The 142,411-nt window shown below is 35.4% G+C and overlaps 18 protein-coding genes and 1 non-coding gene across 21 annotated transcripts; 8 read left to right on the plus strand and 11 right to left on the minus strand.

Moving 5' to 3' along the window:
- Positions 1–16,503: 16,503 nt before the first annotated feature.
- On the minus strand, positions 16,504–17,484 carry LOC125186673 (ATPase family AAA domain-containing protein 3-like). The gene has a single exon (XM_048083089.1). The coding sequence runs from the start codon at positions 17,317–17,319 to the stop codon at positions 16,837–16,839; it is 483 nt and encodes a 160-aa protein (XP_047939046.1). The 5' UTR covers positions 17,320–17,484; the 3' UTR covers positions 16,504–16,836.
- A 4,954-nt stretch (positions 17,485–22,438) lies between these two features.
- On the minus strand, positions 22,439–26,345 carry LOC125186672 (ATPase family AAA domain-containing protein 3-like). The gene is made up of 8 exons (XM_048083088.1): positions 26,154–26,345; positions 25,978–26,073; positions 25,201–25,311; positions 24,650–24,959; positions 24,361–24,451; positions 23,704–24,043; positions 23,241–23,389; positions 22,439–23,036 (listed from the first exon to the last, which is right to left on the minus strand). The coding sequence occupies exons 1-8, from the start codon at positions 26,232–26,234 to the stop codon at positions 22,538–22,540; spliced, it is 1,677 nt and encodes a 558-aa protein (XP_047939045.1). The 5' UTR covers positions 26,235–26,345; the 3' UTR covers positions 22,439–22,537.
- Positions 26,346–27,123: 778 nt separating this feature from the next.
- On the minus strand, positions 27,124–33,515 carry LOC125187529. Of its 2 annotated transcripts, none has more exons than XM_048084135.1 (22): positions 33,312–33,515; positions 32,602–33,138; positions 32,290–32,498; positions 32,121–32,210; positions 31,517–31,648; positions 31,304–31,422; positions 31,034–31,198; positions 30,797–30,902; positions 30,582–30,687; positions 30,379–30,489; positions 30,115–30,278; positions 29,908–30,025; positions 29,562–29,786; positions 29,297–29,487; positions 29,049–29,216; positions 28,849–28,954; positions 28,606–28,740; positions 28,254–28,412; positions 27,918–28,124; positions 27,642–27,836; positions 27,492–27,563; positions 27,124–27,408 (listed from the first exon to the last, which is right to left on the minus strand). In XM_048084135.1, exons 1-22 carry the CDS (start codon positions 33,357–33,359, stop codon positions 27,250–27,252), a joined length of 3,522 nt encoding a protein of 1,173 aa, XP_047940092.1. In that variant the 5' UTR covers positions 33,360–33,515; the 3' UTR covers positions 27,124–27,249. The 2 variants fall into 2 exon arrangements, with proteins under 2 accessions (XP_047940092.1, XP_047940091.1); XM_048084134.1 differs by having other exon boundaries at positions 31,517–31,651.
- Positions 33,516–35,426: 1,911 nt separating this feature from the next.
- Positions 35,427–36,616, minus strand: LOC125187158 (heterodimeric geranylgeranyl pyrophosphate synthase large subunit 1, chloroplastic-like). Its single transcript, XM_048083692.1, has one exon. The coding sequence runs from the start codon at positions 36,574–36,576 to the stop codon at positions 35,578–35,580; it is 999 nt and encodes a 332-aa protein (XP_047939649.1). The 5' UTR covers positions 36,577–36,616; the 3' UTR covers positions 35,427–35,577.
- Positions 36,617–40,954: 4,338 nt separating this feature from the next.
- Positions 40,955–42,125, minus strand: LOC125187365 (geranylgeranyl pyrophosphate synthase, chloroplastic-like). The gene has a single exon (XM_048083946.1). The coding sequence runs from the start codon at positions 42,051–42,053 to the stop codon at positions 41,073–41,075; it is 981 nt and encodes a 326-aa protein (XP_047939903.1). The 5' UTR covers positions 42,054–42,125; the 3' UTR covers positions 40,955–41,072.
- A 6,720-nt stretch (positions 42,126–48,845) lies between these two features.
- Positions 48,846–48,918, minus strand: TRNAE-CUC. The gene has a single exon. It is a non-coding gene; the product is annotated as a tRNA-Glu (tRNA).
- Positions 48,919–50,572: 1,654 nt separating this feature from the next.
- On the plus strand, positions 50,573–51,582 carry LOC125187366 (putative germin-like protein 2-1). The gene is made up of 2 exons (XM_048083947.1): positions 50,573–50,697; positions 50,811–51,582. The coding sequence occupies exons 1-2, from the start codon at positions 50,577–50,579 to the stop codon at positions 51,350–51,352; spliced, it is 663 nt and encodes a 220-aa protein (XP_047939904.1). The 5' UTR covers positions 50,573–50,576; the 3' UTR covers positions 51,353–51,582.
- A 3,234-nt stretch (positions 51,583–54,816) lies between these two features.
- Positions 54,817–56,361, minus strand: LOC125186215. Its single transcript, XM_048082563.1, has one exon. The coding sequence runs from the start codon at positions 56,049–56,051 to the stop codon at positions 54,972–54,974; it is 1,080 nt and encodes a 359-aa protein (XP_047938520.1). The 5' UTR covers positions 56,052–56,361; the 3' UTR covers positions 54,817–54,971.
- Positions 56,362–61,504: 5,143 nt separating this feature from the next.
- On the plus strand, positions 61,505–63,726 carry LOC125188556 (tubulin beta chain). The gene is made up of 3 exons (XM_048085490.1): positions 61,505–62,075; positions 62,499–62,768; positions 62,856–63,726. Exons 1-3 carry the CDS (start codon positions 61,682–61,684, stop codon positions 63,518–63,520), a joined length of 1,329 nt encoding a protein of 442 aa, XP_047941447.1. The 5' UTR covers positions 61,505–61,681; the 3' UTR covers positions 63,521–63,726.
- Positions 63,727–67,662: 3,936 nt separating this feature from the next.
- Positions 67,663–70,268, plus strand: LOC125188555 (beta-glucosidase 12-like). 2 transcript variants are annotated; one of them, XM_048085488.1, is made up of 10 exons: positions 67,663–67,788; positions 68,152–68,227; positions 68,340–68,417; positions 68,509–68,596; positions 68,668–68,923; positions 69,010–69,125; positions 69,203–69,426; positions 69,514–69,651; positions 69,739–69,847; positions 69,939–70,268. In XM_048085488.1, exons 1-10 carry the CDS (start codon positions 67,702–67,704, stop codon positions 70,150–70,152), a joined length of 1,386 nt encoding a protein of 461 aa, XP_047941445.1. In that variant the 5' UTR covers positions 67,663–67,701; the 3' UTR covers positions 70,153–70,268. The 2 variants fall into 2 exon arrangements, with proteins under 2 accessions (XP_047941445.1, XP_047941446.1); XM_048085489.1 differs by having other exon boundaries at positions 67,762–67,788; positions 68,156–68,227.
- On the minus strand, positions 70,225–73,658 carry LOC125188554 (protein POLLENLESS 3-LIKE 1-like). The gene is made up of 5 exons (XM_048085487.1): positions 73,232–73,658; positions 72,113–72,325; positions 71,886–72,034; positions 71,733–71,801; positions 70,225–71,650 (listed from the first exon to the last, which is right to left on the minus strand). Exons 1-5 carry the CDS (start codon positions 73,436–73,438, stop codon positions 70,345–70,347), a joined length of 1,944 nt encoding a protein of 647 aa, XP_047941444.1. The 5' UTR covers positions 73,439–73,658; the 3' UTR covers positions 70,225–70,344.
- A 1,408-nt stretch (positions 73,659–75,066) lies between these two features.
- Positions 75,067–77,854, minus strand: LOC125187469 (probable 3-hydroxyisobutyrate dehydrogenase, mitochondrial). Its single transcript, XM_048084067.1, has 11 exons — positions 77,685–77,854; positions 77,379–77,467; positions 77,186–77,300; positions 76,806–76,947; positions 76,660–76,733; positions 76,360–76,455; positions 76,105–76,247; positions 75,921–76,005; positions 75,733–75,812; positions 75,426–75,653; positions 75,067–75,334 (listed from the first exon to the last, which is right to left on the minus strand). The coding sequence occupies exons 1-10, from the start codon at positions 77,778–77,780 to the stop codon at positions 75,566–75,568; spliced, it is 1,008 nt and encodes a 335-aa protein (XP_047940024.1). The 5' UTR covers positions 77,781–77,854; the 3' UTR covers positions 75,067–75,334; positions 75,426–75,565.
- Positions 77,855–82,740: 4,886 nt separating this feature from the next.
- Positions 82,741–83,924, plus strand: LOC125188256 (putative F-box/LRR-repeat protein 23). Its single transcript, XM_048085024.1, has 2 exons — positions 82,741–83,249; positions 83,315–83,924. Exons 1-2 carry the CDS (start codon positions 82,891–82,893, stop codon positions 83,922–83,924), a joined length of 969 nt encoding a protein of 322 aa, XP_047940981.1. The 5' UTR covers positions 82,741–82,890.
- Positions 83,925–85,310: 1,386 nt separating this feature from the next.
- On the minus strand, positions 85,311–89,860 carry LOC125190881 (LRR receptor-like serine/threonine-protein kinase GHR1). Its single transcript, XM_048088295.1, has 3 exons — positions 88,075–89,860; positions 86,333–87,871; positions 85,311–86,072 (listed from the first exon to the last, which is right to left on the minus strand). The coding sequence occupies exons 1-3, from the start codon at positions 89,135–89,137 to the stop codon at positions 85,489–85,491; spliced, it is 3,186 nt and encodes a 1,061-aa protein (XP_047944252.1). The 5' UTR covers positions 89,138–89,860; the 3' UTR covers positions 85,311–85,488.
- A 4,338-nt stretch (positions 89,861–94,198) lies between these two features.
- Positions 94,199–97,690, minus strand: LOC125188666 (probable receptor-like protein kinase At1g30570). The gene is made up of 2 exons (XM_048085658.1): positions 97,402–97,690; positions 94,199–97,288 (listed from the first exon to the last, which is right to left on the minus strand). Exon 2 carries the CDS (start codon positions 97,220–97,222, stop codon positions 94,607–94,609), a length of 2,616 nt encoding a protein of 871 aa, XP_047941615.1. The 5' UTR covers positions 97,223–97,288; positions 97,402–97,690; the 3' UTR covers positions 94,199–94,606.
- Positions 97,691–105,367: 7,677 nt separating this feature from the next.
- Positions 105,368–109,227, plus strand: LOC125186769 (N-acetyl-D-glucosamine kinase). The gene is made up of 7 exons (XM_048083214.1): positions 105,368–105,715; positions 106,056–106,203; positions 106,844–107,035; positions 107,454–107,582; positions 108,225–108,394; positions 108,587–108,717; positions 108,919–109,227. The coding sequence occupies exons 1-7, from the start codon at positions 105,526–105,528 to the stop codon at positions 108,994–108,996; spliced, it is 1,038 nt and encodes a 345-aa protein (XP_047939171.1). The 5' UTR covers positions 105,368–105,525; the 3' UTR covers positions 108,997–109,227.
- Positions 109,228–110,930: 1,703 nt separating this feature from the next.
- On the plus strand, positions 110,931–112,148 carry LOC125187901 (caffeoylshikimate esterase-like). The gene has a single exon (XM_048084550.1). The coding sequence runs from the start codon at positions 110,988–110,990 to the stop codon at positions 111,984–111,986; it is 999 nt and encodes a 332-aa protein (XP_047940507.1). The 5' UTR covers positions 110,931–110,987; the 3' UTR covers positions 111,987–112,148.
- Positions 112,149–114,253: 2,105 nt separating this feature from the next.
- Positions 114,254–115,476, plus strand: LOC125187694. Its single transcript, XM_048084324.1, has 2 exons — positions 114,254–114,892; positions 115,382–115,476. Exons 1-2 carry the CDS (start codon positions 114,448–114,450, stop codon positions 115,396–115,398), a joined length of 462 nt encoding a protein of 153 aa, XP_047940281.1. The 5' UTR covers positions 114,254–114,447; the 3' UTR covers positions 115,399–115,476.
- A 17,795-nt stretch (positions 115,477–133,271) lies between these two features.
- Positions 133,272–135,839, plus strand: LOC125186850 (laccase-14-like). The gene is made up of 6 exons (XM_048083317.1): positions 133,272–133,396; positions 133,478–133,629; positions 133,714–133,958; positions 134,028–134,156; positions 134,232–135,158; positions 135,280–135,839. Exons 1-6 carry the CDS (start codon positions 133,310–133,312, stop codon positions 135,483–135,485), a joined length of 1,746 nt encoding a protein of 581 aa, XP_047939274.1. The 5' UTR covers positions 133,272–133,309; the 3' UTR covers positions 135,486–135,839.
- Positions 135,840–142,411: the final 6,572 nt, after the last annotated feature.

Consider the following 142,411-nt stretch of genomic DNA (forward strand, 5'->3'; position numbering starts at 1 on the left):
AACTTAGAAAAAATAATATACAATTTGGCAGTATTGACCAGCTAAGTAATTCAAATATATAGTTTAATAATTAGTGATGAAAGATGAATCCAACTATATATATCACATAATGTTGCATAAAATTGATAGATACATAGTAGAAAATGGGTAGAGTTATAGGAGGAGGTGTTAAAGAGAGATTGAATCAAGTGTTTGAGGGTTGGGGTTTGATGCTGATTCTTCTTGTCTCCATTTCAGCCATGTCTATCTTCATATTTGCTTGTGCTCAAAAGAAAAAGCCCTCTCACCCTCACAAGAAGAGACGTAATTATGCCGGCACCGCCGTTGCTGGTTCTGTCTTAGCCGGTGCTAGCAGTGGTGGTGCTAGCAGTGCCGGCTGTGGCGCTAGCAGTGGCGGTGGCGGGGTATGTTGAAACACGATTATAAAACATAGAAGATCCTTATTGGAAATTAGTATAATAAATTGGATTTATATGTACGTTTCCAACCATGTTTTTATTATTTCACTTTGCATTCTGTGATATTTTATGTAATTCTTACTACTTATTCAGTTATTTGGATGTTTTAATATGGGTGAAAGGTCATATTTATAATTATTGTCTATTTTTTAATATTCTTGGTAATCAATTCGACGTTGATAATGATAATTTTGATAGAAATGAATGATACAGCAATTTTATTCGCACATTAATTTATTGCATGAATATTATAGTGATCTTTATTTTAATCATAAAAATATAAATCATCAAACTATATACATGTTTATATTATGCAAAAGGTCTATAAATTATGATGTGACACCCCCAACCTTAGTCTATAACATATACATTGTAATAAATAATTAATACGTAGTATAGATAAAAATCACTGATATATTATAATTTCAAATGATATATTATAATTTCAAATAGTTCTAGACCATATATAATCCCATCACTCAATATGACATGTAATGACCGCCCTTTTTATTTCCCAAGTCTTTTGGAAAACAGACTTATTAGTTTTTAGCTTTGCGCCCAGTCTCTTTTACCACGCGTTGTGATCGAGCTTTATGTATGAAGTACGTTCGAACGGTGAATGAAAATAGTGTTATTACAATATTTAATATTCTTATAGTCCGTTTTCGAAGACCGAGCTTCAAATAAAAGTTCGTACACGTTCTACATAGAATTCAACATTAGAGTAAAAATAAATAAAATAAAAAAATACTCTCCATGCTCACCGGATCTTGCTCAATAGTCACGCCTTAAACTCCGATACCTACTTGAAAGGATAAAAAGCATGATAAATCAAGACGAGACGATCGACGAAATCACATCACATCAAGCACGCTTATCAAACGACGGCTCACGTCTTTTTAAGCGACAAGACGTAATATTTTTGCCATTTATGGTATATTGTGAATGATAAAAGTGACAACTTGCCTTATTTGGCAAAAGGTCCACAACTTTTGGACAATGTATTTCTTTCATGAATCAAGCTTTTACCATGCATCCATTTTCTCTATAAATACCATGCCTTCTCCACTCTTAACTCTTTTTGTTCCACCATAAACCACCATCAAAATGTTCAAGTTAGGATTTCGATGAGAGCCTTTAATTTTTTTTCATACCATCAAGAACTTAGAAATATGTACGTATCTAAACAATTTGATTAACTAGAATCCACAATCAAGAGCCTTTAATTTTTTTTCCTTCCTTCCAAGAACAAACATGAAACTATGAACTCATTTTAGCCAAAGTATTATCGAGAATATTATCCACTAATGAGTAAATAAAACTTTTAATTGAACAACTTGTTCTATCTATGTGCATCAAATGCGACTCCCCAGATTTACAGTACTTCATTCGTCCTATGAAAATTGAAATTAGTCCTCTATTCCTTTTTGGGTGACCCTATTAAATTTGAATTGTCTTGATTAATTATTGATAAGCTAGCATTCGTCACCATTTTGAAGTCACTAACTTTTGGAGACACCACTTTTTAGCTAGATTTAGTTAGTTTTATTTTCTATCTCTAAGCTTAGTTTTCTCTCATCCTTGAAGTAAATTTCGAACCATAGGCAGCCATTGCCACTTTTGCTCACCATGGGGTGAAGCTTGTTGTTATGTAGTGTTTTAATGCTTTGAATGATCTAATTCCTTGTTTGTACTCATTTTCCAGCATCTTAACTCTCTAGTTAAGGTTGTTGGGCTGATCATAAAGAGCTTTTGGTGTATTTAAATCTCTAGGTGTTTAGCATTTATGGTTGGTTGTTGGTGTTCTTGAGCATTTAGTTAATCTCTTGCTTTGGTTTTACTATTTTCGTTCTCTAGCTAGCCTTTGTCCTTGTTGATTCCTTTGCTTGTTTATTTGAAGTTTTTTATGCTTTTGAAAGGGTCTTGCAGGGGCTGATTCTACTTGAAGCTTTTGATTGAAGAAAAGAAAAAAGAAATAGTGGTTGTTGCTAGTTTAGTTTTACTTGCTTAACTTGTTTAGATTTCTCTTTTTGCATCTTATTTCTTTGATCTTTTCTAAGTGTTTAGGTCAGCTAGTTAATCCTTCTTTTCCATCTTTTTAATTTCGAAAATCAGTAAAAAAAAAGAAGAGAAAACGATTGTGTAATGTAAGTTGCAATTGTTGGTGATTTTCCCTTGCTTAGTAGCTTTGTTCTTGTATGCTAGCTAATGTGTTTTAGTTGCTGCAGTTTCTTTAGTTATTTCTATCCTCCATTGTTGAATGTTCTTAAGCTTGTTCATCTTCTCCATGTTGCTAATTTTCAGCTTTTTATTTGGTGTTTTCAAGGCATAATTAGGTAGTTAACTTGTTGATCTTGTGTTTCTTTAGCATAGTTAAGTGTGTAGCAGTCTTTTAGTCTCTCTTTTCTCATAGTTTTCGTGCCTTAGTGTATTTAGGAACCCAAAAATCTGATTTCAAATTGCTAATCCTTTTATCCTTTGTTTAGTTTAGTTGTCTATTACTTTTGACCATTGAATAATAGCCCATAGCAAGCAACAACTAGTACAATCCCTTTTCACTCATTGACATGGAGCCTCCAAAATCAGTTTTAAACTCTCTCTCTCATGCTTTTCATGTCAGTTTAGTCACCTTAGGAAGTCTCCAAACTAGCTAGTTAAGTAGGCTTTTAGAATTACCTTTTAAGTGTCTCTTTCCTAGTAAATTAGCTTCTCTAGCTTTCAATTAGGTGTGAACATTTAGAATTTAGTTAGCAGCTTTCTACTTAGTTCTTTTTGCTTCTTTTACTTAGTAATTTTTGTGGCAAAAGCTGGTTCCTTTCCCCTTGTTCCTTTTATTCTCGAAAATGTTATTTTACAAAGTGTTGTTATTTTTCTCGCCACTATTCTGATTTTGCTGCTAAACTGCCCAGTTTACTTACTTGCCCAGTTTAAGTATCAGTTTATTTGTTTTGTCTCAAGTTCATAGTTTGCTTGCATTGTTACTTTATTTAAACTTTAGTTCCCACTATGTTCGTAAGTATGGTTTAATTTCTATAGTTTAGTTTCCTCCTTCTTTAAATTAAAGCGTGGCGGCATCGCCAAACTCTTAAGTGTTGAAATACATAACGGATACGACCGTTCCTCGTGGGATCGACATCCGACTTACCACGTACTAATTAATAGTATTTTGGGAAGTGGGAACGTATAAGTATTGTTGAATAGGAAGGGACACGTGCCTACGACACGCGTGCAAAGATTCATAATTGTACTAATTGAAGAAACTTGAAGGTATATATCATTCAGTCAAAATCATTCATTAATACGAAAATTCGAGAATTAATCAAAACATAATGTAACTACAAGTCTACAAGTAAGCTCTTTTCGTGAACAGCTTTATATTGACATGCACGGCTTTAATTTTGATTGGATACACTATTAGCAATTTAATTGATACTAGCTAGTAATTTGGAAAAAGAGAGTCATAGACTTGAAAAATCAAACAATGATCATAGGTATACATACCTATATAGGTGCATTTCCTGTGGTGTTAATCAACTTAATTAGAGAAATTAATATAATTGGGCAGTACAGTACTACTGACCAGCTAATTCAAATAAATAGTTTAATAATTAGTGATGAAAGATGAATCCAACTATATATATATATAAGGGTGTATTCAGATTAAAACCATAATGTATATTAAAACATCAAACCATGTAAAATAATGTACATTATACACACTTATAATGTACATTTTATTCATGTATAATGTACTGTCAGCATAATGTACAGAATTCATATAATGTAAATGTACATTATTAGTGTGTACAATATTTAGAACAGTACATTATACATGAATAAAATGTACATTATTAGTGTGTATAATGTACATTATTTACGTGGTTTGATGTTTTAATATACATTATGGTTTTCATCTGAATACACCCCTATATATATATATATATATATATATATATCAACGTAATGTTGCATACATTGATATAAGATACTTACATAGTAGAAAATGGGCAGAGTTATAGGAGGAGTTGTTAAAGAGAGATTGAATCAAGTGTTTGAGGGTTGGGGTTTGGTGCTGAGTCTGCTTGTCTCCATTTCAGCCATGTCTGTCTTCATATTTGCTTGTGCTCAAAAGAAAAAGAAGAAACATAATTATGGCGGTGGCAGTGGCGGTGGCGGTGGTGGTGGTGGTGATGGCGGCTGTGGCGGGGGTGGCGGCGGGGGATGTTGAAATTGTAAGAAATTGTAAGTTGGATTCATATATATATATATACGTTTCCAACCATGTTTTATTATTTCACTTTGCATTCTGTGATACTCCCTCCGTCCCACAAAAGATGTCACACCTCCTAAAATCTCTTACCATCCCACAAGTATGACATTTTTTGTGGGACAGAGGAAGTAGTAGTTATTCAGTTATTTGGATGTTATGGGTGAAAGGTCATATTTATAATTCTTGTCTACTCTTTCTTTCATATTTTTGGTAATCAATTCGACATTGATAACGATAATTTTGATAAAAATGAATGATTATTATTGGTGTGTTTTTAATTTATTGCATGAATATTATGGTGATATTTTATTTTTATCATAAAAATAAATCATCAAACTATATAATATATTAATGACTTAATGTTATTTAGAGGGAAAAAGGTCTAGTAGTTATATATGTGAGACCCCAACCTTAGTGATTAACTACATTTGTAATAAATAAATATAAATAAAATATACTCCATCCGTCCCAAGTTAGTCGCACTATTCTGTTTCGGATTGTCACAAACTACTAGGGGTGAGCAAAAAAACCAAAAACTGAATATTCGAACCGAACCAAACCGAAATTTCAAAATTATGTTCGGTTCAGTTTTAAAAATTTTAAAATTTTGGTTTTTCGGTTCGGATCGGAGAAACAAAAACAACCGAAAAACCAAGTTTGTTTTAATATAATATTATACTCCATATATTATTTAATTATACCTAAATATAAAATCCTAAAAACTAACCCTAATTTAGTTCTGCCTCACTCACGGACGTGCTCTTAGCTAAGAGCAGCGTCGTGCCGCTGGCACGGACGGACAGCTCAAAGAGCACCGCTGCGGATGCTCTTATCGACATAACACTAATTAGGGTGAAAATCACGACTTTTTTTTCCCTCTTTTTTCTTCTAGGGTGAAAAAGAAATGAATTAATCAACGAGGGTGAAAATAGCAAAAGAAATTTCCATGGAAATTCTTAATTGCACATTTGTACTAATTCAAGAAACTTGAAGGTATCATTCAGTCAAAATCATTCATTAATACGAAAATTCGGGAATTGATCAAAACATAATGTAACTTACAAGTAAGCTCTTTTCGTGCACAACTTATTAACATGCACGACTTTGATTGGATACACTATTAGCAATTTTATTGATACTAGTAATTTGGAAAAAGAGAGTCATATAAATTTAATTAACTTGATGCATTCCTGTGGTCTTAATCAACTTAGAGAAATTAATATACAATTGGACAGTATTGACCAGCTAATTCAAATAAATAGTTTAATAATCAGTGATGAAAGATGAACCCAACTATATATATCACATAATGTTGCATAAATTGATAGATACATATTTGAAAATGGGTAGAGTTATAGGAGGAGGTGTTAAAGAGAGATTGAATCAAGTGTTTGAGGGTTGGGGTTTGGTACTGATTCTGCTTGTCTCCATTTCAGCCATGTCTATCTTTGTATTTGCTTGTGCTAAAAAGAAGAAGCCCTCTCACCCTCACAAGAAGAGACGTAATTATGCCGGCGCTGCCGCTGTTGGTTCTGTCTTAGCCGGTGCTAGCGGTGGCGGTGGCGGTGGCGGAGTATGTTGAAACAGGATTATAAAACATAGTAGAAGCATGTTTTATTATTTCACTTTGCATTCTGTGATATTACTTATTGGTCATGTTTGGTTGTTAGGATTCTGTCTGGGAAAGTAATCTGATTTCTCACATTTTAAATTCTTATGTTTGTTTCGGTTTTTAATTAAATTGGGAAAGTAATCAGAATCTAGGAACAAGGAAAGTTAGTACAACTTTCCAGGATTAAGAACCTAGCTTTTCTTAGGTATTAATTCTCTTTCCCAGCTTTAGGATTCTTACAAATTTAATGCAATATTATTATTATTATTATTATTATTATTATTTAAAATTATAAATCATCCATAATTTTAGTAACTATAATTAAATTTATCATAATTATAACTATATTATTATAATTGCTATTATCATAATAGTATTAACTAAAATATAATTATAATGTAAATGATATAATAATAATAATAATAATAATAAAAATAAATAATTATTACTATTATTTTATAAATTAATAATTAATCAATAAAATCGTAGTGAAATTTAAATTATATAATTTATTTAATTATAATATCCATAATTATAATAATATTAATAATAATAATCTATTTATTACTATAACCATTTATGATTATAATACTCCATGTAACTATTATGAAAATTATATTATTATATATTATGATGGACAATTCATATTTAAATTATCCATCATAATAATAAATATAATTATTATCATTACTATAATAATACTGTATTAAAAATTTATATTATTATTTTTTATAAATAAAAAATAATAAGTAGTAGTATATTTTTAGTTTGGTGTTTAAATTAAATATAAAATATAAAATCTTGATATTTTCCAAACACTGGAAAGTAAAGTTATTAGGAATCATATTCCGATGATTCATTTTCCCAAGAATCATTTTTCTTTCCAACATTATTTTCCCATCAACCAAACATGGCCATTCAGTAATTTAGATGTTTTAATATGGGTGAAAGGTCCTATATATAATTATTGTCTATTCTTTCTTTAATACTTTTGGTAATCAATTCGATGTTGCTAATGATAATTTTGATAAAAATGAATGATTACATAAACTGCTGCAATTTTATTCGCACACTAATTTGTTGCATGAATATTATGGTGATATTTTATTGTTATCATAAAAATATAAATCATCAAACTATATAATATATTAATGACTTAATGTTACTTAGAGGGGAAAAGGTCTAAAAATTATATATGTGACACCCCAACCTTAGTAAGTACATTTGTAATAAATAAATATAAATAAAATATACTCCATCCGTGCTAAGTTAGCTGCACTATTCTGTTTCGGGTTGTCGCCATGGGCGGACACATGTGGAAGTGGGGTGGGGCTAAAGCCCTTAATAAAAATATTTTTTAAACATTTTTCTTTTATAAATTTTTAAAATTTATCCAAGTTTAATGAAAATTATTGTATAAAAACCCTTACAAAGTCTAAAACACCAAAAAGTATAACTTGGAAGAAAATTTAGAAATTACAGCCCCTATCAATATTTTTTTATGCATCCACCCTTGGTTGGTCGCAAACTACTTACACTATTATGAAATAAATATGTCTATTATGAAAGCTTAATTAACCCAATTCCTGTAGTAATAAATATAGACATATAGACATGCTTAGTATGATAAAATAGAATAGTGGAATATTGAAATATGATTCCTACTTTCATTCTATTCATTTTCTATGATAGAATGAATAAAAGAATTGAATGAAAATGTAAAATAAATTAAAAAAAATTGTTACTTATTTCATTCCTATCTTCATTCCATTTCACCAATATTATTCTATTCCATCGTACCAAACTAGCAAGCATGGTGCAATTGCAATTGATATTCTTGAGAAATTACATAATTATGTATTTTGCCTACGTCCCTAGCGTAAGCCAATTTTTTTTATTTGAATTGTTTTAATTTATTTTTAATTACTAGGAGTATAATGGATATAATTAGTAAAGAAAACTGGTATCAATATTCTATGAATGTCAAATCAATCATTACTCCACATGCGAACACGTTTGCTCTTCTACATCAACGAATTATCCTCCAAGAAATATATAAAGACAAGTCAACATGAAAATTCAACAAATTAAAGATATTTTTGGATTATTCAAAACATCAAATCATCACACAACCACAAGCAATTATATATGACTATTATAAAATTACTCTGAAAAATAAGTCATTAGATATTGGAAAAGCACAGAGATTTTCCATCAAATTTCCGATGGTCTTATTCAATTTTTTCAACTGGCGCGTATTGAAATAGTCTATGTTGATGCAACTATATATATACATGCATGCACACATATATTGTGCATAGTGATAAAATTAAAATGGGAAGAGTTATAGGAGTTTTTGGAGAGGGAAGGAATGAAGTGTTTAAGGGTTGGGGATTTGGGCTTATGCTTCTACTTGTGTCCATTTCAGCCATGTCTATGATCTTATTTGCTTGCGCCGATCACAAGAAGAAGCCTCCTAAGAATAAGAAGAAGAAGAAACGTGATGCCGGTGCCGTCGATTGTGGCTGTGGCGATTGCTTTGGAGGCGGCGATGGTGGCGGTGATGGCGGGGGTGGGGGATGTGGCGGAGGCGGGGGATGTGGCGGAGGTGGGGGTGGAGGCGGCGGATGTGGCGGAGGCGGTGGTGGCGGCGGGTAGATGCAATGGTTGGGTTTGGAGGCATCTATTTTTGCATATCGTTTCATTTTCTATATAGTTTATTCATGATATATTAATCAAATAAGTGTGATACTATTATTCGTGAACATGTAACAATTATGAGTGACCATAGGAGAATACATCCCAAAACATGCATGATTACGATAGAAGATCTTATATGTATATATATAAGTGGAGTACTATATAAGTAGGATTCATATATACATTTTCAACCATGTCACACCATTCTATCTTAGTACTTATTTGGATGTTTTTAGTGCGGGTGTACCCTCTCGATTCCCATAGCTTCACATATACTCCCTCCGCCCCGGATAATTCGTCTCACTTTGACCGGGCACAGATTTTAAGAAATAATGAAAAATGAGTTGAAAAAGTGGGTCCTACTTTTATATATTAGTTTTATAATAAAATATGAGTAGGAATGAGTTAGTGGAATATGGGTCCACTACCAAATATGGTAAAAGTGAAATGAGATAAATTATGTGGGATAGATCGAAATAGAAAAGTGGGACAAATTATCCAGGACGGAAGGAGTATTATTTAATATCACAAAATTTTCTAAAAAGTTATTTTTCTCTTCAAATTTTAAATTTGGGACAATCGGAATATCGGCGTGGTAATGAGTGTAATTCCAACCAAATTAAAAGAAAATCATAAACATAAAACCGCCTCTTCCAAATCAAAACATTTCTCTTATATTAAGAACGAAATCGTAAGGATCTTTCATATGTATCATAAACTTAATGTAAACCATTCGTTACAAAGTCAAAATTAGTAAGCTACCCATGTTAATTACACATTTTCCTTTAAATTTCCGATGGTTTTAATCAATTTTTAAGAGATATCAATTCAACTAGCTCGTCTTGACCAGCAATGTCAAATGTATATAGTCAATAATCAGTGATAAAAAATTAATGCAACTAAATTATACTACTAATATAGGGATATATATTACATCACATATTTAAGTGCATTAATATGAAATACTCCTTAATATGTATTGGTATTTGTACGTACATGGGATGACATTAGTATTTAGTGGCGGAGGTAGGTGAGGTCCGGCAGAGTCGGCCGACCTACCACCGGTCCCGGAGAACTGTGGGAAACGCTAAATCGTCAATTGAAATGAAAAGTAAGGATGGAAAGGATTAAGAGGGTGTGAAAATCTGTGGTTTAGCTTAATTGAAATGAAAGGAGAAGGATAGTGAAGGAGTTAAGAGAGTGTAAAATTCTGCTGCTTAACATAATTATACTACTAATTCAATAGTATGAATAATACAATAGCAATTATTTCATGATAAAATTTTATTTCATAATAGGGGCGAAACTCATTTTATACTCCCTCCGTCCCTAAAAATTTGTCACCTTTCACTTTTACCATTTTTAGTAGTGGATCCTACATTCCACTAACTCATTCACACTCATATTTTATTATAAAACTAATATATAAAAGCAGGATCCACGTGCCACCAACTTTACCAACACACTTTTTTATTACATTTCTTAAAACTCGTGTCGGGTCAAATGGTGACGAATTATTAGGGACAAAGGGAGTACATTTTATATCACAAATGTAATGTAGTTCTAGTGCAAACGGTCTATCTTGTGTTCCTAAGGATGTAGGTTCAATCTCTCTAACCAATTTTATTATTCAACTATTTATCTATTTATGCTTGATTGTTTTATTTTGTGTTTTATACGTTTCTTTTTATTTTTTCTCTCTTTTTATTTACCTTTTTTTGCTGTTTTATTTTTATATTCTTTTCATTTTTATGTTGTTATAATTTTGTTCTACTATTATCATTCATAAAACTCTATTGTTTTGCACTCTACTAATTAATTTATTTTAAATACTAATCATTATTAATAATAGTATATAAAAAAATTGTCTTTGATTTATATTTTTATCATTTATAGTATTAAGTTTTATATAGAGTTATATAAGTATTAAGTAAGGATGTTTAAGAAAAATTATTGAAAGAATATTGTAAGATTGTACAAATTACTCATCTTCCCTATATCTTCTATCGTCAATGTTGCAATTGTTCGGTGACATTGACACCATTAAATAGTCCACAATTATTAACATTGACTTGGGCTCCCTATCGGCAAAATCCTTGCTACTTTATACAGATATAGTTGAGATAATAGATTGCTTGGCATTTTAGGATTGGTGAGACGAAAAAAATGTCATAAATATAATAAGACATGTGGTCAAAATCAAGCATTAATATGAGCATTGATGAAACAGAATATGAACGCCTATTATCCAAACATTCAAGTAATTAGTGCACAATATGATCATGATTATTAGAATGAGTAAGCTAGTAAATTAGTACTCCTCTATGAAAAACTGGTATCACTATCCTAAAAAAAAACTGGTATCATTATCCTCTAAAAAATACTCCCTCTTATTAAAAGAATATAGAAACCTTTGAAACGATACGAGTTTTAATGTACAATTAGTAAAGTAAGAAGAAAATTTAGTAAAAATAAGAGAAAGGAAAAGAAAAATGAGTAAAGTAAGAGAGAGGAAGAAAAAAATTAGTGAAAGTAGAGTTAGTAGATTGTGGCCGGGGTCTGTGTTATAAAATAGAAAGATTCTAAACTTTTTATTTTTAAGGAATGACCCAAAATGGAAATAGTTGCTATTTTAAAAAACGGAGAGTACTCCATCTGCCCTAAAAAAATAGTCTCATTTGTGAATTACACATGTTTTAATGAGAAAGAATCACCCGTCAGTATGAAAATTCATCAAATATATTTTTTTTGGATAATCGAAAACATCAAAATCATAATACAACTACAATTCATTATGATAGGAAATTACTCCGAAATACAACAATGACTATACATAGTTATTGGAAATCACACATATTTTCCTTCAAATTGCCGGTTTTCTTAATCAATTTAATAAAAATAGTTTCATTCGTGGGTGACACGTATTTCAATGAGAAAGAATTACCCGTCTGTATGAAAATTCATCAAAGACATTTGGATGATCCAAAACATCAAAATCATAATACAACTACAATTCATATGATAGGAAATTACTGCGAAAAACAACAATGACTATACATAGTTACATATTTTCCTTCAAATTGCCGATTTTCTTAACCAATTTAAAATTGAATTGGCGACTATTGACTCAGTCTATCTTAATGCAACTATATATGTACATACATACATACATAATATTGTGTATAGTGATAAAATGGGAAGAGTTTTTGAAGAGAGTCTCAATGAAGGGTTTGAGGGTTGGGGGTTTGGAGTGATGCTTCTACTTGTCTCAATTTCAGTCATGTCTATGCTCTTATTTGCTTGTGCCGATGGCGGTGACGACAGTAGCACTCATAAAGCTGGAGCTGCAGGCGGAGCCGCGATATGGACCGGTGGTGGAGGGGGGTGTGGTGGAGGCGGTGGCGGTGGCGGGGGATGTGGCGGAGGCGGGGGATGTGGCGGAGGCGGTGGCTGCTAGATGCACTTGTTGAAGATATATATGCATGTAGTGATACTAGTTCGTGTATAATTTTCAGTTTAGAGTCATCTATTTTTTATAGTGTTTTATTTTCTGTTTAGTTTGTTCGTGATACTGCCTTTCATTTTCAATTTAGTTTATTCATGATAGATTAATGAAATAAGTGTGATACTATTATTTATACTTTATTATCTCTATCTTTTCCTCTCTTTTAATATTTTATCTATTTATTTAACACACTCAATATTCATTTCTAAAACTCCGTGCCCAAAAGTTTCACCTCAACTATAGCTAAACGGAGAGAGTATATATAACTAGGATTCATATACACGTTTTCCAACATGTCACATCTCATGTTTTATTGGACTTTGTTTCATTGCAATTCTTAATTTAGTGGAGTAATATTTATTTGGATGTTTTTAATGTGGATGTACCACCTGGATTCTTGATGGCCCCATATATTATAAAATGGGGATATCGACGCCTAATATCAATAAAGAGGACGGTTATTTCAAAATTGACTATGTACAAACGCTCATCGGAAATCTAACAGGGAGTTCGTTGACAACTTTATTTGTAGGCAATTCGTCAATAATTAATGATGGCATAATATACATTGATAAATCGTTGGATAACAGTCCATTTAGTGACATGCGTCTTAACTTTTTTTTAGGTTAAATGCTTAATTTGTCTCGGCATTTGGAGCGTTCACTAAAAAATCCCTCATTGTACCATGTAGTACTTATCATATATTAAAGCACACATTTAGGTGCATTAATATGATTATGGTACTAAGGGGTGTCATAAGTTGCTAACTTTTCTTAAGTTGCTAACTCTTCTTAAGTTGCTAACTCATCAATGGAATACATTAAAAATGTCAACACGATGATACTGAAATGTCAACATAAACTTAAGTTACGTTGATATTTTCATACATTATGTTGACAGTGATAATTAAATGTCAACATATATGTGTGATCGTGTTGATATTTTTAATACACTACGTTGATGAGTTAACAAGTTAGCAACTTAAGAAATGTTAATTAGCATTTTAACGCACTCCCTAGTATTAAACATGTATTGGTATTTGTATATATGTACATGGGATGACATTAGTGGCGGAGGTAGGTGAGGTCCGGCAGAGTCGGCCTACCCACCACCGGTCCCGGAGAATTGTGGGAAACGCTTCGTCAACTGAAACGAAAAGTTAAATGATGGAAAGGATTAAGATCTGTGGCTTAGCTTAATTGAAATGAAAAGGAGAGGAAAGTGAGGAGTTAAAGAGAGTGTAAAAATCTGCGGCTTAACTTAATTATACTACTAATTCAAGAAACTTGGAGTTGTCATACATTCAAGATAATGCATTGCATGGGAGTTGATCAAAGATATTTTTGAAGAAAGTATCAACACTGATTATCCATATTAATAATATATACAACTATAAGCAATTTTCACTAGGGGGTTCGAGAAGAGATGAATAGTAAGAGAAAAATATCTAGATGGTAGATCAATAGAATAAATAATACTACTAGTCCTATAGCAATTATTTCCTGATAAGATTTTAACATATTTGGAAAACTTATAACTTTACAATTGGGGCAGAAAAGTAAGTCATATGGAGTATATAATAAGGCAAGGAGTCCAAATCATGCATGCATTAATATGAGCATTGATGAAAAATACTAATTTTGAAGAATATATCAACGCCGATTATCCAAACATCGAACCACAATACAAGTAAATCGTGCACAATATGTTCATGATTTTCAATAAAAATATGCCAATATGATCATTATTTTCAATAAATATATTATACATCCACTGATGTATCCACTATGAAAACTGAACCCAATTCTTAAAGTTATAAATATGGAGGAAGTGATCTAGGAAAATCACTACTTAAATGCAAAACTAGCTAGAGAATACGAATTTAGTTCACTGTAAGAGCGATTTAGTTCACCACACGAAGGAGTGATCCAAAACGCCATTACAGTGAACTAAATCCTTGACGGAGTAAATACTTCACTATAAAGGTATTTTGGTTCACTCTTTGTTTTTAAATTCATATAATGAACTAAATCGTTTTGATCTAATGACTGAGATTCGTTCTATAGTTATGCACTTAATATTAGCTATGCTTTGATCGTAATTGAAATTATCTTAAGATTGCACATTCTTTTGAGGATGTCCGTACTAGTTTGAATTGTCTTGATTTAGTATTTGTCTATGAGAAACTGGTATCATTCCATGAATGTCAAGATCATGAACACGATTGATTTTCTACATCACAGAATTATCATTATCATCTCATAAATATATAAAGAAGAATCACCAGTCAATATGCAAATTCATCAAAGATATTTTTGATAAAATCCAAAACATACTTAAAATCATAAGAGAAAATTGTCAATTTATAAGAGAAAATTGAATTGGCGCGCATTGACTCAGTCTCTGTTAGTGCAACTATATATGTACATACAAACATACAATTGTGTAGAGTGACAAAATGGGAAGAGTTTTGGGAGAGATAAGTAATGAGGGTTGGGGGTTTGGAGTGATGCTTCTGCTTGTCTCCATTTCACTCATGTCTATGCTCTTATTCGCTTGCGCCGATCACAACAAGAAGAAAAAGAAGAAGAAGAGACATCAAGGTCATGGCGGAGGTGGAGGCGGAGGTGGGGGATGTGGTGGTGGAGGTGGAGGTGGAGGATGTGGTGGAGGCGGAGGTGGGGGATGTGGCGGAGATGGTGCCGGGGGATGTGGCGGAGATTGTGGCGGAGGCAGTCCTTTTTAGATGTGCGAATGGTTGGGTTTGGAGTCGTCTATAGTAGTACTATATGTGTTTCGTTTTCCGTTTAAGGGCTCGTTTGGTTTGTCGATTTTCGCGATCCATGAGAAAATGTTTAGAGTGAGATAGGGTACATGTTTGGTTTGTCATTTTATAAGTTTGTATTGCTTAAAACTTTAGTTTTGATTATTGTGCAAGAGCATATAACTATTGCCCACAAATTCCTCTGCATGCGAGGTGAAGCCGGTCTTATGTTGCATGGATTGAAAATTTAGATTGGGTGGCAAAAGGGTGGGGTATTATAGTAAATGAACATGGATTACTTTTTTAAAATGAGATATCCTAACTCTATAACTTGATCTTGCATATAAAAGATGTCCAACCAAACATTAGATAACTCCATGTAAACACCCACTAATTAGTTTGTTAGTGCTAAATAAGCAGTGTGATAGTACCGCTGTCCGTCAACACAAGTTGACTCGGCTCGGATTTTAAAAAATATAAAAAAATATATTAAAAAAGTTACTGGAGTGGGAGTATTATTTTTATAATGGAAATGTGAGTGAAATTAGTTAGTGAAATTTGAGTTTCATTACCAAAAGTATGAGTGCTACTAATGGTAAAAAGTCCATTACCAATAGTAATAGTAGTAGTGGTGGTGGTAAAAAGTAAGTGCAATAAATATTTATGGATGGTCCCTAAAAGAAATATTAACAAATAATGGCGGACGGAGGGAATATTATTTATGCACATGTGGCAATTATGAGTGATGATAGGAGAATACATCACGAAACATGATTATAGATTATGATCAAATGCTGAACTAATTTCTAGTGCAGTATCATCGAACCCTTCATTTTTAGTTCATTTTTGAACATTGTCAGATAACAGGGAGTTATTAATTGATATTAAGGCAATAGTTCGCCGATAAACAATTTTTCTTCATTTAAAATTAAATTTTACTCTTCTCATCTCATATTATTAGCACTTTCTTTTTGGAGGATTGAGTAATTAGCATTGTAAGGATTGTTCAGTTTGCAAATTGTACCTCTAATTAAATATGGTGTACGGTTCATGAGATTGAATCTTACGACTCAATTCTAAATTGGAAATCATGTGATAATTAGTCATAGCCAACCCCTTCAACTAATCTCACAAAATCATAGTACTCGTATTTAAATGTGTAAGAGAATTAAAGTAAATTGAAATGTTTGAACATAGGAACCGACAATTTTCATTCAAAAATTTGAATAGTGCATATTACAATGTCTATTCAACTTCAGCCAAGATAAGAAACACAAACTAAAGACAAGTATTTGTAATGGTTGAAAATAATTTTTCATCTAAACCAAAATACAAACCAATGTTCAGAGTCAAAATTAGTAAGCTCTATGTAATATGATTTCACTCAAGGAATAAATGAATAACATTATAGTATCCCAATATGCTCTTTAATGAATGAAAACAAGATTTTATTAGTATTAGCTTAAAAGAGGACTTACCGAATCAATTCAACTTTCCCATAATCTCATAGGCTAAGCCTCGACCCTTTCAAGCCTCAGCTGCAAGTTTTATCCGTTGGTGATGCTCCGCAACTTTGTAGTCCACAATCTCATGGAACAGAATCGAGTCAAGAACACAGTCGGGCCTTCCATACACGGCTGCTTGAACGCTTGCCATCAGTTTTGCAATCTCACGGCCTGAGAAGCCTTCAGTCCTTCTGGCAGCTTCTCGTAATACATCATCTGATAGGTCTTTCACGGTTATCTTCTGTGGCGTATTCTTAATGAATCTGCCACATCTTGAATCTTTATCACCTTCACCGCATAGATACTTTGTCAGGTAAAGCTTCAACAGTTTGAAGCGCTCATCCTCCCGGGGAATTGGGAACTCAATAACTTCATCAATGCGATCTGTCACAGCACTATCAAGATCCCCCGGCCTGTTTGTGGCAAGAACAAGGGCAATGTCTCTAGATTGGTCACCAGTGCGGAATAGCAAGGCGTTCAGAGCACTTCGCTGAGCTTCACTCATGTAAGTGCTGTTACGCCTGGTGAGAACGAATATTAAAGAATTTTAAGCTTATAAGGGAACACAGAACTAGTTTTGTTCAAACATAATATCGCATAGAGACAAGAACATAGAAGTGATATCCGGCCAATGTTTGGTTGAGGAAATTAGAAAATGAAAATTAAGGCAGTTGCCTTATCAACTAGGTTAATGGTTGATGGTTGGGTTGGAGTCATCTATTGCATATCATGTTTCGTTAATTTTCTGTTTAGTTTGTTAGTGCTAAATAAGCAGTGTGATACTCCCTTGTCAGTTGTTAATTTGAGTTTTAAGAAATGTAAATAACGTTGAGTTGGTTTAAAAGTAAGTAGATTGTTAATGCTACTTTTTTATAAGGACATGTGAATGGCTCGAATTTTAAGAAAAACTAGATTGAAATAGTTAGTGCAATGTGGATTCTACTTTTTAGTACAAGTATTATTTTTATTATAACATATGAGTCGGCTTGGATTTTGAGAAATATTAAGAAAAATGAGTTGAAAAAGCTAGTGCAATGTGGATCATAATTTTTTATAACAAAATGGGAGTGAAATGAATTAGTGAAATGTGACGTTCATTACCAAAAGTAGTGATAGTAAAAAATAAGTGTAACAAGTATTGACAGACGAACCGAAAATAAAACTATTACTCCCTCTCCGTCCCACTTTAGAAGCCCCAATTGACCATTTTTGTATGATCACCATTTTGGTAGTGGCCCCAGGCTAGAGGCGGAGGTAGGTGGGGTCCGGCAGGGTTGGCCGACCCACCACCGGTCCCAGAGAACTATGGAAAACGCTCAATTGTCATTTGAAATGAAAAGTTAAGGATGGAAAGGACTAAGAGGGTGTGAAAATTTGTGGCTTGGATTAATTGAAATGAAAAGGAGAGGAAAGTGAAGGAGTTAAGAGACTGTAAGAACATTCCCATCCGTGCTCTTAGCTAAGAGCACGGAAGTGGACCCTGACCCACTTTTACTCCTTGTCCTTAGCTAAGAGCACAACACCCACATCCGTGCTCTTAGCTAAGGACAAATTCAAGGGTCCCACCATTCTATTATTCAATTAAAATACTCCAATTATTAAAAACATTTCTACATTATAAAAATACATTAAAAAATAAAAATTACATAATTAAAATCCTAAAAAATAAAAATTACATAATTAAAATACTAAAAAATAAAAATACATAATTAAAATCCTAGAAAATAAAAAAAATACATAATTAAAATCCTACAAATTAAAAATTACACACGTGGAAGACTAGTCCTCTAACCCAATTGCCTCTTGAGACCCCGGATCATTTGCTCATGTGTTGCAAGTTGATCCAGAGTCATCTTAGACGTATCCTTCAAATAGAGTTGACCCAAGAGGGTCCACAACGTGTTGTTCGGGGGTGGAGGAGGCACAAAGGGAGCGGGGGCGGGGGCAGATGGAGTCGAGGCGCGGCGGCGGGTGGTCGCCGCCTTCTTCTTTCCTTGCGGCCGGCGGAAACTGCTCGGGCCAGCGTCGGGGCTACCCAAGTTAACTCCGGCAAGCTGGGTAGCCACATCATCGGAGGCGCCATCGGATAGGACTACCGACCTCGACCGTTTGGAGAAGCTGGAGGAGGATGCTACTATGCCGCCCCTATACTTTGGATGTTGGCGCCCCTCCTTCCAACAATCGAGGTACTTGAACGGATTGAACTCCGTGCGTTGGTAGGTCGCCAAGGCGGCAGTGATGATGTCGAGCTTCGCTCGTGCGGCGGTGATGAGGAGTAGGAGTAGGAATAGAAGTAGGAGTAGGAGTAGAGCTGCTGCTCCCTCCCGATCCGGGTTCGGGTGCCCACCCGAACCCGGAGGCATTTAGGTCGTGCACCGGGTAAGGACGGTAGCCACCCGGAGCTTGCGAACCTTGGGTTTGAGGAGGGGCCGTAAATTGTGTTTCCGGACTAGGGAATTCGCCGGAGTCGAACCAATCGCGGTTCCAACCACGATTGCCGCAGGGGTGATCGCTGGAGCCGGACATTGTGTAGTGTGGTGGGAATTTAGATGAGAGAGTATGAGGAAAAAAGATAAGAGAATGTAGATGATGATAGAATAGATGAGAATGTGATTTTTTTGTGTTGAAGTGATGGTATTTATAGATGAAAATGTGAATTTTGGGGGAAAAAAATTGAAAAATAAATTAAAAGTGGGAAGAAAACGGATATATTTTTTTTGGGAAGTGGGAAAATATTTTTTTTATTTAAAAACATTTTTTTCAATTAATTTCGAATTTTAAAAAAAAATTAAATAAGCCAACGGCTATGCCGTTGGCGAATGAGGCGTCGCCACGTGTGCTGCTCAGCGGCACGGACGTGCTCTTAGCTAAGGACAGCGCCGTGCCGCTGGCACGGACGGACGAGCACCGCAGCCTTCACCGCTGCGGATGCTCTAAAATTCTGCTGTTTTACTTAGTCATACTAATTCAAGAAACTTAATTGGAGGTATATCATGCATATGTGAGTTGATCACATATAAAAAATTGTCTTTGATTTATATTTTTATCATTTATAGTATTAAGTTTTATGCAGTTATATAAGTTTACAGTAAAGATGTGTAGAAAAATTATTGAAAGAATATTGTAACTAGATTGTATTCCACAAATTACTCGTCTATTGTCAATATCGCAATTAATTGTTTTAAATAGTCCACAATTATTAACACTGACCTGGGCTTTTTATCGGCAAAATCCTGGCTTTGGCACTGTATACAGATATAGTTGGGATAATGGATTGCTTGGCATGTTACGATTGGTGGGCAGAAAATAATGTCATAAATATAATAAGACATGTCGTCAAAATCATGCTGAAGAAAATATGAATGACGATTATTCAAACCCTTCATTCATTATCCTCTAAACAATACTACCTTCGTCCTAAAATAAATAGTCATATTTGTGGATGACACATGTTTTAATGAGAAAGAATCACCAGTATGTATGAAAATTTATCAAAGATATTTTCGGATAATCCAAAACATCAAAATCATAATACAACTACAATTCATTATGACATAGTTATTAGAAACCACACACATATTTTCCTTCAAATTGCCGATTTTCTTAATCAATTTAAAATTGAATTGGCGGCTATTGACTCAGTCTATCTTAATGCAACTATATATGTACATGCATACATACATAATATTGTGTACAGTGATAAAATGGGAAGAGTTTTTGAAGAGAGTATAATGAATGAAGGGTTTGAGGGTTGGGGGTTTGGAGTGATCAGTGGCGGAGCCAGGAATTTTGCGGTGGGGGGTCCAAGAAGAAGAAAAGTTTTAGCGCTCACTGTTAATAAATATGGGTATCTCTCGATGATTTTGTTATCGAAATTAATCGTAGGAAGACCCTTTTATGTTATGCCTTATTTCATCATTTAGAATTAGATCATCGAAATTAGTCGTAAGAAGACCCTTTTATATTTTGCCTTTTTCCATCATTTAGAATTAGAATATCTTAAAAATAAAGGAATGTTTTCAGATATTTAGTACAAAGAAATAAATGCATATCAAGAAAATTTAATCTAATCAAGAATATTGATATAATAACTTTGTGATGATCTAAAAAAAAAATTACCTACTAATAAAATTAAGTTTTTTATAAGTAAAGCAATTGTTTAAGTGTACATATTAAATTTTTTTGATAAAACCATTAATTATATTACAATACTAATAAAAAAAAGTAGATAAAAATGTATATTACAATATTGACAAGTTATTGAACAAATAATATCCTTTCAAACTAATACTCTTCAAAAGTCATGAATTAAACACATCTCTAAAAAATTAATTGACAGTAAAAGTTATTGAATAAATATAGCACATCTCTAAGATATAAAACTGGGCGAAATTTAAAACTGGAAGGCGTGCTAGCTGAGAATCAAACCCAGTACCTCCACCTCAACTATGGTCTGTAGCTAGCTTCACTTTCCAACTGCACTAACAAGTAATATTAGTAATGCCTCTGAATATATATAATATACTTAAAACTCGAATGGCTGGGGGGCCCTTGGGCCCCCCATGCCCCAGCGTGGCTCCGCCACTCCGAGTGATGCTTCTACTTGTCTCCATTTCAGTCATGTCTATGCTCTTATTTGCTTGTGCCGATGGCGGTGACAACAAACGCAAACATAATGCTCGAGGCAGTGGCGGGGGATGTGGTGGCGGGGGATGTGGCGGGGGGTGTGGCGGAGACTGAGGCGGTGGCTGCTAGATGCACTGGTTGAAAATATATATGCATGTAACAATATTAGTTCGTGTTTAGTTTTCAGTTTAGAGTCATCTATTTCTTGTTGGCAGGAGCTCCACTTGTATGGACTATTATTATCTAAGAAATGATATGATATCTTACATACCATATGTGACAATCAATCGTGAGCATCATGCTCGTGTAATGCACATTAACTATATTCCTTCCAGCAATATTATACTTATTAATGTTCAAACACATGTGACGATATTGTTAAAAATGTAGAATTGATTTGGAGCAAAAGAGAAAACTACAAAAGATGAGAGAAACCGTCGACCGTGGAGATGGAGAGAAAAGGAGAAATTTTATTAATGGGCTACATTTTTGCTAAGTGTTAATTGCAAAATACAAAGAAGGCTTAGGCACAAATACAAACAAATAAAATGCTAAACACTAACTAATAAAGGAAAACAATATCAACTAATTACATTTTTATTTTTAATTTCAACAGTTATTTTTGAAAAAATATAAGGACCGCAAAAGATACTATGGCAAATTTTAAGGACTGAAAATATAGCTCTCTATTTTAATAAATTATTAAACCATATGGAGGTCTTCGGTTTGCAAGATTGTATCCCGGATTAAATTAGTAGAATAGTAGTGAGTTTGGTTCATGAGATTTAGTCTCTAGACTCAAGAATTTCATTTTTTTGTGTTCGTAATATATAAGACAATAATCAGTAAGCAATCAAACTCAATGCCAACAATTGCGAGAGTAATATTTCATTGAAAATTGTGAATAGTAGTAGACATATTACAATGTTAAGGTATATGTTACTATATGCTTTTACTCAAGGAATGAATAAACAAAATTATAGTATCCCAATATGCTCTTTAGGGAATGAAAACAAGATTTTATTATTAGCTTAAAAGAGGACTTAACCAAATCAATTCAATTTTCCAATAATCTCATAGGCTAAGCCTTGACCCCTTCAAGCCTCAGCTGCAAGTTTTATCCGTTGGTGATGCTCCGCAACTTTGTAGTCCACAATCTCATGGAACAGAATCGAGTCAAGAACACAGTCGAGCCTTCCATACACGGCTGCTTGAACGCTTGCCATCAGTTTTGCAATCTCACGGCCTGAGAAGCCTTCAGTCCTTCTGGCAGCTTCTCGTAATACATCATCTGATAGGTCTTTCACGGTTATCTTCTGTGGCGTATTCTTAATGAATCTGCCACATCTTGAATCTTTATCACCTTCACCGCATAGATACTTTGTCAGGTAAAGCTTCAACAGTTTGAAGCGCTCATCCTCCCGGGGAATTGGGAACTCAATAACTTCATCAATGCGATCTGTCACAGCACTATCAAGATCCCCCGGCCTGTTTGTGGCAAGAACAAGGGCAATGTCTCTAGATTGGTCACCAGTGCGGAATAGCAAGGCGTTCAGAGCACTTCGCTGAGCTTCACTCATGTAAGTGCTGTTACGCCTGGTGAGAACGAATATTAAAGAATTTTAAGCTTATAAGGGAACACAGAACTAGTTTTGTTCAAACATAATATCGCATAGAGACAAGAACATAGAAGTGATATCCGGCCAATGTTTGGTTGAGGAAATTAGAAAATGAAAATTAAGGCAGTTGCCTAATCAATTAGGTTGATATATCTCCTTCATTTAGTAAACAAATACTTACTCGCATAGGAAAGCATCAGCCTCGTCGATAAACAGGAGTAAACCTCTCTTTGACTTTTTCGCCCAATCAAATATGTCATGTATTTTTGTAACAGCTTGAGGACCCAAGGGTGCTACATCTCCACCAGTCATCATGGCATAATCCAGACCCTGAGAAAATAAATCTCAAATCCATCAATTTAAAAGTACTAGAATGGAGATGAAGCAGGCACCTATAGCACCTAGTTGGTGTCATTCTCAGAATATTTGAGGTCTCTGCAGCTTGAGTTCAGCAAGTAAATTACTTATAATAGAAGACCAAAATTTTATAGATCATGAAGCAAAAGATTCTCTTAAATGGAGAATAACAATGCTCTGTCACATTCCCTCATCGTACAGCTGAGATAAGGGACATCAGGGCAGGCTAGCTATTATTTTAAACGTTTGAGATTAAAAAAAAATCAATGCTAAGACATATACTGTACCGATTTTCTAGCTATTTCCCTTGCAACCATGGTTTTGCCAGTACCAGGAGGCCCATAAAAGAGCATGTTTCGAAATGGCGCCTGATTGATTTTCGTATTTGATGTAGCCCGAGCAAGGTGCTCTATTCTTTTCTGCAATGAAGGATGCAAGACAACATCCCCAACAGCAGATTTACGTTGAGTAGCTGCTGCGCCAGCTGCAGTACTATAGCTTAGCACCTTATTGGCTACTCGAGAACCTACTCCAGACCATGGATATTTTGCCAGAGATGATTCCCGAATCAGAGATGGCTGACCAAGAATTCTGTTGACATATCCCCACATTACTCTCGCTCCTTCCCTGAGAGAGAAAAAGTATTTAGAAGTGATGTGTCATTTTCTGAAAAGTATTAGGCGTTTTCACTTGAGCATAACCCAAAAATTTTAACAGGATTCCCTGATAAGAGTACTGTATTCTTCGCAACAGAATTTAGGCATGGATAGAAGAGAACTAAACTCTTTTATCTGAAACATGCAATAGTCCGTGCAGATTTCACATAAAAGACTTCAATGCACACAAATGCACAACTATAGCAGAAAGTCACACCAACCAACTAGTAAACAAATCAGTCCTGTTTGAAAATCAAGTATAAATACAAAGGAATCGCACGACCAGACCTAGTGGTATAAACTCCAGCAGCTAAGGCAGTAGCTCCTCCAACAGTCATGACCAACCTACTTCTGTCAGTCAACAGAACCCTAAAGCCACCTGCATAAATAAGTACTTTAAACAGAATTGCTGCAACAAAATTTACAAGGAACCTGAATATTGAAAAGTTATATACTTTTCAAGGAAAACTTGGATTCTCTACTACTAAAGGGTGCGATAATATTTTACAGTACAGATGCCTAACTTAGAAAACCATAGTGAAAAAACTGTAATCCAGACACTAAGGTAGATCCAAACCTTCAATATGACTGAAAGTTGCATTTATTGCAGCAAGCCACTTGTCTCTTTCACCATTTACTCTTTCCAGAAGCATCCTCCTATTATGGTCTTCAGTCAATTTTGCTTCATGAGCACGTCCTTCTGCTTCAGCCATAGCCTTCACTCTTATTGTTTCCCGCTCTATCTCAGCTCTCTCTTTCTCAGTCTGTCTTTGCTGAGCTTGTATCTGTTCTTCAGTAGCTCGTCTTGCTTGTTCTTTTCTTAAGGATGACTGCTCTTGCATTTGGACTAACTCAACATTATTGCGTCTTTGAGCTTCATTGTCCGTCTGAGGTTTACAGCAGATAATAAGTTAAAACTGCGTTGATTATTGCAGCCGCCCACCCCCAATTTCTATTCATATTACATGTTACAGTCAGGCTTCAGTTATGGGATGACATCATGAATGAGATTAATGGCCACATGTACAGCTATACATTGACTAAAATGCTCTTTTAAGTTTCATAAATCTTCATCATATATTCATAATCAAATAAAAAATCAGTAGAGAAAATGGGGATTGTCCATACCTGCATTCTTTTGTGAGTCAATTCATCTTCGTATCTCATCATTTGTGCCTTACCTTGCCCCTGCTGCTGATATAGATTCCTTTGCTCTTCAGCCCACATTCGCTGCTTCTCCTGTAGGTTCCAGCCAGCATTTAGGTCAAGACATACCAGATAAACCGATGAATTTAGCTTTTCACAATCTGGTTGGGTTTAACAAGGTAAGAAGGTTCAAGACCAAAAGCATAGCAGAGCTCAGGTGAATCATGTAACACAAATTTCCACATGGGGTTCAACATTTGACAACATTACGCTACGGAGAACTTTGAAGAATAAGCATTTCGTTATGATTCGATTAAAACGCACAATGAACAACTGCATGCATTTGTCAGGATGAAAATAACTAGATAGATATTAATGCCTCTTTTTGGGAACACTTAACAAAAACATTGATCTAAAGCTATTAATTTCATTATTCTAAGAACATAGAAGGAAATTATTTAGAGCATTTCAACGGCACTAACTAGATCCCTAAAGCCTTACACTGAAAGCTAAAACAAATTCAAACACCTTAAGCTTAAAGTTCACAAATTTAGTTTTACTCAGTTGAATTTTCATATGAGAAGTCATTGAATTTCCATTTAGTGTTCCCCAATATCCCAAATATCTAATGAAATGCATCTCCACAGCTCTAGCCATGATCCAAATCTTCATAATTTAGCAAAGATTACCCAAATTTGAAAGCCTAGACAGGAGATAAGAACCAATTTCAAATCAACTCAAAACCATATTAACACTCACAATATCGCCATGTGCTTGAATAGCCTCATAATTAGCCTTCTCAGCTTCCAACTCCGCCAGCCGCGTCTGCTCCTGCTTCCTCATAACCTCAAAAACCTTCAGCACAAGAAACACCAAAACTGTCAAAACAACCGCATTTCACAATAGAAATGACAGTGAAAAAAAAAAAAAAAAACCTGTTTGGCATGAGGAGAGTTATTGATTTCCCTAAGCGCCTTGGCGCCCCTCTCCAGCTCTTCTGGATCAAAACTGCCCATTGATGAAATCGATTGAGCTCAAACAGAAGCAATTGAATGTATAATTGATTTAAATATGAATGCAGGAAGTTGACATTGATTCTGAGAGAAATTTGGAAGGAAGGGTTTAAGGGGAGTGGCGCCATCAAAATTGATTTTGCTAAACCCTGTATTTAGGGCTTAAACCACCGATGGATTGCTACCCAAGTAAATTAAAGTGTTGATATAAATCATTATTCATTAACATGTTTTTCTTAGATTAATAGGTTGTGGTTTAAATTATCAAAATCACAATATTAAGATATTTCACTCTATATTCACTTCGATCAAGTCATGTTAGTTGAGTATGTAGCACACTGTTTCTCGAATTAATAAATTATTGTTGAAGTCACCTCAACCGATGAATTACTCCCCCCTTTCCACAAAGATTGTCCCATTTTTTCATTTCGGTCCGTCCCACAAAGTTTGTCTCATTTCACTTTTTACTATTTTTGGTAGTGGACCTCATATTCCACTAACTCATTCATACTCACATTTTATAAAACTAATAGTAGAACCCACATTCCACTAACTTTTTCAACTCACTTTTCATTATATTTCTTAAAACCTATGCCCGGTCAGAGTGTGACAATCTTTGTGGGACGGAGGGAGTACATTTTTCTTCCCACAAAATCCCTAATATTCAAATATTATAAGTTACATGCAATTATTCTACTATGCCACTACTTAAATCACTTCAATCTAATAAAGTAAATTTCACCTTGAAACATTGAAACAAGGAATAGATGATTAATTGCATGGAAGTACTATAAATTTAGGTGGTCTAATCGATTTTAGAATTGAAGATTCATCACTTAAAAATGCAACACAATTATTACAACTCATCAAATAACAAGAATCAAGAAAATACTAAATCAAAAAATGAATTGAAATGTATACAAAATGTTAAAATGAGTAGTATCATCATATTATTACACAGCTCTGAAAGAATGATTTTACAAAAAATTACACGTATATGTATATATATTTGCAGCCTCTAGAAGTATATATAAGAGGAAGAGTCGATTCTGTTTGTTGTGTCTCTTGACAAAATCGACCGAGCTTCTGTAATGGAACGAGGAGCCTCCAAATCTTTCTCGTGCAACGCATTTCCCAGCAATCTCTGCATCTGAGATGCATATGTATCATCCACAATCTGTCAAAAAAATTAACACAAAAACGGTTAACAACGTTGATTCAGTTAATAGTTTTGTGTAGAATACGAACACGAACACTTACCCCGAGGGCGTGATATGATCCGGTATACCATACCCGGTTTTCCTTCCTGCCTTCCAGGAACTTCAACACAATCTTAACAAGTGAAAAAAATTAATGTAAATCACAGCTTAAGAAGGGGGTGTTGTTTAAGTGTTCGAACGGGTAGCTTACTTGTCCCATTTTGTCCCAGGAAGCGCGGGTGATTGCAACGAATATTTGGCTTGTAAAAGTTTCGTGCAGCTTGGAGATGCAATCAGTGAGCTGTGTGCACAGAAGTTGCATCCTCTCCCGAATCTGAGCTTCCCCGTCAGCTTCCTTTGTTTCTTCCAAGATCCTCTGAAGCCGGGTGCTCTTGTTCGCTTGCATCTGGAAAGATTTAAACAAAAGTATCGCGTAAACTGCAATTTATTAATGCAATGGGCAGTGAGCTCGGGAATGAGTGCTTACGTTGCCAGCAAGCTTGACCACGATGGCTTGGATGTAGTTCTTATATTTGGTTCGCAGAAGAACAGTTATAGTGTTCATCTGCTCTCCAAAGCTAGTTTTACTGTCTCCATTCGCGGGCAGATAGGAAGCCCATGACTTCAGTTTGTCCTCGATCCTACAATGTAGAACGTCCAAAATTCTCTTGATCGTGTTCAGAAATATTCCAAGCTGCCAAACACACAAAATCGGGAAATCAGACCAGCTGCGTTCGCGTGGATGTATTAAAAGCTCAGACAAATAAAACCATCAACCACCAACAAGAATATTTTGTTTAATATGCTTATGAATGGAACTCACCTGGCTAGGAATGGCGTAGTGAGCCGTTGATTGCCTCCTCGCCAATTTCTGGACCTGCATACCGAGCCTCTTTGGTATGCTATCGCGGAGAGGGGTTAAAATGTCGTGGTATTGCCTCTCCATCGCTTTAATTATCGCCCTTTCCACATTTGCAGCAGCCTTTTAATCAACAGTTAGTGAAAAGGAAACGAATTAGGAGCAAGTCGGTTTGGTAATTTTAACCAGATAGTAGACTATGCATAAACGTTCTAGTATGTCGATGTGATGAACTAATGGCAACATGAATTCATAACCCCAGTACCAGTTTTCAAATATATAGCCAAATTAGCGGAGACTGAAACATAGAACTTACATTTTCCAAAATTAGTGTGTATTGAGGCCATCGATTGATAACGACTTCATACTCACTAAGCATTCTCTCCAACTTCTCGAACATATCCTCAGCAAAAGGAGACGTTGAGTATTTGGTAAATACTCCCCATGGAACCTACAGTAGGAAACAAAATATGCAATGTCAGTAAATTTTATCAGAAATCAGAATAATAATACAATCAGGAGTCAGCTATATGACACAATCACAATGGTGAAGTAGAACCTTTTCTGCTTTGCAAAGATCGAGCAACGTAAGTTGTAAATCTTGTATCCAAACCATGATGTAACCGTGGTACAAGTTTCTGGAGTCAACGCCACCTTCGACAATGCTGACGACAGAAGGTTCATATTACATTAGTATGAAGTCTTAAGAAAGTTGTACTGGTAATTCGATTTTGTGAGGTACTCAGATATCACATAAACCTGATATTCCATGATTCGAGATTTCTCTCAAAGTCCGACATAGCTATCAAGAGGTCATTCACATGCGGCAGGGGACTTGATGGGGGCCACATAGCAAGGAAGCATCCCAGTCTCTTGCTCAACTCAGTGCTGTAAACTGCTGCGGTTATGGCAGACAATTCTATCGAACTGAAACGGAAAAAATTCACTTTTGTTATCAGAATTGTAGTTTTCGTAGAGTATAGAGAAATATGCTGATTATAAGGTACCTGGGAAATATATGCAGATTATGGATTTTAAGATCAGTCTGGATTTCATTGCTAATGTTAATGCAAAGATTCTTCATCTTCGAATAAGCTTTGGTGATCGTATCTGAGTCCATAACAAAACCCTCTGAGTTGCCCGACACAAACTCATCAGTCTCCAGCATGTGTCTACGGCATCTTTTCGTTGCTGCAGTCTGGAGGAAATCATTCAAATTACCGAACTTATCCACATATACAAAATGAAGGAATCATATTAGTTAAGAGTTACCTTTAGATAGTTTCGCATCGTAGTCTGAGCATCTTGAGCAAGTATGTCATGTAGCAAGGTATAAAGTTGCACAGCAGGAGCTAGTGCCGGCGATGCAGTTTCAGATGCTGGAGCCGAAGCATCTGCTAAGCCGGTTGGAGAATTATCATCGAGTGACTTGTAATTCTGGAAGGCCGTAGCCAAGAGCCTTTCGACTTGTGTCTCACAATCCAATAAGATGCTTTTCTGTGCATCCATAAATACATAACAGTTAAGAAGGACGATGAAATTTTGCTCTACTGGAACTAATGAGTGTAAATACTCTCGGATAAATAAGCTCTAGCTAGTTTATAGCTGTCATGCTCACCTCTTGTCTTGTTAAATTTCTGTCGCTTCGTGCCTTCAGGACTGGGACGAGCAACTCATGCAAAACCTCTAAGCAATCTTTCGTAGGAGTGGCAACATTCATGACATACGAGAGGTATCTGCACAACGTTCATGACATAAGTAAACACGTCTCTTCGTTTCCTAAGCTGGATACAAGATTCACGAGGCAGGATATGTGTGTACGTACCTCAGTTTAGTATATGAGTCGGACACTCCATAATATTCCGAGAATTCTGCCAGGATCCACTTCCAAGGCCCATTTATGCGTAAATTCCGTGCATGAAACTGTTGAGCGCGCATGGCAGCCTCCAGCAGCAGATCATATGCTAGGGTCTCCACAATAGATCCACTCTATCATGATCACAGCGGAAAAACAGCACATTAGAATTTAGAACCGTGTTAGATCGTTCACATAATCTATTTGAAAATCAGGTAAGATGGTAAACGATACCTTCATAAGCACTGTCTCGTCACTTGTAAATGTGCTTCCAATGGAGAGCAAGACCTTACCGACACATTCTTGATCACTGTGATAGATTGGCCACCACCGAACTCTTTCATTCTACAAAGGTAAAGCTAATGTTAGACCGATTATGGTTGAGAAGAATATATCCCAAACCGATACTGATCTGGCTGGTTATAAAGGGCACTTACAGGATTATCAGACAGCGAAGAAATCGGAATTGTAGCGCAGCCTTGAACATTTTTCATTACATCTTGAACTTCGAGTAAAAGTGCATCCCCTTGGCTCTCGGGAAAACTGTAAGCCAGATTCTCGTTATCATTTCTACGGACATGATCAAAATAGATGGATATCCAGATGCAAAACTATGAAATTTCATCAGAATTAAGTAATATCGCCGACTTACAATTCATGATATTCACCACCTCCGGGCCGAAGTGAGATGGCAGAACCTGCTTCAGCTTCATTCTCTTCAGCAGAACTCTTTAGTTGAATCACACACGATAATGTTTCTGTAGGCGATCAACAATAATAAATCTACGAGTTCAATATCTGCTAATCTTAAGCCAGCTACTCAATATTTAATGTTCTATATCAGCAAACATATGTATTTTGTTTCCATGAGGAGGAATTAGAGACGAACCTTCAGATGGAAACGACAAGGGGCTGAATTTAAGTGTGTTGATTCTGTGTTTTACGATTGAGGAAACATGACGGACATACTCAGCTCCAGCTTGCAAGTAAATAGCAGTTCTCATTGATTTTGTGTTCTTTAACTTTCTTCTCGGAATTATACGGAGCTTTTTCACTGCAAAATAAAAGTTCACGATGTTGCATTAGGAAAAGGGCTACCAAAATCTGATGAAAATGTCATACTACATGAGTTTTAAGAGTCAAAGGTAAGGCCTAAAACCTTCCACACAAATCTTCCCAACTGTCCGCTTGACTTTTGAGGCCATTGCTTGTTCGGTGGTCTTCTCGTTCATGTCTGCGTGCTGTACGCCTCGAGGTTGAAGCAAGAGTTTGTGTAGTCTAAAAAAGGAGAAGTCAATGATAAGTTACATTATACTATTAGTGAAGCAAGATCTAGGAAACCTTGCAAGTCATCATGATATGTAAGACATACCCAAAAGCATTGCGAAGAAGCAGGCACTCATCTCGCAGAAATTCTGGTGCCTCAGCACAACCTCTCGCCCATGAATTTAGACATAAACGAACACAGGCATCATAAGCAACAAGTGCTTGATATGCATTTTGACTGCTGTCATATAATTAAGGTGTAGCGTTTTAGTATCTAGGTGATTGGATAGAGATCACATTGGCAAAAACACGTGCCACCATCATTGGTAACGCAATATGCCGGATTAACTAAAAAGGAGACAGTAACATATTTACAGGTGCTTCTAGACAATGCAAAGCAGTACCAAAACAGATAAAGATCGAAAGTTTTGGCGTACAGGCAGTTATTAGTTCAACTAAACATGTTTTAACATAAACCTAGGGATAGTTTGTTCATGTGGCTGCATTTGATCATTTAGGATAAAGAAACAAATTCAAAAAACAATTAGATGCTCTCCTTCACTAGGCAATCTGCTAGTAACGACGGAGAAAATGCAGAACCAATAGTCTCAAAGGATAACAATATGATACAACCTACTGTGACCTTGAGGAACTAATTTTAGCTATAGAAAGAAAGAATAAAGAGAATAAGAACTCGTAAGAAGTATAACCTGGCACAGTAGTATGGTATGTGGTTAACGGAATTTGCCTGCCAGACAGGAACCGGATGTTCATTTTCCCCAAGTAATTTTTTGCTATCCCTACAAACAACGATGATCAAATAACGAAACATGAACAACAGCTAAACTATCATAATGTACTTCCACACTCTCATCATACCTGTGGTCCGCTTCCGTCTTCACTGATTTGTTACTTTCCTCTGCAAATCCTTTATCACCACAAATACCCTGCTGCAGTTCTTGGCATTGGCCATCAATGCTTTTCTCGCTTCCGGTCTCACAGTCATGAGCATGCCCAATATCCATGAAGGGTGGTGCACTAGGAGTACCAAGATCAACATTTTCACTCAATCTGCCAATGGGAGTACCCTGCATCAAATCAAAAACTCATAAACTTAATTAACCAAGAACATTCAAGCTAACAACCTCAATTTTCCATTCATACCAAATCATGAATAACAATGTCACTTACATAAGCACTGTTAGTATCCTTTCTATCATTCAACCGGCAACTTCCAGCCGAAACTGCACTGCTCGGACCATATCCCCTCGAACCCCATTCCCCATCCGTGAATCTCCTCACACCCCCCGGAACTTCAACCCGAAGATCCTCTTGCAACTGCCCTCTCTTAATAGTAGACTTATGCTTACCACCATTCAACCTGTTTCCAGCACTGAAGTGGAACATTTCCTCTTCAAACCCCCTAATCACCGGCCCATCCACCGCATCATCATCCGAGTTATTCCCGTGTGGAGCAGAGCCCACGCTCTCGCCCTCATCATCGTTGTCATCATTGTAATAATCGGACTCATCCTCGTTACTCTCGACACTTAAATTCACCGAACTCAGGGGTTTCACCAATCCAGAATGAAATTTCAACGGAGGCAAAACATGGGAGGAAGCATAACTGCTCGAATTGTAAGCTAATGGCGACCTAGGGAGATGGAATTTTGTATCAATCCTCTCAGACAACGGCGATCGAGATGGATACTGTTCAGAACCCGATCCCTGCGGGCAAACGGGGGCTAAAGTTTCAATCTTTATCACAAAATTTCAGTAAACAACAAGGGAAATATATGTAATGTCATCAAATTCATAAACAAAGCAGATTAAAAAAGTGAAGAATTGATGAATTAGCAGAAAGGTTGAAGGAATTTGTTGGTGGGTCATGAAAAAGGTACCTTCTTGATCCAGTCAATGGCGCTTTCATCAAGCCCTTCGGTAAACATTGCCGGAGAATTTCAACTTCTCACACTCAGTGGGTGGGTGAGAAGGTTTGGTGATTTGAGGAGTTTTTTCTGATTACTGACAAATGGGTATTTCCAGAAGAATGTGAATTCAGAGAGAGAGAGAGAAATGATAGAGAGAGCGCGTCGTCGGTGGAGAGCTGGCTGAATTTGTTCGCAAAATCAAGCGCAACGGCTAGTTTGAAACTGGAGCTTGCTTTTTCTGTTTCACCAGCTAATTATTTAATTATTTTTTATTTTTGGTGGGCCCGGAGTGAAAATTATTATTTTAATAGAAAAGAGAACTGAGAACAAATTTGTTGGTTTAACACATTAATACAGTTTTATATACAATCACAATTGCGAAATAGAGAAAAAAAATTATGAAAAAAAAATATTTTGATAAATATGATTGGTTGGATATGTCAAGTGGTAATATGTCCATATTACTACATTTTTATTTATATTTTATGGTGACATTCAAATCAAGCTTTTCTTTCCTTTTTTTATGACCTTCAAATTTAAATCTTGATTTGCTTCCAAGAATATAATGGAGTGCATGCATCCGAGTCGCATCTCGTTAAATTTTTAGATTAAAATTTATTAGGATAAACTTAGGATAAATTTGAGATATCAAATTCAAATTTCAATCAACACATTATGCTTTTTGAAAACACACTAATCAATTGATTTTTTTTTTTCTGTTGAAATTTTGAAAAATAGTTTTTGTGTCTTCAAATCTAATACTAGTAACTTTTTTTTTATCATGGGTAGAGTTAGAAATGAGCACATGTATTAATTGTGTGGGCTTAAAAAAGATTAAATGGAAAGGTATGGTAGAATTTTATTTACTACTAGAATTCTATTTAGGCCATGTTCGGGTTAGGCTGATTGTCACAAGATTAGCTTGGCTCAACTATATAGTCTTCTGTAGGTTGCCAAATTACAATTAGAGGGTTGGCATCTAACAACATGATAAATATTTCGACCCCTACCCTAGTTCATATAATTAGATTTTCATATACTCCTATATCGAATTCATGTAGTGTTTTAGGCATTGAGAAGTAGTACTCCCTCCATCTCAAGATATTAGATTCCTATTCCACTTTGGTGTGTCCCAATACACTTGAACCATTTCTATTTATGGTATAAATTTACTCTACTACCAACTCCACTTACACCACTAAACAACTATCTCCTAAATTCATGTACCCAAAAGAAAGGGGTCTAATATGTTGGGATGGAGGGAGTAACATATTATTCTATCATTCCACTACTATCATTCCACTACGAAACCTAACACCTCAACTAAGGCTCAATTATTCACTTTTCATATTATTTCTCCACTTTAGCCTCAAATATTACTAACTTAGTACTCCCTACGTTTCTTCAAAGTTGAAACGGTATTTTTTGGCACTGAGTTTTAGAAATGAATGTTGGGTGTGTTAAATAAATAGATAAAAAAGTAAGAGAGAAAATAAAGTATAAAGTGAATAAAGTAGAGAGACTAAAGTAAGAAAGAGAAAAATGTTATCATATAGTATAAAAATGACTCAACTATGAAGAAACTTACAGAAATAAATAAAATGACTCAACTATGAAAAAACGGATAGAGTAATATAATGCCTTAAAATAGAACTCCCAAGCCTTTTGTTCAAGGCATCAACAACTACACACACTAAAATGCAATATAATCCCTTAAAAAAATTGTTTCAACTAGATACAAACGTAGGAAAGAAAAGATTGGTAGTAGTAGCGATGCTATGCATTCTAATATTTATTCAAAAACATAGAGTAAAATCAATTTAGATCATTGACATAGATTTTGTATAATGGTTTACTTAAAATTTCAATAAAAAATTAGTTTGGCAAGGACTTAAACCTCTGTCTACCCTACACGTGTCCACCTATTATTTAAACAAATGGCAAATCGGAAAAAGCACCCATATTGGTGTGCGTGAGCATCTCCTCCAACGTGGCACGCTCAATGTGCCCCTTCATGCTCCGTTGCCGATACTCTTATACAGGTAATCTACGTTTCATCACAAAATTAAAAAAAAAAAAATCGTATGCTCAGATAATCTCACGACTTAATAGCCATTTATTCCTTATTCATCCTTCTTCATCCTTGCCATGCCAATTATTAACTAATATTACAAGTGTAAAACACAAGATGGGATCAATAATCAAGCAATAATCAAGATGGTTTTCCCTTTCCAAACTAATTATTCCTATAGGCAATGAAATCAGCCAAGGCAAGCAAAGGCGCCGCCTTGGCCTCATCAAACACCGCCATCTGCTCATACGCCTCCCTCTTCAGCTCCTCCGCGAACTCCCTCGACCTCTCCAGCCCCATCAGCTTCGGATACGTCGCCTTGTCCGTCGCCACGTCCTTCCCCGCCGTCTTCCCGAGCTCCTCCGACGACTTCGTCACGTCCAGAATGTCGTCCACCACCTGAAACAGCAGCCCCACGCGCCGCGCGAACTTCCTCAGCCTCTCCACCGCCTCGTCCCCGGCGCCGCCGACGATCGCCCCCATCACCACCGCCGCCTCCAGCAGCACCGCCGTCTTGTGCAGGTGGATGTACTCCAGCTGCTCCAGCCCCACCCCGGACACCCCTTCTGAAGAGATGTCCGCCACCTGCCCTCCCACCAGCCCCTCTGAGCCGACGCTGCGTCCGAGCTCCGCGATGGCCCGGACGACTCTGTCCGGGCTGACGCCGGGCGTGGCGGACGCAACGTGCTCGAAGGAGAGGGACAGGAGGGCGTCCCCTGCGAGGACGGCGACGGCCTCGCCGAAGGCCCGGTGGCTGGTGGGGCGGCCGCGGCGGAGGTCGTCGTCGTCCATGCAGGGGAGGTCGTCGTGGATGAGGGACATGGTGTGGACCATCTCCACGGCGCAGGCGGACGGCATCGCGGCGCGCTCGGGCCCGCCCACGAGCTCGCACGCGGCCAGGCAGAGGATGGGGCGCACGCGCTTGCCGCCCGCCAGGAGCGAGTAGCGCATGGCCTCGTGCACCAGGCGCGGCTCGCGGAGGGGCACGCTCGCGTCGAGGGCGCGCTCCACGCGCGCGGCCTTCTCCTCCATGTAGCGCGTGAAGTCGAAGGTGGCCTTCTCCTGGGAGAGGGCGGCGGCGATCGCGGGAGGGCGGCGCGTGGGGTTGAACATGAGCTTGTTGGTGCGGATTGTGTTCGGAATCGGACTCCAAATTAGGCTCATTTCGCCGAACTCGAGAGAGAGAGAGATTTAAATTGAAAAAAGATGCATGCAAAATAAATAGGTGGAAACTCAAAGAAATGTCGTATTCGTATTTAGGCAACGAATTACCAACATGCTTTCCACGAAGTCTACACTCAGGTGCTATGTGTTGCATAATCAAGTACTCCCTCCGTTCCACAAAGATGGTCCCACTCTGACCCGGCACGGATTTTAAGAAATGTAATAAAAAGTGAGTTGAAAAAGTTGGTGGGATGTGGGTCCTACTTTTAAAGTATTAGTTTTATAATAAAATGTGAGTAGGAATGAGTTGATGGAATATGAGGTCCACTACCAAAAATAGTAAAAATGAAATGGGACGAACAGAAATGGAAAAATGGGACAATCTTTGTGAGACGGGGGAGTACTCTTTTAAGTGCCCAATAAATATCTCATATTTGATCAGTTTGATTTTAAAAAATTATTTAACTTTATGAGAAAAAATTGATAAAAGAAATTAGTGGAATGTGATTTTAATTCATCCATACCCTAATAAAATTTCACTTTTGCTTGTTTTCTCAATAGACAAATAGTAGAAGTTAATTATACATTTTGAAGTGGTGTGACACGAGATTTAATGCATAAATGATAAAATAAGAGAGATATAGACAAAAATTGATTCAAGTATTATCAGCGGAAAACGAGAGTCTGGCCTTGTCAGAGAAAAAAAAATCCTAAATGAGAAGTGCATAGATACAAGAGATGGAATAAAATGAAAATAGTGATACGTATCTTTAGGGGACAAATGAGGTATATAAAAGTGGATAATTCACATTCCACTGTTCTACTAATTGTATTACTCATATTTTTCACATTTGTTAAAATATTGCAACGTGAAATATTACGAGACTCGTATTCATGAATAATGTAAGCATCATGACACCATTTTTCCATGTGCAACACTCTCGTTTAGTCCATCACTTTAAAAAATTGCATATTACCAATGGCGTAAACACAAAAAGTTTGCTAGTAAAATATAAGAATTTAAAATTTAAGGAATCAGATTACTTTTTTAGACAGAATTCTGGCAACCTAATATGGCCTTAATGGATTATTGGTACTCCCTCCGTCCACGATTAAGAGTCTCATTTCTAAATGGCGCGGGTTTTAAGAAATATTAAGAAAAGTAGGTGGAAGAAAGTTAGTGGAATAGGGGTTCCACTTGTATATATTAGTTTTAAATGATATGTGAGTGGAATGAGTTAGTGGAATGTGGGGTCTCTTTACCATTTATAGTAATTATAAACCGGAACTCTTATTCGTGGACGGACTAAAATGGAAAAACGAGACTTTTATTCGTGGACAGAGGGAGTAACATTTTGCGACAAAAAAGCCAACGTCGAGATTTACCGAACAACTTAATCAGCAAAAGGCACTCGTGATGACTATTTTGTTTGGTTTTATTTTATTTTATTTAATTCTAAGGTTGAAAATTGTTATTGATATTATTAATTAATTTCACAAATTATTCACTCAGAGTTATGATTTACATGTAATTTTTATAAATAAGTATGTCAATAATAATTTTAATGTATTTGAATTGTACAACAAATATACTATACAACAAAAGAAAAGATGCTAAATACGATCCTCAATGACCACAAATAATGTTAAATGGACTAAACGAGAACAAACCTCAATAACGATGTTCATTCACATAAAGTATGTAACATAATATTTCTCTTATATTATGATCTTCAATTTTCTTTAAAGTTATAGAGGAAGAAACAAAGGCTTTTGTGGATGAGATTGTGTAGTAGTACATTTTTAACTCCTTTAAAAAAAATTACTCTTCTAACAAAAATCGTCCCCTATTATTCAGTGCGTGACTTGCCATTATGCTTCGGTGCAAAAATTGGGCATAACTTATAGCAACATTTATTTAATTTCGTAACTTACATATATAGCTTGGTACTGAGCGAGATTAAATATATTTTGAAGATTTGTCAACTAATTTATTATTTTTAAAGAGTTGAATAAATGAATCACAGCAAAACATCTCCTCCTTTTTAATTCAAAGCAAACTTCAGAATAAATTACTTCATACAGTCCTCGAATGTCACATATTTGACCAGTACAGAAGAAGAAGTTAGTAAAGTGTGAGTTATACTTTTATACGTTATACTTTTATATACTCCTTCTGTCCACTATTTGAAGAGCTATTTTGACTTAGTACGAATTTTAAGAAATCGTTTAACTTTGTGAAAGAAAACACAAAATTTTAAAAAAATTATACTCTCTCCGTCTCCTATTAGGAGTCACTCTTTGACCGGGCACGAGTTTTAAGAAATGTAAAGAAAAGTTGGTTGAAAAAGTTAGTGGAATGTGGGACCCATTTTTTTATATTGGTTTTATAATAAAATGTGAATGAATTGAGTTAGTGGAATGTGGGACCCATTTTTTTATATTGGTTTTATAATAAAATGTGAATGAATTGAGTTAGTGGAATGTGGGACCTACTTACTATTTATGGTAAAAATGAAGTGGGACTCTTAATTGAGGATGGACCGAAATGGAAAAATGTGACTCTTAATGGGGACCGAGGGAGTAATACATTTTTTCACCACATTCAAAGTTGATGATAAAGACCAGAATTAACCTCTAATTGTGTACTTTCCGGCGATTAGCCGTTTAGTCTATAAAATAAGTACTAATACCATTTTTTGAATGCTTACATAGACTACAATTTTGGGCCATACCTACGTTATTCATATATCACATTAGATTTTGGATTGTGATACGAACACCCACGACCCATAACCAAAATTTAGATCATGCCACAAAAATGTAAACCACAAACAGAGAAAAAAAAAACGGAAAAGAAGGTTCAAAATTCAATTTTTTTTATTCTGTTAGCACGAATTGGCCAATTTCATCCGACCTAGACCAATATGCAGTTTGCGCAAGCGGCCCCATCTGCAGCCCGACTCGGCCCCTATAATAGGCGATCCCCGCACATGCATCTAAGGCACAGCTAAATTAGGCAGTTTTCCCTCTGTTCCTTGTTAATAGAGGCGTTTCTTTTCGGCACAGGGTTTAAGAAAAATGTGTTAAATGGAGAAGAAAGTAAAAGAGACGAAGAGAGACTAAAGTAAAAAGAGATAGTAGTTTTTGCCAAAAATAAAATTGACTCAATTAACTTGAAACTTTCCAAAATAGAAAAATGACTCTATTAACCTAGAACGGGGGAGTACTAATATTTGTTCAATCAATGAGTTGAACTACTAATAATGTACCTAATTGGCTTAGAGACATGTTAAAAATGATTTCCTAATCTAGTCGATGAATCTATCTTCCTTTTATTAAAAACAAAGGCATGCCAAATTCCTCCAAAGCTAGTGTTCGGTCGACCGCACGCAATCAATAATTAAATGTTGACAAACATTTATTAAAGTTTATTAATTTTCAGTAATTAGTTTATTAAAATTTAATGCAATATATCATCCTTCTTTGGATAGATCCTTTTATTTTAACAAAATAATTAAATTCACTCACAATTAATTTTTATTTGGATTATTTATTTAGAAATCTAAAGCAAATAAAACAAGAACATTTTATAAATTAAGAACAGGCAACAAAATTTCAGACATATAAACTAGCTAGAAATTTTAAATCGATCACTACATAATTATACTAGATCAAAAGACTCAGAAATCGGACAGTTAATAAATTAAAATTAATAAAATCTGATTTTTTGGTACAAAACCCAAACACATAAAGACATCCAAATTATTATTTAATCCCTAATTATGCACTATTTTTGGTTTAATTTAAAATTTCATGCCCAACTTTGACATTTTTTTTATTTAGATGCGTGTTCCTACTCAAGAGTTTGGCACGTCATCTCAATATTTTAGTATCGGAATTTATTATATTCCAGTAAAATATGATAAATATCCGTAACTGAAAGGCTGGATCCTTATTTTCTAAGTGATTTATATCGTATGCCTTGAATTTGTATAGAATTATGGTTTTATATTAGGATGAGATTATGTTTTATAGGCCCAGTTCTTCTCATGTTTGCCTATTTATACGGGAGTATGGCAAGTTATTCTGTGATCTGAAATCCAATCAGATCCAATCTGTAGCTACAATCTGAAAACACCCTGAATAATATATGTTCTCCGTTTTCGCCCGTGGACGTAGCCAACGCAACATTAGTGAACCACATAAATTTGTGTCTTCTTTACGTTTCTGTTTGTCTCGATTACACAATTGTTCTATTCTGTCATGATATAGCTTTTGCCTAACAATTTACATAAAATTGGAAGAAATTTAACTACTTTAGTATGTACTATAAAACACATTTTCTAAAATGCGTTTAAATCCCTTTGTCCATTTATCCATTATATTTATATATGTGTCCATTGCAACCGTGCTTTTACAAGTGATCTACTTTAATTTTCATCATCAAATAAAAATGTAGTATGATTATCACAACTTAAGATGTGTTTTCCAAATTAATTGTTTCTGTAAGCAATGTAATTAGCCAAAGCAATCAAGGGAGCAGCCTTGTCCTCATCAAACCATGCCATCTGAGCATACGCCTCTCTCTTCAATTCCTCCGCCAACTCCATCGATTTCTCCAATCCCAGCAGCTTCGGATACGTCGCCTTGTCCGCCGCCACGTCCTTCCCCGCCGTCTTCCCGAGTTCCTCCGACGACCTCGTCACGTCCAGAATGTCGTCCACCACCTGAAACAGCAGCCCCACGCGCCGCGCGAACCTCCTCAGCCTCTCCACCGCCTCATCCCCGGCGCCGCCCACGATCGCCCCCATCACCGCCGCCGCCTCCAGCAGCGCCGCCGTCTTGTGCACGTGGATGTACTCCAGCCGCTCCGGCCCCACCCCGGACACCCCTTCTGAAGAGATGTCCGCCACCTGCCCTCCCACCAGCCCCTCTGAGCCGATGCTGCGTCCGAGCTCTGCGATGGCCCGGACGACCCTGTCCGGGCTGACGCCGAGCGTGGCGGACGCAACGTGCTCGAAGGAGAGGGACAGGAGGGCGTCCCCGGCGAGGACGGCGACGGACTCGCTGAAGGCCCTGTGGCTGGAGGGCCGGCCGCGGCGGAGGTCGTCGCCGTCCATGCACGGGAGGTCGTCGTGCATCAGGGACATGGTGTGGACCATCTCCACCGCGCAGGCGGACGGCATCGCGGCGCGCTCGGGCCCGCCCACGAGCTCGCACGCCGCGATGCAGAGGATGGGGCGCACGCGCTTGCCGCCCGCCAGGAGCGAGTAGCGCATGGCCTCGTGCACCAGGCGCGGCTCGCGGAGGGGCACGCTGGCCTCGAGGGCGCGTTCCACGCGCGCCGCCTTCTCCTCCATGTAGCGCGTGAAGTCGAAGGCGGCGCGCGCCAACACGGGAGGGCGGCGTGGATTGATCACAAGCTTGTTGCTGATGCTGGTGTGGATGGGAATCGAACTCGCAATTAAGCTCATATTGATGAATTCAACGAGAAATTGAGAGAGAGTTCAGAATATTGTATTAACAATTTATACATTTAAAATGTAAAGCCAACATAATTAGGCTATGAAACTATTATGTCGTCGTGTTCATATTTTGGCAAGTAGAGTAACAACGAATATGTTCTCCACGAACTTTGATTTCCAAATTCCGCAGTCACAACTATATATATATACTGGGTAGGGGTGCGTTAAAATGACGAACACGTCCTAAAATAACACCATACCACCATTCTTAGTCAATCATTTGTACACGTGGATGAATAATAAGCTGTCATGTGGCAATAAAAAAAATGCTCAAATGTAAAAATCTCGGTAGCAATATACAATACTGTACACAACAAGTTTTTCTCGGCCAGTAATATCCAACACGCTATACAGCAATCTATAGATTGTTGTGTAGCGTTTATAATATTGCTGGATATGTGGTGTCACGATGTCACTTTAAGAGGTGTTGTCATTTTAACACAAACTTACTGTGTATATATAATGTATTATCAAGATTAATATTTGTTCTTTACCTGTCTTTGGTTGAATCTAACTAATCTTGGGCCGAAAGTGTCCCAACAAGTGGCTGGGTTTGAAGGGTTTGAATATGTAACATCAAGACTCAAGTAATAGTCAATACAGCTCCATATTGCTTACTGAACTACAACTTGTTGATATAGAGATTAATATTTTAATTACATATCAATATATATATCTGTGTGTAACGCTCCCGTTTAACTACTACTACAACCTATTGGTAAAAAGATTACTTCTATTATTTTAATTACATAAACATAAAGAGTCTGCTGGTAAACATAAAGAATCGTGAAAATCATGATTATAATTTATTATGCATACGCAATTTAATAAAATGTCAAGTAATTCAGAATCCTTCAAAATGGTGAGAATCAAGAATAGTTTTCACTTTTCAGTCATTTGATTGCGAAAAATATAGGGTGAGTGCATCTTATGAGTTCGGATCCTATATTTTGCGAAAGTTCACTGCATTTTATTTGTACAGTAATATATCAATGCATTTAATTTAGTGCTGATAATTCGGTCGTTTCGGTTCTAACCGAACCGACAACTCGGTTAACCGAGACCAAATGTAACCTACGTAGAAGCACCGGAACCGAAACCGAATTGGTCTCGGTTCGGTTCGGTTCCTAACCGAATAGTGTCGGTTCGGTTCTAGTTAACCGAACCGATAACCGAGTAGACGCCCAGTTTTGAAACCGAACCGAACCGATAACCGAACGCCGAAAATTATGTTAATCGGTTCAGTCATCGGTTAACCGACTAACCGATGACCGAGTTACATGCCCTAATTTAATTCTTATATCCTCACAAAAAGTACTTTTCGAACAAAATCAATCCCTATTATATTCATAAAATATAATGGTACCGAGCCAAATGAAATTTATTCTTTAACCCCAAGCTTATCAACTGGATTTATTGGACTTTAAGAGTTGAATTGATGGATTTACATCCGTCAAATGATAATCAATTTTTATTGTAATTAAAACCATATTTAATTTATAAAATAAAAACTATTTTAGATTGAATGGCATTTATAACACTCACAATGCATACCAAAAATTCAAATCAAATTTATGTTATTCATAATTCACATCAATTTTCATGTCAATCCTCAAACACCCACAATCCACACCACAAAATTTTATACTTACGAACACAACTAAATAGAAAGAAAAATGGAAAATATATCAAAAATTCAGAATTTTCAAATGATTAATGCCATGTGGTACTCTCGGATGGTATCAATGGTTGCAAGAAATTAAACACCTGATGAAATAGTATGATTAAAAAAAATACTTCTATAAAAATAAGATTAAAATAAGCAAGTAAGCATCCCACCTCCCAAAGTTAGACCATTTAATTTTATAAACATGATACGCACTTACATTAATTTAGCTAAATTAGGTAGTTATACTTCTCGGTCAATGTGTTGAACTAATAATTTCTCTAATTGCTTAGAGCCTAGAGGTATTTTTAAAATGATCTCGCCTAATCTATGAATTGAAATTCCTCTTAAAAAAGACAAAGCCAAGCCAAAATCTTCCATGGTTATACATATATATTGAAAAATAACAAACCTAGTGTTCGGCCAACCACACGCAATCAATGCTGAAATAAAACCAATGTTCAAGAATTGCATAGTTATTATTTAAGTAATTAATGCTAGTAATTAAAGTTTATGAATATTTAATTATAAGCTTAATAAGATTAGATAAGTAAATTTGAAATCTATAGCAAAAAAAACAAGAACAATTTATAAAGGACAAATTGCAAAATGTTATATCATAAAATTCAGTCAAATTAATTTAGATATATTCTCAATTATATCATGATAAAAATGTACAATAAATTATGTGCAATGTATTGCATTTTCTTTATGAATCAACATCATTATAGTCTTATTTATTACAAGAATCGTCCTGAATCTAAAAATTGAATTCTCATTTCTAGACAACATAAAGTGATCCAAAATTTTGAATTATTCCCAATTTTTTCTTTGCTCTATTTTTGGTTTTATTTTTTAATTTCATACACAAAATAAGACATTAAATTTTTTAATAGATGCGTGTTCCTATGCAAGAACTTGCCGATGCCATCTCCATTTTTAGTATCGGAATTTATTATTCCAGGAAAATATGATAAAAACCTAGCTACAAGGTTGGGTTTTTATTTATTTATTTTATCTATTAATCTATGCATCTATATCTAGCATTAATTTAAGAATTTGAAGTTCGACAAAACATTTTTTGAGAAATAGAGTTTGTTGCTAAAAAAAGTTATAAAAGGCATATGTAGCGTTATTTTGGGCGGTATATTGTATTTTTGCGCTATTAAATTTTAGTATAAATCTATTTTCATATTCTAATATTCAATTCTCACGTGGATATAAATTGTGTCACTAATTTGCAGACAAATGTTATATCGATGATAATAGCTGCTCCTAATATGATTTAATTATATTGAGACTAGCCAATATCAAATTATCAATTAAACCATCTCTTGCCAGTTGATTGATCTCATGAGTTTAAACTTTGTAAATAAAATTATATTTATTGAATTGAAAATATATTCCAAGTCATAGGGTGGCTTTGGGTGCGCAGTTTCTTGTCCGAAAAGTAATGGCATTGAGCTACCAATCTAAGTGCACGTTCTCAACATATAATTATTATTATTATACTCGCTCTGTCCTATAAGAATAGGTACTAATTTGACCCAATATTCTATTTCGTGTCGTCCTACATAATTTATCTCATTTTACTTTTACCATTTTTGGTAGTGGATCGATCGCATATTCCACTGACTCATTCTTACTCACATTTTATTATAAAACTAATACTTTAAAAGTAGTACCCACATCCCACTAACTTTTCCAACTCACTTTCCATTAGATTTTTTAAAACTCGTGTCGGATCAAAGTGTTCCAAATTATCTGGGACGGAGGGAATATTGTTTTCCTTTTTAGTTCGTCCCACGACATGTTTTTTTTTTAATTTGGAAACTTTATAAGGCAGAACTCATTTTCCATTAAAAATACTTTAATCACCTTACGTCTCTACTTCTCTCTTACTTTATTAGTTCATTAAAATTCATGTCTAACTAAAAATGCATATTCTTAAAATTCATTTCCAACTAAAAGTACATATTTTTTGGGATATTCTTGGGCGCGGAAGTAGTTATTATTATTATTTATTATTAGTATTATTATTATTATTATTATTATTATTATTTTATCATGCAAATGAGTCTCTCAGAAGTCAGAACATTACAAATGACTAATAAAGTAATACTTGTAGTATTAAATTATTGACTAATACACACCTTTCACTGAGTGTAGGCTTATTGGGCTTATTCAAGACTGCAACTTTATTTTGGTTATTGGCCTTCGGCAATTTTAACGCAAAATTTTCATTAATCCATTCTTAGTTTTACAGCCCAGGCCCAATTGTAGTTATCTTCCCCAGTTATCAAGTCAGGCTCAATTTTATTTGTGTTGTTGGGCTTCTGCTTATACAATCAATAGTCTTTTTATATTCATTCTTACACAGCTAAACTTATTCAGCATGGCTGAGCTGTTGCAGTGGCTCTTCCGGGTGGGCCACGCCCCCCGCGGGAGACGAGAATGAGCATCACCCCATTGAACTGGCACTGCCACAGAATCAGCAGGAAACCGATTCGGACTTCCATCAGTAGTTGTGTCCGAAACAGCGGCTAAAGTGGACGACGAGCTGCACGAACAGTTTGTTAAGGCCGTCGCCGAACACGGTGTCGCATGTAGTAATTCTACTTTGTTCTCTCTTTTTTTATGAAATTTTATTTGTTTTGGCTGTCACTCTATATTATAAAATTGAAGATAAAAAATTTTCTATTTTTCAATGCGATAGAAATATGCTTCTACATAAAGATTGGCATGAAATACGCACATAATTATGAAAATTCGACGATGAAACCTATGTTAGCCACAATCACAATGTTAAACTTTTATTTCCAAATAATCTAATAAAATTTGTTTGGTTTCAATATATACGGAATGAGGAAAATTAAAGGTGACTTTTTGAAAAAGTAAGCGTACACTAGCCGCCAATCACTTTAAAGTTTAAACTATGTTTTGTTGTAATTATTATAACTTTTGACGTGTACGGTTAAACTGCATATACTTTTTCATCTGCTATAATTTGACTGAGAATCTTTTGATACTGTCAACTATGTTACAAGTAATTTTTTTTATAATTTCATATACATAATTAGAAATTGGTATCCGAAAGCAGCGCCTACGATGGACGACGGAGCTGCACGAACAGTTTGTTAAGGCCGCTGCAGAACTTGGTGGCGCAAATAGTAATTTTACATTGTTCCCTTTTTTCTCCACGATTTTTTTTTTTGGCTGGAGTTGTATATTCTTAAATTGAAGATAAAAAATTTCCTATTTTTCAGTGCGATGAAATATGCTTTTGCGAAAAGATTCACACGGAATACGCACAGAAATATGAAAATTTGACGTCGATACCTATGTTTGCCACAATCACAAATATGATTAGTTACATTGAAACTTATTTGAATAATGTTAAATTAATTTTAAACGCTAATATTTTTGTGTTCATATCTTTTTTCCTTAATTTTGTATGATTGCACATGAACGTCTAACCTAAAGCAATCTCAAAACTGATGGGCGTTGAAGGAATAACTCTTTTTCATCTCAAGAGTCATTTGCAGGTTTTGATATTAAAAAAAATATTACTTATAGCGTAGTTGATAATATTAAAAGATTCTCAGTCAAATTATAGCAGATAGAAAAGTAAACGTGGATTAGCCGTACGCGTCAAAAGTTATAATAATTACAACAGCACCATTAAAATGATTGGCGGGTAGTGTACGTATACTTTTGTAAAACACTGTCTTTATTTTACCATACAGATTTTATAGATAATTTAGAAATTGTGAAAATGAGTTTAGTTGTGCAGTATTATTATCTCATATAGTACGTAATTTGAAATTTGTATTTGAAGCAACGGCTACTATGGACGATAGAGCTGCACGAACAGTTCGTTAAGGTCGTCGCCGAACTTGGGGGCGCAAATAGTAACTTAACTTTGTTTGCCTTTTCTCCACGGAATGGAGTTGTATATTCTTAAATTGAAGATAAAAAAATTTCCTATTTTTCAGTGCGATGAAATATGCTTTTGCAAAAAGATTCACACGGAATACGCACAGAATTACGAAAATTCGACGATGATACCAATGTTTGCCGGCATCACAAATATGATTAGTTTACATTGAAAACTTATTTGAATAATGTTAAATTAATTCCGAATGCTAATTTTTTGTGTTGATATAATTTTTCTTAGTTTTGTATGGTTGCACGAGAACACCTATAGCAATAACAAAATTGATGAGCGTTGAAGGAATAAATCTTTTACATATTAAGAGTCATTTGCAGGTCTTGATATTTAAAAAAATATTACTTGAAGGGTAGTTAACAATATCAAAAGATTCTCGGTCAAATTATAGCAGACGGTAAAGTAAATGGTGATTAGCCGTACACGTCAAAAGTTATACTTATAAGGGCATCTACAACGCATGTGGATGGTATCGTCCCAAACGGATTATATTGGGCGGGATGCGTTGCAAGCATCCCGTACCTTAGGTGTTACTAAGGCAAGGATAGAGGGGGGTTGTCCCTCCACGACCCAACCTATGCCCGGTGAGGTTCGATCAATTTGAGGGTCGATTCGGCCCTTGTCCATGACTATAGTTCATATTATAATTACCTTTTTTATAAAATTATACTACGGGATGGGGGGTACGGAGAAAATATAAAGGAATATAAATAGTAATTAGGAAGGAAAAAATTAAAACTAGAATAAAATTAAGATATAAATAGAAAGATACATGGTTAATGATTGTAGCTTAATTGGGCGTTGGATAAAAACATTGTGCATGATTTCTATAATTAGATGTTAAATTTATTAATTTCATGTTTAGTTAGTAATTATTTTATTACGTATATATTAAAATGATCGAATATTTACTAAAAACAGGCTATTAATTAGATCAATCGTTATTTTCTCATGCTTACCTAACAGTTTAAATATTGGGCCTTTAACAACAAACTGACTATTGCAGTTTTTAAAATTATTTTAAAGCTTCATGTTTTCATTTGAATTTTTCAAACATTAAAATTAGAATTATTTTCTTATTTACTGTCCAAAAATTTGAATTAAAAACTGAATATTAAAAATTTTATTCCGTTGCCGGGACTTGAACCCGGGTCTCTCGGGTGAGAGCCGAGTATCCTAACCAACTAGACTACAACGGATTGATGCTTATTTTAAGTTTTAATTTTATTTATACTTACCGTACTATGATTTTTAGGAGTGAAAGTTCGGGTACCCGCGGGTACCCAAACCCGAAAATTCGGGTACCCGAACCCGAAATCTCAAAAATATCATACCCAATACCCGACCCGTATGTGAATTCGGGTACCCTAATACCCGATGCGGGTACCCGAACCCAACTAATTGGGTACCCACAAACCCGGAATTATTATATTTAAAATTTATTCTTTTATATAAATTAAATTATGATGGGAATAGAAATTATTAAAAATCACGCAATACTTATACTATTTATTGACTATAATTCTATATTATATAAAATAGACCTTAGACAAATAGACACTACTTAATTTTAAAATAATTTTTTTTTGGTATAAATTGAAACATAAAAGGGATTATAAAAGAGATTAAAATAACTTTTTAAGACATTAAATGAACATGTAAATAAAATGGAGAAAGCATAACTAATTAACTATATATTTTCAAAAGATAACAAGTAAGAACATAAATAATGCAATATGAACCAAACACGAATGTAAAGAAGAGAGCAAACGGCAAAAAGAGAGCAACAACAGCGGCGTGAAGGAAACTTGAAAAAGTGAGGCATACGAAAAATTTATAAATCTACATGTGATTAAATAAAGTTACCCTAGATTTACCTTACGGGCCATAGGCCCTATACTAAATAAAAATATTTATCACAAATACATAATTAATCGGGTTTAATCGGGTATTAGTCGGGTACCCTAATACGGGTTTCGGGTACCCTAAACCCGAAAAATCCTCACATTAACTACCCAAATCCATACCCGAACCCATTATTTCGGGTTTCGGGTACCCATAACCCGTCGGATATTGGGACTGTGTCGGGAATACCCGAAACCCGCGGATTAAATTTTCAGGCCTAATGATTTTGTATGATTCACAAATGACTTTGTTACTGAAACAAATTGTCATCATCCTTTAAATGCTCTCCACTAAATACAATATTTTACTTTTTAGAAAGAAAAAAAATAATACTACTATGATAAAAGTATGTATATAACGTTGCATCCAAACGAAAAGGTCAAAATAGTTAAATACTTACAGTATAATCAAATGACACTAATATCTTAGCTTGGCTTATGTTGAATTGGCCATGTTTGCCAACATAATTAATAATTACTCCATTAGCATCATATCGAAAAATATCTTTATAATAATTTACAATTTACATGGTCTGCCCCAGCTATTAAAACTACATTATTTTAGATATCATGTTTAGGATTTTGTCTTAGTAGTACAAAAAACATTTAACCTAACACATAGTCAAATTAGTCACAACGTCATAGCCTAATTAAAAATTTCTATCACTCCATATTATGTCACTCTCTATAATTCGGACGAAATGTTTCTTTCTATCTTTCACTTTTAAGTTCTAATTAATAATTTCAGATTGTGAAATTTTGAATAGATAAAATTGCATGGGCATAATATTTACTCATATACACCTTGGAATCAGACGGCCAGTTCGTTAATTACGACTTTATCTCTTTTGACTATCTCATAACAATATATATAAAATACATTATATTTTTGTGTATATATATAGGCCTTGCACCTATGTTTTGCACCACAATAATTCGAATTTACCTCAAGAATGGCAATATCAATGCTATTAATCCTAATTCTTACAACAATCACTAGCACTAATTATCTAACCCTAGCCTATGAATCAAGCCCTCTTCAAGATTTTTGTGTTGCCGATTTCAAAAGTCCAGGTTAGTAATTGTTTTTCGATATAAATCAATAAATCATTATGTGATGTACATATTTTTGTACTAATGGAGTACTAGGTAACTTACATTTTCTGATATTTTTAAATTAAATGTAGTGAGGGTGAACGGCTTCACTTGCCTAGATCCTAAACAAGTGAAGGCCGACCACTTCCATTTCCGGGGCCTACACATCCCTGGAAACACCTCAAATCCCATGGGATCCTTCATAAACCGGCCCACAGTCTTCGAGATCCCCGGGCTCAACACTCTCGGTATCTCCACCGTGCGTGTGGACTACGCGCCCCGAGGGGTGGTCCCGCCCCACCGCCACCCCCGCGCCTCTGAGGTACTGACGGTGCTTGAGGGCACCGTGCTCGTGGGATTTGTTACGTCGGACCCCGAGAACAAGCTAATCTCGAAAGTGCTGCAGAAGGGCGATGTTTTCGCGTTTCCATTTGGATTGATTCATTTTCAACAGAATGTTGGGGAAAACGACGCTGTTACGATTGCGTTTTTGAGCAGCCAAAACCCCGGCGTGATCGCCATCGCAAACTCCGTATTCGGCTCTGATCCATCGATCGATGTTGATGTGTTAGCCAAAGCTTTCCAAGTCGACCATGCCATTGTTGATAAGCTGCAAGCTCCTTATAAATTATAAATGTATTTTTTGTCTTTAGAGTGATTTCCTTATTTTTTTATATTTTTTTTAATTACCAAGGGTATCCATCTGCGGGCCCAATTGTTTTGCACTGTTTCTGTACTTTTACTTTGCTCGCCAATTTTTGGCTTCGAGCATTTTTGTTGTAAAATAAGTGGGAAAAAATAAGTGTATGGATTATAAAAATAGTGGAAGGGTTATGTAAATAAAGAAAAATAAATGTATATTACTACTAGACAGCCATTATTGTTGAATAGTGTGTTTGAAATGACAAAAAAGAGTGTTGCAAATTATATTTAGAAGATGATATGTGAAACACAGTTTAAGATAAATGATCTGATCATCCTATAAATTTTAGTTAAATATGTTTGCAATTGCACGACTGATTAGTTAAAATGTAATCTATTGGATAACATTGTAAATATGGAATAGTTCATACGATGCCCTTTCCATTATATATATTGATAAAAGTCATAAAATTATAATACTGTGTATATAACTTCCGACATAAATCAAGATAAGAAAGAATATATGCCTTTTCTTTTTGTGAAAACAATAGAATGTCCAAAATACTTTTTTTTATATAAAGGAAATGTTCAACAAATTAAGCAAGAGTGCAGAAATAGGCCAGATCAACAGATATATATCAACAAAAAGTCGACAAAATCAAACTTATAAACAAAAGCAAACACTCTATCTAAAATTTAAATAATTCGCTATCTCATGCTTAAGTGCATTTCTTATTATTAGTCACTATATTTGTAATTTATATAAGTTATCTTCAAACGATGTTCATGAATCTCGTGGTAAAGAGAGTGACAATTTATCTTTTAATTAATGCCTGGAGAGAATAATTCAACCAATTACCCAATCTAGTTAGTTCAAACAAGAATTGCATGCTCAAAAAATTATTAATTAGTTACATAAATGTTCAAAGATTAGGTATTTGCCCCATAGAATACGTTAGAATTAAAATTGAGATTCGTATGAGATGTATCCAACCTTTTCAATTCTTTTCTATTCTTTTTCTTTTTTGGGTTGCATCTATTTTCCTTAATGATTAAGACTATACTCAGAACCATACTATGGATTAAAATCGTCTTATCATCAGTTGCTACTTCAGATATTATCTTATCTAATTAACATATGGATCAAGAGAATCTTAATTAATTATTTAATTAATTAAAATATTGGGCATCACGGATAACCTCTCACATGCACCCTAGTCAACACTAGTCATGTGAAATGCTATGCTTTCTTTGACTTACAAGATACAAATATCTTTCACTAATGATTTTTATGTAAAATTGAAAGAAATTTCGTAAAAAGAAAAAAAAAGTGGGGCTGTGAGCCGTGCGTGGTTAAACCAGAATTGTCGATTTGACTCAGATTCTGATCAACGGTTTCAAGATAGAACCTTAATAGTCTCCTATTCTCTTATGGGTTGAATTGGAATTCAAATATTGGTTCTACCAGTCTCATTTCGGTTCCAAGAATTTTGAAACCATAATGAACAAGTAATTGCCGAGTTTGGTCCAAAACAATAGTAATAAAAAAAGAAATAATAAAAATACTAATGAATATAGAGACAAAGCTAGTAAATTAATTCAATTGAGGCAAAAATGTATTAAAATTTTTTAAGAGTTTGAGGTGGAGCGTATATAAAGAAAATTATTTATTTCAAATAAAGAATATAATTGTATAACTAAAATATGTTGAGGCGGACATTTGCCCCTTATTATGTACAAGTGGCTCTTCTTTTGAATGAAAATCACTCAAAAATTTACTGTTTTAAATGGCACATATCACTTCTCAGGTTGACTATAATTTTAGTTTCTATGGAATCAGAACTGCTAATTCTTGAACCGGCATCATTCATATCATCCGAACGTACCAATGATTAATCGCCAATTTTGCCCTAAAATCGAAAAAGGGGTAAAAGACCAACAGAACATACTCTGAAACCATTGAATCGGAACCGAAACCGCTAGTCTAAACCGGTGGCATCCTAAGATAGAGTGGGAGAAATGATAGAGAAAATTAGACAATATTTGATGTTACGTAGGACTAGTGTCACTTTATAGTCACACTTATGAATCCAACCCACCATGAGATAAATGGAAAACATAGCTGTAAAGACAAGCCACGATTCTATTTGAAAAATAGCGTAGTTCAATAATATGCTGTGATTGTGAGGGAGAGGATACTCAAGTCAATGAAGTGGGGATTCTCATTTAATTTGTTCTCTAAAATTATCTTTTTATTAGTATTTTCTTTGTCTTTACAAAGCAATGAGGTGGTGATTTCCCTAGCAGCCTGATCTTTGTCTGCACTTGAACACAAATCTAAAGTGTATTGGCCCCATTAAATGGGATCATTTCAGTACAAAAAGCAGAAATAATAGAGGAATAGATATTTTCAGTGAAGTTCATATTAAGTTAAAGCAAATTAGCAATGGATGGTTATAATGAAAACTTTCTTTATTGGTAATAATGACCAATGTTTCCTCCATTTTAATGATTTACTATATATATTAAAATTAAAAAGATATAGTAATATTTTATCGTTTACTCTCCCATTGGAAAATGATATTTTTAGCAAAAAGTTAAATTTGAAATTTGGTTAATAAAACAAATTAAGAAGCAACAAAGAAGGTTGAATTGAACCACCAACGAAACCAATCAATTGCAAAAATTTCATTCCATTCGGCAGCAACGCGTGGACGACAAACTCAAAACATAGAGAAAAAGTCAATAGAGATAAAGATTGAATTTTGTCAAATTGATTACTACTCCCTCCGTCCCAGAATAAGAGTCACTATTTGTCATAAAAGTCCGTCCCAGTTTAAGAGTCACATTTAAAATTTTTCATATTTGGTCATACAATTTTACCCCATTGTTCATCAAAATTACATCAAAGTGTCATTATCTACATTAAAATAAACCAAAATAAAAATAAAAAACCAAAAAGTCAAAAAGAGACTCACCTTCAACCATCTCACTTCATTTATTACACACTCCACCATCTCACTTCATTTATTACACAATCCAACTATTTCTTAAAATCTTAGCCATAACTATATCTAACTCCTAATCTGGGACGGGGGGAATATAATTTAGTAGTATTAAAGAATTGTTTGAGTGAGTGAATTCGAATGTGCGAATTGTTGAAGAAATAATCAAATTTAGTTAAATTCCGATATTCCAAAACCAAACCGAAAAAACATAAATAAAATTTGAATATATTTTTTAGTTTTCCACAAAGAATTTCACACTCCGTTACAAACCAACCAAAATTTTAACTTTATGATTGAATCAATTTAATCTCAATTAATATCGAACTAATTTAATTTGATCTCAAATTAATCTCCCGTGCCCACAAATGGGAATACCGTGAACACGAAAAAGCAGCAAACTTTACACTTTGCTCATGACATCTCCACGCCTAATCTTTATCAAAAAAGCTAATCAAAAACATTCATCATCAATCATCATATTTCTCAAGATGATCAAATTCAGACAACAAATAGGTTAACTTAAGATTTCCATCTACCAAATTTACATCCGTATGTCATATTCAACATCTGTGCAAACCACAACCAAAACCTTAAAAAATGTTTCTAACTGGACTTAACGTTAAACCACATCATCACTTTCAACACCAACAACCACACCAACGTCAGGACAAGCGCGAAAGGCCGGCCTCCGATGAGGCCAGCCAGCACGATCAGACACAGCACCATGTATCTCCGAGCCTCCACAGAGTTGACCTTATCTTCGCCTTCATCTTCATCTTCATCAATCTTTGCTTCTACTTCACAGATTGAAGTCCTCACATCTTCTTCTCTGTGATCGGAAACCGACGAGGCTATGTTTCCGTTATCCGATTCCTCGGCAATGTGATCATCTCTGTGATCCTTTTTAGCACCTCTGAATTTCTTTGGAATCAGAACAATTTTCCTAATCTTGGAAGAAATCTTTGCTTTTCTTGTTTTTTTGGAGAGGGGAGGCTCTTCTTCTACCTTCATTGCCATCTCCACGGCCTCGATTTCTCGAAATTCAGGTTTCGATTTCTCCTCGGTGATCTCCTTCTCCGGTTGAATCTCCGGTGATTCGAGGACTTGAATTTCTTGAATTAGTAATCTAGAATTAGTTTGCACAATCGGCGGCGCCGCCGGGGAGAGGCGGCGGCGGCGTTTTCCGGCGTATTCGAGGAGGAGGAGGAGGGCCGCCGAGATGGTGATCCCTAAAGCGAGTCTCTTAGTGGAAAACCCCAAAACCACCACCGTGAAAATCTTGAAAATCATCACCAAAACCCCATTCACTTCCCTATCCCTCGCTTCCCCGCCGCTCTCAGCGCCGCCGCGCTCCTCCACAGCCTCATCCGCGTTTCGAATTTCAATCGGCGGAGGCGGAATTGGGGAAACACTTCGCCGCAGCGGCGATCCCACCGGCGACGGCGGCGGCGGAGGGCAGAAAATCGGCGATCCTTCAACCGCCGGATCACAAACGCCGCGCTTCTTCTTCGACGGCTTCTTCAATTTCTCGCGATTCTTGATGAAGAGATCGATCAACGAAGTCGGAAAACCGGTCTCCACCACCAGAGAGGAGCCGTCGCGCCGCTTCTGGGAGATGTGGAGGTGGTCGTTGACCAGTCGGGAAATTCGGCCGCTCTTCACCTTCTTCCACGGGAAAGGCATCGCAGAAACGCGAAATTGATCGAATTTCAATCGATTCTACAAAAACCCCTTCCGAATTTCTGAAATTTCCGCAGAAATCATCCAAATTCCCTTAATTTGAAATCGGGAGAGTTGGGATGAAATGTTAAAAAAGGAGTCTTTATAAAAAGGGGGCAACTTTGATTTCGCCCCTTTCTGATTGAGGGGATTTTGAAACCCTAGAGAGGGATTTAAAAGGAAGGGAAAAGGGGATGATGGCGCGTGGGAACTGGTTTCAACTGTAATAATCGGATCGGAGAAATTAATGAGATCGCTTGTCGGTTTGAGGGCTTGCTGTTCATAGACGGAGTATTTAAGGAAATTTAATCACAGTCGCCTTTTTTGTAATCAATATTTAATTATAGTAATAAATGTGCATAAAAAGGAGCAGTCTATATATGAAGGGACTTTTTAGAAAGTTTACCTTTTAATTCCCTTTTATAAATATTAACTAAATTACGAAATGAATTAATTATTCTCTCCGTCCCAGATAATTCGATTCAATATTCCATTTCGAATTGTCCCATATAATTTGTTTCACTTCACTTTTACTAGTTTTAGTAATGGACCTCATATTTCACTAACTCATTTCTACTAATATTTTATTATAAAACTAATACTACTTTAAAAGTAGGACTCACATCTCACCAACTTTTTCAACTCACTTTCCATTAGATTTCTTAAAACTCGTGCCCGGTCAAAATGTCCCAAATTATCTGGGACGGAGGGAGTAAAAAACTAGAAACAAAAACGTTTCTAAAATTAAATATTTCCAAATTTAAGAAAAGATATATTTTCTGTATATGTAAATCATATTAATTCAATAAAAATAATGCACTAATAAATTGATTTAAATTAAATTTAAGAGCATGTTCGATGTATTCATGTTTGTCTTTATACTTGATGAATAATAAAGAGGATGATTTCGTGGCAATTAATTCCATTCTTTAATTAATAACGAAATGGTGTACTAATTTTCTTTGTAAAATGAACGTTACTCATAAATATAATTTATATTAGGAGATATTTGAGGCTAATCGAATTCTTGGTTTGTATTAAATTAAGATTATTCAGTTTTAATTTTGCTTCCGGCGTGCAAATGAACATTTTAAAAAGTTTAGATACTTTAGTCAAGGTTATATACTAATTAATCCATCTTATGTTTTTTCATCCCTGAAGGGATTTAGAGTAATTTGTTGGTAAGCATTAGACACAGACAGCAGTGTGATTACTCCTATTATTTTTAAATTTCAATATTTATTCGATTTTTATCTGATGATAAAAAGTAATAAAATCTTAAAAATAAGAAAAATAGAGCAATTTTATAGGTTCTTATTATTCTCTGTAATTTTTACATATTCTTTGCCTAATTTCTTATATACTAATATAATAATAGCTATTATTGGTATTATTATTTTTCCAAATTCAAAATTTTATTAATTTTCCTTAATATTTTCAAATGCAAAATAAGTAATCAATCAATAATCATATTCTTAGTAATCATAATCCAAAGAAATATATTCTATAGCAACATTATTTTTTGGACAAATAAAGTGCAACTTCAAAATTTTGGGCAAGACTTGCGAGTACAACAATTTTGGGCACAATTCTATTTTTGCAAAAGTTATGAGCATAGCTTTTTCTGGTGACCAATAATTTACATGAAGCTTCATTATTCACACTCACTCTTGTAATTCTCTAATTCTTAATAGTACTTCGTAGAAAAGTTAAAATACCAAATCAATAATAAAATCATATGTGTATCCTTTAATTGTTGACATATAAAATTTATACAAAATCAAGTTATCAACAACAACAGACATAGCATATAACATAATAATTAATCATACTTAAGCAAATTTATGTGACAAAATCGATTTAGCACCAAAAATTATGTACTATATTTGTTTGTAGTGGCATTTCAGTTCTCCTTCCTACTATTTTGCAAGCGTTAATAATTTGTTCATTTTGCCAATTATTGATTTGTTCCAAAAAAAAAGTTGTCATTTTCAATCCAACCAAATACACTTTATAATTTACTACTACTATAAGTTTGTTGTGGCATAGTGGGGTGTCTAAATCGTAGATATAAGAAATAGATCGTGGGTGATTATTTTATTAGAAATTCCAATTTCAAGAGGACACTCAACATACATAAATGTAATGTTTCCCAACCTAAAGTTAAAGTTCTATTATAAATTAATTTGATATTAATTTAACATGAAATTCAGTGACATAGAAAAGAGATGGTATACATAATTTACAAGATGTATAAAAGTTGATAGTACTTAAAACGCACAAATTTTAATCTACATATAGTTTTACAATCTACATGCAAATTAGCAAACTTCATTTTTAAAATATAAGTATAAATTTTCAAATGTTATTTTTATTCATATATCAATTACCTCAATTAATAATGAGACGGGACACCTGAAATGTCTATGTAGCTCAAATGACTAATGTATAATACGACTTTGTTGCATGTATACATCATTTCATCGGATGACTATGATGTCATTATGACTAGCTAGCCGTCGCGTATCAAATAAAGAAAAAAAAAAGCCTAAAAGTTCTTAGATATTCAGAAGAAGTTAAATTAGATATGCCTGATAGATTATGAATTGCATTTTAAAGCATATCATCCCTTTATTTTACAAATAATCTTATAGTTTAATTAAATAAAACTAAAATCTCATAGAAATAGTAAGATATGATTCCTAAATATGAAATCAAATTATAATTAGCTTGATGTATATTCCTTGAGTAGGACAGACGCAAATATGATTCTTGAAATGCCAAACACATGCATTTTCCTAATTATTATGTCGCTTTCAACTAGTAAAATTTCGTCAACCTTGTAATAGTGTTACAGCACGATTCGAATATGCGCAAATATAAAGTTACTCCTATTTTCGTAAAAAGTTTTATATTAACCACGTTTAGTACTCTATAATATATTAGTACATTTATAGCAATTAGGTAAAAGTTTTGTATGTATTACATTTATAGCAATTAGGTGCAAACTTTTTGTGAACACCATTTATCTATGTTGTCATTCGATTTTTGGATTGTATTTATTGTGTCATTAATTAAATTACAAATTGCATAAAAACATAAAAGTCAAATGTTCTTTTATCCATTTATTTGAATCTATTTAGACTTAGAAAATAATATAGATAAAGCTTTGATTTAATATAATTTATAAAACTAATGACTTTCAATAATTATTTTTTAGGTATTCGAATAAAAATATATGGATATATAAAGGGAAAAAACTAATGTTTATATACGATTTGTTTCATAATATTTTTCCTATAGTATATTTTTTTTTTAATATTCCCTACATCCATTGGTGAATCAAGCAATGTCGATTGAGAATCCTATCCTCACTTTCCAAATAGAATATAAAATAAACGCACTTGATTAAGAGAATGTAATGAATGTTAATTATGTGACCAAATTCACGTGGTTTCCCTTCAGTGATTTTTATAATTAATTTGGAGTTCAATACGTGTTCGATCCTCATTTTCGTAACTTTAGAAAATAGGAAAATAGTTAAATAAATAAACGAGTCCAATATCATCCAAATACATTGACAGCAACATTATTTCTAGATGATTCTTGTGACCTTCCTGATACGCAGCTGCGGTACAAATTTCATGCAAAGTTGAGGTCTTGGTCGGATTTGGTCGGATAGCGTAAGACTCGTCTATGATTAATAAAATGGTCAAAACTTAGAAGATTGATTCTTGTTTTTCGATATAGAGTAACTTTAAATTCTTGAATTAATTGTCTCACTTTTTGATATGCCTACAAATCAGTATATGGAATAACCATGGAGTTCGCCGACAAAAAAAATTATTCAAAAATATGATCAGAATTTGTGATGTAATTAGTTACATATGGTTCCGATTAATTAACAGCCACCTAATTAAAACTTAATATCGTACTAATATAGTTCAAACTCTTGTGCTAAACCCAACTTTGAATCAAAATCTTGTGCAGGCGTTCCCATGGGCAACTTTAGTTTTTATTTAGTTTTAGTTACTTAATTTAATCAATCTTCGATTAAATAATTCTCTAGTTAATATCAATTAAAAAAATACGGGTTTACGCATCTGAGCAGCCCATTTATGACATTTCTGGCCCAATATATAGTGTTCCACTAATAAATCTGGGCCTTAATAAACCCAATAGCCCAACTATATATTAATGGGGATAATAGACCCACGAAGTTTATATTTTACTGGAAAATCGTGCAAATTTTAATCAATGAAGATGCAACAATATACTCCCTCCGTCCCGCGTTACTTGAGTCACTTTTTTTTCGCATTCGTTTATTATTATTTTTCCAAAACGAGTGCGAAAAAGAAGTGACTCAAGTAACGTGGGACGACGGGATTATTTAAATAAAGTAAATTCAAAATCATTTTCTATAAACACAATATATACCGAACTAACATTTGCATCAACAAAGCTAACCGTAGGAGATCTATCTGTACATAGTAAGAACATATCCATAATTTAAAAGTAAGATAGTAATAAATAAAATAATGAATTTTAATTAGTGTATCAATTCAACCTCTATATATATATATATATATATATATATATATATATATATATATATTCTGCACACTAATGAATAAAGAGAGAAAATATTTTAATCAGATAGCATTACTCATTCAAAAGATGGTATGAAACAAGTGTAATTAGTTGAAACAGGTTCAACTACTTTACTTATAATGACATTAAGTCAATTAAGTCAATTAAATCACATTTATTTTGCCATTCACCACTAACATGAAACAATATTTGCCAAATTTGTTAAGTTGGATGATAATGACAATCCACCCTAAAATACTCTATAAAAACAAATATACTCCCTCCGTCTTGGATAATTCGATCCAGTTTTCCATTTCGGTCTGTCCCACATAATTTGTTTCATTTCACTTTTATCATTTTTGGTAGTGGACCTCATATTCCACTAACTCATTTCTACACACATTTTATTATAAAATTAATATATAAAGGTAGGACCCACATTCCACTAACTTTTTCAACCCACTTTTCATTACAATTCTTAAAACCCGTGTCCGGTCAAAGTGACCCGAATTATCCGCGACGGAGGAAATAGCATGTAGCTATACAAGAACATCTTTATAAACTTAATTAATACAAACCAGTATGATAATAAATTAACATATGTTTTAAGTAAAATAAATACTAGGAGTACTTTACTAAGTTTTCTTGTTTGGAAAAAAATATTATGGAAAATCATATTATAAACTTAATAGAATCTCTCATTTTATAATCTTTGTCCAAAAACATTCTTCTTGGGAAATGCATACAGCACCTAAAAAATTAATAAAATAAAAAAATCAGAATGGCATTTTCGAGAATATAGTGAAATCCGAGACTCAATCTATATCAGAAGCCACCTTCAGCTCATCTCTCATCACTCTACTGAAATTGAAACAGCAACCGATTCCAATTTCAACTCGAAAATCAAAATCCGAAGCAGTTTTTCCACCGATCTACACTCACTAATCACTCTCATTCCCCTCCAGATAAGAAGGAAGTAGATCCACCGCAAAAACCGAGGAAAAATGAGAGAAATCCTGCACATCCAGGGCGGGCAATGCGGCAACCAGATCGGCGCCAAATTCTGGGAGGTGATCTGCGACGAGCACGGCATCGATCAGACGGGGAGATACAACGGCCAATCCGACCTCCAGCTCGAGCGCGTCAACGTCTACTACAACGAGGCCAGCGGCGGGAGGTACGTCCCACGCGCGGTGCTCATGGACCTCGAGCCCGGCACCATGGACTCCGTCAGATCCGGGCCATACGGCCAGATTTTCAGGCCGGATAATTTCGTCTTCGGCCAGTCCGGCGCCGGGAATAATTGGGCGAAGGGGCATTACACCGAGGGAGCGGAGCTCATCGACTCCGTGCTCGACGTCGTGCGCAAGGAGGCGGAGAATTGTGACTGCTTGCAAGGTTGGTGGATTTGATCGTTAGATCTGTTGGTACGGTTTTTGGAAATCTCGTGGATTTTGATTAGTTCTATCTTTGCTTATGAATTAGTACGAGTTTCGCGAACTTTGATCTGTTTAACCTGCTCCATTATATTATGCTTGCCAGTGATTAACTGTTATCTTCAATCTGGTTTTGATGTGATTTAGGCCAATTTTAGTGCAGTGTGTTGATTTGATGCTATGGAATTTCATATTTGCTGGTGTGAATTACATAAATTTAGAGATGCAGAATTTTGGATATCATTTAATGGAACTTGATCTATTTTTTAATATGCCAGATTGTTGGTTTATGGTCTTGCCTGTATATTCATTAATATTTAATAAATGCAAAAGGGGAATGATTATTCTATTGAATTATGACATTGTTATGACATTTCCTCAACAGGATTTCAAGTATGTCACTCCTTGGGTGGAGGCACGGGATCCGGCATGGGAACCCTTCTCATCTCCAAGATCAGAGAGGAGTATCCAGACAGGATGATGTTAACATTCTCCGTCTTTCCATCTCCGAAGGTATCCGACACTGTTGTTGAGCCATACAATGCCACGTTGTCTGTTCATCAACTCGTTGAGAATGCAGACGAGTGTATGGTTTTGGATAACGAGGCTCTCTATGATATCTGCTTCCGTACTCTTAAGCTTTCAACTCCCACCTGTAAGTTTGGTTTATGCATGTAAATGATTTACTTGGTATGTGACTGCAGCATTTCTGATGCAATTCATTATGTCTATTTTCTCATAGTTGGCGATCTCAACCACCTTATCTCCGCCACCATGAGTGGTGTCACATGCTGTCTCCGTTTCCCAGGCCAACTCAACTCCGACCTCAGGAAACTTGCCGTCAACCTTATCCCCTTCCCACGACTTCATTTCTTCATGGTTGGGTTCGCGCCCTTGACCTCCCGAGGCTCCCAGCAGTACAGGGCTCTGACCGTACCCGAACTCACTCAGCAGATGTGGGATGCAAAGAACATGATGTGCGCAGCAGACCCACGCCATGGACGCTACTTGACTGCCTCAGCCATGTTCCGTGGCAAGATGAGCACCAAAGAAGTTGACGAGCAGATGATCAACGTGCAGAACAAGAATTCGTCCTATTTTGTCGAGTGGATCCCCAACAACGTGAAGTCCAGTGTCTGTGACATCCCTCCCACAGGTCTGAAAATGGCTTCCACCTTCATCGGAAACTCCACCTCGATCCAGGAGATGTTCAGACGCGTGAGCGAGCAGTTCACTGCAATGTTCAGGCGCAAGGCTTTCTTGCATTGGTACACCGGTGAAGGGATGGACGAGATGGAGTTCACCGAGGCTGAAAGCAACATGAACGACCTTGTGGCAGAGTATCAGCAGTACCAGGATGCGACGGCCGATGATGAGGAGTATGAGGACGAAGAGGAGGAAGCTTGATGTGATTTTATGAGTTCCCATGGTATGTCCAAATCTCATGGTCATTGGTTTTTTATGAGTGTGTTACTATTGTGTCTTAATGTTTAGGAATATACTTAGATGTATTTGTCCATATGTATGATATGATTTGTGGTTTTGTCATGTTTGAGAGAGGTGTGTGATAATGATAATGAATGTTTGTGAATTGTGATCTATTAGATTTTCAACTCATGTGTACAATTTCTTTTTTTTCTCCTTAGGATATTGCTTCCTTGAATTATTATAATCTTCTTAGAATTTCATGTGTCTATGCTATAAGTCAGATATAATGAATGTGGTGGGATGAAATTTAACAGTATCATAACAGTCTACATTGGGACAATGTAAAGAACATATGGAACAAATACTTTGCTTTCATGAACAAATAAATGTGTCTGTTTGTATGTGTGTGTGTGAGAGAGAAAGAGAGACTAATGAAAGTCATAGTTCCTGGGAACAGCATGGCTTCTGGTCCTGAGAAACATGTGATCACTCCTAAAAGTAACATTTTCTTGAAACTCACACTGCTCCTCTTCATCAATGGTGCCAATCTTCCCCAGAGCAATGCTGTAGCTTCTGTCTATACCATTACCACCTACATATCCATCATTCCTTCTCTCTCTAAAACGACCAACTCGATCAACTTCACTCGACCTGTACATCTCCCCGAGTCTCTCCCTGTCCCCGTCTTTGCGTCTGTTGGTGTCGAAGTTCTTGCAGAGGTGGGAAGTGTTAGTGGCGGGGCAGGTGATGACGCCGACTTTGCTGTCGAAGCTGACGAGGCTGTCCACGTAGAAATCTCTCGCCCTGCGCAGAAATCGCCTTGGAGCGCCGATGTAATGCCTCAGCCGCTGCCTCTGCTTGTTTTCGGTGATTTTCATGATGATTGGTGATGCCAATTTTCAAACTTCTCTTGCCTTCTTTTTTTCTTCTTCTTCCTCTCTTTGTGTTTTGATGAACAGAAATATTAATGTGTTGGTGACTTGGTGTTGTGTGGGTGTGTTTGTATAAAAGCTGGTCTGGTTTTGATTGCTGTTATTGTTGTTGGGTTTGGGAGGAAATTGTTTTCAAAGTAAGAATATCAAGTTGAAGTCAAGGATCATATCATTTACTTCTTTTTTGTTTTCTTGCATTTATATTGTTCTTATTATTGTTGGGTTTGAGAATAAGATTATAGACAAAGGGTCTAAATAAAGTAGTTTAATCTGTATTTCTACTTATACTATACGTATTAATACAAGAGTTTTGCTTTACAAATTCTTGGCTTTTCTATTATGTTCCCAATATGTAATTCTATAGATGACAATTGTGTAGTATTCATATATTGTACTACTACTATATACTCCCTCCGTCCCCCATTAGCGGTCACAGTTTGACCGGGCACGGGTTTTAAGAAATGTAAAGAAAAGTTGGTTGAAAAAGTTAGTGGAATGTGGGGTTCACTTTTTTATATTGGTTTTATAATAAAATGTGAGTGAAGTGAGTTAGTGGAATGTGGGACCTACTACCATTATGGTAAAAATGAATTGTGACTCTTAATTGGGGACGGACCGAAATGGAAAAGTGTGACTCTTAATCGGGGACGGAGGGAGTATTTCTTACTCCACACAACAAGAGTTCTATAGGCTTGTGCAATAGTAGCTTAGTGAATATAGTTAATTACTCCCTCCGTCCCTGATTAAGAGTCACACTTTTCCATTTCGCTCCATCTCCAATTAAGAGTCACGCTTCATTTTTACCATAAATAGTAAGTAGGTCCCGCATTTCACTAACTCAATTCACTCACATATTATTATAAAACCAATATTAAAAAATGGGTCCCACATCCCACTAACTTTTTCAACCAACTTTTCTTTACATTTCTTAAAATTCGTGTCCGGTCAAAGTGTGACTCTAAATCGGGGACGGAGGGAGTATTAGTAATGACATCAATCAAGAAAAAGAAAACAAGAGAGAAGAACCTATAGCTCGTTACGATAATGAAGGATTTGGGACAAACCATAGAAACGAATAAGTTCATGCAAGTAGTAAGATGCTAAAAATTGAGGATTTGTGAATAGAATATGAGAGTTGCGACAAGTTAAAAAATTGTTAGAGATTTTGTGAAACGAAAGAAAACTTAACCTTTTGAAAAATGTGAAAGTTGAAACACAAAAGACTAAAATATTGCAAGGGATTAGTAGGGCCGTGTGTGGAAAGTTGGAAACTTTCTTTTACATATCTTTTTGAGTAAAGGTCAAAACTGATCCTGAACATATATTTATTTTACGATTTTGGTCATAAACATTATTTTTTGAATTTTTCGGTCCCAAACATTTCAACTCGGATCATAATTGGTCCAAAGTTAACTATTCCGTCAAATTTTAACGATCAATATTTTTAATCCCAATTTTGACCAAATTAAGAGGTTAAATAACACAGCAAAATTTAGCAACGGAACAAATCCGTCACTAATTCTCATGGATTTATTCCATAAAATTCACGGCAGAAACATGAAGGTTGAAGAACCAGCTAGCCAAACGTGGTAATCCCTTCATCAAATTCATATTTCAATTTCATACTACTTGTCGACATCAAACACCAACAATTTCTTTTGACAAAAATCACCATAGTTGTTCCCCCAAGTCCTAGCACCACCAAGTTCAATTCCACAATTCCACAAAATTCATATCACTGTTGATTAAAAATTTGAGAGCTCATTTAGTCAGTTATTTTGATTTTTAAATTCCACAATTGGAACGAAAAGAATTATACACAAGTAGTAAATTTATTTTTGTGACAATATTCCACGAGCGAAGAAGACGAACTATACTAGATAATTCAGTGCAATAAGCTAGTGAAGGGAATTGTGGAAGAGATTTTAGATTTCCAAATATGGGAGAGATTTTTTTTATTTTAGAAAGTGGTAGCTAGTTTTTGTGGTTATGCAAGCTTGAGGTGATTGGTGCGTTTGGGAATTTCATCAACGTGCACAATTATTTACTATTGCATTTATTGGTATGTCGGATGGAATTTTAACTACTCCATCCATCCCATAAAATTGTCTCATTTTTCTATTTCTGTTTGTCCAACAAAATATGTCTCATTTCACTTTTTACCATTTTTGGCAGTGAACCTCATATTCCACCAACTCATTCATACTCACGTTTTATTATAAAACTAATACTCCCTCTGTCCCACTTTAGGAGTCCCGGTTGAGTTCAGCACGGATTTTAAGAAATACAAAGGTTTTAAGAAAGTTAATGAAAAAATATAGTGGAATGTGGGTCCTATATATTAGTTTTATAATAAAATGTGAGTGGAAAAAGGTGAGTGGAATGTGAGGCCTATTACCAATTATAGAATATTACAACCGGGACTCCTAAAGTGGGACATCCAAAAGTAGTAAATCGGGACTCCTAAAGTGAGACGGAGGGATTATTCCGCAATTCTATTAACTTTTTCAACTCACTTTTCATTACATTTCTTAAAACCGTGCCCGGTCAAAGTGAGACAATCTTTGTGGGACGGAGGGAGTAGTTCAACTAAAATTAAATGAATTTGTTTAATCTCCTATAAATCCAAATAATCACTAAAATTGCTTTACCAGTAATGTACATATGGCATCTAGAATCTGCTTCTCAAGCTCAACAGTAGCACTGTGTGCGGTTCTCACAATTCTAACTGCTTCTGCCAATGCCGCTTCTTCCACTTACGATGAATCCAAGTACTGTAGCTGCAGTGAAGATTCCATTAACCGTAGAGGATTCCCCGACGGCTTCGTCTTCGGCTCTTCTTCAGCCGCTTATCAGGTCTCTTCTTCGCTAATGTGTATAACTCGCACTTCTCTATTTCGGCTCGTTCCAAACTATTTTACTCTATTTTTTCTAAGTAAGAATCAGAATATTTAATTAATACTAGAATAATTAAGTGCTATCTTATTAAGCGGCCTCTCGTTACACTAAAAATATTAGTAATTTTATACTACTAAAAAGTTAATCTCAAATTTCTGGCAAAAGTGCGAGTAATATGAGACGGAATGAGCATGTAATACATGATTATTAGGTGGAAGGTGCTTACGATGAAAAGGGCAAAGGATCTTCTATGTGGGATCATTTCACACATACATATCCAGGTCTCTCTCTCCTCTTTTTCCCCTCTCCGAAAAAAAAGGAAGAAAGTTGATGCATAAAGAATCTTGGAAATATGCAGAGAAGATTCTAGATGGTTCGAATGGGGATGTGGCAGTTGATTCTTACCATCTATACAAGGTGTTTCATTACTTTTCCATTTTTCATTGATGTATTAATTAAGGGATAATAAATTATGAAGTTTTACTTCTTTTTCTTCTCGATCGTCTCATTTGTGTACAAAACGATGTCTTTGGTGATGCTCAAAACGAAGTTGTTTAATTAAATCAAGAAAAGAAGAGAAATATTTGTTTTAAGGAAATGACATCATCTCGAGCATCACCAAAAGAGATTGTTTTGTAGGAGTATATAAATGAGACACCTGATAAAAATTAAAACTTCGTGATTTAATACGCTACGTGACTGATCAGAATTTTACCCAACTTTGTGATATAATTATCACATTAATTAATTGTTGTGAAATGTTTAAACTTAATTGGACAGGAAGATGTGAAGCTTCTAAAGAAAATGGGAGCAGATGCCTATAGATTCTCCATATCATGGCCTAGGATATTGCCAGGTTCTTTCTATTTGTGTATTGAAATGACACATTTTTGTCAATATTTTTTCATGTTTTGCCAAATACTATAGTTTTAGTTCTTATAATGGCAACAAACAACCTTAATTATCAGGTGGATCAATAAGTAAAGGTGTGAATCAAGATGGGATCAATTACTACAACAACCTTATCAATGAGCTTCTAGCTAATGGTGATGACTAATGATCCATTCCTTCCTATCACATTATCTTGTAATGAATAATCCCACAATCTATAAATAAAAACATTGGTTCATGATGAAGGAATACAACCATGGGTGACTCTTCTCCACTTAGACACTTCACAAGCTCTCCAAGATGCCTATGGTGGCTTTCTAAGCCCCCAAATTGTGTAAGCAAATCAACTTTTATTTCAACCAAAAATTGTATCTTTATACTAATGTTATCTACCATCAAAACCAGGAAAGACTTCCAAGATTTTGCAGATCTATTGTTCAGCCAGTTTGGGGACAGGGTGAAGCACTGGGTCACTATAAACGAACCGTGGGGCCTGAGCTATCTTGGCTACACACTCGGTGTTTTTGCACCGGGACGTTGCTCCAGCTGGATTGATGGCAGCTGCACGGGCGGTGACTCTGCCACCGAGCCCTATGAGATCACGCATAACCAGCTTCTCTCTCACGCTGCTGTTGTGAAGCTGTACCGGGACAAATACCAAGTACTACTATTGTTATATTACTATATTGAGATTTGAGAGTCGTTTTCATGAACGCATGTTGTTGATATGAGTAGCGCGAAATGCAGGAACTGCAGAAAGGGGAGATTGGAATTGTAGTTAATGCCTTTTGGTTTGTGCCTTATGATGACACTGATGAAAGTGTCAAGGCTAGAGATAGGGGGCTTGCTTTCATGATAGGATGGTGAGTTTGAAGATGATTCGAAATCTCAAATGCGAAAATAGGCTAATGTTTATTGTTTTGGGTGATGTTGTATGCAGGATCATGGATCCTGTAGTGTATGGTAGGTATCCAGAGATCATGAGAGAGAGAGTTGGAAACCGGCTGCCTAGATTCAGTGAAGACGAAGCAGAGATGGTGAAGGGATCGTTCGATTTCATTGGACTGAATTATTACTCTGGGAAATATGCAGTTAGCACAGATGATGTTTATCACCCTCCTAATGAAGTGAGCTACCTCACTGATTCTGGCTACAATCCAGTAGGTAATGATACTATACTTTTCTTGATGTGTGAATAAACGAAGCAAAAAAGATCGTTCAGTCCCCTTATCTGTTCGTCTCAAAATGAAGGGGACAAAGACGGCATACCTATTGGGGAACAATGGAGCAACCACAGTCAGTACAATGTGTATCCGAAGGGGCTCCGCCTCCTCCTCCAATACATAAAACTACAGTACAAGGATCCTCTAATCTACATTACTGAGAATGGTGAGCTCATGTTTAATTCAGTTGTTACATTCTTTAAAGTGAACAAGCACATCAATTCTATTAGCATGTTATGGATTTTGGTTGCAGGGGTTGAAGAAGACAGGAATGATAATGTGCCGATATCTGAGGCGCTCAAAGATTACACGAGGAAGAAATTCTTCTTCGATCATCTATGCTGTCTGCGTGAAGCAATTGAGTGAGTGATTCTGCGTTTACTAGCACTTTATCTCTGTCTCGGATAAAATGTCACTATTTCACATAGTTTGCTCCTGTCTTTGTTTTGACAGCTTAGATGGTGTTAATGTGAAAGGATTCTTCGCATGGTCGTTGACAGATAACTACGAATGGGCTTCGGGCTATTTGGTTCGTTATGGGCTTAACTATGTCGATTATACAGATAAGCATCTGCGGAGATACCCCAAGCTCTCTGCACAATGGCTCCGAAGCATCTTTGGGCGTGGAGATGAAAAACATCAAGTTAGAGAAGTTTCTGATCATTAAGATGGAATGAGAGTCTAATGCAGTACCAATATTGCAGTATATTTGATTCAGTGTGTTGAAAAGCAGCAATCATGTACAACTGTTATACAATTTGCAGTATATTTGATTCAGTGTGATATATTGTTGTTACAACTATAACATAATATTTGTGCACAATCTCGAAAGAGGAAAATCAAAGCCAGAACTCGGATCTCAGTGTCGAGGACTTGCATGAACACTCGTTATATCCTGGAAAACCTGCAGCCTCCTCAGGTTCTTGGACTTTCCAACACTGAGATCTCCGGTTTGGCCTTCAAAGTCGAGAGCTTTGGTTGCCAACGGTGAAGCACAGCGGACGTTTTGTATGTTGAGGTTGTGGTTCTGATCAAAGCACAGAGAACGTCTCAATGGCTGGTTCTTTGGCAGCGCGATTTTCTCTGGCTGAGTCAGATATCCGCCTCCAAGATCGATCGAACCCATCTCCTGACTTACTTCATCATCTGCATCGTGCAGCTTGGGAGTCTCGGGGATTATGTTGGAGTTAACATTCTCATCGTTGAACGGGTCCGTTGAAGCATAAGTTTTCTGACTGATCTTTGGATAATTGTTACTCCAGCTTCCAAACTCTTCTTCGTCTTCTTCTTCGACCATATCAGCCCAGCTCTTCTTATGCTGCTCGCGACTTGAAATCTCAAGAGTCCGATTCTTGCCTTCTTCTACTTTTCCAAAGTCAGCAGAAGGCAAAGTATTCACCCCTTCTTCATTAGCTTCTAATGGCTTCACACATGTATTCTTCTTCGCCAAAAACTGTGGCAGTATATTCGGCATCTCATCAGGTGCATCATGAGAATAGTAGCCAGCATTTTGGCTTGCAAATGAATGCACAGATTCACTACTGGCAGATGATCCAAACGACAGTTTCCGGCAATAACCTCCATTAGCGTTTTCTGTCAAAACAGCTTTTACTTGATCTCCATAGCGCGTACTTCTCCTTGGTTGAGTGAGTGGAACGTTGGGAGTATTCCGGTAGGGGAAAGAGTTCACTCCTTCCCGGCTCACATTAGGCTCATAATGATTCGCCCTCCAATCCAAATCGGCCCTCTTCTCGTATGGAAAGTCAGTAGATGCTCCTTTGCACATATTGCCAGATGAGGGCAGAGGAGACGAAAGCGTGCCATTTCTATCGTTAGTATGTCTCCGAGAACAGAACCTACTGCTTCCCCACTGCCCGCCTAATGACTTAGTTCTACTGATGTGTCCATGTACAAATCCTCGTGCCATCCCAGGTTCATTATTCTGCTCCATCTGTTTCATAGGCTTAAGAACACGCTGCGACTCAAACTCGGCCAGTATCTCAGAGGCACGCTCGTATGACTTAACATAAGATTCATCGACAGCACCATTATCAGATGGTATTGATTGGAGGAGAAACTTGGCCTCTGTCAGCTTGTTCATGTGCATCAAGCAGACTGCCAAGTTACACTGCTTGTTCTTATCCGATTCAAAGGATAGCGCTTTTCTGCAGACACGTATATACACGACAAACCCTCAATATTCATAACTACGAAAAACATGATACACATCACTCAAAACTTAGATACCTGTAATGTTCTTCAGCAGATTTGAAATCTTTCTGTTGCATATAGGCCCAAGCTAAATTTCCTAACAACCTGCAGTTTTGTTATCAAAGTTACAAGGTAGTGAAGAAAATACGAGCCCGTTCACGAACTAAAGAAGCAAAGAAGATAGGGAACCTTGAATACTCCTTCTGAATTGTGATCTGAACCTTCTTTCCTTGAGACCTTGCAATCTTCGTTTTCCTCCCAGAAAAAGCCATTCCCTCTTCAACTTGCTTCAGTTTATACTGAAGCAATATAATCTCTTCCTCCATCCTCCCTGATTGCTGCATTAACAAGACCGATGCTCAGACTTCCAATTTCCATCAAGACAGTCGAATTTTTGAAACAAAAATCCAGCTTACCTTATAGAGTTCAAGCAATATATTGTCAAGGGCTTCCTGAGAGTCGGCAGGAGATAGATGGCGAAAGGACTTGATGGCCTCGATAGCTTCATCTGAGCGGTCCAACTGTTTCATGACGACAGCCATGTCTTTCAGAGCACTATCAACCCGATCACCAGAATTTATCGCTTGCCAGAACAAGGAAATCGCCCTGCTCGGATCCTTGTCTACAAGCTGCGATTACACAATGCAGCAGCAACCATTCCAGAAAGATCATTAGATAAACACTTTCCATCAGAAACACTTTATATTATCACAATTTCCAGATCAGAAATCAACCTATAATCATAACATTGATCAGCAGATAATAAACTCAATGCAGTGGTAAAAAAAAAGTATTTTCATCATAATTTCCACAGTAAAATTCCACTATTCAGTCTGATTTCATATGCTCTTCCAACTAAACATGCATGGTATCCTCACTAAATTTCATCAAAATCCAATCAACACAAATGAATCCTATGACAATCCACCAGTCTAACTAAAATCAACAAACTTCAAATTGAGCTAGAAGCATAGCAATAAAGATCAGCAGATAATAGATTCTACATCAGAAACAGTCTTATAATACCATAATTTCAGATTAGAATTCAACCTAATTTGCTAAATTTTACTGTCTCAACCTGCAATTCAGTAACCATCATAAAAACTATTTCCATCCTGACTTCCACAGTAAAATTCCAACAATTCAGTCTGATTTCATATGCCTTTCCATCTAAGCACACATGCCATAAACATGACTTATTCCACAAAAATCCAATAAACACAATGCAGCAGTAACCATTCCAGAAAGATCATCAGATAATAAACAGTCTTATATTATCATAATTTCCAGATCAAAACTCAACCTATTAGCAAAATCTTACTGTTTCAACCTGAAAAAGCAGTAACCATCCAAAAAAGTATTTTCATCATAATTTTCACATGTTCTTCCAATTTAAACATCCCATTACCATTTCTTTCTATCCTCACTAAATCCCATCAAAATCCCATAAACACACCAATTCAAGCTAAAATCATAGCAATAAACAACAAAGGCCCAAAATCAAGAAACGAGCTTAGAATCAACAAAAAATCAACCTGAACATGTTTGGCTCTAACGTAAGGCGAGTCGCCGGAAGGGATCTTGTGAACGACGTGAAACAGATCTCCCTTGGGCTTCATCTCCGACCTCGGCATCGCCGGAGATCCCCGCTCCGCCTTCCATGTCGGCGGCGGCGTCAAGAACCCCCTCGGCTGACAAGAGTTCACGCTGCTGCGATGATCAACGCAACCGCCGCTCAACATCGCCGCTCCCTTTGATCACTTCTTGACGCCCCTTTTGATCAATTTCAACAGAGACTCGATTTTGATCAACAAAAATGCTTTCTTGATAAACCTTCACTTTTAAAAGATGGAAAATTGGAAATGGGTTTAAAAATTATCGCGATGGGAAATCGATTCAGGCGCAGGAAAAATGTGGGCGATTGAGAAGATTGCGAATTGAAATAGGAATTTGATCATCGTCGTCAACATCAGCAGTGGTGGAAAAGTGTGGGACTAGCCGTTATATAATTTGCCGTTGGTGAATTTCTTTATTTGTTTGCTTTTTTATTTATTGCTTTTTACGTTATTTGTATTTATTTATTGCTTTTTAAATTCTCTTTAAGAAAGTGGTTTATGTTCATGGCAAGAGTGTTTATGTAAAAAGTAATTCGGTCATATTCCATATATTATTAAATGTAAAAATTACTACCTCCGTTCCCCAAATTTTGACACACTTTGACCCGGCACGGATTTTAAAAAATGTAATGGAAAGTTAATTGAAAAAGTTGATGGATGTGAGTCCTACTTTTAAAGTATTAGTTTTATAATAAAATGTGAGTAGGAATGAGTTAGTGGAATATTGGGGTTCACTGCCAAAAATAGTAAAAGTGAAATAAGTAAAATTATGTGGGACGGACTAAAATGGAATACTGAATAAAATTATGTGGGACGGAGGGAGTAATAATTATGGTCTGTGGATGATTTAAGTGACTTGATATAACTAATAAATGGATTCAACTTTGCTTATGGTCGGTTTCATAAACTGAAATTTGAATTTAAAATCAGTGTATTTATAAATTATCATTTTTGGAGGGAAATTTTTAGCAATGCTCCAACCATAACTTATTCTGACTTATTTACGCTCGTGTCATTATCATCAATTAGCATACATTTGATATAAATTTCTATAATGATTCGTTATATCTTGTTATTTTAATTAAATTAAATTTATTGTGTGAAAATAGTTACCTAATAAATCAATGAAATTTAATTGAGAGTTCATTGTAATACGATCGGACTTTAATCCGTGCGGGCGGCCCGAACTACGGTTGGGAGGCGGATTCAACTTATTGATTCTGAATTACGCTTCCCGACACCACCTTGCCTCGGAAAGGCACCCTCAGCCACCGGCAAACCTTCTAAAGCCCAACTAATATACTCCTAGAACGGAAAAATTGTCATTTAACTTTTAGTTGACTTCTGGTCAATCTCATAACTTGTAAATTAGAACAGAAAAGTTGTTATTTAACTTTTAGTTGACTTCTGGTCAATCTCATAACTTATAAAGGTAAATCACAACTTTTATATATTTCCCAACGATCTCATGAAAGTATAATTTTAATAAAATTTCAGCAACAAAGAACAATGTATGTGGTTTCATCTCTGCAATTTTAATGAAATTTCAAGTATAAATCACATATTCATAATATTAAAAAAAAAAAATCAATAAACCACACATCACTTCACTGCACTGCACTTGTGCTCTTTCTTCTGCTCGCATTCGCAGCTCATTTTATTCGGTTTTGGAGGAAAAGACGCGTTGAACTATCAAGAAATCCGGATGCACCGTTACAGATCGAGACTAAAGCAAAAACTAGTGAACCACAATAGAAACTGAACAACGTGCTGAGATATTCACACGTGAGTTCGAGCCTATATCCAGAATTTAGAAACCCGGTGTTTTAATACACAAGTTCGATTCTTAACCAATGCAACAGATACCAAATATAGTACAATATTGTCTGTTTCAACATAAACAGAGGTTTCTCTGTGCTGTCTAGACATAAACACAATGTACCGACTTGGAAAACCGCAATAATGAAGCATACTTACGTGCAGAAGCTAGAGCCTCGGCCGGGAAGAGATCCATAAATGGAACTGCTTAAGATCAGACAAAGCAGAGTCATAATAGAGGACAACTATTCAAGAAGTCGAGTCGAATCAACTCAAAAATCTTGCACAAGCTTACCATGAGTGAGTGGTCCGGACCCATTTTTACTTCAACCATTGAGAAAGTCACTTTAAACACATATCATACAAACAATTTACAAACATTATTTGAAAAAGATAAAATGAACTGTGTACACTGATTCCTGTTCTTGCTCTACATTACACCTCGTCCTTGCCATGGAAATAATGGCGAAAGACGCAAGAGAAGTCCTTTGTTTCCAAACCTCCGTCACAAAGCTCTGTGAATCTACACGGTAAATTGAGGGTTAAAAGGCAATAAAATTAGTAAATGGCTATTCACAATTATGTAGTGGCTGTGAACTAACATCTTTTGTGCTGAAGATGTCATCGGAATTCTTGCACCGACTTCTTTGGCTGATGTAGCCGCAAGGTTCAGGTCCTTAGCCTACATCGAAAGCGACCAATATAACACTTCTGCAGCCGATTGTTTTCCAAGACGAAAATCTAACAGATGTTTTCTTCGAAGCATGATGTTGTCTTTAAAAACACATACCATGAGTTTCGTAGCAAACCCTCCATCGTAATCCCTAGATGCCGGCACCCCTTCCATCACCCCTGGCACAGGATTGTAAGTGTCGCTGCCAAAAAAATGGAGAACATTAGCCCCAGTTTTTTCGACAGATTTATGTTTTAGTTTCTGATGAACTTGATTCATCAGGTGACAAGTAGTGCATTACCTACTCCAACATCGGGCACTCGAAGAGTTAAAAATCTCGGTCAAAGTAGCTGCTCGGATGCCCAGTGACTGTCCGAGCGAAAAAGCTTCTGAAACCCCGAGCATGCTCACAGCCATCGCCAGATTGTTGCAAATCTTTGCTGCCTAGATAGAAAGGAAAAACAAGTTTTTCAATGGCTGACCGGTTAACCTACCAGATTGTCTCTCGACACATTTTAGCACGCGCCATTTTTCAAGAATATAGGCAAGAACACACCGAACCATTTCCTGGACCTCCGCAGTATATGACGTTTTTCCCCATCGAGAGAAACAAAGGTCTCGCGGACCTATAAGCTTCCTCAGAACCACCAACCTAGTCGAAAGAAAGATCAGATGGTCTCTAAGATTTAAGTTGGAAAGATCATATGATCATTGTATGCAACAAAATAAGTTGAATAATATATCTCAATCGACAAATGTCAAGCATACGTGTATCAAAACCGCACATAGAAATGTAACCGGTCACTCCCAACAGGAGATCCATTATTCATATAACTAGAATTGCAATAACACATACCATGAAAGTAAGAGTTCCGTTTTCAGCTGATATGATACCTCCGGATACAGGGGCGTCCAACATAGCAGAGCCACCTTAAACAAACAGTCAGTGAAATGAAAGAGAAGAAAATCATCTTTCAAAAGAGGGGGAAATAAGGAGTAGACCTTTTAAACTAGTAGCAGCAATGGCTGCAGACAGTTTTCTCGATGTCTGAGGATCGATTGTTGATGAATCGATGAACAACCGCGACCTAACCTGATCTCCATGATTGAGGATACCTTCCGGTCCCGTGTAAACATCCATCACCTACAAATGAAGCCAAAACATGTTCTAAGACAATAACTCCATCTGTTCGCCAATACATGTCTCATTTTGTCATTTTGGCTCGTTTCACTTTTACTATGTATGATAAGTATGTTCAACATTCAATTAACTCATTACACTAATTATAAAACTAATGTAGATCACATTCTACTAACTTTTCGCAGCCACATTTCTTAAAACCCGAGTAGGTGCAAATCATGGTGAAGTACTCAAAGCTTACATGGGCAGAAGATGGCAGCATTGTGATTACAGCATCACTCTCCTCAGCAACTCCAAGAGGTGAATTCTTTGTAAGAAACCCTTTGTCCGAGAATCCCTTCATCACATCATGGTTACTGTCACAAAAAAACAACATTGTCAAAATTCAAGAAAAAGGGTTAGATAAGAACAAGAACACATAGATATAGCATTACATATCATGAACCACAACAGTGTATCCAGCTTTAAACAAGTTATCAGCCATCCGTGATCCCATGTTTCCAAGTCCTATGAATCCAACTCTCTGTAAGAATATATAAATACAACCAAGATTACATCAATCACATCAATAAAAGTGAAAACTTGCTTCAATTTCTTGAAAACTCATCAAAATTCCAAAATCAGAAATGATACAACCAAGAAAAAGAGGGGTAAATTAAAGCAGAGAGATGAACACAGCAAATCCCAGAAACAGAAAAGCTTCAATTAGGCCTAAACAAAACAAAAATAGAAAACTTTACTTCAAATTGGGAGGGAACAGATGATGAGGAGAAGTTGCGAGTGTGACAAAACAGTTCATGGATGCCCAACAGCAACCTCAATCTACAAGCAGCCATTACCAGAGTTATGCGTGTGTCTAGAGAGAGAAAGAGAGCTAAGTGCTACGGTGTTTTCCAGTATGGACATTAATTATGCTATGTGCTTTATGACTTAATTATGCTATGTGCTTTATGACTATGTAAAATGTGAGTTTTAGCCTTAATTTTAATTTTAATAATTTATAGTAAGTTTTAGATATGAATTTAAATATTTATAACTTCAAATATTGACAAATTTCATCACTTCCACAAATTGCAAGTAAAAAGAGCACCTAAAATCAACGAAATGACAAAAGTTATAATATAGAATATGTAGTTGATTTTTGTTTGAAATTATTACATATAGATGATGAAAATCCGGCTTATGGAATAGATTGCGCTAGTGCAGGACGAGAAAAATGCAGGAAATGATAAGATGTTGGGAAAATATAGGGTGAAGGGGTATTGGAGTACAAAGAGAAGTCGGAGACGAATGTTTTAATATGAATGAGTTACTACCTAATAAATTACTTCCTCCGTTTCTTAAAAATAGGGACATTTGAAACGGTACGGATTTTATTGCAAAATTTGGTAAAGTGAGAGAGAGAGAGAGAGATTGGTAAAATAAGGAAGAGAAAAAAGTAATGGAATTAATGTTAATGGATTATGCAACCCACTTTAAGTTGTTAATTGTAATGGTATAAGTGGTAAATAAATTGATGTACAAGGGTGTAAAGATTTCCAAAAACAGAAAGTTTGAAAGTTGCTATTTTTAAGAAACGGACTAAAAAAAAGAGTTGCTATTTTTAAGAAACGGGTGGAGTATTTGTTAGCAATACACTTTTTAATTAGTTGACCAAATTATATAGGTGAAGAGTTTACATGATTATTTTTTTATGAGACATATATGATATAACAAATTCTTATGGATTTATGTGATGACTTGGATTAATGTGATGAAGTTATTGTTTAATACTCCCTCTGTCTCAAGTTACTTGAGTCGTATTCTATTTAGGGTTGTCCCAAGTTACTTGAGTCATTTCTCTTTTTGCCTAAAACAAAACATATAATCACACTTATTTTATTATATCTTCTACTTTATTTAACTCACTAAACACAATTTTCTTAATTCTCGTGCCGAAAAGGAACGTCTCAAGTAACATGGGTCGAAGGGAGTATAATAAATTAAATCTTTGAAATTGATAAAATATGAATGAAGGTTATATTTATTTTATTTTTCTATGATAATGGCTTCCATATTTTGAACATTATAAATTGTATATTAATAACTTCATATCGATGGTGTTGACATTAAATTTTACTAGGTAATGTTTGAATAAGATTGTTCTTTTTATATCCCAAAAAAACGTTTTAATCAATATATGTGCTTTTATTGTTTTAATATAATTTTAAATATTATACTAATTGCATAATTGATTTTAACATTTTACTTATATTACTCTAAATCGAGATTATAGTTATTAGTTGTGATTAATTTTACTATATTATAATTTTATTTTTATACTTAATTATTGCTATATTCATATATATATATATATATATATATATATATATATATATATATATATATATATATTTAATAAAAAAAAATTGATAGGAGTATTATATATAAATTGTAACTTGCGGAAGCATAATTGTATATGAAATTGAGAAAATCATCTTAAACCTACTTAATCCACAACTTTTACTTATTTTTTGAAAAAAATGATAAATAAAGATACCCTATTTATTCTCGTGATGATCTGAATTCCTAACCTACTGAATTGAGAAAAAATGTTTTATCAAACTGAGTAGTGTTTCATCATCTTCTTATTTTATAGTACTCCCTCTGTTTTTTCATAGTTGAGACGAAACTTTTCGGCACTGAGTTTTAGAAATGAATGTTGGGTTTGTTAAATAAATAGATAAAAAAGTAAGAGGGAGAAAAAGGTAGAGAGAATAAAGTATAAAGTGAATAAAGTAGAGAGAGTAAAGTAAGAAAGAGGAAAAAGTTACCATATAAGGAAACGACCCAACTATGAAGAAACTTCCCGAAATGGTAAAATGACTCAACTATGAAGAAACGGATGGAGTATTTTTATTGTACGGAATGTGTTCAAAGAAATAATAAGCCTGCTTTTTTTAATTAAAAATTGAAGATAATTTATAATAGAAATATTTAGGAATAAATAGAATGTATTATAAAAAGTAGAGAATTCTAGAAGAGAAAAAAATAGGATGAAAACTTTAGAAAAAATACATATGGTCTATATATATGACTATTGTAAATATTTGTAGATGTTAAGTTTCACAAGTTTAGTTTTTTTTTTTTGTTTTCAAATTCGAGTGATGATAAAGTAATATATTAAAGAGATATTGGCATCTAATATCACGAAACTTTCAAAAAGTTGGGTTTTTCCCACGAACTTTAAAATTGGCAAATAATATCACGAACTTTATCCCTTGTTTTTTTTTTTCCCACGAATGAAAAAAATCTTCAAATAAACGGATTTTTTTTTCGTAATTTCTCAACAATAATTTTAAAAGACTTAAAATGTAACATTGAAACTTAAAATGAATGCATTTTAAAAATTAATAGTACACATTTTAATTATTTGAAGTGTTCGACAAATTAAAAGACTGTATACACTTCTGAACTTAATTTCCTTTTTATCACATCCGTGCTATACATGACACATTATAATTTATTTATAAATATAAATGTATATGAATATAGATATATTTTATTTAACATAATAATGCATTAAAACAGAAAATAAATATAATTCATTTATTAAAATTTGAATCTGAATGGGAAAGAATATCCATAAAAGTAATAGACCTAAAATATAGGATTTTTTTATAGAACTATTATGTCTTAAATTATTTAATCAAAAAAAATTTAAATAGGTACCTCTTCATCCACTATTATGTGTTCCACTTATACCAATATGAATTATAAAAATATAGAACAAAGTGGGTAGAGAAAGTCAGAGGAACGTGAATCTTAGAATGTACTCCCTCTGTCCCATTAGAAATGCAACGCTTTCCTTTTTGGATTGTCCCATTAAAAATGAATCGTTTTCTAAAATGGAAACATCACTCTCTCTATTTTTCCCTCTCTCTTCATTAACTCACAAAACAATACTGCATAAAATCCCGTGCCGAAAACCAAATGTTTCATATTTATTGGGACCTCCTCAAAATAGTATGAAGTGAGATAATTAATAAGGAAAGTTAAAATTGAAAACTAACACACGTAATAAGGGGATGGAGGAAGTATTATAAATTTTTATATCTCAATGCCATGGAACTAAACTGAATTTCATCATCCCAAATCGACCTTGTTATCATAACATTGTCTAAAAGCATAGGCATTTTGAATTCGAGATGACCGGAGATTTTCCCGACGAGCAGTCGGAATCTGAAAAAAGAAGCTGGTATACATCAAGATAGTCCCAATATACAACATTATGCTTTCTGTTAATTATGTTCCTAGTGTGTAAAAATATATTTAAAGTATGCTTGCAGTTATTTACTATTCCCTCCATCCCAACTAAATTGAGTCGTATTTCTCTTTGGGATGTCCCAACTAAGTTGAGTCACTTCCTTTTCTTAGCAAAAAACAAAACATTCATTTACTCTTACTTTATTCCACCATCTACTTTACCCTCTTCTTTTCTTTCATATTTATTCTTCTCTCCTACTTTTCAACACAATTTCTTAATCTTCGTGTCCAAAAGTTTTGTCTTAACTTAGTTGGGACGGAGGGAGTATTATTTAGTTATGTAATATTAATGTGCTCGGCTTTGACTGATAAAAATGAGTTTTGTTTCAAATATGTTTATAAAAAAATTGGAGTTTTGAAAGTTATGTCAATCCATGTTTTGTTTTGAACATTGCCTATATATTTGTCTAGCAAGGGCAACGTCCCTACTAGACCAGTTCAATTTTAGTTGAATTCAGGTTGGTAAGTGGAATGAGCCCATACATTTCGATTATAGTATATGTTCCTAGAAAATAGATCGGCAAATCGCTTTTGATAAAGGAAAAGAAAAATTATTTATTGTTCTATTTGTTTGACTCATACTTCGACACTTCATTAAATATTATTATAATATAGATAACTAAAAAGTAACTTTCAATTTTATATTAAATATACATATTATATATTTAACTTTTATTAATATAATAATAAGTAAATAAATTGAAGACTTTGAATTCACTAAAACGTACTACTATTTAAATTTCTAAAACATACTTTAAAACTTATTGAAATATTATGTTTCATTTTGTACAAATCTCTCAAATATTAATATTTAATCATATTTATGTTTGAAGCATTTATCTCAAATTTATCATAATTTAATATTTTAGTATTACTTCAGTTCCATTTAAAATGTCCACCTTTCCTTTTTAGTTTGTTTTATTCAAAATGTCTACTTTCTATATTTTAATTTAAATCCTTCTCTTATATCTCCTCATTAAAATATTTAATCACTTTTTCCACTCTTTTTTATCAAAATCAATTATTCCACCTAAAAACTCCGTACTACTCAAGAATGTGGTCATCTTAAATGGACGGAAGGAATTCATCTATAAATATAATTAATAATTAATTTTCATCATTATTTTATTAAATTGATTGTATGTTAATATTATTAGCAGTAAGTTGATTAACCCAATATTGTGAAAAAGATACATTTATTCGGTTATAGATTTGTTTCAAAATAAGACATATCTTCTAAAATGGAAGAAATATAAATCAAGAAAATAATCTCTTCATATCTCTGTGTCCTACATATCAGGTAACCATAATCAAAACGACGAATCAAATCAGATCTGTTGAATGTTAGTTCTAATTTTGAGAGATTATAGGATTGGGTTGAATTTTACATTGCTCTATTTGTTATTTGGTTTTGGAATCCCCTATAAATCATAGAGACTTTTATTTGATATGATATTCATTGTTTCTCCATTCACTTCCGCCATGGCCAGTTATACTCTACCAACATCCATTCAACTAGTATGATATTGTCACCCATTTTCTCCATATTATTCCCTTCCTTACCTATTCCCTACACATAATCCTTACCAATTCTCTTTGCCACATACTATCCCTTATATCCTTGCCCCCTTCCATACATGGATGCCTCTCTGCATCGGCTGGGTTCCTAGAAATATTGATGTTCCTCCGTCTCCACCTCTTCCACCTCTGCCGCCACCATGGATTGAACTGCCGTGGGATGTAACGGCCAATATTCTGCAAAGGCTGGGGTCGGAGGGGATGCTCACAAGTGCGCCGCAAGTGTGTACCACCTGGTGGAAGGTCTGTAAGGATCCCTCCTTGTGGCGAGTCATCGATTTCTCCGACAAAAAGCAAGGTCCTCTCTTCGACAAGTATATGATCATGTGCCGCTGCGCAGTGGATCGTAGCCAGGGACAATTGGTCGACCTCACCATTCAGTATTTCGGCAATGACAAACTCATGGAGTACATCACTGAGCGGTAAAAAACTTTGTTCAAAGTCATTCATGATTTTTAAATTAGTCTAATCTTTTATTGTTTGACAGATCACCAAATCTCAAACGCCTTAAACTTGGAACTTGCTTTAACCTATCAGGAGATGTTGCAACTAGAATGTTTGCAAAGCTTGTACATTTGGAAGAATTGCATCTCACTATCAGAAAAATTATTGGTGCTGCTGACATTGAAGCCATTGGCAAGTGTTGCCCAATGTTGAAATCATTCTCATGCAATGGATTTAAGTACGGGGTTAAGACATTGTTAAATGACGATTTTGTTGCAGTGCACCATCGGAATTTGTATGCTTTTGCAATCAGCAAAAGCATGCCTAATCTGCGTCATCTTCAACTCTTTGCACATTGGATTGGGAATGAAGGACTTGAAGCCATCCTTCACTGTTGTCCACGTCTGGAATCACTTGACATTCGGCGATGTTTTGATCTCGATCTTGAAGGGGATTTGGGGAAAAGATGTTGTCGGAAAATTAAACATCTTAAACTCCCCAATGACTCAATCAGTGATATACCATGGCCTAATTGTGATGGCGGAGATCCATTTGATTCTTCTGCCCGCAGATTTGAATTTTACGAATACAACTATTATAAAGATTATGAAGATTATTGTAGACGCTACGGTAGCAATTTCAACTTATTATGATCATGGTACACTGGTATCTTTCTTCTATCAATTTTCTTTTTCTTAATGAATTTATATGGACTAATAATACTCACGTTGTTTTCCCTTTTTTTTCTTGGTTTATTGTGGATGGATTAGTTGTGATTATTTCCCTTTGTAATCAATAGATCTTTACGTCTTTATTTATAATTTATTTAAAACACACATAATATTGTGAAAACCAATTAACCGAACTGACTATAAAGATTTCAATTCTGAAGGATATTTGCATGACACTTCTACTATCAGTTTAGTTAGTTCTATACTAGGTGTAGTATTTATTACTCCTATTCTCTTGTTCAATGTGTAACATTGAAACTTAAAATGAAATGCATTTTAACAAAATTAATAGTACACACTTTAATTATTTGAAGTGTTCGATAAATTAAAAGACTGGATACACTTTTGAACTTAATTTCCTTTTTATCACGTTATGTTTACACCTTTACTCTATGCTATTAGTATCACCCTCATGCTATACATGACACATTATAATTATTTATAAATATAAATGTGGAGAGTGTTAGGGTGCCATCATCTCTAAGTAACACCATATTATCTTTTCTAGCCAATCATTTGTACACGTGAATGAATAATCAGCTGTCATGTGGCAATAATATAAAATGTTCAAGGATAAAAAAAACGGCCAGCAATATTTTATACACTATATAACAATATTTCGGACAAAATATCCAACACGCTAGACAGCGCTGTCTAGCGTATTGGACATTGTTGTTTGAATATTGTTGTGTAACGTTTATAATATTGTCACTTTAAGAGGTGTGTCATTTTAACACAAACTTATAAATGTATATGAATTTAGATATATTTTATTTAACATAATAGTGCATTAAAAACAGAAAATAAATATAATTCATTTATTAAAATTTGAATCTGAATGGGAAAGAATATCCATAAAAGTAATAAACCTAAAATATAGGATTTTTTATAGAACTATTATGTCTTAAATTATTTAATCAATTTTTTTTTTAAATAGGTACCTCTTCATCCACTGTTATGTGTTCCACTAAAACCATTATGAATTTTAAAAATATAGAACAAAGAAGACAGAGAAAGTTAGAGGAATGTGAATCTTAGAATGTATTCAAAATAATATGAAGTGAGATAATTAATACGTAAAGTTAAAATTGAAAACTAACGCAAATAATAAGGGGATGGAGGAAGTATTATAAATTTTTATATTAAAATTTAAGAAAACTAATTAAATTATAACGTACTCTCAATGCCATGGAACTAAACTGAATTTCATCATCCCAAATCGACCTTGTTATCATAACATTGCCTAAAAGCATATAAGCATTTTGAATTTGAGATGACCGGAGATTTTCCCGACGAGCAGTCGGAATCTGAAAAAAGAAGCTGGTATACATCAAGATAGTCCCAATATACAACAATTGTTGCAAAAATAAAAAAGAAAAATAACAAACTTTCTACTTCCACTACTCAAAAGCAAAAAAAAATAAGGGAGGTGATAATGAGATATTTCATCCCCACTTCATATCTTGATCTTCTTCACTAACCAAACCTAAATGGACGATAGATCTTCATACACATTCTTGATCCCCGGCCTCTCCGACACCGATCGGATGCACCGGAGGGCGATCCCGAGCACCTCTTTCATCCCTTTATCGGCTGCAGGGACGCTCATCTCCGCCACCAACGAAGCATCGAAGCACTCCGCTCCTCGCCCTTCCGCCACCTTAAACCGGACCCAATCCGACAGCCCGACCCCTCCATCCGCACCCGAGACGACATCACCAGCACATTTCCCGGTCAGGAGCTCCAGCATTATGACTCCGAACGCATAGACATCCGATTTGAACGACGGGAGGGGCTTCTTGGACGCGATCAGCTCTGGCGCCCGGTAACCTAGAACGCCAGCGTCGAGGATCTGCTCGATGGTGCCTGACTGGGTCATGAGACGGTGCAGGCAGTAGTCGGCCACTCTGGCGTTGAGGTCGGGCCCTTCGAGTAGTACATTTGCGGCTTTGAGGTTCCCGTGAGGCACGGCTCGGTCGAAATGGAGATAGTTTAGGCCACGTGCAACGTCTACTGCGATCTTGAGCCTCTGCGCCCACGTTAAGGGCGGACCCTTCCTCCCCGGTCGATCTGCAAATAGTAGATTCGTTGAAAACGTAGCACGCTTAGAACCACAAACACAACATAACTTTCCATTGTGCATAATCAGCTATCAAATGTCCAAGAATCTACTTAAAATGTAGTAGTAATTATTTTGACAAGAATTATAGGTGTGACCAATCATGCAAAGAAAATCAAGCTCTCATCTAACCAATTAACCATCTACATCAATCAAGACAACATTGTAGGCAAAGTAGCAAACTGGGCTAGGAATCGAGGCTAGGAATTACCGTATAGAAAGCTCGCGAGGCCACCGGGCGATATGTAGTCGGAAAGAATGAGCTTCTCGTGTTGCGTGGGCCCCCAGTAGTAGCCTCTGAGCCCTACCACATTTGGATGTCTGATGTTGGAAAATTTCTTTGCTTCTTTAGCAAATTCTTTCCTCTGCTTAGCAACTCCTTCCCTCAGCCACTTCACGGTCAGGAACAGCCCGTTCTCCAGAGTCGCTCTGTAGGACGTCCCGTGGCTGCTCCGTCCAAGGACTTCGGCTGGGGCTCGTGACAGCTCCTCAGCGGTGAACGAGATAGTGTCGTCTAGAAAATACAGCTCGCCTGCCAGCCGGTCGGGAGATTTGACATCTAATCTCGAGAGGCTATCGATAGTGTATGAATCGCCGGATTCAGGTGACCACGAGAAGTGGCCTGTCTTCGATGGGGAGAAGCCTGTTACTGCAGCCAGTTTCTCTTCCGGGTCGATTATCTCGGACGACGACCCTTTTCTCGACCTCACTAGATCCTCGGCTGAAACAGTCAAGCCACTAGCGCGGTCCCTGCCACCGATGCTAGATGGATTCGTTGAAGGGCGGCTGGCGTCTTTGGTGGTGACAACAGGCAACGGCCTCTTGGATTTCCGCTTGCGACAGATAAAAACGACAAGTAGGATCAGAATGATCAAAGCAGCCACACACGAAACTACTATTGCCACGATAACAATAGTTCTCATACGATTATTACTCGAGTTTCCAGCTTGGCCTTGCCTTGATCCCGGAGGAGGATTAGGGAATTGCAAGTCGGAGTTGCCAGGGTAGAACGAAGACGTCGGGAACCTCCTCAGATTATCAGGGACCACACCGGAGAGATTATTGTATGAAGAATTGAAGCTTTGGAGACTATCAGCCAAATTCTCTGGCAGATGCCCGGTGAAATGATTCCCGGATATGTCCAACGAGTTTAAGTCTGTGAGATTACCAAATGAACTAGGCAAAGGCCCTGAGAAATTGTTTCTTCCGACATTGAGCGTTTGAAGTCCAGTAAACGAACCAAATCCATCAGGCAACTCACCGCTAAGCTTGTTGTCAGCAAGATCAATAACAAGAAAATTTGTAATGTTAGAGAGAGGCGAGAACTCAATCCTCCCAGAGAAGGCATTGCCCTGCAGATAAAGCTCCTTGAGAGTATCTGACGTTAAAAGAGAAGCTAAAAGAGGTCCGTCTAATCCATTGAAGCTGAGATCGAGAGTGGTGAGCTTTGGAAACTGTGTGATAGCTTTAGGAAGAGAGCCATTCAGGGAATTGTGGGAGAGGTTGAGGTGATTCAGACGCAGAAACTGAGCCGTTGCCTCTGGAATAGGCCCTGTCAATTGGTTCCGGCTTAGATCAAGGAACTCGACATTCCCCCATTTAACCAACCTAGTCAAATTTCCTTGAAAGTTGTTTCTTGACAGGTCAATCCCAGCACAGCTTCCTGTCAGCAGAGGAAGCTCACCGGAGAGCTGATTAGAGGACAGGTTAAGAGTGTGCAACGTCGTCGAAGTAATCATACTTATAGGCCCTGTCAAGTAAAACAAGGTGTTAGCAATAGCTTTTGCATCCAATCACAAGTTAATAAGAGCATAAACAGTTACTAAAACAAGAAAATCAACCACTAAACATAACAACAATCAACACTAGAAATTCATAGTCAAAATTATGAACATAAGATAAAATTCACAGTTTTCTAAAAGTAAAAATACAAGTTGTGAGTAGACAATGTACCTGTAAGGTTATTCCCACTTAGGTCCAGCTCAGTTAGGACCAAAGAGTCTCCTTTCAGAAGGTTGTTCGGGACGGAGCCAGTAAACTTGTTGTTGCCAAGTCTCAAGACTTCGAGATCATAAACGAAATTGAAGCCCGGCAATTCCCCAAACAGCTGATTGTAGCTCAAATCCAAGGCCTTCAAGCTCCCAAAAGCTTGCGCGTCGCCACCACCAACGAGCGATCCCACAATCTGGTTGTGGCTGAGATTCAAATGCTTTAGAGATGGAGAAACTCCTCCTAGAAACTTCTTCTGATCCTCTGCAGCATTTACTAGCAAATTCCCACTAAGATCAACATGGCTAGCTGTAGTGAGCAGCAGGAACAAAGGATCAACCTTGCCATCGAGCATGTTTCCATGTAAGTCGAGCACATCAAGCTCAGTCATCAGCTCCAATCCCTTCGGGACACCCTTTGTGAAGGCATTCAACGACAAATTGAGATACACCAAACCTCCCAGCCTCGTCAAGGATGAAGGCAAGGGCCCCGAGAGCGAATTCCGGCTCATGTCTAGAGACCTAATCGAGGCAAGACCGGATATTGAGTCCGGAATTGCACCAGAGAAGTTATTTCCAGCCAGTGACAGATTCTTTAAGCTAGCAAGATTACCAATCTCAGATGGCAATGAAGAGGACAACAAATTATTCGAAACATCGAGATACTCGAGGCTCTTGAAGTTGCCTAGGCTTTTCTCTAACTTTCCAGAGATGGAATTGTTTGCAATTGACAGCTTCACAAGCATTGTTAGATTAGAGAACACACTCAAATCCACATCAGCAGATAAGCCTAAGTTATCAAGAACAACAGCAGCAACATTACCACCATTACACATGATTCCATTCCAAGAAGAAGGGCAGCCATTGAAATCAATTGACTCATCATTCCATGAGTTCACTACAAAACCAGTTGGATCATGCTTGATTCCTTTCTTGAACTCAAGCAATGCCAAGATGTCCTGAGACGGGAGCTGTCCGAAGCAGGAGACACAACAAAGACTCACAACAAGAAGCCTAAATATCCTCATTCTAACCCCAAGCAAAACAATCTGGTTTATCCACAAATGTACCAAAAGATTTGAAATCTAAGGAAATGTACTGTGTTATACAGCAACCAAACAAAACACCCACAACTGAATTCCACTAAAAATGTGTTCTTTCACTGCAACAAACACAAAGCCAGAGCTTCACACCACATTTTCAGACCACTAACACATTGGAATTGGAAGGAAAAAGACAGCACAAAATGGACTATGGAGATCTAAACAAAGGAAACTTCACCGTTCTATCACCATGGAGGAGTTGGTAACCTTCCTTTTTCAAGATTCAAGCTCCTCCTTCCGACAAAAAAAATTGATAGCTCAAAATGCAACAATGTACCAAGAAAGACAACAATTTCTCACTTTCTATTATCAATGTAGCTTTCACAAACCAAAAAGGGTGTTCAAATTATCTCACAACAAACTACTATGGACACGAAACATCAAAAAAGCTTTGGCCTTTTGAAACCCTAAAGATGTGAGATGGAAAAAGATGGGAGTTTTACACAAGAAAACCACACTCCCACTCACTCTCTCTCTCTCTCCCTCTCCATACACAAAAAAGGCAACACCTTTTGTCTCTTCTTAATTGATTATTTACATCCCTTTTTTAAACTTTTAAATCCTCCAACCAACGCAGCTCACAAGTGGGGAAGCGCAACACATTAATTATGTTTTGTTCCATCGTTAGAAATAGAATTGTGGGAAATTCTAAGCCCAACTTTTATTTCACTTTCATTATTCTACCTTTTTAGTCTAACCACTATTTAATTGCATTAAAACCCCCAAATTAATTCAGGCTATAAGCTCTAATTAAGGGGTTTTTCTTTAATCAAGAATCTCTGGCACAAGATAAAGGAAACAGTAAAAAAAACAAAAGCAGCAGAAGAGAGTCAGAAGAGAAAAAAGAGAGGGAAATAGTAGCGGGAAATAAAGTGGGATTAAATGCGTAATTATGCCCGTGAAAAGGGGATTTGGGGAATCTTAGCGTGGTGGACGTCAATGTGAATCATCAAATCTAGTTTTTAAAATTGGTTGGGGTCCATTTATTTGCCATGGAAACTGTGAGCTCATGGAGGAGCAGAGCATCGGAATTCGAAAGTGGTGTTGCAGTATTAGAACAACATTGGGTCCCACCAAATTTAGGCTTTGACTAGGGTTTTTGGTAGGCCTCTAATTTGGGAAATTGGGATATTTTCAAACCATAGTCTATATAGATCTTGTATAAGAGTTCTTGTTGAATGTTTATTTGAATTATTGTACTACATCCGTCTCTCAAATTTTGTCATCATTTGATTCGACACGGATTTTAAGAAATATAATAAAAAGTGGGTTGAAAAAATTAGTTGCATGTGAGTCCTACTTTTATATATTAGTTTTAAAATATAATGTGAGTGAGAATGAGTTAGTGGAATGTAGGGTCCACTACCAAAAATGGTAAAAGTAAAAGATGATAAATTTTAAGGGATGGACGAAAATAAAAATAGGTGACAAATTTTCAGGAACAGAGAGAATATTTACTTTTTTTTTTTTTTGGAATGTAATTTTTGGATTTTTTAATCTATAAAGCAAAGTAGCACATTTAGTATCAGCGAGTAGATGAGCTTTGATTTTTACTCAATTCTTAATATAAATGTCAATTTGATCATATAATTATAAACTAGTACTCTCTCCTTACCGGATTAATAGTCACACTTTTTCATTTCGGTCCGTCCCCAAGTAAGAGTCACGCTTCATTTTTACCATAAATAATAAGTAGGTCTTATATTTTACTAACTCAATTCACTCACATTTTATTATAAAACCAATATAAAAAATAGATTTCATATTCCACTGACTTTTTCAACCAACTTTCTTTACATTTTCTTTACTTTTCAATTAGTTATTTTTTAGTCATTTTAGTCACTGTTAGCCTACATAGAGTTGAAAAATTAATTTAATATATTGTGTTTAACTTCTATGTTTACTTATATCAAGAATAAGTACTAATGATAATAAAGTTTTTATTTATCTACTTGGAAAATGAAAATGTTGTGATTTAATTTATAAATTTGTTTGTTCTTAGAGAACGACCTAATTGCTTATGGTAATGAGGTCGTTCATTCCGATACGGTCAAAAGAATTTTATTTTGTTTTAAAATCGACTGCAAATGGCACGACACTCCTAATCAACATATTTTTACTCCTAATCAACATATTTTTAAAAAGAAATACATGAATAATAAAACTCAAAATATATTATAATTTAAAATCGATTGCAAATGGCACTGACATTCTCTTAATCTTATCTAAGCTTATGTCAAATAATAGTATTTTTAAAAATTTAGGAATTTATAATTTATACTTCCTCTGTTCCATAGTAATGGAGGTGTTTTTCTTCGGCATGAAGACTAAAATAAATTGTGTTAGGTGAGTTAAGTAAATGGAGAATAAAGTGAAAAATAAAAAAGGTATAAAAATGAAGAGAGAGAAAAATAAGAGAGAGTAAAGAAGGTGTAGAAAAATGTGTTAACTTTACTAAAAAGGGAAATGACTTTATTATTATAGAACGTACTCCCTCCATTCCATAGTAGTGGAGGCATTTCTTTTCGGCACGGAGATTAAGAAAAAATTGTGTTAGGTGAGTTAAGTAAATGAAGAATAAACTAAGAAATGAAAAAGGTAGAGAGATGTAGAGAGAATAAAGTAAGAGAGAGTAAAGTAGGTGGGAAGAAATGTGTTGACTTTTACCAAAAAAGAAAATGACTCTACTACTGTGGAACGTACTACTAAAATAGCAAAATGACTTTACTACTATAGAACAGAGAGAGTACAAAATAGCAAATTGACTATATTACTCTAGAACGGAAGGAGTACTCCTTAGCGTTCAATTTCAATTTTATGACCATTTTCATGTCCCCAAATTAGGATGAAAAAAGAACAAAAAAATTTAAAAATTATACACAAATACCATAATATTATGCACGTTCCTTATACTATATGTATGTCTATACTTTTTAATTAAATGTATAAATAAATTACTTTTTTTCTCAAATAAACCAATTTTTTATTGTACAAAATTTGGTTGCATAGACTTATTGTATTGAATTTGAAAGGTGAAAATTTTCAGGTAGAGTGCCTTTTGGAGTTGTAATAATCCAACATCATTCAGTGATGTCAGTGGGCCCATTGCGCTGTCATGTAAATTCCACCGTCGGTTTTTTTAGAAAGTTAAAGCTAGGATTGGATCTGGGTGTGGGTCCAGGTATGCATGGTATGGGCCCACCACTGGCCCAACAAACAGTTACCATAAGTGTTGCACTTTCAAATTTTTAATTAAACTTTTTAATTACTTGGGAAATGAGAAAAATGATGATTAATTATTCATTTATGAGATTTATTTATTTATTCATTTGTTACAAATTCCATTGCAATCAACTTTAACATCCATTGTTATATAAAATTGAAAAGATTAGATTTATATAGCTTATAATTTTATTACTCCTATATAACATGAATGCTAAATTCCTAACAAAAGTAACAACCCATTTCATTGTGGCCTCACACAAAGGCCCAAGTAAGATACTTTTAAATGTTGTTATTTTCTATTCCCTCTGTCCCCTAATTGTCCACGTTAATTCCGGCGCGAGTTTTTTAAGATGTAAAGAAAAGTGAATTGAAAAAATCAGTAGAATATAAGTCTCACTTTTATATATCTATACAATATATAAAAGGAGAGTTTTTAGGGTATTTAAGAAAATAAGGGGAATTGTGGGAGTATTTAAGAAAATGCTCTTTTTAAATAGATATTATTATTTAAATATAAATATGAAACGCCATTTAAATATTTGATTCAAAGAGTGAGTGGGAGGTTTTAATTAAGTGGAGTGAGTGGGAGGTTAGTAAATGTTAAGCTCGAATGATTTTGAATCAAATGAGTTCAATGCCTCAACGACATGACCAACTTTTAGAGAAACATGCCGCTTTCTTCAGTTGATTATGAATATTCTATGATTCAGTGCAGTAATGAATGTAACCAATTCATACATAATCAATCTGGGATTCATGTCGAATTTCTTCACGGTTCTTCCGTTTTAGATATTACAAATTAATCGAGTTCCTTTATATCTAGCTTGACGGGTTTTTTTTGTGATACTCCATTCATTATCTGAAGTTTCTAAGTTTCTTATGCAGGTATATAAACTATTGTCAGACTGAATACCGTCCTCGTCTCTCAGAGTCTGCAGCATCCAGATTGCAGGACAACTACGTAGAAACCAGACAGGTAGGTGGCATACTGGACTTCGATCTTAATGCTGCAAATATATTCCTATTATTAGCCATTGTAATAATATTATTTAGGAAATAGGAAGAGTACGAATAATATATGTACTTTAATAGGTACACAACTTTAATAAACTATACGGAGTAGTATATTGGATATTAAGTTTGATACCATGTTGATCCCAACCTACCCATACAAGTTTGAGATGTGGCCTTAGTTGAATTAAGTCTATGATGGTCGGAAATCATTAACTTCTTGGTGTTTGTTGCAAAACCATAAACATGTCTAGACATATACAATAAATTATTCACAAATTTAAAATACATATTCAAAATATGATAAAATAATATACGGTATATATAATTAAATAAATATAGAAAGCATTTGATACATTTTTCTGTTATATGTTGCTGAAGTAGAATAGATCTTAGCCACCCACGCATTATTTGATTATATAGTTTTTATAGGTATAATGAATTGTTATTGTATTTATTTTTGGATTTAGAACTTAATGTAACGATTTTGTTTCTCACGTCTTAAATATGAATTCACAATTTTGAATAAGTGCAAATAGAAAATTAGTTGTGCCGTGCATAGCACGGGGGAGATACTAGTTAAAATAAAATATGAGTGGAATAAGTTAGTAGAATGTGGTACTTATTTACTAGTTTTGATAAAAGTGAAACAATTAATGGGGACGGACGAAAATAGCAAAAGTGGATAATTAATGTGGGATGGAGAGAGTACTATTTTTCTATTTGATATTAATGGTGGCAAGAGGTTCAGATTATAACTGATACAAATATCCAACTTTGCAACAAATCCTTACAACTCAAACTTACACAAATGGTGTCTGCTATCTGCAGTCACTGTAGGAAGATGGCCTGACCTTCCCTCACAACAAAAAGCCGAAACATCATGTAAAAATTCAACAGTTTCAGACGTCAAAAACAAGAATGAAAGAATTGGGCATAATTATAAGGCTACATAGCAACAAATCTCATAAAAAAAAGCCATTCATAAGGAGCTACATACTAACTATGGTGGCTGCCTTTGTTGCCACCACCTTCGCCTTCGCCTTCGTCCACTGTTTTCGCGTTGCAGATTTTAAACGACGAACCCCCACAGCCTCGAATGCATATGCGCATTCATCCACATGATGGGATTACATGACAAATCAATCATCATAGTTTTCACCTCCCTTCCTGCTTTAGCATCTGCGAGAATTCATCAGCTCCAACCACCATAGGATCCAGCGGATCCCTCGATTCATCGGTCTTTGAGGATGATTCTGCATCCGACTCCACAACAGGCCCGTGCCCCGTCTCATCAATGGTGTGCATACTCTGATCAAGCATTGTTGAGGCAGTGGCCGAGTCTTCTCCGCCAGCATTGTCGCGCAGCCAAGCGTCTTGCAGCTGCAAGACGTATTCCAAGTGCCACAGGACTTCCCCCATGGTCGGCCGGGACTTCCCCTCGTCCGCAAGGCATTTCTCAGCGATCTCGCCAAACTTCATCAGTGATTCGTGTGAGTAGTCGCCTCTCAGCGTTGGATCAAGTATTCTCTCGAGTAAATTCTCCCGTTGCCAACGCATGGCCCACTCTGCAAGATTGATCTGCTCCCTAGGTAGCGTTGGGTTGATCACGGCTCGTGCACAGACAGCTTCGAATAGGACTACGCCAAAGGAGTAGACGTCTGATTTCTCAGTCAGCTGCTGCCTTCTGAAGTACTCGGGATCCAGATAACCGAAGCTTCCCTTCACTGCGGTGCTCACGTGCGTGTGCTCCAACGAAGGGCCGGTTTTGGACAGCCCGAAATCAGCCATTTTGGCGACGAAATCCTCATCCAACAAGATGTTGGTCGTCTTCACGTCTCTGTGGATGATGCCTCTGTCCGAACCAGTATGGAGGTAATGTAGCCCTCTCGCGGCACCAATGCAGATCTCTAGCCGTTGCCTCCAACTCAACGGGGGCAAGTCGCTCCCAAACAGATGGCTCCTGAAAGTTCCATTAGCCATATACTCATACACCAGGATCATCTCGTTCTGTTCATCACAGAATCCAATCAACGAGACTAGATGCCTGTGTCTTAGCTTCGACAGCATCTCAATCTCCGTCTCAAACTCTTTCAACCCCTGCTGAGACTGCGGATTGGCTCGTTTGATCGCTCCAAGAACGCCTTCGCCAATCTCGCCTTTGAAAACTTTCCCAAATCCCCCCACTCCAATCACTAGACTCTCATCAAAGTTATTTGTTGCTGATCTAATCTCAGCTAACGTGAAACGCCTCCCTGACCGAATAGTCCCGTTCTGCCCGTTTGTGTTCTGATAGTTCGTTGATGACCCTTTAGCATTCGCAGTACTGAATCCATGGAGGAACAGAGGGCGCCACCCGGGAGGGCCCTTCTTGGTGTCGTTTTCTTCTCTTTTCTTCTTGCAGAACCAAAACACGAGCACCCAAGTAGCTGCAAGAATGGCGATTGAGGCGATGCCTGCTCCAATGCCAATCCACAGGATCAAACTTTTCGAAGCTTTCTTCTCGTTTACATTGGTATAAGTCTCTACATAGGCGAGATTTCCACTCCGGCTAAGCTTGAAAACCTCCAAACCATTCAATATAGCATCGGTCCCAGCAGACCCCGTTGTGGGATCAGGACCAAGCTGTATCCAAAGGAAGTTGCTGCTCGAGGAGATAGAGTCGAGGTAATCCTCATGATACGGCTTGTTCAACCCCCCAGCTCGCGCGTACACATCAAAGTTGTCAGCAGCAGTTTTATTGTCTATGAATATTCTAAACACCCTCTGATTTGCATTGTCAAACACCACTTCACAAAAGTGCAGACGAACCATGTAATCAAAATCCGGATGCACCTCCAGCTTCCACGACATGTTGAATCTCTTCTCCATGACTCCAGCATTCGTCAACACCCTTGCAGACTCATACACCGCGAGAGGAGCCACAACAGTGTCGTTTGGATTGGCATACGTCACATTAGCCTTGGTGTTGGGCACGGTACCAGCATCCACTTTGATCATATAACCCGAATCCATCTCCCAAGTCCTCCACAGAAGCGAATCATGGGAGGGCCTAATAGACGGACCACCAACATTCAACCTATACATCGTCTCCATCCCTCGTTTCCCCAAGTCCAACGCCCCACCCCCACCATTCCCCCCAACTCTTGTCACCGAATCATCAAACAGCCTATCCCCCACCTCAACAACCTCGATAGCACTCACAAAACCAAACGACCCCTTCGATGGGACGAAGCTCACAACCACCACATTCGACTCCACAGACAAGAAATACTCCTTCAACAAATAGGTATAGCTAGAGTTGGCTGCTTCAGATCCAGGCAAGTTCTGATTTTTATCTGCAATCTCACCGGGAACATTGAACTCCGAAACCAACCTCAAACCGTTGGCCTCAACAGAAAAGAAAGACTCATTCACATTGTATCCATCAACTACCAATGGATAGAAATGCAGCCTAAGAAAATAATTCTCATTAGGAACTTGAAAAGTATAGTTCAAACCCTCACTAAAAATCCTAGCCGTTCGATACAACGGCTCGTAGACTCCATCACCATTGAACACACTAGTTGAGGCCTCAATCCCAGCAGGAGAACTAAGGGTGACATTGTTTCCTGCAGCAGCATCACCTGTCCATCTCCTCCCATCCACATTCACACTAGAATTTGTCCCACAATTTATTACAAAAGCCAATTTCTGAGCCTCAACAGAGAAAACAAACATAAAGAAAATCAAATGCAGCAACAAGCCCAAACCCCCTCTAAAATAGCCCTTCATAGTTCAAACCAATCAAGAATCCCTTTTTCTTCTCCAGTTCCCACCTTTCTTCTCCCCCACAAATCACTACAAGATTAAAAACAAAAAATCATACATAAAGTTAAATTAAATCAAAATATTGACATCAAAATCACCAAATTCCCTCTCAAACAAAAACATCAAGAAAACACAAGACTTACCTTCACCAATTCCAACAGCAGCAGAACAGATCTATGCCAAGAAGGGTGTTGGGGATTTTCACAAAGATTCAATCTTTTTTCCCAAAAATGAAACTACTTGCTAAATTCAGCTGAAAAAATGAATTTATTGAAAACTATTGAAAGAAGTGGAAGATGTGGGTAGGCTGGAAATAAGGTCACAAATACAGTCTGGCGACATTTTGATGCTTATGTTTAATTTAGGAAAAAAGGGAGCCAAGAATCTTGAATAGGCATATCTGTATATGCAAACTTTATCACAAATAAAGTGTAGGCGGCAGTTTTGTTGCAGGTTGTAACTGCTATGCATTTATCAGCAGTCATATGTTTTTTAATTTTTTACAATTTAATAAATTTGTAAATAATAAATTTTAAAAAATGTGAATTTTTATCATATTTGAAAAAATTTTGGGGATGAGTGGCTGTTGGTAATGCCAGAGCATGGACCTCCATTATTGGCACATGTATATGTCTGGAAGATAATCAACAGTTAAATTTGAATTAATGGGAATTTACTAAAATGGCCTTGTTTTGTGTGATTAAATTAAAATATAATCTTGTCGTATTGTTTCTCCGTACCAATAGTACCCTCTGTACCTTTCAGACAATAAAACGCGGAAAATGTAATAAAAACAGTTGAAATTAGCTGTGATTGCTTGTGGATTTATTTATTTTCTTGGACAGAAAATATATGGAGTGTGTATTTAATTATCTAGTGTTATATTTTGATGTCTAAGCTGAAGACATGGAAATTTATTGGTTTGTTTGTAAGTTATTTTATTTTATTTTCTTTCAGTATTGTCGAAGAGTTGTCATTATTATTTTATTTTAATTATTAATTATAAATTTTTTATTTTTTTTATTTTTAAAATGCAACCAATTTAAATCTCATATACATTATCTTGTGGATTGGCTTTTTTGTAAGCGATGATGAAGCTACAGAGAAAATGTCTTTTGGCATGAAGTTGAAAGGTTATATGAACTAGATTATGATAATTAAATTCTAATAATAATTAAATTATGTAATTTATATAAGAAAAATAATAGCTTGTTTGTTCACGACATCTGTGATTATTAAAATATATAGTAGGAGTAGTAGTACATATTTTATTGTGATTATAGATAGAGAAACTAATTCACTTGACACAATAAAATGTTCTATGAAGATTTTCTAGTTTACTTTTGTAACCCAAGGTCTCAAAATTAAACTAGTGAGGTAGAATGCAAAATAGTTTGACAGCAAACTCAAATTCATTTTAGTGTAAATATCACATCAAATATGAATTTACTCCAACCATTCACACTAAATTCAAACTTAAAAGAATATTCTCTGTATTATGCCTTTTTTACTCTTAAAATTTGAAAAAATAAAAAATGAGATTGGTTTTAGAGGACTATTGGAGCTAATTTGCTATCCCATATTAGGTTTTAGTGTATCCTTGGAGATGATCGAATAATACTTTATAAGTGATAAGCATATATAAAAATTGGATCGCATTTTAAATCCGACCAAATCTCACTTTATTTAGTGGAGTGATTGAGAATTTCATTGGGTGAACTATATTGGCAATTTAATTTGTCCCGTGATTCAATTATTTAATTTGAATTTTTTTTAAAAAGTAAAATACATGCATCTATTAGTTTTGGAACTTATTAATACATTTTGTTTCATTAGATCTTTATTAATTTATATATTATTAAATCCTTACATCAATGTATTTTGTTACATTAGGTAATTTACAATTTTTTTGTTTTTATACCAATACATTTTTAATGTAAAAGAGTTTTATAGTTTTACTTTTAATTTAATGAGATCTTTATTTAATGGACTTGAGAATTTAATTACGTTTCATTATATTTATTTATTTTTCTTTTCTCCTTCTATTCATTTTGAAATTAATTCAGTTGTATATAATTCGGATCATTAAAAAATGAAAATTTCATTGATATGATTTCTAACTCTATATCAACTTATAATTTTTAAATTTTTCTAATAATTTTTAGTTAACATTACAGCTAAGTTAATTTTTAAATAAATAATTTTTTTAACATAAAAATAGTTGATTAAATTTTGAAGTTCAATGCATCAGTACAAGAAACCTGATAATATAAAATATTATAGGATAGGTACTTTTAGATGTGTTTTGCATTTTTTTTAAAATAATATGACATGATAACAGCTACCGTATATGGAGTACAAATTTGCAATGCTCTTTATTAATGACCATATATATAATTTATGGTTTTTGTTAATCTTTTTATAAGTATTCCATTTATCCCACTATAACTATAACTGGAGCGTTTTTTTTTTGCCGTTGTTTTAAGAATATGATAAGTAATAAATTAGTTAAAGTAGATAGAAAGTAAAATAAGAGAAAAAATAATAAATGAGAGTCGTATCTACATTATTCTCTTACTTACTTTACTTTCTCTACATTTTAACTATTTTATCTACGTTATTCTCTTACTTACTTTACTTTCTCTTCACTCTAATTATTTATGATAATAGAAACGTCCCACTTATAATGGAACGGAGGGAGTAATTATCATTGTCAGTAAATATCCCATAACAATACGCGCTAAGTTAAGATCACAAAAAACATCACTATTTGCAAATAAACTATACAAATGGAGTACATGATTTTATTTAAATTTTAAATTAATGACGTCTAAAAATATCGCTCCAACCCCCAAATCCGTTTAATACTCACTAATCTTCCGAACTCATTTACAATATATCTAAATAATTAAACATTACTAGTTGTTATAAAAAGTTTGGGATGAGCACGATTAAATAACTTTTAGACGAGTTTGGTGGTTGAACCATACTAACCAGATGATTTGATTTCAAATAGTCAAACCTACATAAGTTTAAAATTATTTTATAATTTATACTTATACAATAATTTTTTTAGTAAAAAATCGATTAGATTATACGATAGTTGTCTATATACAAACAAATTCACAAATTTAAGGTTTATCATTGTTAAATTTATGTTTAGTCAAAATTCGGCGAATTAGACAATAGTACTCTTTATACAAACCCATTCACAACTTAAGTCTTTTTGTGTTAATATATATCCTTTATATGATTATTGTTGGCCTACATTGCATTATGTATATTAAAAAGAAACAATGTCACAAATATGTTATCAAAAGCTTTGATATAACATAAAAAATTAGTTCATATTCATAATTTGGTTGAAATAATAACTTAATGAATCATATACCAATAATTATTTAAGTTTCAATAACACAAACTTTTATTGCAATTCTTTACTGACGAGCGATTATTCGAAGTCCATCTTGATACTTTTTTGCCGGTGGAAATATTTGGACTTCAGTCAAAAATTCCAAAATAAACAATCCATGTGTTTGAATAATTATTTTTGGGCATCTTTGACATTTTTGTTGTGTTGTTTTGTGTTCCTATTTGTTGATGGTTCATCCACCACAATAATTCTTCCCTTTAATTGAGGAAATGGAAATCTCTATTTTTGGGGTTTGAGTTATCCACCGGCGCCAACAATTAGTATGGTAGGTGTAGATGCAGATATCAAATTCATATAAATTGAATGTTTTTAATTATCTTATCTTGTACAATTGTGTTTAATTTGATGTGACCTCGTGATTGACGGTGTCATGCATATTGCAAGTTAATTAATATATATGTAATTATATTGTATACTTATTAGATTAATTAACCAATGTATTAATTAATTATATGCATCTAGCTCATCTTGTAAAAAGTAACTTAAATAAAAATTTATCTACTACGTCCTTATAATTAGTCTCGCCCAATTTATCAATTAAACTACGGAGTACTCCCTCCGTCCGCCATTAGGAATCTCATTTATGGTCAGCACAAGTTTTAAGAAATATTAAGAAAAAATGAGTGAAAAAAAAGTTAGCGTAATAGGAGTTCCACTTATATATATTAGTTTTAAATGAAATGTAAGTAGAATGAATTAGCGGCAGGTGAGATCTTATGGAGTACTATTTATGGTAAAAGTGAATAGGGACTCCTATTCGCCGACGGACTAAAATGAAAAAAACGAGACTCTTATTCGTAGGGAGTATATATTACTCCATGTCCCAATTAATTTAAAATGCAATATATGATGTGTAATTTATACCTTTAATTTGTAAAGGAAATGTCGCGATTTAGAGATATTTATGATATTTGAATTAATGACCAAATTTGAAATCACAATTGTCAGTCGCACAACGAATTTAGTGTACAACTAACATATGCCGCTCTAATTTGAAAAAAATTACTCCAATACAATTTTCTATTGTTAGTCAATAAGATTATAAAAAAGTCTTGTCGTCATGGTTATTCCAATGTCAATTCAGATTATTAAAATTCTAATTGTATCAGGCTGCCATATGGTTAAATTAGATGGGCAATTAAACTTCAATAATAATAGTAGACATTGTCTTCGTAATATAAGTGCTTAAAATAATTAATTTATATACAAAAGAAATATTATACTTACTACACATTTTGTGTAAGCATCATTATTATTTAATTTACACTATTAATAACATTTATTTTACAAATTATAAAAAAATAATGCTCAATTTTTCATTTTTCATAACTTAAAAAATAAAAAAAGACCGATCCAGTTTTGAATTTTGTATAACTTTAACGATATAAATAACAACATTTAAGGTACTGGGTTGCATTAGTGTGCTAACTAATTTACAGTAATAACTAATAACTTTCAATTATGTGTATTAAAATTATCAACATAAAAACATAATTATATCAATACAACATGTAAATTTTAAATATCAACACAAAGACATAAGTTTATCAACACAAGCATATTGATAAATTTATGTCTTTGTGTTGATATTTTTAACATACAAAATTGATGTTAGTTATTAGTTATTACTATAAATTAGTTAGTATTTAATCATAAGCCATTCATTAGAAACGTTCTAAATATATAAAATAGAAAAGATAAATATACATAAATCATACTTACATGTATAAAAATCAAATAAATAATGATTACGAACTAAACAACATTGGTGATCAAGCAATGCATGTAACTATGTAAGTGTAACATTATGTTATTACACGATAAAATTTGTATGAGTGTTCACTATTAATTAGTAATAAAACTATAAAAGCAATAATAATAACAATATAATTAAACAGAAAAAGGATTTATAGCAAATATTTAAACATGTTTTCGATCTTACGTGCTATTTGTACTTGGTTTAAAACTTCATTTAAATAAATATGATTATCTTACGCGATCTAAAAAATATAAATCAACATATATATAAAATATTACTTGCATTCTCCATTACCAATAAAAACAAAAATGATGTCGAGATACTCGATCTTGATTTTGATATATTTATAAATTTTATATGTGTGTTTGATAATTGAGATGAAGCATTGTGTAATGTCTCAGACAATGCTGCATGCCTTTGTCGTAACACAATTAGTTGATTTGGGCCTTTCGATGGGAAACATTTTGCAATTGTTATTGTCGTAATTAATGCAGCGGTTTAACTAATCCACTTAATTATGTTGGTCGTTGAATAAATTTTTAAATCATAATTATGAAGGAGTAACATGTAATGTACTCCACCAGCTAATCATGTCAAAATCTTGACGAATAATTATCAACTCTTTCATTTTCATAAAGTCAATTTTGTTTAAATGTATCTTTCCACATTGTGACTTTATTTTTTATATCATTGTCAATTCATTTTATTTTTTTTTGTTTCGTAAAAGAAGTTAGAACAATTCATTGTTCTACCAGACTCTGAAGTGTAATTTAGTTGATAAGATAGTTTCTCATATTCAATAAGATGAGAGTTCAAATCATGGTAAAAGAAATTATTATTGTACGCAATTTTTCTAAACAAAATTTCTTTTGAAATTGACACAAGAATTAAACACAGTGTACATATATAATATATTGAGCAAATATCTCATTTCAAAATTAGGTGAATGATGAGAAATCATTGCTAAAAGACATTTCACACTTTCTTAAGTGAATTTTCCTTTTAAAACAAAGATTGAACTTACATAAATTTAACAAATATAAAGAAAGTATCCTAGTTTTGTAATAGTTTCTTTGCATTTATTTTGAAACAAAAACAAGTAGGAGTAGTAAAAAGATAAATAGTATAAGAATTAGTACTTCTACACCCCATTGTCTTGTGTGTGGGCCTCTAGAATAGGGTTAATTAGACCAAGGATATCTGTTAAATTCTCTCAATTTTATCTCACATCGACTCGGTGATGATCCAATCTAATCTATATAAATGTGGATAACCCTTCCCTTATGAGGTATTTTAAGGGGTGAGTGGTCCATTTCTAATATGGTATCAGAGCGGGCCCATGTCGATGATGGATTTCTCTTTATTTCTTATCTACCTCACGAGTGGAAGACCAATGTCCTTTCCGGCCCACATCGATGATGGTTCTCTCTTATCTCTTGCATTGCCTACCCACGTGATGGAAGACCGATGTCCTTTCCGGCCTACACGTGAGGGGCGTGTTAAATTCTCCCAATTCTATCCCACATCAACTTGGTGATGATCCAATCTAATCTATATAAGTGTGGATAACCATCCCCCTTACGAGACCTTTTAATGGGTGAGTGATCCATTTCTAATATCAATTAATGTGGTATTTAAGAAATCTTAAAACGGAAACAAATCAAATTAATTTTGTTTTCGTTTGTAAATACTCGTATTGCACAATGTGTATATCAAAAATATATTCATTGATAAATCGAAACTATTGATTGTTGCACATATATTACACAGTTTGAATTTTGACGGCTCAATTGTCATATGATGTGTTTCAAATTTCAATGGTTGCATAATCTTATCATAAAAATTATTGAAAGATTCGTCTAACGATTTTTTATTCAATCTACCTAATTAATTTATCTATTAAGTTAATATAAATATAAAGTCAAGCGATCACCTATAATAATTACTACTATGAGACTATTATGAAGGTCCCAATTTGTTTAACTTTTTTTTTATTGGGAGAAAAATTAAAGTTACGATAAAAAAATAGAGATTATTTAAATAAAGGATTATAGCCCTCAAATGAATCAAACGAAATATGATCCAAATGTAGCTCCTTCAATACTGAATATACATTTATATTACTCCCAGTTTAAGAGCTATATTTAGAAATTTCTATATTTGGTCATATAATTTTACCCTATTGTTTATCAAAATGTCATTATCTATATTAAAATAAACTAAAACAAAAAAAAAACTCCAAAAAGTCAAAAGGGACCCACCTTCAACCAACTCACTTCATTTATTTCATACTCCACCATCTCGCTTCATTTATTACACACTTCAACTCTTTTTTAAAACCTCCTAATCTGGGATGGAAGGGGTATTTCATTTTTTAGAGTTTTCAAATTTATTCAAATTTTTATTTAGTTCGTTATGTAAAAACTATATTAATGACCCGAGTCACTTAATTAAAAACCCAATATTTTTTATGTGTCCAACTCTACAATCAACCTAATTTAATTTCATTGAGGACACGAGAAAATTACATTTCCGCATTAACTCTCATTCATATTCAATATACAACATATTTGCGTTTTAAATCATTCCAATCCAAATAAAGTCATACTTATTATTCATTGACATAAAAAGAAATCAAGATCAACTATACTAATGTCACTATCCAAATTCCAAACCAACAAAAGTTTGCAATTTACAATAATATCTGCAATTTACAATACTCAAATTATACAATATAAGAAAAATTAACAGAAACAACATACGGAAAGTTCAGTGTAACCAAAATAAAAGCGTTTTGCTGGAATAAAAATATAGAAAAAAGCAATAAATTACAACCAGCCATTCTCTGCAGTTCCTTAGATGCAATTATTTCTTTTTCGAACTATACACCGTGCAATTTTAGTAAAACGTTTTTCAACAGCGCAACAAAACTGCATTTGGTGGGAATTACTAGCGTTGGATTCCTCCGCCTTCCGTCGCCAATGGAGTAATCACAATTTCGTAATTCAGCAAAAAATTCCCAAAAATAAAAATAAAAAAAGGAAAATAAAATTTCACGCGAAGAAACGATCGGCGATGGGTTCTGAATCGGAGGAGCGTCGTAGCGCCGAAGAAGGGGTGATTTTGGGGGTGGACGGCGGCACCACTTCCACCGTGTGCGTTTGTTTGCCGCTTCTGCCCTTCTCCGACCACCGCCAATTGCCCGATCCTATCCCCGTTCTCGGCCGCGCCGCCGCCGGTTGCTCTAACCACAACAGCGTCGGAGGTACTCCTGATTATGCGATTGAATGGATGGATGGATGAAATTCTCATAGCTAATTGCAATTTCAATTAGGCACTAGTGAAATTGATATCGATCATCTGCACCTAGGTTTCCCGCTTCGTCTCCATATCTTGACTTGTTAAACTTACATGTTCTCCTTTAAGTATTTGGTAATGTCAATTAAGTATATTTTGTTGTAAAATAATGTAGAAGATAAGCTAAGAAGTTTGTTTTTTAATGAAGTCTTTGTGTTTTGGAGAAAGGCAATGGAAGAGTAGAATGCTATGGAACATTATTTCTCAGTTTATGAAATCTTTATTGCTTCTTGGCATCGTGCTTACAGAAACTGCGGCCAGAGAAACACTTGAACAAGTTATAAATGAAGCTCTTTCTAGAGCTGGCAAGAATCTTTCAGCAGTTCTTGCTATATGCTTAGGAGTTTCTGGTGTGAATCATCCATCAGATCAGGAAAGGGTCTTGAATTGGATTAGGTATCGTGTCTCTGTTAAATTTGACTAATCTGAATCTTCTTTGACTGAGTAGAAATTTGGTTTTCTTATCGCTTGTTTTAAAAAGGATTAGTGGCATGTGCAATGTGGATGGTTATATTCTTATAAGAGCTGAAGAAATACATCAAGTATATTGATTTCTTGAGAAAATTCAAATGCTAAACTCTGTATACTGTAAACTATGGGGTTTAAGATCTGCTTAAGTCCTCTGTGCATGAGGTTGTGATAGAAACTTATTAAGACACTCATTTGTAGCGAAATAACTGTTTGTTTTAGAATCAAGCTAGCATAATATAGTGAAATTTTTATTGTATATTTTGGAGTGAAAATTTGTGAAAAGCTGTATTCGTTGATTTTGTCATTTCCTTTTCATGTTCATAGAACTTGCTAGAGAAAGCTTGAGAACTACTGAAGGCTTAATCTTTCTGAAAAATGAAATGCAATAGTAAAACTGAGTATTGAAGTTCTGGTTCTAACTAGATGCAATTTTATTAGAAACATAAGCTGAAGCTGCTTCTTTTAATGCAAAATAATGTGAAGTACGTCAGGTGTTTTTGTTAATTTTGGATGTATGGTTGCACCATCTTTTGAATTGGTTTTGATTTTGTAATCATTGTTTCAGGAATATATTTCCATGCAATGTAAAGATATATGTGCAGAATGATGCTGTAGTAGCTCTTGCAAGTGGGACAATGGGGAGACTTCATGGGTGTGTTTTGATTGCGGGCACTGGATGTATTGCTTATGGGTTTACTGAAGATGGAAAAGAAGCCCGCTCTGCTGGTGCAGGGCCAGTTTTAGGTGACTGGGGCAGGTAAGCTCAGAGCCTGCTGGCGACTCTTCTTTTTGACTCTCTCTTTCCTGAATGAGCTCTGATAAATTATGATGTTAAAATTCTTTATGGAACTAATTTAGTATTTTAACATTGGATGAGGCATGACCAATTTACAGGTATACTATTGTCAGAAAACTGAAGTTGATCTGTCATTATTGCAGATAGTGTGGATAATCTGTTTCATGCCTTTAATATCCCACTATATATTGAAGAGTTGTGTTTATACTACGTACTTGTTAATGAGTGAACTTGTATAAACTTAAAGTTGGTAATGTTACTGTTCTCATAAAGTTTGAAATGCTGGGTGTAGATGCTTCATATCTTAGTGATACATTGTGCTTGTAGTATATATTATTCTATATGATGAATTAAAACAGTGACTTGCTGATGCTTCCAGTGGTTACGGAATTGCTTCTCGGGCATTGACAGCAGTGATGAAGGCTCATGATGGGCGTGGTCCAGCAACGATGCTAACAAACTTTATTCTGCAGTCACTTGATCTTTCTTCTCCAGATGAAATCATAGGGTATGTCTTTGTAGAAACTTATCCCCTATGCATGCTTTCCATGCTGCTGCTGCCAAACAGGCTACTTATGGTCTTGCTGTTTTTTGCTCTATGTCGAGTTAGATTCCCCCAGCGTGTCTCTTTATAAAATATTTTGCACGGAATGATTGAGTTCATGATGGTATTTTGATTTTTCCGTGGTAGAGATTAGAATGCGCTTTTTGCCTCTGTTTTGCCCTTTTCCAACTTATAAAACTGCATTATTTCTATTGCCAAACAAACAACCATGAAAAATTTGTTCCTCTGGTCCCAAACTTATGTAATGAACAACTAAAGAGCTGTTATAATTTTGCAGGATTTGCTCATGCTAGTAGAGCACTTATGAATTCTAACCTGTATGTTTAGATGTCGCTAGCTGTCTTTCTTGGACTAAGTGAGATCAGAGTTCATGAGGGACAAACTAAGATATTTCAGTGTAAAAGTAACCACATTATTGTTAAACTTTCAAGGTTATTTTTAATCCATTCGTTTTCGGCATGGTTGGATAGAGTAGTTCCATGTGTATTACAAGATGTTAATCTGTTACTTGAAAATTTACAATGAGTATAACACATATCTTAACTATATCACCATTCTTTTTATTTCTTGCTTATTGGAATTTAGGTGGACCTATGCAGATTCTTCTTGGGCCAGAATTGCAGCGCTAGTCCCTGTTGTGGTATCTTGTGCTGAAGCTGGTGATCAGATTGCAGATGAGATCTTGAGCAATGCAGTCCAAGAACTGGCTTTGAGCGTGACAGCTGTTGTCCAACGACTACATTTGGCTGGAGAAGGTGTGTTCTCATATATCTTTGCATAAAATACATACAGAGTGCTATTAGCATGTGTGATCATATTGTTGCAACTGTAACATGAAGACACGTAATCTTTTGCCGTTACTCCTCCATCGAATCTCTATCTGCTCAACTTACACTGAGCTCTCATACCTCATATACGACAACTGAAAAAGAGTAAAAGTATTGCAGATGAAAAGGGTACTTTCCCCGTTGTCATGGTTGGTGGGGTTCTTGAAGCCAACAAGAGATGGGATATCGGAAATGAAGTTATTAACTTGATTTTGAAGGCTTATCCAGGGGCTTGCCCTATAAGACCAAAGGTTAGCCTTCCTCTAGTATGATCCATTATTGCACATACACATTCCTATAGTTTTATCCATTTTCTTCAAATTATTTCTATCTAGTATGAGATAAATGTCACCCCACCCCCTTTTATGTTTGATGTTGTTACAAATGGCTCTTCGCCCTTTTGCTCTCTCTGCATCTTCCAACTTGCCTGACGGTGTGTCTGATATTCTAAGGTCGAACCTGCCATTGGAGCTGCATTGTTCGCATGGAGCACGATTATGAAAGAAACGGAAGGAAATGGCCATAGATGACACTGCGCGTACAACATGCATCAAACGGAAACAACTCACACAGTCGATCGTCAACAGAAACAGGGTTATTCTGAACCATCTGCTGATTAATTTGATCCGTTTGCCGATACTTTTTTAACTAAATCACTCTCTAAATGTGTGGTAGAGCTAATCATATGTTAACATGAACCTTAGATTTACAGAGTACATGATATCAATCGTGAGGAATGCATTTTTTTCTAGTTTTGTGAATCCACTCTAAAATTGTTGTTAAAATTTCATTTTTCAACGAACGAATTGCTCTTTAATCACAAATAAGTACACTGTCTATCAATATCATAATCATGATCATTATGATTTCTGAGTTAGTGAGGTGAAAACTAGGCATTTAAAGCCGTCTAAGGTAGTATACCAGCTTTGCTCATCTGTCAAATATATTAATGGAAATGATGACTTTTATGAGAGAGAAACTACCACCTCACTTTACAAAATTTATGGCGGCAGTTCAAACTTGTTGGAGTAGCACAGCAATTAACCTGTTCAGACATATCATTAATTCTCTGATGTTGATGTTTGATCACCAGCTCAAGTGGTTTACAGTTGAAACATGAATTAATTAACTAGCAACATAACTTCACGTGGAACAAGTATCTGGCACGTGTTAGTTGCCTATTGGACAAGTTGTTCGCTGAGGTATTGGCATCCATAGTGAAAAAAATGGCTTTTTAAATGAGTAATGATAAACAACCAAATTTTGTACAACTAAAACAAGATTATATTAATAATTTTGATGTGTTAATTAAATATAAAATACTAAATATAGTTAGTTAACAAATTAAAAACACTTTATTAGTTTTTGGCCTCATTTTCAATTTTTTATTTGAATTATTTCTCTATTATTTCTCAAATTTGAATTAAAATATGCATTAATTATATTTTATAATAAAAAAACATTTAAAAAATTATACACAAATACCATAATATTATGAACGTTTCCTATACTATATATATGTCTATACTTTTTAATTAAATACATAAATAAATTACATTTTTTCTCAAATAAACCAAATTTTGGTTGTACAAAATTTGGTTGCATAGCTTTATTTTTTTTTAAATTTCACAATGTGGGCATAAGAAATTCCAAAAACAATGTCATTTGATACTGTTCTCTCTTTAAAAATTGAACAAATCAAGAGGTAGCCATAGTTTTTTCGACAGATCCTAATCAGAGAAAATGAGGACATTATGATGGTTTGAGTGGGGCGGCCGGCCCCTCTTGCCCATCCTAAATCCGCCTCTTGAAAGGAGGTATGTAGAACAAATGTCTGAGCGGGGCGGACACCTCCTCTTGCCCATCCTAAATCTGCCGACTGAAAGGAGATACGTAGAATAAGAGCTACATGTATTATTAGGCTAAATCTCGTGACACACAAGAAATGTGTTGTGGAGGCATTTAAGGGATGAGCGCCACTTAGTTTAGCAAAATGCTAAGGGTTGTTACTATGACATTGTTATATATTCTATATTGATATATTGTGCTGAAATCATAATAAATTTAGCTTATTTTCATTTTCTTCATTGTTTTTACGTTGTCCTTTTTTTTTTTACTTTGCAATGTGATATACAATAATACAAGGTGGATAAAGAATAATGGGTCGTGTATGCTCTACTCTTAGTCACTACTATTATTTGAAACGTGCTCATGTCGAAATCGTAGTCACTATTAATGCTTCATACCCGATTTCACCCCTTTTATTATTTAATTGAAATTTCTAAATATGCAATCAATTCAATACTTGAATTGCGAAAGACAAAAAAGGTGCAACATAAGCCGATTTGGCCATGATCATAGTTCATTAATAGAGTACACTAAATAATTCAAATTCATTTATGTACATTACCGTAGATACAGTTGGGAGGGCAGCCTCTCCCAACCAATCATAAAGATCCTAGCCCTTATATGTTTGGCCAAAAACTCTACACCCTTTCACTCAAGAGAGAGAAAAAGAGAGATGAGTCACCCAATTCATGAAGCCAATGAGAAGAGCCCCTACGGCAGCCTCACAAAGGAGGCTTTCTACAAAAAACACAACATCCTCCACCAACAAAGCTCCTTCACCAACCCCCAAAACCTAAACATCTTCACCCAGTCATGGCAACCAAACGACACCTCCCGCCCAGTCGCGGCCTTCCTCGGCATGATCCACGGCTACACCTCCGAGAGCGGCTGGCTCTTCGAGCTCAACGCCGTGGCCGCCGCCAAATCCGGCCTCTTCGTCTGCGCCCTCGACCTCCAGGGCCACGGCCTCTCCGACGGGCCCCGCGACCACATCACCGACATCCGGCCCCTCCTCGACGACTGCCTCCGCTTCTTCGCCGCCGCCAGGGCCAGGCACCCCCCGGGCCTCCCCGCCTTTCTGTACGGGGAGTCCCTGGGAGGCGCCCTGGCCCTCCTGGCCTGCCTGCGCCAGGGGAAGGGTCCTTCTTCCCCTGGCGCAGGCGCGGCCCCCTGGCGCGGCCTCATCCTGAGTGGGGCCATGCTGGAGGTGTCGAAAAAGTTCAAGCCGGTGTGGCCGCTGGAGAAGCTGCTGCCGGCGGCGGCGTACGTGGCGCCGGCGTGGAGGATCGCGGTCACGGCGCCGCCGGGGAGGCGGTCGTACAGGGAGGGGTGGAAGAGGGAGCTGGCGGCGGGGAGCCCGAGTAGGAGGACGTGCGGGCGGCCGACGGCGGCGACGGCGCAGCAGCTGCTGAGTGTCTGCGAGTGGATAAAGAGGGAGTGTGGGGAGCTGGAGGTGGCGATGCTGATCCTGCATGGCGGCGAGGATGTGATCTGCGATCCCGAGGGGGCGAGGCGGCTGTACGAGGCGGCGGCGAGCAAGGACAAGACGATCAAGATATACGACGGCGCGTGGCATCAACTGATCGGAGAGAGTAATGAGGTTGTGGAGGAGGTTTTTGATACAGTGCTGACGTGGATAAAAGTCAGAGCTGATTTGGCAAACATCAATTGAGGAGAATATATTGATTTTTTTTTTGTTATATGTTTTGTGAGATGTATGTACAAAAGCCCAACTGAGGGTTGTTGAAAGTCCAATAATAGCCCATTAACGGCTTGGGCCATGTCAATAAATGTCTAATTTAGTTTAACCGAAATAAAATGTGATATTTAATTATAACTGAGTAGGGGTAGTGATAAAATACAAACTCATATATTGTACAAACTCCAAACTTTTTAGCACAGTATCAACACAATGTTAATACAGTGTAAAACTTTAAGATTTTGATGTCAACACAATTTCAAAACAACATCAACCGTTGACATTGTGTTGACATTTTTTGTTGCTACTACCTCCGTCCCCCAAATATTGGCGCACTTTGACCCGGCACGGGTTTTAAGAAATGTAATGGAAAGTGAGTTGAAAAAGTTGGTGGGATGTGTGTCCTACTTTTAAAGTAGTAGTTTTATAATAAAATGTGAGTATGAATGAGTTAGTGGAATATAAGGTCCACTACAAAAAATGATAAAAAAAAATGAAATGTGTCAAAGTTACAGGGACGAACCGAAATGGTAAATTGTGTCAAACTTTCAGGGACGGAGATAGTATTATTTTATCATCTGTTGATATTTTCTAACGGTTCAGATCATAGTTTTGAGTTTGTATAATATTTAGGGTTTGCATTTGATCACACCCGTAATTGGATTCCTAATTAGGTATTAGATACTTTAATCGAAATAAAATGTGATACTATTTCAAAGTGTATAACACTTCATGAAGATTTGATTTGTATATCAGGAGAATAATATGGCCCATGGTATAATTATATTTGACTTTCCTTATCTATGGAAAATCCAGTTCAGCATTACAAACTTGTTTCTTTTCACATTGATGGACTATTAACGATATTTTATAGAAAAAAAAGAGCACGGATCTAATTATAGACATTGAACTTGAGGATGTGCAAGTGTGTTTTGCGAAATGATAAATAAAAATATGCTTGGTGAAAAATGTTTTTTTCTCTTGATTAGCATGTCAATTTTTTTTCCCTCAACATAAAGTAAGTGTTGAATTTAAAATACAACCATTGTTGGTGAGAAATGATAAATACAGTATTCCTTCACATGAAAGTTAAAACAAATAAGAATTGCACATGCAAGTATGCCAAACGAGATAGAAAAGTCCAAGCAAAGGGACGAGAGGGAATACTTTTTGTGGTAAAAGGTATTCACACTTTTATTCCCGTGCTCATCTTTCTCATTAAACTTGAAAGGTGCGGTAGGTGATAGATTTTATAAGAGTTAGTTAATATTTAAATTACATTCATTGAAGAAAAAATCAATTACACTTTTTGAAATTATACTCTAGGAATAAATGAGTGATAGACAACTCACTCAGTAGTCATTTAAATGTGTAGATAGACAGAAAATCAAGAACTTTAATTAAATTCTAGTCTTTCTTATAACTTTACGATCAATTATTAAACATAAAGTTTAAAATTGTCCACAGATACACCACTAGGTCTGATTTAAGTGAAACCGTATCTGATGCGTCAGATAACAATCGAAATTTAGATTTATATGTTGTTAACAAATACACCACTAGGCCTGAAGCGTTAGATAACAATGGAAATTTGGATTTATATGTTGTTCACAGATATACCACTAGATTTGATTTAAGTGAAACCGTATCTGATGCGTCAAATATCAATCGAAATTTGAATTTAAATGTTGTTCACAGATATACCACCAGATTTGATTTAAGTAGAAACGTATTTGACCCTAAACATCGAAATTTGGATTTATACGTCCATCGGAATCTTCAAAATCAGAATCTACCCATTTAACATCGACTCTGAGACATATATATACTATTTTTTCCCATTAATTTTATATAATAACCCGATAAAATCATTATTTATTCAAAACGAATGGTATTTTTACTATACTTATAAATTATACTCCCTCCGTTCCCGATTAAGAATCACACTTTTCCATTTCGCCCGTCTCCAATTAAGAGTCACACTTCATTTTTACCGTAAATAGTAAATAGGTCCCACGTTCCACTAACTCAATTCACTCACATTTTATTATAAAATCAATATAAAAAATGGGTCCCACATCCCACTAACTTTTTCAATCAACTTTTCTTTACATTTCTCAAAACTCGTGTCCGGTCAAAGTTTGACTCTTAATCGGGACGGATGGAGTAATTTAAATAGAGGTAAATAGTAGGTGCACCGATCACATAGTGTGTAGTAGCTATTTACACCCACAATAATTGCTCTGTCTTCATCCCATAATCCCATTTTGTTCCACTCCGACAAGAATTCACGAGTTCAGTTTCCAAAAACTGATAATTACTTTATTCACTGCAGTTAATAATCACAAAATATAACAGAAAAATCGAATAAAACAACCAACACTCCCAATTTCCCATCACTCATTTCATCTCATTCAATCCAATTCCCAAAAAAATGAACAAAATCCTCCTCCAATTCCTCGCCGCCGTCGCCCTCTCCGCCCTCCTCGCCCGCTCCGCCGCCCGCGACCTCCGCCCGTCGGACCACGGCCTCGACTTCCAGGAGAGCTCCTCGCCGCCGCCGTCTCGCGGCGGCGCCGGCGAGCAGCAGGAAATGATGGCATTCTTCGGCGAAACGACGTCGTCCGCGGCCGCGGCGAGCGTGCAGCTGCCCGAGGCGAAGAACATCAGCGACACGTGGCTGGGGGCACGTGGCGCGGGCGAGAGGGCACGTGACGAGGCGAGGAGAGATCACGTGCGGCTGGGGTTGCTGGTGGCGACGGCGGTGTGCGGGCTGACCGGCGTCGCGCTGCTGGCGATCTCCGGCGCCGTATTTATTTTCCGGCTGAGGAAAACTGACCGGAATTCGTCGGCTTTGGCGCCGGAGAAGAAGATCAGTGGTTAGTGATGGCTAATTTTGATTGATTTGAAAACATAATCCAACTTTTATTTTATTTGTTCATAATAGTTTGGATTAATTGAGTTGATGATGTTGAGATTAAAGTATTAAACCATACGTCTTTAATTAGTGGGTTTAATTTTATTTTGACTGATTGTTGCATATTTAAATTGTACTTGAACTTTAAATAATTATAGGCTGATTTGTGCTTAATTTAGCAGAATTGAAGCTATTAGAAAATAAAAAAATTGTTCGAAAAAGTGACATTTCCTGTTCAATTGGCTTGGGGATGGAATATGAATTTTGATATTGGAATTTTCTTTTATTTTTCTAGTCAAAATTAAATTTCTTGTTGCGTTTGGCTTAGTGAATTAAATATCACCATTACATTTTTATGCCCTTTTATTTGATTGTGTATTGTCGTTTTTTTTTAAGCGATGAGTAGTATTATTGGATTGTAAGATCGAGTGATTAAATCTCAAATATGTAGGTAATTTTATGGTTTGATTCGGTTTGTGCATATGCCTCGATACTCAAACTCGGCCCGCGTCAAGGCCCGTCTCTATGGTAGCTTTTTCACTCTTATATCGCAGTATCAATAGTTGGCCTTTACAATCTCTCTTTCTCCATCTTCCTCTCTTGCGATGCGCCACAACCGATTTTGTCTGTTTTTATTCAATCTGCAACCGATTTTTGATTGACATGCTCGGATACAAGGTTGGTGGGGGGAGAAGAACGGGGAGAACGTTGGATGGGCATCATCCAAGGCGACGATGAATATAATGATTTATTGGAGAGTAATGTTCATTTGCTAAAAAAAAAAAAATACTAAGATGTTATATCACAAACGTACCAAAGTGGAAAAGTGTGATATTATTTCATGGATGAGGAAATTAATAGATAAATTCTATTATTAGTTTTATCTTACACAAAAATCATCTTAATCGACCACCTATAATTTTAACAAACAACTCATCCTTACCTCAAAAAGGGAAAAATCTCATCCCTCTTTAAATGCAGCAATCAAACTGACCTAACCCCATTATCTACACTACCATACCTTTTTCTGAGTTGGATAATATATTTATATACAATAAGAAAGGATATGAAATTATTAATGATAAAGCAATTCCAATATTAGTGAACTAAGTTGCACTAAAATGTGGTCATTCTTCATTGCTCAATAATTCATGAAAATGATACCCTATACCTTTATTACATTATCGAGACGCATTATCTCATATCTTCACAACCCAACCAGGCATGAGTGTTTCATCATGTTTAAATTCGAATTGATATACTTAACTTAGAACAAATTAGAGATATAGTGTTTAAAATGATCAGATTTTTTTTTATGAAAATTACAAGAAAGTTGGTGTATAATTAAATGGAAAAGGACACAACAAAATATATATGTGCCACGAATTTTGACATATATCATTAACAAATTAGTGCATATAGATTCAAATTTCAAATGCAAGAAAACTTAATAGGCATGCCACGAATTTTGACATATATAGAGACAAAAATATTAAAGTCTCTTGTAGATATTTTCTAGAAATAAGAATTCACTTATACAATCAATATTTATCATATATGAAATTTTACTTCTCAAAATAGGATATTTTAATGCATACATAAATATCAATAGTAATGAGCAATTTTAGTGATTGGGTAAATTGTAAGCATCCGCAACGATTACAATATTATTTCTGTAATATTTGATGGACATAAATCGTGCTACTGTTGTTTAAAAAAATATACTGCATTGATTACAATTTCAGGGTGTCCATTAAAATTAAACCAATTCTACTAATCTTACACATAATTTTAAATGTGGACAACATAAACCACTAACAGTCTAACACTACTTCCACCATATTTCTCCTTTTTCTCTCTCCTTTACTAATTGCGTATTAAAACCCGTGTAATTTATAACTTTGTCTATTTTTTTTGGACGAAGATAGTATGTGTAAACACAGTTTTATGATTGCTGATATTTAAAAAATTTCAATTATATTCACAAATTTCAATTTTGTAACTAAGTTAGACACTTTTATTCTTCTGCCACTTAGAAAACAAAACGCACCCAAAAAAAACTTGTTAAAACAAAAAAGTATTCCATCGATCTTTAATTAGAAAAATATTCTTAGTGGGCCAAACAACCAAAGTTATACTCTTGTAGTGTGGAAACATAGTAACGATCAACTTAATATTATCTAAACAATTCATTTATATATTTTGCTAAGTAATTAATCAATTATCTTATAATTTCTCGTACATCTACTATTTAACAAGAAAATATATTGCATACAAAAAGTAATTACTTAAACACAATTATAATCAAACAATATTACACAATACACACAATTGCAATAATATTGTCATGATATTTCTATTTCGACGGCATAAAATTCGAAATCATTAGCTATTATATATAGCAAATCATATGTAGTAGTACATAAATTCAATTTCAATATTATGATGATCACAAATCATCCAATTATATGTGTGCCTAACCATCTCATCTATATAAAGAACGACAGAAATATATGTAAATAACAAAACTCACTTCAATAATAAATACTATCAAAATGGGTCGTCCTATTTTAATATTTTTAGTATTATGTATCATTGTTGAGACTGGTTATGCAAGTTTTCTACCCAAATACAAAATTATGATTGACAATGAAATTAAGAATAGTTCAGTGGGAGTTCATTGTCGATCTTCAGAAGACAATCTTGGATATCATATATTAAGGCCATCTCAGAGCATCCATTGGTCATTCAGACAAAATTTTTGGTTTAGTACTCGATTTTCTTGCCAATTTTCTTGGGGGCAAAAAAGAAGAGATATTATTGTGTTTAATGATCATTTGTCCAAGTTTTGCCGGTCTAAAATGGGAAATCTATGTTTTTGGTCTATAAGACCTGAGGGATTTAACTTAGGCTATACAAGATATATGAAAGATCACATTAGAGTATACACATGGGGGGAGGATCATACGAATGGATTGCGGGCCATAGCCGAGGAACGGCTAGGAGAACGAGAACAGGAAGAAGCCACGGAAGAACTGGAAGTGGATGATGACTCCGGAGGACACGTGGAGGACGAGGGAGTTAGTCCAACTGCAGTAGCACCGAGAATTGGACGCCCGTAAACGTGCGAGACGTCCCCTGGGAGCGCTATCTCGACTACGTGTCTCGTTAATATTGATATTTTTATCTGACATTATGTTTGGATTTATCTTTTTAAAATTAATTTGTTGAGTCGAGCATATTTGTAAATTTCATTCGAGTTTTCTTTGTCAGTTCTTTAGCGAAATGTATTAGAAGGTCGAACTGCATAGGGTCCTAGTCTATAAATAAGACGACTATCATGTATGACTTAAATCCCAAGAAATACAATATCTTATTGCAATTTTTTTTTTTAACTTTTTGCAATTTTTTTTACTTGTTATGTGTTTCAATTATGTTTTCAAATATTGTCATAGACTATGAGCTGAAACTTTGAATCACCAAAAACCAAAAATTATTGACCCGATTGTATACTCCATATGAGATGATAAAAAAAAATAAGTAACCCTAAATCCAAATGTATATTTGGAATTAAAAACAATCAACAGTATAAAATACCAAACATTTTCTGATTTTATTAGTACATCGTTAATAGCCCAAGATCATAAACTCAAAAAACTTCGACTTCATTCATAGAGCATATAATAGCTTCATGCCTTCATCGGCAGAAGAAAAAAAAGGCATATACATGCAAATATATCACAAATCTTGTGAATGATTTGTAGACACGTTCTTCATTCCCAAGAGTTATGTCTTCTATAAATCCATACATGTATTGCATAAAACAACAATCTGCATAAATGACGGTTGAATATTTTTATTAAATTAGTGAAGATTAGGTACCTAATTTGAACGAAAATATGTTCTTTTTCCAAACCCACCAAACTAAACAACAAATCAAACACACGATGGGTTTAGTTACATAACATTATACATCAAACCAAACATCCGGTTGCAATCCATTACTAGCTCATAAGTCATAACCCATCTCTAATGTTAAGTAAATAAGTTAACTACACAAAGCCCATCACTTGAACCAAACGACTAAGTATTTAATTTATATTTAGAAAAGTATTCTTAGTGTGGCCATTGGCCAACCACCAAAGGTATAGAGATCTAATGTAGAAATATCGTAATGATCAACCAATATTATCTTTTTATGGAAGAAATATATGGAGTATCATTTTTGCTAAAATATCATTTTATACAAGTAGAATATCTTTATATTGATATCATTTTTATACATACAAAATATCATATTATAGAATATAATCATTTTATACAAACAGAATATCATTTATATTGATATTATTTTTATATATACGGAATATCATTTTATATAACATAATCATTTTATAAAAACAGAATATCATTTTATTAATTAGCAAAAATGATATATTTCATCCATAAAATGATTAGGTTATTAGATATCACCATAACATGATTAGCACATGATCACATCCCTAATCTAAATAATTCATTTATATATTTTGGTAAGTTAATTGATTATCTTATCCCTTTTTTTTGTACATCTAGCTTGTGACCTACTATTTAACAAGAAAGTATATTGCATACGAAAAGTAATTACTTAAATACAATCATGGTCATGCTATATTACACAAAATTGCAATAATATTGTCATATTTCGAAATCATTAGCTCTTATAAATCGTAAATCATATATATAAATTCAATCTCAATATTATGGAGATCACAAATCATCCAATTATATTTATACGTGTGTCTTACCATCTCATATATATAAACACGACAGAAGTATATGTAAATAACAAAACTCACTTCAATACTATCAAAATGGGTCGTCCTACTTTAATATTTTTAATATTATGTATTATTGTTGAGACTGGTTATGCAGGTATAGTCATTCTACCCAAATACAAAATTATGATTTACAATAAAATTCGGAATAGTTCAGTGGGAGTTCATTGTCGATCCTCAGACGACGATCTTGGATATCATAAATTAAGGCCATTTCAAAGCATCAATTGGTCATTCAGACAAAATATTTGGTTTACTACTCGATTTTCTTGTCAATTTTCTTGGGGACGAAAAAGAAGAGATGTTAATGTGTTCGATTCTAAATTGTCCAAGTCTTGCCATTCTAGAAGTGGAAACTTATGTTTTTGGTCTATAAGACCTGATGGATTTTACTTAAGCAATACAATATATATGAAAGATCACTATAGAGTGTACACATGGGGGAAGGATGATACGAATGGATCGCTGGCCATAGCCGAGGAACGGCTAGGAAAACAAGAACGGGAAGAAGTAACGGAAGAACTGGATGCGGATGATGACTCCGGAGGATACGTGGAGGACGAGGGAGTTAGTCCAACAGCAGCAGCACCGAGAATTGGACGCCCATGAACGTGCGAGACGTCCTGAGAGCGATATCTCGACTAATATTGATATTTTTATGGTTTGTTTATGTTTAGATTTTTATCATTTTATAGTATTTAAATTAATTTGTTGAGTCGAGCATATTTATATGTTCATGTTCGAGTTTTCTTTATTGGTTCTTTCCTGAACATATTAGGAGGTCAAACCACATAAGGTCCTAGTCTATACATAAGACTATTGTATATTTGTATGACTTAAACCCAAGAAAATACAAATATCTTATTGCTATTTCTCCTTTTTCTAATCAAAATATGAAATGCTACCGTTGAGTTTTAGATAGTCGGAGCTCAAGGAACCAATAAGGAATTACGACGAGAATCCTCCTAGATTTTGAATGTTACTTCTCCACATGAATCCTCCGAGAATTCATGCAGAGAAGAAAATCAGTGGTTAGTGTTGGTTAATTGCACATAATTAAAATTAAATTGGAATTAGAATTTTGTTGAATTAAATTTGATGATGTTAAAACTGCTTATGGAATTAGAATTTTATGGAATTAAATTTGATGATGTAAAAATTGTTTTTGAGATTAAATCATACGTCTTTAATTAGTGGATTTAATTTTATTTGACTATTTGTTGCATGTGTTAGAGATTAAATCATAGGTTGATTTCAGCTTAATTTAGCGGAAAGAAGATACAAAAAAATCGTACTACGACAAAAACATTTTCCTTTTGCAGTTAACTTAGATAGGGAAGAAGTATAAATTTTTATATTAGAGTTTTATCTCTCAAGACGCATTCTCATATATTCACAACTTAATTAGGCATGAATGTTTCTTTATGTTTAAAAGAAACTCAACTTAGATCAAGATTTTGACAGCAGATGCAAAATGGTCAGATTTTTTTAGATGAAATTCGTAAGAAAGTTGGTGTATAATTAAATGGCATAAGGTAAAAACAAAATATAGCGTGCCACGAATTTTGAAATATATCAAGTGCATATAAATTCAAATTTCAAATGCAAGAAATCTTAATATATATGTATGCCAGAAATTTTGTCATATATAGAGACAAAAATATGAAATTTTCTTGTAGACATTTTTTAGAAATATTCATATTCAAATCATACGATTTAACAAATGGACAGTACATAATAATAATACTACTACAACTTTATAAAAACAACTACGGTGGCTTTTGATTGCCATGACTAAGTATCATGAGACTATCCATCTAGAATTAAGTTGTAGGATTATTTTAGTTGGAGGGGAGGCTATGACTAATTATCATGAGACTATCCATCTAGGATTAAGTTGTAGGATTTAATCTTATGAACCAAACATGATACATCTTTAATCATGAGATTTAATCTTAGCAACTGAACCCCCCTAATATTACAAAACAATTTTGTCAAGAATTTCATCATAAAACCGCATTCCAAGAATTTTGAAAGATGGAGACAAAATAGAAGAATTTTATGAAATACTTTAACTTCACTCGTGGAAAATAGTTTTCATAGTGGATAACATAAGTTTTAAAGCGTAATTTATAAACGTTAGAAAGAATTAGAAAATTTTAAATAGTGTTCATCAAAAAATGAAATGCTATATACCACTAGTTGTAACGCCCCGTTTTTTCGAACCCTAATTTTTGTGACGTGGAAATTTTTGCATTAAATGCTTTTAATGCTATGTTATGTGGAATTAAATGATTTATTGCAATATTCTTTGTGACCTAATTGCGATATGGAGTTGAGTTTGAGTTGAATAGTCAAACTTGTTGAATATGTGACGTGGCTATTGAATAGTCAATGTTGTGGAGAATATGACGTGGCCGTGGAATGGTCAAAGTCGTTGAAAAATGTGGAATGGAGGTGAATTCGAATATGTGGATATTTTGATGTGGGAAGAAATAATATTTGTGGTGAATTATTTTCCTAAGGGATGAGTGAGAATTTAATAGGAGCATTATTTAATCATGTGGAATTTTCGACCCTCCTATTTATTGGAAAGAAATCCTATTTTTCTTGGATTTAATTATTGCTTGGGATAATTATCCGAATTAAATCCAAAGTCCGAATATTCCTTGATTATGTGATGAGATTTTCGAAACCCCTATTATTTCTTAGAGATTTTCGAAAATCTCTTATTATGGGAGAAGAGATTATTTTTATATTATTTGATCCCTTGTTTATTCTCTTCCATAAATAAATTCAAATATCCTAGCATATCTTACCAAATCTAAGAAGATCCTACCATATCCTAATTTAATTAGGATTTATATTAAATCCCTTTTGAGAAAATGAAACTACACGCCACTTTTGACTATACTTTGGGGGAATTTATTATTATTTTTCTTGCTCCGTGATATTTTATTCTACTCCGTGAAATATTCAAAAATAAATCATAGGCTAAATAATAGCCTAAGATTCGAAATTTCCATACTTTTCTCCCCTACTTCACGCCAATTTCACCAACAAATCTTTCCAAATCTTTATTTATTTAATTATTGGATTATATCTTGCACTCTATAAATAAGAGTGAGAACCCAAAACCCTAGCATCAGAAAAACCGCCCCCCTCTACTTCACGTCGCTCTCTCTTTCTCCCCACTCTCTCAAATTTTTCTTCTACCTTCTCCATTAATTCTTCATCTTTTGGAGAAGAATTGAAGCTGCAATTCAAGATTTTGTTGAAGAATCAAGATCCTACTTGTTTCCTACTGATTGTTCTATTGAAAATTTACTTTTATTTTGATCTTCTCTTCCTCTACCGATCAATCGGTGTTCTTGAGTCCACATGCATTTAGATCGAGTGAAGGGGGAAATTAATCGGTGAAATTTGATGCATGTGTGGGTGTGTGACCGTGTGTGTGTGCACGCCTCGGTAGGCGTGTACGTGTGTTGTGTGTGTGTATATGTGTTGTGTGTGGGAAACACTCATGCGTGACATGAATTGATGATAAATCTGGAATCAGGGGCGGAGGGAGGGTGGGGCTAGGGGGGCCCATGGTCCCCCCACTATTTTTTTTAAAAACCTAGGGGTATTTTAGTAATTTCACACTAATTATAATTATAATATATATAATATTAAAAATAGTTTTCAGCAAAATTATACTCCATAAATCGTTTCCTCTTAGTTAGTTTTCTCCTTCTACCGCAGTTCTACTCCTTGTGCATCGTAATCTGAAATCTAGTTATCTAAAACTAGGTATATTTTGAAACTCAAATATAATTTAATTGATTTTTCTATATATGTTGTTTTTATGTTGGACTGCAATAGCTTTGTAAATTGAGACCTAAATAATCACATTCAAGCTCTAAATTGGTACACATAAAATTTAAATGGGGAGAAAGAAGATAGCTTATGTAATTCAATGGCTATGGCGGTTCTGTGTTGGAATTCTTTAACCCCTATTCTTAATCTGATGTGTATGTATTAATAGTTTTACACTATTTGATTTGTGACAACAACATTTTAGATTTGAGCATATTGTATATTTTGTTTACTCTTTATTCTTTTAGTTGTGAAACATAAAATGAACTTTATCTTTTTTTGTGTATGATTTATATTTTGCAAACTTAATTAGTGTTGACTATTTTTGTAGGTATATGGATCGTTATTTTAAGAAACTTTCTTCCGTTGATTCTTCATTAGTTGAATGGTTGCTTAGTTCCTTATATGGAAAAGGATGTGTTTGTTAAAGTTACCAATGAAACAATTATTCAGCGATTTCAGAAGATGAAGAATAGAAGACAAATGTTATAATGTGATTACATTTAACTTTTACATTTTGAATCTTATAATTTAATTTATGTACTGTAATTTTTTTTAAGATTAAATTTGGATCCCCATGATGAAATTTATGGCTCCGCCACTGTCTGGAATTGTTGTGTGAATAAAAACGATATGATAATCGTACTTTGATTTTGATTGGTGATTTTGAAAATAATCGATGGGAAAAGGGAAACGTGAGATCATGCATGATTTTGATCCATGATTGAGACTTATTGAAATATATGAACTAAAGGTGATAGTTCGCATTCCCGGTGTGATAACAAGAAGAAGTGCGTTTTTGAACTCGAAGGAAATCGAGGTGGGCTTTATTCTTAAACTCTTCTATATGCAAAATTTATGATGTTGGAGAAATAAGGGTGGATTAAACTGTTATGCCATGCCTATGAATTATTTTGGATATTGTGTGTGCCTGATGCCTAGATTGTGAGTACGCTCCATTAGGCTAAAGGGCTATATAAACGAATTCGGTCCGAGTAGGGCCGCAAACCCTATCAGGCTAGTGTACACTGGAGATCGGGAGCCGTCCTTGCTAGTCGGCCGGTCTCGTGGGCGAAAGTGTGGCCACACTTCGTCACACCATATGAAATGATAATTGATGAGAAAATGGGAGGTATTATTTGACTGGCCAGTCCATGAAATATTTTGTGATACTCGATGTTGTTCTTTAAATAAATGCAAAACCTCGAGTTCACTATGGTAAGGGTGGCATAACTATAAAATGTTTTGGCATTAGTCCACTGAGTATGTTTAAAATATTCAGCCCTGCATGCGTTTTCCCTATGTGCAGGTTGAGCGGCGACGGGCGGTCGGTGGTGTTGAGATGGTTGAATCGAATAATATGGATGGTTGGGATTTTGAGTGTAGTCGTGTCCTCATACATGGCTCCGCTTTCTCTTGGAATGCTTCCGCTGAATATTTGAAACTTATTACCTTTGGTTGGTTTGAACTTATTGCGTTTTGTTGGAGCTACAATAAACCTTTGACTTTTGAGCTTAGCCTATGTTAGCTATTAAATCTTGTTTTTCATATTTAAAGCTGTTGACTTGTGCCTTGATCTTCATTAAATACTTGGTCAAATCACTTTAAATGAAACCCTAGTCTACGTTCTTGTCGCCTTAAGTTCGTCTAGTTAACAGTCGGCGTATTTATTATACCCTAGAAATGTCGGACTGTTACACTAGTTGTAAAAAAAAAAAATCATAAATAAGACCAAAATAAAACCGTGGAATAGGATCTTGTGCTGAGGAACCTTGAATTTTAAACTGAAATTTAAAAAAAAAAAAAAAACACCACCATCAAAAATACTAAAATTGACCCATAAATAATGGGTTCATGACAAACACAAATAAGACACTATTTCACCTAAATTACTACTCCATATGGGACTTGTTTTTATTTGTTTATGTAAAAATTTTGCAATTGCAGGAGCGAATATATATGTCCCAATATTTTGTGTATTTGGTGTACGGGATAAACTATCATACTATAGTCAATTATGTTCAAGAATCAAGATATATTAATAATTTTAAACTAATAGTGATGAATAAAATGATGGATTTAAATATATGCAATGAATATTGGAGTAAGATAAAATAAGAACATTTTACTTGTGTATTAGTATTAGTATTAGTTGTGCTATAATCAACCAGTAGTTAAGGAATTCATTAATGAAGTAGCTGGGAGTCCGTTTATGTAAAAAGAAGCTGTAAGAATTAAAATAACATTAAGGTTATTTGATGAAGAGAGGGTTAAGTTGTGATTCTGTTAATTTAGCTGCATGATTACTAAAATCATTAAATAACAAGACAGTCGATCATTAGAAAGTACTTAATAATAATAAGGGATTGATGAATCTTGGATTTTCATACTTAAATATCAAGATATTCTACACTCATTAAGCTTATCCTTAGTTCTAAACCAAATATATTTCCCAACTCCTTCTTGTCCTCCAAGTTTGCTTCAGAACAATTATAGATACTATAAATGCTGTCAACATTCCAGCCAAAAAATTAATACTGGGAAGTTCATACTCCCTCCATCCCAGATAATTTGGGACACTTTGATCCGGCACGAGTTTTAAAAAATATAATGGAAAGTGAGTTGAAAAAGTTGTTAGGATGTGGGTCCTACTCTTAAAGTATTAGTTTTATAATAAAATATGAGTAGGAAAGAGTTAGTGGAATATGGGGTCTCTCCACTACCAAAAATGGTAAAAAGTGAAATGGGACAAATTATGTGGTACGGCTCGAAATAGAATGCTGGGTCGAATTATCTGGGACGGAGTGAGTAATATACGTCAGAAATTGAGATTACTTCCAGCATTTGCATACATATGCATTTTTAAATTCATACATCCTAATACACAAGTCTAAGAGTGGATTTTTCTATGAGCTTCTTACCTTGGAGATTTTGGATGTACTTAATGCTTCAATGCCATTCTCAACCCCAAAAGTAGAAGAACTAGTTTTGAACCACTCAACTCTACTAGAAGCTTCAGATACTCCGGTTACAATACCAGTCTCTTTTAGTTCACCAATTATCTTCAGATTTGTTATTTGCATAAAGGAAAAATGAAGAATTTTGAGAATATGTAGATGATAAAATATATTCCATGGTTAAAAGATAAAAAGCAAATTTGAATTCACAGAACTCTTCTAGTGTTGGGACAGTCTACATATGTATTATTAGTATGAGTGAGGATGAATAGAGTAGCTATTATATTAATTAAGGTCAGGTATAGTATTTAATTATTATTTTTTGATTCATCTCTGATCGATGGGAAAGCAAAGTTGTAGAATCAGGTTGATGGTGTGTTTTTTCTCTCTTCTCCCTAAAAACATAATGCCTTGATATGCTGTGTCGCATTATTATTTTTAACTATCTTGTTAATTAATTCATCCATATCAAGAATCTTGGAGTTTATGATAAGGGTTGAAAGTTCCAAGATTTTGACGGTATTAAATTCCCAGGTACTTAAGTACTAAATGACTGGTCACTCATTTGTATATCATGAAATGAGAGGAAATAGATTTGAGCCAATTCAAAACCAGAAGATGATCATTTTGTAATACTCCACTTAGGAAAGTGGGGAAACAATTTTGAAAAGTAGAGAGTAAATTTGAATTTGTGTTTAGTGGTCTTGTTTAATTAAACACAACATGCCTTTCAAATTTCTAACCCATTATTTATCTTAAGTTGTTGTTAAATTAATTATGGCATCAAGAAATCTTGAGTTTTTGTTTTCTGGTAGGAAAAATAAATGACAGTACGATGGGGTTTGGTGCCCCTTGCACAACGAAAGACTTGTACAAAACAAATAAATCAGATACGGATCTATTTGACCGATTATGCGATTAATCAATTCACATGTTAAACAGATAATTGCATACTAGAACGCGAATAAATCATGCTTAGAAAAATATAAATCCTAAACATGATTTCTAAGTTTTAGAGTTACCGATTTTGATTCTTCAAAGAATCAACGATTGCTCGCGCCTTCTCCACGATGATCTTCAATACTAGACCACAGATCTTCTCTCTGGTTCCCGAACTGTATCTCGATATCAGGATGGGCCGATCTTATCAAAATACTATGACTCGAATAAAGAAGACAGAAAATTCCTCACGGAGAAGGAGCTGAAAATTTCGTTCTCCTTCCTAGGGAGAAGGGCGAAAATTTCATGTGAATGAAATAAAAATAATTCTTGTCTCCTTTATTCTCCTATTTATATTAAGTTCCTTTTGGGCCCAGACAGGAGATCTATGGAAGGTTTTGGATATGGGCTCCCCCAATTAGTTTTTTACTAATTAAATTGAACCCACAATTTAATACAAGCTTATATTGGAATATTACGAGCAGCCACTACAGAAGTAATATTGAGCTCTCCCCATCCAAATCCGAAATTACAAGTAATCCGGGTTTCCGTTATTTATATTATTTATTTCTCGCGCTTAAGATATAAATGTCCATTAATTAATTAATGTCTGCTATGGACTTAATTAATTAACATCTTATTAATTCCAAGAGTGGACTTAGCAAGAAACATTTATTTATTATTCATAGAGTAATAAAACTCAAACTGGCCAGTTTTCCGAATAATAAAACCTTGTTCGAGCTCCTCTTGAGGACATTATCAAACGAGACTCACCTCGTGCACGATTCAACATAATAGCAATCTTAGCACCGCTAGATATTAATCACCACTACCCAATATATCAAACTTGTCTTAGAAAGACTTCGATTCCTTCTTACATAACCATCTCATTCTTTAGAAGAATGCTTGGATTCGTTAATGGAGATTAGACTCCCACTACTGATCAAAACACTTTGCTCGTCTTCTTATGGTGTACCATTAAGACTCGCTAGTCTTTCTATGTAGCACTTCTATAAGTACACTGAATCAAACGATTCTAACTCATAGTGCATCAAACAGACATTCTCGACTTTCAAGCTATTTAACAAACGAATTGTTAAAATCTTGATAGTCTAGATCAGTTCGAACAATTGCTAAGTATTTTCTTGGCCTTAAGACTAAGAGCCATAAATACTATATCATTCATTATTTAAGAAGTTGATGTGTTGTTTTAATACTCAATCTTGTTGCACTATTATTGTTTTAATACTATGATGCCTTAAACATCAATCATAAAACAATAGTTGAACATTAATAGCTCCCACTGCAACAAAACCTAATTGGATCAAGATCTCTTACTTAGAAGTTGCATTGTCATGTAAGTCATTGTCCTTCTCTAAAAGAGGTCAATCCAACTTACAAAGCATCTTCACTCGCTTAAAACAAACTTTGATGAAACACTCCCATTTCCATATCTAGTCTTTTGTTCAAATGAACTAGGACTTAGGATAAATGCAGCCTTTATGAATTCGTCATCTATCATGTTACTTTCCTCTCACAGTTTTATAAGGACTAATATTCTGAAGTTTTCCACTTTTCAGTTAAACCTTCTAGTAGTCATTTCTTATTACTTTAGGCGATGACTTGAGTCGGAAAATTATTTGAGTGATCAAAAGATTTCTCAAAACATTCTGTCCCTCTAGGACATTCCAATTGAATCATCTAGCCAGATTCTATTAATATTCATCTTTCATCGTCACTTACCAAGACTTGTAGTACTACTTAAAAGAAAATAGCTTGACCTTATTCCTCAAAGAGCTTGTCAAGTACATGCATAATGCATTCTCGAGCATTCTTCGTGGAATTATGTCGAGGAAATGGAGGACATGAGTCGGTGAGTATAAACTCAAGGTTTTCAGCGATGAGAATCTTATCTATTTTCGTTTTCGGTCTACACAATTTTGGCATTCGAGTTTCTTTAAGGATCGCAGACAAAATATTGAATGACATTATGAAGATTTGGCAAATAAACTTATTATCACATACTTATGCTCAATACATAATCACAAATAACCACAAAACAATTTTGTATCTTACAACAGCAAAATTAAAAAAATTGTACCTTCCAAAGGAGGTTTATACGCATTAAAATTTTGATAATTTTACTGGTCACAACACCGACGAATAGTCCAGAGACCACAAAACATGGCATGGCCGCCTAATGTTGCCTAAGCACGACCATCAGATTTAGCATTACAGAATTTTATCTCTACAACACACTCCCATGACAATGTTCATGTGCTGATGACAAAATCAAGCTATCTCATAAATTCTGATTGAACCATGAAACTTGTAGTTCCTTTGGATTATTGTTCCCACAAAGTGGGTGGCGATAATATTGGGAACCACTTTCTAGTTCATTCTATTTATTGTGTGAGAAGTCCACCCTTATGAACTTACTGTTTTGTAGGATTATTGTCTCCACAAAGTGGGTGGCGATAATATTAGAAACTAGCTTCACAAAATTTGGCAGACCAACCGATGGAGACCGTATACAACGCACTTATTGTAATCATCACTTAGATATTTTGTATGGTTTTTGCATAATTATCACCATAGAGCTGAGTTGAGGTTGAGGGGCTGGGAGTGTCCTATCCAGTGAGTATATTCGAGCTTCTGGAGGGTTCGAAGCTTGTTGTAGCAAAAGTGAAGGCCTATCAGGTTTCCAATGGAATTGTGATGTTGTAGCTCAAGTCGAGGTGCATGAGAGAGCTGTAGGCAAAGCAGTTTTGGAGGGGACTTGTGAGTGGAGATTTGAGGTGGGATTGTGGCAATGAGTGCAGAGTTTGAAGGGTGCCAGGAGCAGCAGCTTTCTAAGAGGAAGATAAAGACTGCATCAAGATTTGGGAGGTCTGGAGGGAATGTGGCAGAGTTGTTGCAATATGGATTGGAAAAGGACTAGATCCCCTGCCAGCCTGACTCTCCTACAGGCTCATGCACGAAGGGGCCAAATTCCAAGAAACAACCTCCTGGAAGCTGCTATCCGCCATTTGTACCCCGAAAAAAAAAATTCCGGAGAAGGGAAAGACGCGTGAGCAAAATGCGTGTATATTAATACACGCATGAGCAGAATGCATGTTTCTTTATACACGCATTAGGCAAACGCATCTTTGCCTTGGACTCAAATTTCAGTCCAGAACGCGCAGAATCTCTCATTCGAACCTCCACGCCTCCTTTTTCTTCTCTACTCTCGGCGAAAATCGAACCCTAATCCAACATTTAGCTGTTCTCATTCCAATTTGAAGTGTTTTCAGGTAAGTTTCTACCCTTAGTTTCGATTATTGTTGGTATATTTTAGTTGGGTATAAGATTTAGGGTTCATGGTTTGAAAATTTTTTGTTGAATTTGGTGTTGAATTATTCAATTACGTTGATTTTTTTGTTGAATTTGGTGTAGAATTATTCAATTTGGTTGATGTTTTGTTGAATTTGGTTGTATTTGGTGTAGAATTATTCAATTTGCTTGATTTTTTCGTTGAATTATCGAATATGGTTGAATTTGGTGTTGAATTTGGAAGAATTTGGTTTTGAATTATTGAATGTGGTTGATTTTTTGTTGAATTATTGAATGTGGTTGATTTTGGTTGATGACGACTATTAGTTTATTTATGTTAATAAATACATGATTCTACTTTTGTTGAAGCTGGGTTATGTTGTGTTGCAAATATGCAAATTTTGTTGCAACACAAATTTTGTGGGTTGAAATCACATATACTCATATATACAAAAATGAGGAGGCAGATAGTATAATGTGGCATGTGAGTGTTGTCTATGTTATCATAATAAGATATGCAGTTTATGTATTGCTAGGAAGTATTGCGAGGAAATCCACTATAGTCCATTCACACAAAATAATTGCTACTCTTACTCATTTGATTGAGAATTTTACGTTGGATACAATACTTTTATTACAATACTTTTATTAATTTTAAGTGAAGTAATATTATTAGAAAAGAAAAGGATGTGTGTCCAAATACTGATTTATGGTTAGAATATCAAATTTTGATTTATATTTGTATAGAATTATGCTTTCTATGTTGATAATTATTGATTATTGTTAATTATTGATTATATATTAGGATGCCTCGATATGGACCAGAAGATCCTTCTGTACTGCATTATCAGCATAGTCACATATCTCGCAAGGCGTGGGCAGGCGAGGAAACAGATCCTTTCAAGATTCGGCGCATTGAGGGACATTTTTGGGAAATAGATAATCATCACGAACACGTGATTGATTATGTCTATAGATTTGGTTTTGGTGGAGTTTATTCATGTGGGAAGGCTCTGGATGTAGATCATGCTCGGATGAAGAAGTTATGACCATTTGATGAAGGCTGTGACCTTTGTGCGACCTTGTACCTTCATAACGGCCATAACTTCTTCATCCGAGTTCCGATTGAGGCGTACAAGGTACCCACGCGAAGCTATTTCAAAGACGAAGATAATGATATTAAGATAAAAGAATTTGGACATTGTCTTAATAGGAAACGAACAGTTTGAATCAGACCGGAAAACCTGACATGGGAAAATGACAACCGACAATAAAGTTCGTGACATTACACGAACTTTTTAAAGTTCGTGGTTAAAACCAGAATTCATAAAAAGTTGATGACTTTAAAAGCAGTTACCCTACATTATATATGTAAACATAAGTGCACCTCTATTGTTTATTGTTTTTGTTTTAAGGTCGTTTTTGTAATGAGATTCGTCAAAGATTTCACGTCGAAATGGGTATAAATATTTCATTAAAATAATGTTTCCTCCATGTGCAAGTCTAAGAGTTGTAATATTTTTAAAATTAATGATGTTAAGAGGCAGATTATTATCAAACAGCTCAGCTGCATCCATGTACATAAAAAAAATGAGCTCAATTTTCTGACTAATATAGATTCCACGTTAATCGCATTAAGGCAATAATTACTAATTAATTAATTTAAAGTAATGTTTACTGGTAGGAGGTTAAAACCTCCTTTTCATTCTGCATTTAATTAATTAAAATATAGAAAAAAGTGTCGGCCATATCTGTGAATTAGTGTTCCACTGGTATGATTCACGTTAATCGCTACTCAATCATTAAAATCCATTATGCATCAGCACTCCTCTTGCTTTGCAAGTCTCGTGCTAAATTAGGCCATTGCGTGACCGTGAATTTTCAGCTTCGACGATTGTATTACATCAAACATTTTCCTATCAATTTCTTATCAAATTCTTTTTCTTCTTGGTCTTTTCCCCCTCTTGTTTTTGCAACTATGTCCGATTACGAAATCAGTCATTCTACCACAAATTAAGTAGTGAGGCCAACTATAAAATATTCAAATAAATACGGAGTATTGTATTTGTAAATTCAATTAGATCTACTAGAATCTTGTAGTAATATTACTATATTATTAACTTTAGTAATATTACTCCTATATTACTAGAATATTGTATTGTGTTTCCCACGATCTTAATGGTTGGCTATATATATATATGGAAACAGCTAGCGGATCCAGAAATTCGTGGGGCAAAAATCTATATATATATATATTTTAAGAATTTAAGAATGGGCATATGAAAGGATATTTAAAAAAAATTATAAATTAATGACAAAATAGCATATAATTTTTGCAACTGAGAAAAAGTCAACTGACTAGCGTGACTCATGCACGTGTTTGCAACTGAGAAAAAGTCAACTGACGCTCTTTATTTGATGCAATCAAACATATATAAAATGATGGATCCAATATCAACTTACAACTACTAAAAGCTCAAAATAAATTTTGTTGATATGAAGGTTTTCATTCTGTGCTTCTTAGGTGTTGTGCTTGGATACATAGTGCAAGCCAATGCTTCAGTTCGAAGCTTAAGATTTGAAGTAAGTATATAAATAAATTGATTTTCTTAGTTTTAACCTTTTCATTCGAGAAAAATTGGTCTAAATTTGAACTTGTTTCAGGTGGTAAATTCTGATCACGCAAGGCTATGCACCAAAAAGCCATTGCTCACTATAAACGGACAATTCCCGGGGCCAACCATATATGCCAGGAGGGGAGATCTTGTCACAGTCGATATTATTAATCATTCCGATCAAAATATAACAATCCATTGGTAAATACGATACCTCAAAATCTTATATATGTGGTAATGGAGCATTAGTGAAATTATATATGAATGGTAGTTGATTATATGCAGGCATGGAGTAAAAATGCCAAGATATCCATGGTCGGATGGAACCAATTATGTGACCCAGTGCCCAGTTCAACCCGGCAAAAACTTTACCCAACAGATGATCCTCTCCGACGAAGAAGGCACATTGTGGTGGCACGCTCATAACAATTGGTTGAGAAGTACCGTCCACGGCGCAATTGTCATCCTACCTCCGGCGAGGGAGACTTATCCTTTCCCCAAGCCTCATGCTCATGTTCCCATAATCATTGGTATAGTATCTCAATATTTGTATGTAAATTAATTCAATTTGTTGAGATAATCACACTTATATATTGCAGGAGACTGGTGGAATGCTAAGGTTGAAACAGTGTACAAGGAATTCCTGGCCATTGGAGTAGATCCCCAACCATCCGATGCCATCCTCATCAACGGCCAACCCGGCGATTTTTATCCATGCTCCAAACAAGGTTAAATTTATTGTCACAAGCTCAAACCTGTAATAGTAAAAATTTAAACAATTAATTTATTCATTTTTGGTGCAGACACATACAAATTGCAAGTGGAATATGGGAAAAGGTACCTAATCAAATTAATTAACGGTGTGATGGAAACCCAAATGTTCTTCAAAATCGGCAACCACAACTTCACCGTAGTGGGCATCGATGGCGCCTACACGAAACCGCTACATACAGATTATGTAGCGATTTCGCCAGGCCAAACCATAGATTTGCTTCTAGAAGCCAACCAGCCGCCAAGCCATTACTACATGGCGGCCAGAGTGTACGCCACTGTCAGGAAATTCGAGAAGAAATTCCCCGCCACTGGAATAATCGAGTATGTCGGAAACTACACTCCGCCTCCATCACCGCTGCTTCCGTCCTTCCCCGAAGTCAACGAGACGGCTGCAACGATCGGCTTCACAGAGCAACTAAAGAGCCTAGGCAACAACGTGGACGTCCCTAAGGAAGTCGACGAAACCTTCTTCTACACTCTCTCAGTGAACGTGTTTCCCTGTACCGAACCTTCTTGCTTCGAACCCTTCAGGGTGCACGCGAGCGTCAACAATTTGACATTTGTGCTTCCGAGCAACGTCGACATTCTCACAGCTTATTACAAACAGATTAATGGAGTTTACACTGCTGATTTCCCCGACTTCCCGCCAACATCTTACAACTACACACAACAGGTGGGGAAGAAAGCGGGACCATCCGCGTTCGGAACAGCGGTTCGTATGTTGGAGTATAACACGGCGGTGGAAGTGATTTTCCAAGGCATCAACTTCAACGGTGGCGTTGACCATCCCATGCATTTACACGGATACAGCTTCTATGTTGTCGGTTCCGGGTTAGGGAACTTCAACAAGTCCCGGGATCCGCCCAACTATAACCTTGTCGACCCGCCGTTGATGGAAACCATCGCGGTGCCTAAAAACGGATGGATCGCTATAAGATTTAAGGCGAACAATCCAGGTATGCAAGAACATATGTGGGGTTTATAGAGTAAATGCGTTTTTTTATTATTATTATTATTATTATTATTATTATTAATTGACTGGTCTTTTGAGATGAGTTCGTGTGTAATATGCTGCAGGAGTTTGGTACATGCATTGTCATTTCGAGCGGCACTTGACATGGGGGATGGAAATGGTGTTCATTGTCAAGGATGGGAAACTCCCACATGAGAAGATGCTGCCGCCGCCGCCGGATATGCCACATTGCGGCGGAGAAGACTCGTCTCCTCCTCTTGTATTTGGTGATACTCAGTCCACAATAGGGAAGAGAGAAGAGGATCAATGATTCTTTATTTATGATATCTACTAGTATATGTTTATTTGCTTTATCTAGAAGAATTGGGTTCTTCCGTATGGAGAAACTGGGCTACCCCAACATTCGTATTCGGAACAACAAATTGGGCTAGGCCACCGAAATATGGTATGACGATTGTCGACCCCGGTTCTTGATTCATTACCTTAGAGTAGATAGGTGTCGTGCCTCCTGTGGCTTTGGTATTTGTTGTTCGTGTATCTTTCGGCACGTCACTTTTGGGCGTGGCCATGTATTGTACCTCCTTGAGTTATGATATTTAGGGATTGAGGGACCCACGAACCCTCCACCATGGGGTGTTTAAAATAAAAAGAATAATTGGGTTCTTGTCTTGTTTGAGGATGAGGGTCTACGGCATTCTCGATTGTGCTATAGTGATAAATTGTTATATTCATGAAAATTATTTAATCAAACTTCTAATTCATGTAGTACTCTTTTCAATGATTTGGGATATGTCAAAGATTTGATAAGATTTGACATTGAAATGTGCTTATTTATTAAAAACAATCAACATCATAAAATACTATACTACCAAACATTTTCTGATTTTATTAGAACATCGCTAATATTATAAGTTTTATTAGAACATCAGTAGCTCAGTTGGCTTATTTTTCAACCATCCACAATGAGTATGATGGTTTGAGTTCGATACCCAACAAGGGCATCATTTATAAGTTTTATTCAATTTTTACTATTCTTCGTACAACTATATTTCCCCTTATTTTTCTTGTTTTACAGTTGACTAAGAGTTTGATTCTACAAAATAAAGCATTTTTTATTATATACGCTTGAGATTTCGATTGTCACAAGAGAAATTATTATAAAAGAAATCTTATATTTTATATTGATTTTTCTATTTTATACTTTATGTGTTTTTTATTTATATCACTTTTTTGTTCTACATTTTAAATTGATATGGTTTAGAATTCAATTTACCTCTTTCTTTCTTTTTTAATAATTTTTTAAAATATATTTTTAAACTCTTTCGACAAAGTTGTTTTTTTTTTTTTTTCGTTGGCAGTGTATCTATCAATAATTATCATAGTAGGAACACTGGTTTAGATGAACCCCCATCGTTAAAATCCTGGTCCGCCACTGATGTTGACTACTGAGAGATGCAAATAAGGGGATCTGTCTCTTGGATTTTAATAAAAACAGTTAACTAAACATACGGCTGAAATATGTGGAGCAACGCAAGCAAGACTCGACATAAGCAACACAACAAGCATAAGAGTATCCACTATAGTTGGCCGGGCCAAGCCATAAAATCGTGGCCGGGCCACCAACGCCCATGTTTTACACTATAGTGGACATGCCCAAGCCACCAAATAATTTATTTTTTTCATTTTGTGTATATTTTAATTAAAAACGGGTATATTTATAGAATTTGTGTAGGAATGAGGTAAAAAAATGTGTATACTTGTAGAATTAAACAAAAAAAAAATCAAAAAATATGGAGAGTCGCGGCTCGTGGCCAATACAATAGGAGGGCCACGGCTCCCGCCCAAGAGCCGCGGCCGGGCTACGATCGTGGCGCTCCCATGTCCACCCCCCCCCTCCCCCGCCGCGGCTGCCCACCCCAGTCACTATAGGGAGCCGCGGCTCGCGGCTCTCCCGTGGCCCGGCCGCGGCTCCCCTATAGTGAACACTCTAAGCCCAAGATCATAAACTCAAAAAACTTTGACTTCATTCGTAGACCATATAATAGCTTCATCGGCACTCGGCAGCATATAATTGCTTCGACAGGAGAAAAAAAAGAGCCATAAACATGCAAATATATCACAAATCTCGTGAATGATTTGTAGACACGTTCTTCATTCCCAAGAGTGGCAATATTAGCTATGTCTTCTATAATAAATCCATACATGTATAGCATAAAACAACAATCTGCATAAATGACGGTTGAATATTTTTAATAAATCGGTGAAGGTTAGTGTACCTAATTTGAACGAAAAATATGTTCCTATCATAATGATCAACCGATATAGTCTTAATGAGGTGCGTCAGGATGATAACCTGATAACCTATCATTTTATGAATGAAATATATATTATTTTTGCTAAAATATCATTTTAGACAAACATTATATCATTTATATTGATATCATTTTTATACATACATAATATCATTTTATAGAATATAATCATTTTATACATACAGAATATCATTTGTGTTGACATCATTTTTATATGTACAGAATATCATTTTATATAGCATAATCATTTTATACAAATAGAATACTCCCTCCATCCCACATAATTTTACCCAGTATTTCATTTTGGGTCATCCCACATAATTTTACACACTTCACTTTTACCGTTTTTGGCAGTGGACCTCATATTCCACAAACTCATTCCTATTCACATTTTATTATAAAACTAATACTTTAAAAGTAGGAACCACATGCTGGTTATTTAGCATAAACATAATTTTTAGCAAAAATGATATATTTTCATCCATAAAATATATGATCACATCCCTAATCTAAATAATTCATTTATATATTCTGGTAAGTTAATTGATTATCTTATCATTTTTAGTACATCTAGCTTGTGACCTTACTATTTAACAAGAAAATATTTCACATAAGAAAACTAATTACTTAAACACAATTATTGTCACACTAAATTACACAAAATTGCAATAATATTGTCATATTTCTATTTCGACGGCATAAAATTCGAAATCATTAGCTATTATAAATCGTAAATCATATGGAGTACATAAATTCAATCTCAATATTATGGAGATCATAAATCATCCAATATGTGTGTTTAACCATCTCATATAAATAGCGATAGAAATATTTATAAATAACAAAACTCACTTCTATTAATACTCTCAAAATGGGTCGTCCTATTTTAATATTTTTAATATTATGTATCATTGTTGAGACTAGTTATAAATAAGACTATTGTATATTTGTATGACTTAAACCCCAAGAAATACAAGTATCTTATTGTTATTTCTCCTTTTTCTAATCAAATATGAAATGCTACAATTCAGTTTTAGATTATTTTGCGTCCTCTATTAGTCGGTAACTAATCAAATATGAAATGCGAGGTATAATAAATTTCATTCCTCCAATGATATCAGTCATTACATAATTATCCAAAGCACACGTGTGTCAAAATTTATAATCAACAATTTAAAGACTTAACTCTATTAACAACTTCTCCACATGATGAATTAATCCTCCGACAATTCATGCAGAGAAGAAAATCAGTGGTTAGTGTTGGTTATTCTGGGTCCGTTGCACAAAATTAAAATTGAATTGGAATTAAATTTGATGATGTTAAAATTGTATGGAATTAGAATTTTAGGAAATTGAATTTGATGATGTTAAAATTGTTTTTGAGATTAAATCGTACGTCTTTAATTAGTGGATTTAATTTTGTTTGACTATTTGTTGCATGTGTTTGAGATTAAATCATAGGTTGATTTCAGCTTAATTTTGCGGAAATGCCTTTATTAAAGAAAATAAAAAAATCGTACTACGACTAAAAAAAAAAAAAAGTGACATTTTCCTTTTGCAGTTAACTTAGATAGGGAAGAAGTAATAAATTTTGATATTAGAGTTTAATCTCATATCTTCACAACTTAATTAGGCGTGAACGTTTCTTTATGTTTAAATGAAACTCAACTTAGATCAAGATTTTGACAGCAGATCAAAATGGTCTGATTTTTTTAGATGAAATTCGTAAGAAAGTTGGTGTATAATTAAATGGCATAAGGTAAAATAAAATATAGTGTGCCACAAATTTTGACATATATCAAGTGCATATAAATTCAAATTTCAAATGCAAGAAAACTTAATATGTATGCCAGAAATTTTGACATATATAGAGACAAAAATATGAAAATTTCTTGTAGACAAATTTTAGATAAATTCATATTCAAATCATACGATTTAACAAATCGACAGTACATAATAATATAATTTTATAAAAAACGAATAATACAAAACAATTTTGTCAAGAATTTCATCATAAAACCGCATTCCAAGAATTTTGAAAGATGGAGACAAAATAGAAGAATTTTATGAAATACTCTAACTTCACTCGTGGAAAATAGTTTTCGCAGTGGATGACACAAGTTTTAAAACCTAATTTATGAACATTAGAAAGAATAAAATAATTTTAAATAGTGTTCGTCAGAAAAGGAAATGCTATATATACCACTAGTTGTAAAAAAGTTTCTCCATAAATAAGACCAAAATAAAACCGTGGAATAGGATCTTGTGCCGAGGAACCTTGAATATTTAAACTGAAATCACAAAAAAAAACCACCACCATAAAAAAAACTAAAATTAACCCATAAATAATGGGTTCATAAGAGCATCCACAATAGCGGCTAGCCAATCGGCTAGCCGATTCGCGTCGCTAGCCGAACCATTGCAGTCGGCCAGCGGCGAATCGGCGAGAAAATTCGGCGTGGGCTAGCCGATTCAGGGGCGCCGGCCGCCATTGTGGCGTGCCGATCGGCCAGCGCCTATTTTCGTTTTTTTTTAATTTTTTGAAAACCTATATATACGCGATTTTATTTTCATTTGCACCACTTGTTTTAACGAGTTTTCTCTCTCTCTCTAAATTTCTGTACAAGAGTAACATCGAGCGATGGACAACAACAACGAGTCTAGTCCGGCGACGAGCGGCTCTCATACTCCCAGGGTACCCGTGGGATCTGGATGGGGCCAGATGGGCCCAGGGTTTAACGTCCCTTGGAATCAGTTGATGGGGATGATGGCTGGAGCTCCGGGGGTGGGAGGGGGGAATGCAGTGGGAACCGGGGGGATGCCGCAGGGGTGGGGAGGTATGCCCCAGATGCAGCAGCAGATGATGGGGATGATGTGGCAGGGAGGATGCAGCACTGGGATGCAGGGGTCACCGGGGGGGACACGGTCTATCGTCCCTCTCTTTGATTTTTTGATGGCTTCGTCTCACACGTCGACCCCGGTGGAGACGCAGCTCACTGGCGATGACCTTTTGTCATTGCATGAGATGGGGATCGATCTCGGGGATCCGGACACTCCCGTTCCAGCGGGTCGGGCCGCGCCGAAGAAGAAGAAGGGCAAGGTGGTCGGCGAGTCCTTGCAGCCCGGTGTTGACGACACCCCACTCAGAGGAAGTGGACGGAGGATGAGTACGCCGGCGTGACCAAGGGGTGGTTGTCGGTTTGCGACGATCCTCTGGTTGCGAACAACCAGCGGGTCGTCAACATGTGGGCGAAGATTAGAGCAGCCTACAGGAGGAACTGCCCGCATGGGAAGGACTACAACGGGGAGGAGTGCCGAAAGGGGTGCGAACGGATCAGGGCCGCGGTCGGCCGATTTTCGGGGTTGTACGCCAACGCCCTCCGCCAGCTGACTAGTGGGCAGAATGAGGAGGACGCCCGGAGGATAGTGGAGAGTCAGTTCCCCTTGCCGGGGAAGTATAAGGAGTTCCTCTTCTGGGAATGCTATGTGTTGCTGAAGGACTCCGAGAAGTTCCGGGCGGGGTGCGACGCTGGGTGGCCGAAGAAGCAGAGGCCGAACTATTCCGGCGACTACAGCGGCAGCAGCCGGCGGATCCCACGACCTCCTCCCCGGATGCTGAAGAGTTTCCGTCCCCTCCATCCGCTACTCGTCGCCCTCGCCCGGTTGGCCAAAAGCGGGCGCAACGGGCAGCGAGGGGAGGATCCCCCTATCGCCCCAGGAGGTCATCTCGGCCCCCCCACCCCCATGCGTGTACACGTTATTCTCGCGTGCAAAGATGGAGGAACATATAATCGCGGTCTTCCAAGAGTGGAAGGCCGCAACCGACCCCACGGAGAAGAGGTTCCTCTACTCGATGCTCGAAAACATGCGGGTGGATTTGGATGCCTCGAGGGCACTGGTGGGGGGTTCAGACGCGAGCTCAGATACCCCGGGTGGCGGCGGCGAGGATGGCGGCGGCGGCGAGGATGGCGGCGGCGACGACGAGGAGTAGAGAGTGGCGGGGCTCGTGTGTGGAAGCCCTCTTTTTTTTTGAAAAAAATCATGTATTTTTTTTATTTATGTACCTTTTTTTTAATGAAATTAATGAATTTTCCAATATATGTCTTGTAAATTTAATTCCGTAATTTAATCGTAAATTTAATTCCATAAAATGTAGTTGTTTTTTAATTATTTTTATTGCGGCTGGCCTATGCTGATGTGGCAGATGGATTTTTAGTGCTAATGACGTGGCAAGAGAGAGAGTGACTGACCTATGGCTGACCTATTCTTATTGTGGATGCTTTAACAAACACAAATAAGATGCTATTTCACCTACATTACTGTGTATTTGGTGTATGGGAAACACTATCATAATATAGTTAATATAGTCAATTATGTTCAAGAATCAACATATATTAATAATTTTAAACTAATAGTGATGAATAAAATGATGGATTTAAATATATGCAATGAATATTGGAGTAAGATAAATAAGAACATTTTACTTGTCTTGTGTATTAGTATTAGTTGTGCCGTTTATGTAAAAAGAAGCTGCAAGAATTAAAATCCATCATGAAGAGAGGGTTGTGGCAATGAGTGCAGAGTTTGAAGGATGCCAGATTGCCAGGAGTAGCAGCTTTCTTAGGGGAAGATAAAGACTGCATCAAGATTTGGGAGGTCTGGAGAGAATGTGGCAGAGTTGTTGCAATATGGATTGGAAAAGGACTAGATCCCCTGCCAGCAGGGACGAGAGAATTCGAAAAAAGGAATCAATTTCGCTGACCTTTCGAAATGGAGGATTAATTTCGCTAACCTTTCAAAATATGGGTCCGAGGCATGCAAATTTTTAGGAATAAGGGATTTTCAATTTTTAATGCATTTTCTCTTCTTTTTAATGATTATTTAGTTCCTAACCTTTATTAATTGACCAAATTACCCTCCATAA

This window comes from Salvia hispanica, chromosome 5, assembly GCF_023119035.1.
Source record: "Salvia hispanica cultivar TCC Black 2014 chromosome 5, UniMelb_Shisp_WGS_1.0, whole genome shotgun sequence".
Classification (NCBI taxonomy): Eukaryota; Viridiplantae; Streptophyta; class Magnoliopsida; order Lamiales; family Lamiaceae; genus Salvia; species Salvia hispanica.

Bases quoted from the DNA above. Each gene is read 5' to 3' on its own strand.
- LOC125186673 (XM_048083089.1), bottom strand. From the start codon at position 17,319: ATGAGTGAAGCTCAGCGAAGTGCTCTGAACGCCTTGCTATTCCGCACT.
- LOC125186672 (XM_048083088.1), bottom strand. From the start codon at position 26,234: ATGGGCAGTTTTGATCCAGAAGAGCTGGAGAGGGGCGCCAAGGCGCTT. The intron at 24,452-24,649 runs GTTTGGATCTAC...TTATTTATGCAG, and splicing joins AACTTTCAGTCATATTGAAG to GTGGCTTTAGGGTTCTGTTG. The intron at 23,390-23,703 runs GTACAGTATATG...TTATTTTCTCAG, and splicing joins GGGAAATAGCTAGAAAATCG to GGTCTGGATTATGCCATGAT.
- LOC125187529 (XM_048084134.1), bottom strand. From the start codon at position 33,359: ATGTTTACCGAAGGGCTTGATGAAAGCGCCATTGACTGGATCAAGAAG. The intron at 30,279-30,378 runs GTATCGTTTACC...TGATCATGATAG, and splicing joins ACGAGACAGTGCTTATGAAG to AGTGGATCTATTGTGGAGAC. The intron at 28,125-28,253 runs GTGAGTTCCATT...TGTGTTTGGCAG, and splicing joins ACTACGCCATTCCTAGCCAG to CTTGGAATATTTCTGAACAC.
- LOC125187158 (XM_048083692.1), bottom strand. From the start codon at position 36,576: ATGAGCCTAATTTGGAGTCCGATTCCGAACACAATCCGCACCAACAAG.
- LOC125187365 (XM_048083946.1), bottom strand. From the start codon at position 42,053: ATGAGCTTAATTGCGAGTTCGATTCCCATCCACACCAGCATCAGCAAC.
- LOC125187366 (XM_048083947.1), top strand. From the start codon at position 50,577: ATGGCAATATCAATGCTATTAATCCTAATTCTTACAACAATCACTAGC. The intron at 50,698-50,810 runs GTTAGTAATTGT...AATTAAATGTAG, and splicing joins TGCCGATTTCAAAAGTCCAG to TGAGGGTGAACGGCTTCACT.
- LOC125186215 (XM_048082563.1), bottom strand. From the start codon at position 56,051: ATGCCTTTCCCGTGGAAGAAGGTGAAGAGCGGCCGAATTTCCCGACTG.
- LOC125188556 (XM_048085490.1), top strand. From the start codon at position 61,682: ATGAGAGAAATCCTGCACATCCAGGGCGGGCAATGCGGCAACCAGATC. The intron at 62,076-62,498 runs GTTGGTGGATTT...TTTCCTCAACAG, and splicing joins GAATTGTGACTGCTTGCAAG to GATTTCAAGTATGTCACTCC. The intron at 62,769-62,855 runs GTAAGTTTGGTT...ATTTTCTCATAG, and splicing joins TAAGCTTTCAACTCCCACCT to TTGGCGATCTCAACCACCTT.
- LOC125188555 (XM_048085488.1), top strand. From the start codon at position 67,702: ATGCATAAAGAATCTTGGAAATATGCAGAGAAGATTCTAGATGGTTCG. The intron at 68,228-68,339 runs GTTCTTTCTATT...CTTAATTATCAG, and splicing joins ATGGCCTAGGATATTGCCAG to GTGGATCAATAAGTAAAGGT. The intron at 69,848-69,938 runs GTGAGTGATTCT...TTGTTTTGACAG, and splicing joins TGTCTGCGTGAAGCAATTGA to CTTAGATGGTGTTAATGTGA.
- LOC125188554 (XM_048085487.1), bottom strand. From the start codon at position 73,438: ATGTTGAGCGGCGGTTGCGTTGATCATCGCAGCAGCGTGAACTCTTGT. The intron at 72,035-72,112 runs GTAAGCTGGATT...TTGTTAATGCAG, and splicing joins TATTGCTTGAACTCTATAAG to CAATCAGGGAGGATGGAGGA. The intron at 71,802-71,885 runs GTTCCCTATCTT...ACAAAACTGCAG, and splicing joins ATTCAGAAGGAGTATTCAAG to GTTGTTAGGAAATTTAGCTT.
- LOC125187469 (XM_048084067.1), bottom strand. From the start codon at position 77,780: ATGGCTGCTTGTAGATTGAGGTTGCTGTTGGGCATCCATGAACTGTTT. The intron at 77,468-77,684 runs GTAAAGTTTTCT...ATATTCTTACAG, and splicing joins CTGTTCCCTCCCAATTTGAA to AGAGTTGGATTCATAGGACT. The intron at 76,006-76,104 runs GTAATGCACTAC...TTTTTTTGGCAG, and splicing joins AGTGCCCGATGTTGGAGTAG to CGACACTTACAATCCTGTGC.
- LOC125188256 (XM_048085024.1), top strand. From the start codon at position 82,891: ATGCCTCTCTGCATCGGCTGGGTTCCTAGAAATATTGATGTTCCTCCG. The intron at 83,250-83,314 runs GTAAAAAACTTT...ATTGTTTGACAG, and splicing joins ATGGAGTACATCACTGAGCG to ATCACCAAATCTCAAACGCC.
- LOC125190881 (XM_048088295.1), bottom strand. From the start codon at position 89,137: ATGAGGATATTTAGGCTTCTTGTTGTGAGTCTTTGTTGTGTCTCCTGC. The intron at 87,872-88,074 runs GTACATTGTCTA...TTTACTTGACAG, and splicing joins AAGTGGGAATAACCTTACAG to GGCCTATAAGTATGATTACT. The intron at 86,073-86,332 runs GTAATTCCTAGC...TACTATTTGCAG, and splicing joins CCTCGCGAGCTTTCTATACG to ATCGACCGGGGAGGAAGGGT.
- LOC125188666 (XM_048085658.1), bottom strand. From the start codon at position 97,222: ATGAAGGGCTATTTTAGAGGGGGTTTGGGCTTGTTGCTGCATTTGATT.
- LOC125186769 (XM_048083214.1), top strand. From the start codon at position 105,526: ATGGGTTCTGAATCGGAGGAGCGTCGTAGCGCCGAAGAAGGGGTGATT. The intron at 105,716-106,055 runs GTACTCCTGATT...TCGTGCTTACAG, and splicing joins TAACCACAACAGCGTCGGAG to AAACTGCGGCCAGAGAAACA. The intron at 108,395-108,586 runs GTGTGTTCTCAT...AAAGTATTGCAG, and splicing joins ACTACATTTGGCTGGAGAAG to ATGAAAAGGGTACTTTCCCC.
- LOC125187901 (XM_048084550.1), top strand. From the start codon at position 110,988: ATGAGTCACCCAATTCATGAAGCCAATGAGAAGAGCCCCTACGGCAGC.
- LOC125187694 (XM_048084324.1), top strand. From the start codon at position 114,448: ATGAACAAAATCCTCCTCCAATTCCTCGCCGCCGTCGCCCTCTCCGCC.
- LOC125186850 (XM_048083317.1), top strand. From the start codon at position 133,310: ATGAAGGTTTTCATTCTGTGCTTCTTAGGTGTTGTGCTTGGATACATA. The intron at 133,397-133,477 runs GTAAGTATATAA...AACTTGTTTCAG, and splicing joins TTCGAAGCTTAAGATTTGAA to GTGGTAAATTCTGATCACGC. The intron at 135,159-135,279 runs GTATGCAAGAAC...AATATGCTGCAG, and splicing joins ATTTAAGGCGAACAATCCAG to GAGTTTGGTACATGCATTGT.